The sequence below is a fragment of the Neofelis nebulosa genome, chromosome 13, assembly GCF_028018385.1.
Source record: "Neofelis nebulosa isolate mNeoNeb1 chromosome 13, mNeoNeb1.pri, whole genome shotgun sequence".
NCBI classification, from domain to species: Eukaryota; Metazoa; Chordata; class Mammalia; order Carnivora; family Felidae; genus Neofelis; species Neofelis nebulosa.
In genome coordinates, this window is record NC_080794.1 from 36,520,320 (window position 1) to 36,637,214 (window position 116,895).

Genomic DNA, 116,895 nt, shown 5'->3' on the forward strand with positions numbered 1-116,895 from the left:
GCGTTTTCCTTGCGAAGCCAAGGAACTTAGCTTTCTCCTCATGGCCAGTGGGGAGCCACTGAAGGTCTCTGAGGAGGGGCATGACATGTCAAAGCTGAGTACCAGCTACGGCAGCCTCAGCCTCCTCCCGCCTCTTCTCTCCCTCCTAGATTTTATTGTTTGTATCATGTGATAACAAAGAAGAAGGGCTGGATCTCAAGAGCCCATCCTGTTAGAAGGCGTCGCTTCGGGAGGACAAGAAGATCAGAGGCTGAGAACACTCAGCGCTGACTCGTGCCCCTTCAAAACCATTAAAAATCTCCGGTGTGGCCTTGGGCAAGTGAGTTAGCATCTCTGAGCCCAGTGGTCAAAGATAGCTCCTTGTGCCTGCCCAGGAACACAGTGTGCAGGAGCGTGCCTTGAACAAGCGAAGGCTGGGCCCAGAACAAGACACATTCGGTACCCTCTGCAGGAGGCGCGGAGGGGCCAAGGAAGCGGGTGATTGGGAGAACATCTGAGCAAGATCACCTCCTGTTAAGTCCCAAACCTGGAGAAAAGCGTCAGGGCGGGTGGAGTAAACACATCTATTTTTCATGATCCCGAGCTCAAATGTGAGAAGACGGTAACAGGGTGATGTGGGATAGAAAGCAGATGAAACATTGATAAGCGCCAGATTAATATTGCAGGAGGGGCCAGGCCGCAGGTGTGGAGGCAGGACCCTAGGGTCCCTCTCCCAGACGAGGCTTATCTGGAGTATATGCTTGGCAGCGGACTAAGGGGCTAGGGCTGGACGGGGCATCACGATGAGGCATTTACTCTTCAGAATTCAAGCCTCGATTTTGCTGTGTGACCTGAACACGTGGGGTCGTCTCTCCGGGCTTCATCGGTGTTAATTCACCTGCTCCCCCTCATTAGGCTAGAACTTGAACCCTCACTTGGCTTACCATTCACACATTGCTCTGATCAGGTGGGCATCCGTATAGGACCACATGGTGTAAAGCGGTAAGAAGAGTCTAAAATGAGCCACGAGAAATAAAAAGACCAATTGGAATAACCAGAATCCTTCAAAGTGATTCCCTTGGCTCCCAGCCCCACCTCAGCCTCAGGCCCGGGGAAGACTCAGCCAGCAGGGTGCTCCCCAGGCAGCCAGCCCCAAGGCAGCCCCCCTGTGGTCCTGTCTGATGCATCAGAGTCTAGCTCGTGGCCTGGGATGAGTCCTTTGAGTCCTAGCTCTGGAAAAAGGCTGCCCCCAGTTAAGGTCTCATCCCCAGGATGGGCTCACAGGTTGTACAGCCTGAGGCGAGCCAGCAGTCCCACCAGGAGGCCCCTCCCCTATGAGACCTCAATCTCCTCCAACCCTCCCCACCCCCCACCCCCCACACACACCCAAGACCACCCCTGCTCAGTTCCCTTGCTGAGAGTCCGGGACTCACAGCCCCACCTCGGCTCTCTTGTTCTTTCTGTTTCCTTTTCTAACAGTTTTGGGGTTGTTTTTTTTTTAACCAGTATGTCACATCAAACAGCCTAGCAGGTCACCTTATTTTAACAGCTGCCGTGTTTCTGTCCCCAACCAAGACAGCAGGGAAATGGAGTGGTAATCAAGAAACCCATCTTCTCTTTCTACGTTCTCATTTGCACAAATGTTTACTGAGAACCTAACATGAGCCAGGCACCTCCACGTATGCCGTCAGCCTGAATTGTGGCAACAGCCCTACCAGGAGGAGGAGAGCCTCTGAGGGACGTGATGCCGGCAAAGCCAGGACCCCAATCCAGGCTGACCATCCCCTGAGCTGTGCTCTTCCCGTGGCTCCGCCACTATGGGGTCAAAGCTCCATCGCCTCAATATTCCCCTCTGGACAATGGCTACGGTTTGTTCTGCCCTGCCCCCATCAGGGCGGCCTTGAGGAACTTGGGAGGCAGTGACCTTGAAAGCCCCATCGGACCACCCTGTGGCTTCATCCCAGCCTGGCAGAGGGTGGGCAGGCTTCTCTCCGTGGAAATAACACTGTTCCTTCCTACCCATAGTGGTGAGTCCCGCTCCAGACAGGATCATCAAGACAGCATGGTATGGCACAAAAACAGACACGTAGACCAGTTGAATAGAACAGAGAACCCAGAATAGGACCCACAAATGTGTGGCCAACTAATCTTTGGCAAAGCAGGAAAGGGGATCCAATGGAAAAAAGTCTCGTGAACAAATGGTGCTGGGAGAACTGGACAGCAACATGCGGAAGGTTGAAACTAGACCACTTTCTCATACCATACACAAAAATAAACTCGAAATGGTTGAAGGACCTAAATGTGAGACAGGATAAGAAGCCATAAACCAGAAATCTAAAACCCACTTTGGGTCAGAAGAATGCAGCGAGGGATTGAGATTTGGAACTTGGTACACTTAGGTTTGAATTATGGCTCTCACGTTCACTGTCTCATGGTCTGTGTGACCTGGGGTAAGTGGCTTAATTTCTCTGAGCTTTAGGAGTTTTTGCTTATTATCTTTTCTTAATATTTTTTATGTTTATTTACTTATTTATGAGAGAGAGAGAGAGAGAGAGAGAGAGAGAGAGCGCGCGCCCACAAGGAGGGGAGGGGCAGAGAGAGAGAGACACACAGAATGTGAAGCAGGCTCCAGGCTCCGAGCTGTCAGCGCAGAGCCCTATGTGGGGCGCGAACTCATGAACTGTGCGATCATGACCTAAGTTGAAGTTGGACCCTTAACCGACTGAACCACCCAGGCACGCCAGTTTTTGCTTATTATTATTTTTGCCCTCTTAAGTAGGGATACTTCTCTCACGGGATTGGATACTTCTCTCACGCCTTCATCGTGAAGACGCACGGTTAGTTTAGCAGCATCCGTCTGCCAGGCAGAATCGGGCCGTCGAGGGGTGGACTTATACCCTACCTGCAGGTAATTGCCAAAGACCAAAGAGTCTCCAGGGGGAGGGGCTTCCAAAGAGTGACCCACAGGCTGTGGCCTGCAGACACTGGGGAGACCTGCGTGTGCGCGCGTGTGCGTGTGTGTGTGTGTGTGTGTTTGCGTGCGCGCGTGCACACACGTGAGTGCTTGTCTGTTCCTGTCCCTTCCTCTACTCCTAGGAGGCACGTCTGAGCCCTTTCTTCCCCAACCCCAGACTGTCTGGCTGGACACCTGCTAAAAGCCAAGCGCCTAGACGCGGCCAGCCCGTCTGGAACTTTGGAACGTTTCCACGCTAGCCATAGAGCTGGAGGGAGCCTCCACCAGGCATCAAATCCGGCACCCCTATCGCACAGAGGGGAGATGAGAGTCAGAGAAGAGAAATCGCACAATCCAAAACAACCAGGCGGGGCTGAGACCAGACCAGGGTCCCCAACTCCCATTCCAAAGCTCCTTTACTTGCTCTGTGCTGGCTAGAATGAATTCTTTTCTTGGAAAAACCCAGAAAACGCAACCACGGTGTGGCCCACGCTGGTAGCCGGGGCCGATGTGGCCCACTGACGGATTCACTTTGCCAGCACCCCTCCTTTCAGTGTTTAAAATTTTTAACCCACATTCAAATAAAGATCAGAGATTTTTGTCACAGAAATCCACAGTCCCACTTCTCCCTGCTAGGGAAGGGAATATGGTAACACTGGTAGGCACCTATTTGGGATAGGATGTGCCACTTCTCCACAATCCACAATCCCCACCACTCCCTATAGCCTCACACCCAGCCAGCTTCGTTCACTGTATATGACCTGCCTGTCCCCTACCGGGGGGGTGGGGGCTGGGGTGGGCGTGGAGGGCTTTTGAGGGTAGGGTCTCTGCATTCCTGTGTTCTCTTCCCTTTTTATTTATTTATTTATTTTTTATTTTTTAATGTTTTTTATTTTTGAGAGAGAGAGAGAGAGACAGAGTGCCAGCGGGGGAGGGCCAGAGAAAGGGGGGAGACACAGAATCCGAAGCGGGCTCCAGGCTCTGAGCTGTCAGCACAGACAACGCTCGAACCCACGAACCGTGAGATCATGACCTGAGCCGAAGTCGGACGCTTAACCCACTGAGCCACCCGGGTGCCCCCGCTCTCTCCCCCTTTCTAACCAGCCCCCAAAGCTTCTGGCCCAGATGCCGGCTAAATGGCAATAGTGCCCACCCTCAGGCACGCGTCCTGTCTGCAAAATGCTTGCAACATGCTCTCCCAGCTCCCCAAGGCAGTATCGCCGCTGCCTCCCAAACCACAGCAAAGCATGGCAGGAAGGGGAGCAGTGGGTATCAGCAGCCCCATTCCGCCGATGAGGAAACTGATTGGCGAGCGGGTGCGGGGTTAGAGCTGAATAAACTGGTAGGTGTCCGCTGGGGTGGGCTTTGGGGCCCCTCGCTGCCTGTCTGAATTTTAGAGCTGGGAGGCAGGCCGCGTCTGGAGGGGCCCGACGCGAGGCCTGGTCTGGCCATGGGATCTGGAAGAGGCAGCTCTGTGAGGTGGGCAGAGGGGACCTTCCGGCCTGACATCATCCCTCCCCGCCCTGGCTGGCCCAGCTCTTGTCTTGAGCCACCGGGGGGGGGGGGGGTCCTGCAGGGGGAGGAACCCAGCCCTGCATACATTCGGAGTAACACAATTGTGTGAGAGCTGTAGAACATTATTGCCTGTGCATTATTGATAGTTATCGTACCCTGCAAGCCGTAAATTATTGACGGGATCCAGAGAATGGTGAGGTGGGGGCTGCAGCCTGGGCGGAGGGGAGGCGGCTAGGGCCGGCACATGCATAATGCCTGCCGAGGTGAGGTGTGGTGGGTTAGGGTGGAGGACCCAGGTTGGGGGGGGGGGGGAAGAATGCACGTATGTTCACCCCCAGGCAGAAAAGTAACACGTGTGTGTCTCTCTCTTTCCTTCACGATTCGTCACTCGTTCCCCGATTTCCCCTTCCTACACACCTTTGCTTCTTCCCTCCCGCCCCTTCTTCCTCGTCCTCCTCCGGCTCCTCCTCTCTGACCTCAAAGATGGCCTCTGGTAGACAGTTGGCATCTAAAAGTGGCCTCAAGGACAATGCCAAGTGCTGGCCACCCAAGTGCTGGGGGCACAGTGGCCCAAGATGGGGCAAAGCTGGGGAACAGACGTTGGGCGGGTTGGAACACAGAATCCTGTTTCAGTCAGGTTGGGTCTGAGAAAACTGTCAGTCCTCCGGGTGGAGGCGGAGCGGTGCTTCCTCACCACCACGACGGCCATCACTTAGTTTCCTTCTTCCTCACAGCAGTGACGGGAGGAAACCACAGAGGGGTTAAGGCACTTGTCCAAGGTCACACAGCCAGTTAGTGCAGCCCAGGTAGTTAGACCCCAAGGCTGGCCTCTTAACCATTACCCTGGAAATGTAAGACTGTCCCCGAATGGGGAGATTGAGGGGGGGGGGGCGGGGATTTTTATTTGCTTTTTGCGCTTATCTCTATTTTCCAAATTTTCTACAATGAATATGCATTGGCTTGTAATCAGAAAAAACACACACAACAAATTACTTTTTTAATAGCATCCCCCCTCCTCCTAAGTCCCTTGATGCCTCTAACCTATCCCCTCCCCAACCCGTCGGCAGCCCCAGGGGCATTCCCCAAGCAGGCTGGAAGGAGGGAGGGGAGGAGGAGGAAGAAGGAGGCCAGCCAACCCCAGCATACCCCTTCCTGCAGGCTGGAGGGAGAGGTCAACATAGTGTTGCCACCTCCGTTTACCCCATCCAAGTCCAGGGCCTGGAGCACGGGCACGGGGTGTGGGGCCGCCTCCAGCCTGTCCGCCAGGCCTGGCAGCTTGTCCTGTGGCTTGTCAAGGACCGAGGGTCAGCCCCAACCTCAGCTCTATCTGCCCGCAGCAGCTGGGCCGGCAGCCGGGCCCAGGGCCAGGCCGGTACTGCAGAAAGGACCCCGTAAGCCCTTCCCGGCCCCGACAGTGCCTCCCAGGATGCCATTCTCACCTCTGGGCACCGAGTTCCCTGGATTGATTAGTGTTCCCAGCCTGGGTGTGCAGAGACTTTTCTCGTCCACACAGCTCCAGGAGAGAGACTCTCCTATGCCTCACCGCCCCTGGATCCCCCTGGAAAGACCACAGTCATCCAGGAGGGAGCGGGAGCCTGGGACGGAGCCTGCCGCCCATCTGCACACCCTGCCCGCCCTCCTTCCTAGCGGCGGGCACACAAGTCACGGCACTGTCCTCACTGTCACCCAGGCCTCTAGGTGGGCGTTGCGAGGAGCGATGTAGATCTTTGTGTGGTGACCTCACAACGTCAGCGTGATCACGTTAGGTGGGCACACAGACTGCGTCCCGATCTAAAGCGTGCATACCCATTTTGTGTTTAAAAACACATATTTGAGCCATGTCGATATCAATGACGTGTCCGTGTAATCTGGGGATTTGGTTTGAAAGGGCCCCCTGAAGCTGCTCATGGAGATTAGGAGGCTGGTTGTCGGCTGGGCAAGGACAACACTAAGAGAGAATGAACACATCTTGTTTTACATAATCCAAAAAAAGAAGTGATGACATTATGGGTTATTTTTTCCCCACCCAGAACAAATAAAACTTTAAAAAGAACTAAACATGGCGGGCAAATTTATGCCTCTAGCAAACTACTTGCAATCCCAGTGGCTGGAGAATAAGTGCTCCAGGGCTCCTGCCTGGGAGCAGTGTCTCCCTCCGGGGGGTGTTGGGCACACCGTTGGCAAGGGCTACAGCCAGCGGTCCCTGTGGACAGGTGGCTCCGGGCTCCTTGGCAGGACTGGCCTTGGCTCTGGGAAGATCCAATCACCCACTCAACAGTGATGTCAGAGACACCACCCAGGTTCCGCCTTCCTCCCTGGATCCTTCTGTCACCTTTCCGGTCTATGCCCAAAGGCTCCATGCTGAGGACAGGGACCTCTGAGCTACTCAAAGGAGACCAGGTCTATGCCCTCTTTCCACTTATCAGGCCCCCGATATGTGCCAGACATTATGCTATGTTCCTCCATTTCCCCCTCTTGACATGCTTGTGTCACTATTCTCTGGGAGGAGGGATGGGACAGATAGAAGCCTCAGCCAGGGATGAGGTAGCCCTGTCCAGCTGGGAAATGCCCAGCTAACAAATCTATTGTTATAGATACGTCTGTCTTCCCACAGAAGACAGAGGGAAAGTGACTTTTCTTGAAAGGCTCGGAGACACCGGCCCGTTCACTGTTTGGAGCTGGTGGGACATCATATAAACTTATAGGCCAGAATGGGGGGAAAAGTCCCCCAAGGGGAAGAAACTGAGGGACAGAGAGAGCTGTCCTTTTTGGATGGGGAATGGACAGGGGAGGAGCTGGTGGTGAGGTGGGAGCACAACAAAAGGGCCTCAGCTCCCATCTGGGTTGAATGGGACACCTGGGGCGTGGCTGAGCAGATGCTCCTGGTGTCCATGGAGACAGCTGCAAGCATGTCCTGGATTTGGCAAGCCACCCTGCCGTCCCTCTCGAAGGTCACCTCTTTAAAGAATGAGAAGTTCCGTTGGGCAGATGGAAAGACCGAGGTCCAAAGAGGCTGTCCTGGGGTAACGACCATACCTCCCTGGGTGAGCCTCATGCCTCCTGTGAGCCCCCACGGTACCCTCCATTGTTCTGCTCCTAAGTTCAGCCTTCTGGAGGAGGGGAACAAGCTGTGTGGGCCACCCGCTCTGCGGGCAAGGCTGGAAAGCCCTAGATAAGGGAATCAGGGAGAATGCCCAGCCTTAGGTCTTAGAGCATCGTGGCCATACCTACCTCCTGTTGTCTGGGCAGGCTCCAGGAGGATGCAGGAAAGGGGACGAGGGGGGAGATCTGGGAAAAGGGAAGGGAACTTTTGGTCCCAGCTCTCCTGCCAACTTTCCGGATGATGACAGACAGCCCTCACAGGCTTCGAGACAGGAAATGACAGTGACAGTGACTATCAGGGTGAGGGTCTTGTATCACACTCCCTGCTGGTGGGGGTGACCCCAGTGGGGTCTGGGAAGAGGGCTTATCCATGTGGAAGGGAGGAGAGGGAGCATCTCTATGACAGGACAGGAGGGCGGGTCCCCAGGCACATGCAGGGGAGGTGGAGGGAAGGGGAGATGAGCGTTGGGCGGAGGTGGCACTCTACCTGCGCTGTCCCATGAGGCAGCCACCAGCCAGAAGCAGCCACTGAGCACTTGAAATGCGGCTACAGTGACTAAGGAACTGAAACTTCCGTTTTAATTTTTTAATTTTGATTTTTTTTTAAAAAAACTAATTTTGACGCATTTACATTTAAAATTTACTGTAAATTTAAAAACCAATACTCAATTCACTTATTGGAAAACTTTTGAGTATGTTTAGAACAACATGGATACTTTGCTGCTGTAAATTTTGTGAAATGTAAACACTGATCAAGTATTTCAGTTGGAAACGTAGAATTCAAACTGAGATATACTTTAAGTATAAAATACACACCAGATTCTGAAGAGTGAGCATCTTAAAAAATGTAATAACTGTTAACAGTTTTCATATTGGTTACACGGTGAAATAAAAATATATTGGGCATATTGAGTTAAATAAAATCATCAAATTAATTCCGCTTGTTTCTTTTTACTTTTTAAAATGTAGCTGCTCAAAAATTCTACTTATTTTTTTTAACTTTATTTATTTATTTATTTAATTTTTTTAATGTTTATTTGTTTTTGAGAGAGAGAGACACACACAGAATCCGAAGCAGGCCCCAGGCTCCGAGTTGTCAGCACAGAGCCCGACGTGGGGCTCGAACTCACGAATCGTGAGATCATGACCTGAGCTGAAGTCAGACGCTAAACCGACTGAGCCACCCAGGCGCCCCTTAACTTTTTTTAAATGTTTATTTTTGAGAGAGAGAGAGAGAGGGTGTGAGCGGGAGAGGGGCAGAGAGAGAGAGATGCACACAGAATCTGAAGCAGGCTCCAGGCTCTGAGCTGTCAGCACAGAGCCCGAGGCGGGGCTTGAACCCACGAACTGAGATCATGACCTGAGCCGAAGTCGGACGCTCAACCGACTGAGCCACCCAGGCACCACTGGAAAATTTTACATTACATACGTGACTTGTTTTATATTTTAGCTGTGCAGAGCTCAGAGTCTTGAATGCTGGCCTAAATTTAACATGAGAATACACGTTACCCACTAAATGGCTCCCATGTGACTGGCCCTGGAAGTCGTCCTTGCTCCCCAAGGGTGAGTAGGGCCCCTTCTGTGTGCTTCCAGAGGCCCCTGTGTGCATCTCAACATTGAAACACAAAAAAGCACTCTGACTCTAAGGCTTTATAAGCGTATTTTACTCGAGATGCGCACTCTGTGACTGCAGCATGTGAGTTGGGGTTCTGCTTCTAGGCTCTGGTGTCCCACGCCACCACCCTGAGCTGTCAGCAGGCCCCATGCCCAGACTGTCCTAAATCCAGCCAAGCGTGAAAAGCAGGCGTCATCAGACAGGACCGGGGCAGGCGTCATCAGGCCAGGCTTCCGCAGGCTTCCTGTGGCCGGGTGCTGGCGGCCAGGGGGGGGGGGGGGGGGGGCGGTGGGGGGGAGCGGTGGGGGGGGGGGTCCCAGGGGAGCACATCATGACACACGACAGGCCTGTCAGCGCTGATGCTGTAGAAGGGATATACAGGCCAGTGAAATATGACCCCAGTTCCTCCCTTGTAATATCTGGGCTTGGGTCACCCGTGTGCAGGGCCCCCTCGGGCTCCCAAGCCTGCCAGAAACTCTCTAGCTTATCACGGATCTGCCTGAGGGGAGAGCACCCTGAGGGATGAGGAGTTGGGCCCAGAGAGGAACCAGATGGACTTGCCTGTCCTGTCACATTTCCCTCTGTCCTGAGTTTCTCTGGACCGTTTTCGTGGAGCAGGTTTTCACACAGTCCTTGAAACCACCTCTAACCTGGTCCTGCTCACAGGGAGAGAATGTTAAGGGCCAAAATTCCAGACAAGGTAGTTTCTAGAGGCTGCAGTGCAAGACAGGAATTGCTGTGTGGCCTGGGGAGAGTCGCTCTGCTTCTCTGTGCCTATTTTCCCAAGCAGGAAGATAATGCCGGAATCCCCCCTTATGTCCCACACCTGACGTGGACCAGACCTCTACGGAGTGAAGAGATGCCGGGGAGGAAGGTCTGCCGGTGCAAGCATGTAGGGATTGGAGACCTGAGCCCATGGCCGATGATCCAATCCTAGACCCAATCCCAAAGGAAGCAGATAGCCTGTGGAGAGCTCGGTTTGCAAAGCAAGACGTTAAGTGAAAGCTACAGACATCCTGCTTCCCACTTCTCTTCAAGGATTCCTCTGGCTCTCCCTCCCCCACCCCCCACTCTATCTCCGCTTCTTCTCTGTACAGGAATAGATCCACCTTTTCACTTATTCAGTCAACAAACATCAATTTAATATTTATCATGAAAAGTGGCCAGTACCACGCTGAAAGCACACTAGATTTTATTACGATGATAAGACTGAAAATCACTTGGGTGAACAAAGACTGGGAGTCAGAAAGATAAGGCTACGTAGCATAGGCCGTTTGTCGCGCTGTGCGACTTCGGGCAAGTTCCTACCCTCTCTGGGCTTCAGGTCCATTCTGGTCCAACGAGGGGTGTGGGGTGGGTGAGTCAGAAGAGATGACCACGATCCTACAACGGGGAGAAGGGAGACAGTGACGATTAGCATGGGTGAGACAGCTGCCTCGCCCTTCCTGAAACAGGTGACCAGGGAGCAGCCATATCTCTTTCCCATCTGGAGTGAGTCACTGCACACCAGGAAGGCTTTGAGGTCCTGCTTAGACACTAACGGCCCCAAAATATGTCTCCTCTAGTCTTTCACAATGTCTAAAATTCCATTAGCACCACATCCCTTTGGATCCCCAGCACGTTATGTTCCACTCAGATCTCATGAAAATACAGAGAGCTATAGAGAAGAAACAGAAATAGCTCATCGGTAAGACACTGGTGAAAATAAACTGGCAGGGATGGGCTTGGTTTGGCAGTCAAGAGGGGGCATCCCAAGAACCAAAGGCTAACTTCACCAACTTCATCATGATGATCAGCCGGGCAAACTTGAGGTCCGGACCTACTTCAAGGCCAACCCAGGGCAGCCAAGTTTGCCCTACAGACTCACCTCCCACCCCAGCCCGGTTCCCACCTCTCAACCCGGCCACCATGCTGTGCGAATTGAACAGCCGCAGCCGCCACGGCCCGGGCGCCTGCTGTCACCAGGCACCGTTCTCTGTGCCGGGATTCGACCCTGAGAGGACAGACTGCCCGCTGCCCTCGGGGAAAGACACGCGATAAACGAGTAAGCAAATAAACAAGGTCCCTGCAGATTGTGCAAATACTACGATCAGGTTTATGCTTTAGAGGGTCACTGGTTGCGGGATGAAGAAGGGATTTTTAAGGGGACAAGGGTAGAGGCATGTGTCCAGAAAGCTCGCCACCTGGTCCGATCCCCCATTTCACAGCTGGGGAGACGGGCACCCAGCACGGTGTGGTGAACACAATCGGAGTCGACTGGTCTCATCATAAACCCCGGCCTTGATGTTACTCACTGGGTGGCGTTGCTCGAGTTCTTCAGCCTCCCTGAGCCTCAGCGCCCACGTCTGCTAGTGGGGCTCCCACACCCCTTGTAGCCATTTGTGCACATCCATCCACACCCTGTGAGCACGGGTGAGGTGACCGGTGCAGAGAGCCCAGAGCAGAGTAGTGCCCAGTAGACGGGACCGTCCGCATCAGCGTGACCTGCCCAAGTTCACACAGGGAGTGAGGACACACGCCAGAACTGGACCCCCGACCTCCCAGTGCCCTGTGCACCCCAGTGAGATCCAGTCAGCTATCAGTGAAGTTTCCAGGGCACATGATGGAGGATGGAAAAAAATTAATAGGATGTTATGCAATTGACTAACATCAGTATAAGCGATTTTTAAAAAGAGGGCGGGGAGGAAAGAACCTCGGAGGACGCTCTGTCTTCACAAGCTGCTGCTCTCTGCTTCCCAGCGTGTTTTTCCCTGGGGTAAGTAAGCTCAGTGCGAAACACAGTAAATTAGTGTTCAACAGGAAAAGACCATCCCAGCCCGGGGCGGGGGGCTCCTGCCTGAGCAGAACCACGAGGAAGGGAGCTTGCTTCTCTAGCAAGAATGCCTGAAGACAGCAGGAGAGTCCAGGCCTGCCAGGATGGCCTCAGGGAGGACAGCAGCCCAGGGGAGGGGCCGGCTTGTGGCACTGGAGGAAGGTGATGAGTGACCCCTGAGCCTGGTTCCTGACGCCCCCTTCATGAGCCAGCCGTCTTCGGGCAGGTTACCCAACTGCTGTGAGCCTCGGTGTCTCCATGCGTAAGCACTGGGCCGGCAGCACCCTCCTGTGCAAGGGGGCTGTGGGATCCCACGGGACCACCTACTGCAGAGCCCAGGAGGGCTCCCGGAGGGTCGGGGTCTCCCCCTTTGGAGAGTGAGGAGAGAGGGGGTTCCTCGCAGGTGAGAGCAGGCTGGGACCAGAGAGTGGGGGCGGAAGGAGCCGGATGCAGGGAAACCGGTAGCTGCTTGTCTGGGTGGGGCTGGGCAGAGCCAGCTGCACAGCCACCCCCCCACCCCCCCACTGAGTAGGGTGGGGGGCGGGGTGGGGAAGACACTCAGATACTGAGGGAGCACAGAGCGGGGAGGGTAGGGGACTTGCACTTGGTTGTATGTAGAGGTATTAAAGGAGCACTTTAAGGTGCTTGTGTTAGCTTCCTGGGTGGCTCAGTCGGTTAAGCCTCTGACTTGGGCTCAGGTCGTGATCTCACGGTTTGTGAGTTCGAGCCCCGCGACGGGCTCTGTGCTAACAGTTCGGAGCCTGGAGCCTGTTTCAGATTCTGTCTCCCTCTCTCCCTGCCCCTTCCCCCCTCACAGACACTCTCTCTCTCTCTCTCTCTCTCTCAAAAGTAAATAAACACCAAAAACAAATCTTTTTTTTAAAAAAGGACATTTATTGTCCCCCTGCTCTGAAGGCTGGAAGCCTGAGATCAGCGTGTCCACAAGGGCTCTCGCGGAGACTGGGGACAAACCCTGCTCGGCTCTCCCTGGCTTCTGGAGGTGGCCGGCAGACTCCCCTTGGCCTGTGGCTGCCACCCTCTGTCTTCACGTGGCTCTTCCTGCCTGTTTCACAGCCTCTTCCCTCCGTGTGAGTTGGGATTTCTCCTTGCAGGGCACCCGTCATGCTGGATTAGGGCCCGCCCCAAACACCTCATCTTAACTTGGTTACATCTGCAAAGACCCTATTTCCATTTTTTTTTTTTTTTTAGACCCTATTTCCAAATAGGGCACAGTGTGAGATAATGTGAGTTAGGACTTCAACATACCTGTTTTTGTTTTGTTTTGTTTTGTTTTTGAGGATGAGGGGACACAACACAACCCATAACAGTGCTTTTAGACATACTTACCTATAAGCTGGAGAAAAAAGTGCCAATTTTCCTTACCAAGTTATATTATTTGGGGGACAGCTTGGAAGCAGAGACAGGTAGCAATTATGGGGTGGGGGGTGGGGGGGACTAAAGGTCCTGCAAGGTCCCTTTGCTGTTGCCAGTGCTAAGGGTTGGGACCGAGGCAGCCCCTCAGAGAGAGACAGGTACTCTGACCTCAGGTCTAGAATAATTAAGACAGAAAAGGAGTTAATGTGTGTCAAGCCCCCGACCCCTCATACCACAAAGCCCAACTCATTTCCTTCTTGCCATGACCCCACAAGGCAGGTGTTGCGCCCATTTCCCGGAGAGGGAATTGAGGGTTAGCCAGACTGGGGGGCTTTTTAAGGTCACACAAGCGTCTGTCGTGACGAGTGCTGGGTGACGTTTGGAACTGTCGAATCACTATAATGTACACCTGAAACTGCTGTAACACTACATCGACTGCCCTGGAAGGAAGATTAAGTTAAATTAATTTTTTTTTAAAAATCGCGGGGCGCCTGGGTGGCTCAGTCGGTTAAGCGTCTGACTTCGGCTCAGGTCATGATCTCGCAGTCCGTGGGTTCGAGCCCCGCGTCGGGCTCTGTGCTGACAGCTCAGAGCCTGGAGCCTGTTTCCGATTCTGTGTCTCCCTCTTTCTCTGACCCTCCCCTGTACATGCTCTCTCTCTCTCTCTCTCTCTCTGTCTCAAAAGTAAATAAACGTTAAAAATAAATAAAAATAAATAAATAAAAATTAAAAAATCGCCTGAGTGTCAGGGAGAGGAGCTCAGATCCCAACCCAAGCAGCCCGGCTCCACCCCTCTGGGTTTCACCCCTGAGCCCACCGCCTTCCTGGAGGAGGAGCCAGGGGCCTGGTGCTTCTCCTGACACTTCCGTCTCAAGGCCTTGCCAGAACCTAATCCAAAGACAAACCAGAGACCCTCTGAAACTGCAGCCAAACCCTCTCCCAGCTCAACAGCGAGATCAAAAGGCTGCTCGTTGCACTTTGGGTCGGGGATGGCGCTAATCCTAGGCAAACTCAACCTAATTAACATCAAATGAAACTCCCACCCGTCCACTCAATCTGGGAAGAGTCTGCCGCTCACCCAAGAGAGGGAGGAGAGTATTGACACGCTCTATGAAAGATACAAGCAAAGGAAGTAACATGATATTTCAGTCCTCACATTTTGTCTGGGTAGTATTCATAAAAAATAAAAATATTTCGATACATTGAAGGGGGACCATACGCAGTGGTACAGGGGAGCCAGCTGTGCTCACGAGAGCCATTTGTGCACATCCATCCATAACTCTGTTCCCTGACGTTACTGTGTTACGTTGGTAACTAACTCAGCGGTGGTGGGACTATTGACACAACAGACATGGGCAAATGCTGCCAATCAAGGCTGCTGCTGGGACTGTTTGTTCTTTTTTCTTCTTCTCCTTCTTCAGAGCACTGGCTTTGTGCTATTGTAAATTACATTTGTAAAAATCTCGATTGGCAATTGTTCACTGCCGGTACATAGAAACACACTGATTTCGGGGCGCCTGGGTGGCTCCGGCGGTTAAGCGGCCGACTTCGGCTCAGGTCACGATCTCGCGGTCCGTGAGTTCGAGCCCCGCGTCGGGCTCTGGGCTGACGGCTCGGAGCCTGGAGCCTGCTTCCGATTCTGTGTCTCCCTCTCTCTCTGCCCCTCCCCTGTTCACGCTCTGTCTCTCTCTGTCTCAAAAATAAATAAACGTTAAAAAAAATTTTTTAAAAAAAGAAACACATTGATTTCTAAATATATTGATCTTATATCCTGCAGCCTTGCAAAATTTGCTTCTTAATTCTTGTGGCTGTCTTAGAGATTCCGTCAGATTTTTCACATAGGCCATCATGTTGCAAATAAAGATGGTGGTAGTTATTTCTCACCAATTTCCTTGCCTCTGATTTCTCTTCCTTGCCTAATTGTACCGGCTAGAACCTATATAATGTTTTCGGCTCTACTGAGATATAATTGACATATAACATTGTGAAAGTTTAAGGTGTACAACCTGTTGATTTGATACACTCATTTATTGCAAAAGACGGTATCACCTCCATCACACCACATAATGAACATTCCTTTTTTTTTTTTTTTGTATAGTGAGGACATTTAAGATCTTCGCAACTTTCAAGTCTATAATATACTACTATTAGCTATAATCACCAGGGTGTACATTAGATCCTCAGAACTTACTCAATCTTGTAACTGGAAGTTCGTACCCTTTGACCTGAATCTCCCCATTTCCCCCTCCTGCAGCTCCTGGCCACCACCACTCTACTCTGCTTCTATAAATTTGGCCGTTTAAGATTCTCCATATAAGTGATATCATACAGTATTTGTCTTTCTCCATCTGACTTACTTCACCCAGCATAATGCCCTTAAGTTTCATCCGTGGTGTTGCAAATGGCAGGATTTCCTTTTTTCTGAGCCAGTGTATATATATCTCAAACGTGTATATATATTTCAATTATATAAATATATCTCTCTCAAATCTCAACAGTAAGAAAATAAAGAGCCAATTGAGAGATGAACGAAAGACTGAAACAGGTGTTTCATCGTACCTAGTAGAATGGCTACAATGAAAAAGACTGACCATACCAAACATTGGCAAGAACGTGGAAAGACCGCAACTCTCACGCCCTACTGGTGGGAAGGTGAACTGGTACAACCGCTTTGGAAAAGTTTGTCAGTATCTTAGAAGTTTAAATACACACCTAGTGTACAAACCAGGCATTCCATCCCTAGATAGTTAAGAGAAATGAAAGCACGTATCCATATAAAGGCTTGCACACAGGGGCAGATGCGGCTTCAGTCAGATGAGCATCTGACTCTTGGTCTCGGGGTTTTGAGTTTGAGCCCAACTTTGGGTATAGAGAATGCCTAAAAAAAGACTTGCATGCAAATACTCGGGATAGTTTTATTTGTAATAACTAGAAACAACCCATATGTCGAGAGGCGATTGAATAATCAAATTGCGATATATCCATATAATATGTTACTACTCAGTAATAAAGAATAGACTATGGATATGCTTAACAACATGCATGAGTCTCAAAATAAGTATGCCGAGAGAAAGAAACCAAACAAAAGAAGAGTACATCTTGTGTGATTCCATGTTTAGAAAACGCAAACTAACACCCAGTAAAAGAAAGCAGACTGGTGTTTGCTTGGGAGGGTGGGGAAGATAAAGGGACAGGAGGGTGGGATTACAAAGGAGCATGAGGAAGCTTGCAGGAGCAATAGATAGGGCCACAATCTTGGGGTGGTCATGGTTCCATGGGTGGTGTCTAAACTTACAAGTTATACATGTCAAATATGTGCAGTTTATTATACGTTAACATACATTTAGATTCCAATAAAACTGTCCACATTGTCTAGAGTATATGCTCTGGTCCGTATGTATAACAAATACACAAAGTTTATAGCAATCAATTTGATAGACTTGTTTGCCTTTTCTCTTATTGCTCAAGGCAGCTATATTTTCTATTTAAAATATTGTACTCTAACATATAAAACACGTTTTTCTTATTACGTAGGAAAAGTTTGTTGCTATGGTAATACCGGACAAACCAGTCTTCAAAAGAAAGTGTTACTAGCAATAAAGAGACATTACACCATGATAAATGGTCAATTTATCGAGGAGACTTGACCTTCCTAAATGTCTATGTTCTAAAGTACTTCAAAGTGCTTCAAAGTACATGAAGCGAGATTTCAGACAATTAAAAGCAAAAGAGTATTCTATTCTAAAAGCAACAGAATATTCTAACATTATTCTTTGAGTATTTGAATAAGATTAAAAAGGAAATATGATTTGAACAAACGAAACAGATTTGAAGAAAACTATCAGTTTGTTAGTTGTTTTCAACAAATTACCTGACATTTATAGAATATTACATTTAACAATTATAGGATATACATCATTTATATATGTACACAGAATACTTATTGTGATATTATATAATATATATTATGGTTATAGATATTCATCAAAAAACACATTATAATAAATTTTAAACATTTTTAAAGTTTATTTTATTTATTTTGAGAGATAGAACACAAGCAGGGGAGGGGCAGAGAGAGGGAGGGAGAGGGAGCAAGGGAGAGAGAAAGACTCCCAAGCGGGCTCTGCACTGTCAGTGTGAACCCCAATGTGGAGCTCGAACTCACACACCACGAGATCATGACCTGAGCCAAAACCAAGAGCTGAACACTTAACCGACTGAACCACCCAGGTGCTCCACATTATAATAAATTTTAAAGGACTAAAGTCATGAAAAGTTTGTTCTGTGACCACACTTGGATAAATTAAATATCAATAACAAAAAGGTGTCTAGAAAACATCACATATTTGCCAATTAAATAGCACACTTCTAAATAACTCATTGGTCAAAGAATAATGCTCTGGGAAGTTAGATAATATTTTGAACTAAGGGAAATTATTTTGAGATCTTTTCCTCTTTTCTGACATAAGTATTCAGTGCTATGAATTTCCCTCTCAGCACTGCTTTTGCTGCATCTCACAATTATGCTGTACTATCATTATAATTCAGTTCTAAGTACTTTTTTTTTAAGTGTTAGGAGATTTTCTTGTTATCATTCTATTATTAATTTCCAGTTTGATTCCCCTTGTGGTCAGACTACATGATTTCAATTCTTCTAATTTGTTGGAATCTGCTTTAAAGTCCAGGACATGGTACACTTTTGTGAATTTTGCATGAGCACCTGAAAGACTACGTATTCTACTGTTTGGGGACAGTGTTTTATAAATACCTATTAGATCTGTTGACTGACACTATTGCTCACTTTTTCTATATCTTTATTGATTTTTTTGTCTGGTAGAGAGAAAGGGATGTTAAGGTCTCCAACTGTAACTGCAGATAGATTTATTTCTATTTCTCCTTCCAGTTTTGTCAGTGTTTGCTTCATAGATTTTGAAGCTCTGTTGTCTGGTGCATACACTTTTAGGATTTCTATGTCTTCTTGGTGTGTTTTCCCTTTTATCAATATTTAATGTCCTTCTTTGTCCCTGGTAATTTCCTTTGTTCTGAAGTCCACTTGATCTTATCAATACAGCCACTCTGCTTTTTAAAAATTAGTGTTTGCACAGTATATTTTTTTCTCTCTTTACCTACATTGCTATATGTGAAGTGGGTGTCTTGTAGATACTATATGACTAGGTAATTTTCTATCCACGGTGCCAATCTCCATCTTTTAATTGATGTTTTTAGATGATTTACGTTTAAAGTAATTATTAGATGGGTGCCTGGTTGGCTCAGTCAGTAGAGCATGTGACTCTTGATCTTGGGGTTGTAAGTTTGAGCCCCACGTTGGGTATAGAGATTACTTACAAACAAAATCTTTAAAAAAAAAAATAAAGTAGGGGCACATGGGTGGCTCAGTTGGTTAAGCATCTGACTCTTGATTTCTGTTCAGGTCATGGTTCTGCTCTCATGGTTCATGCGTTCGAGCCCCACATCAGGCTCAGCACTTACAACCTGCAGCCTGCTTGGGATTCTCCCTCTCCCTCTCTCTCTTTCTGCCCCTTCCCCACTCACACTTGCAGCACACTCTAAATAAACAAACAAACAAACAAACTTTTTAAAAAGATAAAGTAATTATTGATATATTATGGCTTACATTGGCCACTTTATTATTTGTTTTGTTTGTTCATTCTGTTCCTTATTCCTTTGTCGCCCCATGCCTTTTCTTCCTCCTTGTAAGTATTTGAAGAAACTAAACGAGATGGACAAGAAAACATATCAAGATGAATGGAATGTGAATAAAGTGCTGCTAAAAAGAAAGCGTAGCTCTAACTCCTTGTATTAGACAGGAATAAAGCAAAAGATCAACGAGCCAAGAGTGCATGTTAAGAAGTAAGAGCAAGTTCCATAGTAAGTAGAAAGAAAGAATTAATAGAGCGGAAAACAGGGGCGCCTGGGTGGCTCAGGCGGTGAAGCATCCAACTCTTGGTTTCAGGTCAGGTCATAATCTCACGGTTTGTGGGTTTGAGCCCCGCATCGGGCTCTGAGCTGACAGTGTGAAGCTTGCTTGGGATCCTATCTCTCTCTCCCTCTCTCTCTGCCTCTCCCAAGCTCCCTCTCCCTCTCCTTCTCCCTCTCCCTCCCTCTCTCTCTCTCCTTCTGAAAATAAATAAATAAACTTAAAAAAAATAGAGCAAAAAACAATAATATAAAAAATAGAGAGATAAAAGAAAAAGTCCTCAAAGACAAATCTGATCATTTGAAAGATCGAAAGAGATCTTATCAAAAGACTGATAACCCCTTAACTGGACCGAAAAAGAAAGAAAGAGAACAAGAAGACACTCAAATTGCCAATACCAAAAACAAAACAGGGGATATAACTAGTTCTGTACTAAAACCATACACAAATAAATATGACAATTTAGATGAACTGGAGAAATTCCATCAACGTAAAGATGACCAAAACTGGCCCAAGAAGAAATAGAAACTATTAACGGGCCTGAATCCATTATAGAATTGGGTTAACAACTAAAACCTTCAACAAAGAAAACACTACTTTCAATGGCTTCACTGAAAATTCTTTCAAATACGTAAGGAAGAAATTATGCCAGGGCGCCTGGGTGGCTCAGTTGGTTGAGCGACCGATTTCATCTCAGGTCATGATCTCGCGGTTTGTGAGTTCGAGCCCCACATGGGCCTCTGTGCTGACAGCTCAGAGCCTGGAACCTGCTTTGGATTCTGTGTCTCCCTCTCTCTCTGCCCCTCCCCCGCTCATGCTCTGTCTCTCTCTGTCTCTTAATAATAAATAAACGTTTAAAAAAACTTTAAAAAAAAAAAGAAATAATACCAATGCCAATCTCATACCAACTTTTTCTAAAACTAGAAAGGAGGAAATGCTCCCCTACTCACTTTATGATACCAGCCTGACTCACCACTGAAACCTCACAACACTATTACAAAAAATAAAAGTATAGACCAACATCCCTCATGAACATCAATGTAAACATGCCTTAACAAGATATGGGCAAGTTGAATTCAGAAAGATACCAAAAGGATAATACAGGATGACAAAATGTGGTTTATCCCAGTAATGAAAGGCTAGCTTCTCACCTGAAAATAAATCACTGTAATTCACCACAGTAACCAAAGAAAGAAGAAAAAAGTTATGATCATCTCAATCAATGCAGAAAAAGCATCGGACAAAATCCAATCCCCATTCATGATCTAAAAAAATAAAAATAAATAAATAAATAAATAAATAAAAACTAAGAAAGTGGGAATAAAATAGAAGGAAAACAGCTGTGGAAAGCTGACAGACGGCTGACGTCATACTTGATGATGAAATATGAACACTTTCCCCCTATGATCCAGAACATGTGTATAATGTCTGCCCTCATCACTTCTGTCCAACACTGTGCTGGAGATTTTAGCCAGTACAATAAGGCATGAGAAATAAATACAATTCATAACACTTAGTATGGAATGAGTAAAATGCTTTTTATTCACAGACGATATGTTTGCGCATGAACAGAACCCAGATAAAACAGCTAGTATTAATTAGTAAATTTAGTAATGCACAATATACAAGGTCATTATACAAAATCAATTGTATGTTTATACAGTCAATTAGAAAATGCCAGAAAAACCATTTTAATAGCATAAACATGTAAGATATATAGGAATACGTTTAATAAAAATATACGAAGTCTCTACATTGAAAATGACAGAATAAGGCCCAGAGAAGTTAAGAAAATGAAGAGATGCCTGTTTGCAGATTGGAAAACTCAATGTTAAGAGGTCAGTTCTCCCCAAATTGATGTATACATTCGATGACATCTTATCAAAATCTTAACTTTTTTAATGAAAATTAACAAGTTGCTTCTAAAGGTAATAAAAATGTATACGATCTAGAATCCAAAATAATATTGAAAAAAAAAAAGAAGAAGGTTAGGGTATTAGAAGAAGGTATTGGGGTAAGGATAGACAAATGGATTAATGAAACAGAACAGAGGATCAAGAAATAGATTTCACACTTTCACAGTTCATTGATTTCTGATAAAGGGGGCCAAAGCAATTCAATGCGGAAAGGAAAGTCTTTTCAAAAAAATGACGCTGGAGCCAGTGAATAAAAATATGGGGGGAAAATGATCCTCGACCTCCATCTCACACTACACATTAAAAATAATTAGCGATGGGTAATAGACTTAAACAAAAATGCTAATTACAATAAACGTTCTGGAAGGCAACAGAAGAATATCTCTATCACACAAAATGCAGTAATCATAAAAGAAGAAATATAAAGCATTTGATCTTTATCAAAATTGAAAACGTCGGCTCTTTAAAACTCACTCGTAACAAAATGCAAAAGCAAACTCTAGGCGGAAGGACTCATCTGACAAGGGATGTGTACTCAGAATGTTCAAAGAACTCCTACAAACCCATAGTAAAAGGAGAAACATCCCAAGAAAGATTGGGCAACAGGTTTGAACAGATCCATCATAAAAGAAGACACTGAGTGGCTAATAAGCATATGAAAAGGTGGCCAGCATCACGGTTAAAACCAGAATGAGATATCACTTCACACCCACTGGTTTCGTCGAAAACACCGACAATGGGGCGCCTGGGTGGCGCAGTCGGTTAAGCGTCCGACTTCAGCCAGGTCACGATCTCGCGGTCCGTGAGTTCGAGCCCCGCGTCAGGCTCTGGGCTGATGGCTCGGAGCCTGGAGCCCGTTTCCGATTCTGTGTCTCCCTCTCTCTCTGCCCCTCCCCCGTTCATGCTCTGTCTCTCTCTGTCCCAAAAATAAATAAAAAACGTTGAAAAAAAAAAATTAAAAAAAAAAAAAAAAAAAAAAAAGAAAACACCGACAATATCAAATGCTGGTGAGGACTGTAAAACTGGAGCTCTCCAGGATTGAAGGTGGGAGCACAAACTGAAACAATCACTTTTGAAAAACTGCTGTGGCCATTTTCTATAAAATTAAATATATTTTTCCCTGAGGAGCCAGCAATTTCACTCTTGCTTACTGTAGAAAAATGGACACCTATGTTTCCAAAAAAAAAAAAGAATTTGTTCCAGAATATTCATAGAGGCTTTACTCATACCAGACTAATCTGATAAACAATCCAAATGTCCATTACAAGAGAGTGAATAAACAAATCGGGATATGTCCAAATAATTAATACTATTTAGTAATAACAAGGAACGAACTTCGTTACCACAGCAAGCTGGAATGGATCTCAGTCATTACGGTAAACAAAAGGAGCCAGTCACAGAAGAGTCCACATGATCTGATTCCATACATGCGGCATTCAGGAATGAGCAAAATTCATCTACGCTGTTAAAAAAACAGAACAGTGGTTGCCTCTGCAGGGTGAGGACTGACTGGGAAGGAGACCAGGGAATTTTCCCAGATGATGGAAATGTTCATATCTTGGTTGGGAGTGTGGTTACTAGGTGTGTTTGCTTGTCAAAGTCATAGAACTTTACACTCAAGATCTGTGCATTTCCTTGTATGTAACTTACACCTCAGCCGAATTTTTTAAAAGACAGAAGAGGAAGCAGTGGGCAGGAACGTGGGTGTATCCGTTCTTGAACTTTCCTTTCCTTGACCTTGACCTCCTCCACCATTTGGGATCTCCTGGTTCCAGTAGGTCACCCCAACCAGAAAGCACCAGTTTAAGTACGGATTTCTGCACAGGTCCTTTTTTTTTTTTTTTTTTTTTTTTTAATTTTGAGAGAGAGAGAGCGCACAGGCAAGAAGGGAAGAGGGGCAGAGGGGGAGAGAGAGATAGAGAGATTAAGAATCCCAAGCAGGCTCCACACTCAGCGCAGAGCCCAACACGGGGCTCGATCCCACAACCCTGGGATCACAAGCAGAGCCAAAATCAAGAGTCAGAAGCTCAACCAACTACGCCATCCAGGCACTCCCCTGCCCTGGTCCTTGAGTGATAGAATTCTGGACAGCAATCATTAGAATTTTTTACAGCTCTCTTAACGTGGAGCAGAAGTTCTCACTGGTTTAGAAATCTCTCACCATACAACTTACCTAACTACTCGAAAGAAAAGGTAAAGCCCTTGAAAAGCTTAGCCATTTTAAGAAAGAATATGCATACCCATGCACACCGGCAGACTCGGCATCTGCTTAAAAGATACCAGCGGTGATAAAGAGTCATCAGCAACCGCAGACTGAGAAGCAACCAATGAAAGGCTTAATAGGTCTAAATTCATAGTTCACAGTGGAATCGATTTTATGGCAAAAGAGTGGAACAAAGAGAAATCTAAATATCCAGAACCAGATGAGCTGACTGCTGATATTACAAGATGGGGCAGAGGAAGTGACAAGGGGTGCTCCCTATATGGCCCTTCGCTGTAGAGTCAGTATGCAACAGAAAGGAAAGGTTTATACTATCCCTCTCCTCAAATACACACACACACACACACACACACACACAGAGTCTATTCCACCACGGGGATTTTTTCCTTTCCCTCTTCTTCCAATTAAGATGTTCCTTGCCCGTGCAGCCAATTCACAACTTGGGAGGCCCCCCTCAAGAATACTCTCCCCAGAATAATTTCTTTGGCATTCATCCTGACAATAGTAGTGAGTTACTTTCAAAAGAACCAGCTACTGAAAATCCAGAGCCCCGCAATCCCAGAAACATGGGAATTTTGTCTCTTACAGATTAATTTTGAATTACCTCTCAGTTTCAGTTCGAGGAACTGAACTGAGCTAGAACTCAGTAATTGTACTTTTGCCCAGATGAAAGTTTTACAGAATTGTAATGATCAAGATAGTGATTTGTAAATAAAGTCAATTTACATATTAATCTCGGCAAGTGAATTATCTTGTACTCTCCGGATAGTATGAATACTGTGTTTAATTTGATTAGCAGCCCATTATTCCATGAACAATACTAGAAGCATCACATGAGCCGTTCTGAAATCAAAGGGCAAAAGGCATTTCTATACATGCCAAGTGCTGTATTATTATAGTTTTCAGACAAACATGAAGTGTCTTGATGTTTTCATTAGACAAACTAACTTGATGTTACCTGGATACATTTAAACCAGAATGTTCAGTCTTTTTTAAAAAAAAATTTAGTGTTTTTATTTATTTTTGAGATGGAGAGAGACAGAGCATGAGCAGGGGAGGGGCAGAGAGAGAGGGAGGCACAGAATCCGAAGCAGGCTCCAGGCTCCGAGCTGTGGGCACAGAGCCCGATGCGGGGCTCGAACTCACAGACTGTGAGATCATGACCTGAGCTGAAGTCAGATGCCCAACCGACTGAGCCACCCAGGCGCCCCAAGTCTTTTTTTTTTTTTTTTTTAGAGAGAGAGAGAAAGCACAGGAGTGGGGGAGGGGGGCAGAGAGAGAGGGGGAGCGAGAATCTTAAGCAGGCTTCACGCTCAGCACAGAGCCTGACACGAGGCTTGATCCCATGACTCTGGGATCACGATCTGAGCTGAATCAACAGTCGGATGCTCAACCGACTGAGCCACCCAGGAACCCCATAAACTACAATGTTTGAAACAGAGAATACCAAAGTTTAAAAGGTCTATCTTGCTATTTTAATAATAGCAAGTCCTTGTTAGACCATACCCTCTCCTCTTCCTCCTCCCTCTACAGAGATAATTCCCCATTCACAACTTCAGACTGCATCAGAAGAGGCCGGTAGTGTGGACCAGTCCTAAGAATGTGAGTTTAAAGTTCAGAGTCAGTACTGACTCTGACTGTCCCTTTCCTTCTCCCAGCCTCAGTTTCCATTTCAATAAGTCCCGGATCAACCCTCACCTCCAAGAACAATGAAGAGGAAGAAAGGGAAATCATGTGGTTACAAGAACACAGGAGGAACTTACACAGGCGGTTCCGTGTGTTAGTTAGATAGTCGTTTCGGCTCTGGAACCAGACTGCTGGGGTTTCAGTCTGGCCTCTGTCTCCCACTAACTGGGGAAAACTGAGTCACGGTTTTCTCATTTAAAATTTCCTTTATTGGGGCGCCTGGGTGGCGCAGTCGGTTAAGCGTCCGACTTCAGCCAGGTCACGATCTCGCGGTCCGTGAGTTCGAGCCCCGCGTCAGGCTCTGGGCTGATGGCTCGGAGCCTGGAGCCTGTTTCCCATTCTGTGTCTCCCTCTCTCTCTGCCCCTCCCCCGTTCATGCTCTGTCTCTCTCTGTCCCAAAAAAAAATAAATAAAAAACATTGAAAAAAAAATTAAAAAAAAAAAAATAATAAAATAAAATAAAATTTCCTTTATTGTTTATTTATTCTTGAGAGAGAGAGAGAGAGAGAGACAGACCACAAGTGGGGAAGGGGCAGAGAGAGGAAGACACAGAATCTGAAGCAGGCTCCAGGCTCTGAGCTGTCAGCACAGAGCCTGACACGGGGCTCGAACTCAAGGACCGCGAGATCATGACCTGAGCCGAAGTCAGACGCTCAACCGACTGAGCCACCGAGGCACCCATCGGTTTTCTCATTTTTTAAATGGGGATAAGCATAGCATCCACTTCGCAGGTCATCATGGAGATCGAAAGAACTAATTCATGTAGAGCTCTTGGCTTGGCATCTGGCTCGCTGTTAAGTGCTTAGTACACGTTAGCTGGCTTTTTTAAGACAGTGGTCACTCCCCTAAGCACTGGTCAGTCCTGCGTTCACACAGGTACGTTGGGGAGTTCACAGGCACCTCGAATTTACCACGTCCAGACCCCAATTCTCCACCTTCTCCCCAACCCACCCCTCCTACACTTTTCACTACTCTTGCCATTGCAATCCTGCCTTCCCCTGCCCGGCTCCCCCGGCCCCTATTCTGTCCCCTAGCCCCAAGTGCCCACGCTCAGTGAGGCCCCAAAGTCCAGAGTCCCCAGGTCCCACCCCCGCTGCCCCAGGCCAGTCACACTGCCTGGGCAACAAACCCCTGGCTTCCCTGTCCTGGGCTGTCCTCCTCAGTCTGCCCCCAACACCCCAGCCTCAAATATGCTCCCACAGCTCAGTTCCCATCAGGCCTTTCTCCAGCTCAGTCAGAACCCATGACTCTCCATTTCCTACAGAATCCATTTCTAGCACAGCAGCCCTTGCCTTTGCTGAGAGCTTTCCCCTCCTGCCTTCTCTGCCCTTTTGTCCCCTGGTGGAGCGACAAGGGCCTCGCCACACCCTGACCACACCATCCACATTCCTGACCCTACAATCTTTCTCACACTGTCCCCTCAGCCTGGAATGCAATCTTCTTCCAGGTTTATGGCTTCCTTCCCACCCTGGGTCTTTCGTCCAGCACTCCCTGTACAGAGCTCAAAAGACCCCTCAGGGCAGGACGGAGACCTGCCAGCCACAGGCTGGGGGCGCATCCCAGGCCCTGCTTTGGGGCCTTTTCTCTGTCCTGTAAGCAGGACCTCAATTTGTAGAACCCAATGCAAAATTATTTTGAAGAGGCCTCTTTGTTCAAAAGTTATTAAGAATTTTAAGATGGACAAATCCCAACTGAGGAACATTCTACAAAATACCTGACCACTAATAATCCTCAAAACTGTCAAGATCACATAAACAAAGAAAAGGCTGAGAAAATTTCAAAGCCAAAAGTAGCCTCTGAGGTCGTGATCACTATGTGTGTAACGTAGCAGGCTGGATGGGATCCCAGAGCAGAAAAAGAATATTAAGTAAAAACTAAGAAAATATGAAGTTTAGTTCATAATATATCAATATCGGTTCATTAATTGTAGCAAAGATACTACGTACTAACGTAAGATATTAAAAGTAGGAGGAACTGGATAAGAACTTTCTATACTATTTTGACAATTTTTCTGTATATCTAAAAGTGTTTTAAAATTCAAAGTTTTTTTTTTTTTAATTAATTAACAGAAGCAAAACAAAGAATTCTGAGAAGGCAACAGCAGAGACAATGAGTAAATTGTCCAAGACAGAGCCAGGATTTAAAGCCGGATCTGCCTGACCCCAAGGCTTTTGTGACTAACTGCTTCTGTTGCTTGAACCCCAGGGAGAAGGCCCTCGCCTGGGGACAAGAGAAAAGATGTGTGTCTGGGTGGGGGTCGGGGGGAGGGGGCTGTCACAGTATTTAGCGGAGGTTAAGAACCCAAGCCTGATGGTCACATAGTGTTATGCATATGTTCATATGAAATTCCCAGAATAGGTAAGTGCACAGAAACAAGAAAGTAGATTCATGGTTGCCAGGGGCTGGGAGAGGAAAGAATGTGAAAGGGACACAGCGGAGGTAACTGCTTAATGGTGTGGGATTTCTTTTTTGGAGGGACAGGATTGCTGTTGAATTAGATAATGATGATGGCCGTACAGCATCATGAATATACTAGGAAACACGGAATCGTATTTATTTATTTATTTATTTATTTATTTATTTATTTACTTATCTATTAAGCTCAATGCCCAACATGGAGCTTGAACTCATGACCCCAAGATCAGCCAGGTGCCCCTGAATTGTACACTCTTAAATGATAAGTTTCATGTGATGCAAAATTGAAAAAGAAGGGTATAAGCTTGAGATCCATTCCGTCTGGATTTGAATCTCCACTGGCCCATTTGCCAGCTGTATGTGACCCTGGGCCAGTTGCCTCTCTGTGCCTCAGTTCCTTTATCTGGCAAATAAATAGGGGTAACAGTACCTGTCTCATAAGGTTGTTGTCAGCATACAGGACTCAGGATAGTACCTGGCACATAGAAAGCAATCAACATTAGCTATAATAATATTACAAAGAGACGGTACAGCTTCAAAGGCCTCAACGTTAGGTGCCTCCCCAGCAGGGTCCAGGTGTTTGGGGTCCATAATGGACTGGATGGGCCAGGGGGGGATTACGAATTCATCCTTAAACCTCCCGCCCCACCCCAAACCCCACTCCCCAACCCCCCTGCCCCCTCCTCCCCCCCTCACGCAACAAGATCCTCGAAACCGAGCAGTCTGAGAGTTCCCTTCCCCAGACCACCCAGGGGCCCAAGAACCACTCCTGGGCGGCTCCCGGGCGGAAGCAAGGCTCTCTTCCTGACCCCTTGGCCTTCTCTCCCTTCTCTCCCTTCCTTACCCGCGGCCTTAGAACGAAGGTTGCAGCGGCAGGCCGCGGAAAATGAGCTGCAGCGCGCCGCCTAGTGGCAGCTGCGAGCACACGGGTCCTGGTCACAGAAGGAGGGGCCAACCCGGAGCCGCCAGCCCCGCCGGCCGAGACAACCCCGACAGCGGCTCTTAAATCAGCATTGTTACTAAATAAATAGCTTGTGTTCAGCCAGATAAGGGGCTTTGTGTGTATTCTTTTTAATTCTAGGAGATAGTGTTTCCATTTTACAATCGAGGAAAACTGATGCTAGGAAAGGCTCAGCAGACAGCCCCCCTTCTCCCAGCAGGTAAGAGCTGTCCCTGGACCATCAAACGTCAATCAGCTCAACTCCAGATGCCACAACTCTGGCTCCCACAGGCTCTTCTGGTTCGGGAGAAATGAGGGTAGCCCGTGGAAGCATCTGCAGCCCCCAATGAGGGTCAGAGCTGGTTCTGGAACTGATTTCAAAGCAGCTGTGTTGCAGAAAGGTGCCCCCTCCCCACCTTCCTCCAGCCCTAGGTCCCAGGCCCCCAGGAAATGGAGGGGGAGGTGCAAGGTTCTTTCTAGGGCCCAATTTGACAAGTCTGGGGACCCTTTGCTCAGTAGCCCCTCTTTTTCCAGCCTCATTGATGTTTCCACTCAACCGATATTGATTGTAGGCCTATCATGTGCAGGATGCTGTCTTACAAGCGAGATACATGATAGTGAACAGGAAAGGAGGGGCCCTGCCTCTAAGCAGCTCCTCCTCCTCCTCCTTAACTCACAGCAGGAACACCTTTACTGCGAGTGTGATGGCTCTGGGTTTGGGAACACCTTGGTAATTCTTAATCCAGTTACACTAATGAGTCATCCCAGGGCCTGGGCCTTGCCCATTCTTCACCCATCCCAGGGAAAGGTGTGGGCTCAGGGCCTCTGAAGGCCTTTCCCTGACCCCAGCTGAGGGCCCGCACTCACACTGTTACGGCATGGCAGGGGGCAGGGAATTACAGAGGGATCCCCAGTGTGGGAAGTTCCCCACCCTGATGCTGGAGTCCTGGAGGGAAAACCGGGCCCAGGACCCCCACCTCCCTCCATGGGCATATTTTAAGAGTTGACAGAGTTTTTAGGCTGGGGGGGAAAGTGGGACAGCCGGGAGGAGAGGGGTAAATAAACGACCACACTTATTTTGCTTGCCCTCCCATCCCCCCCTTCCCTGCCGCCAGGAATTAAACAAAGTCATGAAGCCAGGCTAGAAGGGCCTACCTGGTGCAGCTACTGCCTGAACAGCAAAGTCCAGAGGACTGAAAGTTTTTGGAAAAATCTCCAATTCCCACCGGCTTTCTGATTAAGAAAGAGAGAGAGAGAGAGAGAGAGAGAGAGAGCGTGTGTGTGCACATCAGCCCTGTGCTCCCCGCCTGCCATGTTTCTGCTGTCCTTGACCATGTGTCTGCACCCAGACGATGATGGTCAGTTGTGGGTCCCGGTACCTGTGTTCCTGTATGGGTTTCCTCGTGGTAGTCAGGCATCTAAGTATCTACTGCTTTCGTGTCATCTTAGGAGTATGTTTGTTCTTTTGGGGGTGTAGGTCTGTGTATATGTCTGTGTCTGTGACAAGGGGTGTGCGTGTGCCTTTTTTGGTCCTGTGTCTTAGGTATGTGGTTGTCTCTGCAGCTGGGTGCCCATTTGTAGGTGTTTCTGGGAGGGTCAGTTTGCATTTGCACCTGTGGGTCTTTGCTGTGTGTTTACCTGTGTGTGCTTTTGTAGGTGTGTATCAGTGAGGTATGCCTGTAACTGTGTCCAGAGGTATGTGTACGTCTGTGTGCTTATAGTTATATGGACGGGTGGAGCTGGCTTGGTGTGATCAGCTATTGACTCTCTCATCCACTACCCTTGCCCGGGCTGCCCTGGGCCAAGCTAAAACTAACCCGCCTACCTTTGCCCACAGGGACCTTTCTCAGTTGGCTGAAGTTCTTCCCAGGGAGTCCGGCACTACCCACATCCACCCTCCTGATCCTGAGTACCCAGCCACAGGGGGCGGAAGGGGCAGACTGACCATAGGAACCCTGCCCCAGAGGCTCCGGACCCCAACCTGTGGGGCAGGGTGTGTGGAGGAGGGTATGGGCAATACTTGTTGTTCCTCTGTCCCCACCAGGTCCCCTCTGGTCCCCAAATCCTTTCTTCTTCAGCCTAGAAAGTATCCCTGGGCATACTGGGCTCTATTTCAGCCCATCCCCTACAGGCTCCTCGGCCCAGCTGGACCAATCTCAGGCTTCCTTCACCCCTTCCTGAAGCTGCCCACGGCACCTGTATTTGAGGAGCTATTCTAGATCCCAGCTCCAGAAAAATCCCAAGTAGAGAACAGATCAGAGCTAGGGAGAAGAGGCATTCCTGCTGGCTGGCAATATCCTTCTCTGCCAGGCCAGCCCCTGAGAGGTGGGGTGGGGGGTAGGCGGGTGGAGGCTCCCCAGCTCAGAGTTTCTTTCTAATCCCATCTTTCCTGCCCCCTTCATTCACTCATTCTCTCCAAGCTGTGTGATCTTGAGCAAATGACTTTACATCTCTGTGCCTCTATTCCTTCATCTATAAAATCGGGATAGAGTTGTTGTGAGGACTGAGGTAATGCGTATCAAGTGCTTAACCCCATTCCTGGGGCACAAGTCTTTGCCAGTATTAACTGGTCCACCCCTTCTGACGTCTCCGTGTTTCAATCTTAAAACACCACCATCCCTCAAACGCCACCTAAATGGCCTTTGGCCTACCCTTGGGAGGCCAGGACTCACCCCCCCAGGAATCAGCCCGGCAGGGAGGGGAGATCTTGGAAAGAGAGATTACTGACATTTAATGCAGTTTCCATACATAATTTTTTCCCATTCAATCCTATGCCCCCTTATGAAATAATTATAATTTTTTCTCTATTTTAGATGATGATGAAGGGAGCATCAGAATGGTTAAGTAACTTGCTCAGTTCAAGGTCACACAGAAGGTAAGGAACAGAGCCCAAGTTTCTCTGAGCCAAAAAGGTTTGTACCCGTGCCCTCTACCCCACTGTTCCTTGGAGGACAAGTTTTTAACGCCCTAGTCCCCGAAAGTGCTACGAGAGGTTTAGAGGGGTCTGGTAAACAGTTCTGCCTGAGGTTATTCAGACAAGTAGACCCATCCAGGATGATCTACATCCCAAGTTCATACCCAAGTTCACATGGCTGTAAGCCCCAGCTTGATCACGACTTCGGCGTTCAAGATTTTCTCATTTAGAGAGTCGGTTTTGGAAACATCCCAACATGTAGAAGGCATGGGACGTAATACAGACGAAGGGAGCCAAAAGTGAGACTCCTCAGTTTGATCAGATGAGAAAGCTGACACAGCCAAGCCAAAGGAGAGCTTAGATACACTTCCTTAGTTTTTGGAAAAGAAAACTGGCCAGACTCCACTTCCAGCTGATTTCCAGCGGCCGGGTTTTCCAAGTCGCCAGGCCCACCGGCTCGCGAGGACCCCCCTGAAAGGCCCCCAGCTCAGCAGAGGCCGCGCCCGGGTGGCCCTCGGTTCCCCCCCTCCGGGGCCCCCTGCCGGCCCCGCCCCTGCCCGCCCAGGCCCCGCCCCGGCCGCTCGCCGTCCCCCTCCGCTCGCGGACTCACTAGGGCGAGCGAGCGGCGGCGCTCGGCATTGTGGCAGGCGGCAGAGGCCGGCGAGGGCGCCGGAGCCGCGGGTAGCGGCGGGGCGCAGAGAGGCGCGCGCGGGGGTTCGGACGGCGCGGCGCGGGCTGCTGCGAGTGTCGCTGAGTGCACTCACCTTCTGTCTCGCAACTTCGAAGCCAGGGCGTGGGAGCGCGGGGAGCGCTCGGAGCCCCAGAGCCTGAGGAGCGCAGAGAGGGGCGCGCCGGAGCCTGGCGGGAGAGCGGGCGCCGGGCACCCACTGCGCTCCGAGCGCCCGGCAGCCCTCTGCGCAGCGTGGCTGCCGCTGCCCCCACGGAGGGCACGGGCTGGCGCGGCCGGGCGCCGGGGAGGACGGCGAGGAGGAGGCGGCGGCGGCGGCGACGGCGGCGGCGAGGCTGGGGCCAGGGAGAGAGCCCCGGGGGAGAGGCGCCCGAGCCTGGCCGCGGGAGCATGTGGGCCCGGAGCGGAGCGCGGGGCGCGCTGCTGCTGGCGCTGCTGCTCTGCTGGGACTCGAGGCTGAGCCAAGCAGGTAGGGAGCGATCGGGCGTGGGGGCGGACGTATAGGGGACATTTGCGCCCCAGTCTCCCGAAGTTGAAGTGGTCCATCACCGCGTCGGTGTGCACAGGGAAAGCGCCACGGCACCCAAGTTAGAAGGTAGATTTCTCCGCCCACCAAAGTGGGCGATGGCGCAGCCACCCCTCGGGCGGCGCAGGCCAGGTGGTTCAGAGTAAGCTTCCTGCCCCCGCCTAGAAGGGATCACTTCTTTTCCTTGGAACGGGTGCCCGAGTCGAGGTCTGCTCCTTCCGGAGGACTGGCCTCCAGGGGACCCCAGGTTCCCCGCGCACGGAGACCCGGGCGGTGGGGGGGGGGGGGGGGGAGACTCGCCGCGTCGGTCAGGTGTGCGTTTATGTGCGGTTCGCCGGAAACTTCCTAGTCGGGGTCCGGGCTCGTCCAGGCTCCTACGCGCTGCACCCTGCGGAATCAGCAAACGGGAGGGAGGGATAGAGAGACCTGCGGAGCACTGGAAGTGCGGGTCTGCTCGGCCTTCCGGAGGAGGCAGGCTTGAAAGGCTTTGGCTATCGAAGGGGGAAGGGCCGAATACTGCTCGCACAGCTTTCCCTGCGACCGCAGGATCCGCTGGTCTGGAGGGATATTTTCTGGGGTTTGGTATGTATGTGTGTTGGGGTGGAGGGGAGTACATAGTGATCCTGCCAAGTTTCCGTCTAAATGGGTCACTGACATTCTCCCGGTCCGGGGAGCGGACGAGGTGCGCGTATCTACATTGGGCCTGTAGGATGCCTTAAGGGGGTTGGTGGGCTCCTGAAATAAAGTGCCTACCGCCACCGCCTCCAGCACCTCGCCGTGGTCGTGTACACGTCTCCCTCGTCTGTGGCTGGGCCCCGCGTCGCTGTCTGGGCTGTGTCTTCCCGGCGAGCCGGTGGACGCAGAGGAGCCAACCTTTCTTTGGTGCCGGAACCCAAGTAGGTGAGCTGGCAGCGGCGGCCGGACACCTCCGCTCCCTGGGCGGGGCGGGGCGGGGCGAGGCGAGGCGGGGCGGGGCGAGGCGAGGCGAGGCGAGGCGAGGCGGGGTGGAGTGGGATGGGTAGGGGGCGTCCCGCGCGGAGCCCTCTGAGTTGGGGCTGAGAATGGGGCTGGAAACCTGGCGCAGAAAGTAGAGGAGGTGACGCAGCCCTCCCCCTCCACCTCCGCCGTGCTGTTGGCATCCGCCCCCCACGTACACCCCAATAGCCAAAGATTCCTCACTCTGGAATTAATGATTCCCACGGCCTTGGAGCGAGGGCTTGGTTTTAGCACATCCTCCACTTTTTTTTTTCCCCCCCAGCCCTGTGTTGTAAAGTTACGACACAATCATTTGATCCAGGCTAATTACGATTTGGGCAGACTCTGGTATTTAAAGCAGTGTTTTGAAGTTGGAAGGTACTGGTGGGGGAGGGGGCAGGCTGCTGAATGACCAACCTTGTTTTAAAGAGCGCAGTTTAATGCGGGAGGTGCTGGGCTGGGGTGTTGGTTTCTGGTTTGAGGGTGTTTGAGGGGAGGTGATTGAAGGGTAGGGTGAAGTCTTTGTGAACTTGGGCAGGATTGGCGCTTGGGAAACTGTTTTAGAACCAGCCGGGCAATGGGATGGGGAATAAATACTGAGGTTACTGAGGGTGGGGGGAGGGTCTCCGCTGGGCAGGAAAAAGACAAGACTGGTTGGCCGAGAGTTCTCCGGAGCCAGGTTCCGCTGGGGAGGCTGGGGGTGGCCTGCCTTTCCTGCTTAACAAAGCATCCAGCCCCCACCTTTCCCAGTGGAAACCCCAGGCCCAGGGCTTTGATGGATTTGGGCACAAACGGAGCCCAGCCAGAAATGGCCTCTAATACCAGGCTTTGATTTCTCACTCGTGAGCAGAACGGGTGTTGGAATGGTGCTCATTACTTAGCACGGCAGGGGCTGCCTGCCCACCAGCCTAGAGAGGGGCCAACTGGTGGGGTTGGCCTGCAGCCTTCCCTCGGCCCAGAGTGTAAAGCCCTTAGAAATCTGCCTTCAGGAGGGAGAACCGGCGCCTTCCTCCTACACAGCTCATCTCTCTGATGCCACAGGCACAGAACTTCTTTCAGAATGTTCTTTGGGTCTGCCCATTGGATCCTTCATGAGTCCCATTTCACTGATGGGGAAAACCAAGGCCAGCGTGTTGGCTTTCCTCAAATCTTGCCTTCCCTTGACCACAGATTGCAGACGTGCGCACAGGGCTGCTCCTCTCCAATAGTCAGGCTGGTTCAGGTCACATTGGATTCCTCCTCGGAGCCCTCCTCGGGGCCCCATCCACCTCTGCCTCGAGGTTTATATCAAGCTGAGGGAGATAAGGCTGTCTCCATAGAAGGGGGAGGGTCTTTCTGGGAGATGTGCAAGCTCCCCTCAGGTAGCAGGCGCCGCTCTTTCCTCTCACTGCCCCCCTCCCCAGTAAATATGGAGATGAGCTCCCTTTACAGCACTGAGGATTTTTAAGCCATAAAGTTTGATGGTGGAGAAATCAAACCCAGAACCATAAAACCCCAGGCCCTTAGAAGAGGATGTCAGCAAGTGACTGGCCAGCAGAGGCCACTTCAAAAGCCTGGGTTAGCCCTGAGGATCTCCTGTCACCCCACCCACCTGTTAGCCTTTCCTGGAGCTTTTAATGAGTCTTGCCATGGCCTCTGGCTGGGATGGTTGAGAAGGGACCACGGTGTCATGATAACATTTCCTTTTAAGATGCAGTTAAAAATCTGAGTTTTCCGAGTGTGTCTGCTCTGTGTGCATGTGTGTGTGTGGGGGGGGGGGGGGAGTGGTAGTGTAGTGTGGTGTGGTGGCCCATCCGTGTCTCTCTCTACACGATAGCAAACACCCATCTCAAAAAAATGGAAAATCTAGAGGGTCTTAATGAGATTTCTCATATAGTGAAAGTATCACCGCAGGGGAGGAATTTCGGAGGTAATTTCTCTCCTCCCCCCCCCCCCCCACCCCTCCGGAATTCCGGAGGACAAAACAATTCCTCTCTTTTCCAACCCCCTTATTTATGCTGAAGCTTTGGAACAGGCCCGGACGTGCCCCGGGGTTACTCGGGGACTCAGGGATAGATCTGGAATCTGAACTCAGGCCTCAAACCTCAGGCTAGTTGTGGCTCCTTCATTCCACGAGCCTGCAGACTGGCCAGCATGGATCTGGGACGGAGATGCCAAATTGAGGCCCCACAGAAGGCCAGCGGCTAAAGATAAGGTTTGTTGGGTAGTTAGGTCAGATGGGACTTGTAGCAGGATGGGGGAGTGGGTGAAGAGATAGAGTCAGGAACTCAGACCCCAGACGGGTGGAACAGGGCTGGGCCAGACATCGGAAGTAAGGTCCTGAGACTAGCCAAGTGCCCAAAGGTTGCTCCACTCCTGGTGCCTAATCTGCCCTGGGTGAGACGAATCACAGGCCAAGCCTCCTTGGGCTCTGAGACTACCTGGCTCCACATTTTAAAGCTTTGCCTTCATATAAATGGGGCAGAATATATTTTTACTTTCTATTTTCAAGCTTTGGGGGGCCGCATCTCCTCCCCACCCTGTGGCTGTTGGCTGTCGGGCCTAAGATGAGATCTGCTTCCCATCTCTCCTTCCCTCCTCATCAGTGTCTTCTAAGGAGGGTGTGGGCTGCCTAGGAATTTGGGGATGAGGCTAGAGGAAGACCCCTTCTGTTCCCAAGTGCTTAGAGTAACCTTAGGGATTCTGAATGGCCCGACCTGGAGCGCCCCCCTCCTCCCCTGCCGGCGGCTAATCGCGTTCTTTAGACTCTCAGCTCTGGAGTTGGGCTGGAGACACCCTGTAGGAAAGGGAGAGAGGCAGGGGCCAGGGTTGGGACTGGGGCTGGGGAGCGGAGTCATCTCAACCAGGTGCCTCGGCTGGGGTGGCCTCCGGGGGAGAAAGGAGGAAGCGGGCATCCCAGGCCACAGGCGGTGCCTCTCCCGGCCCCCTCTTCACCAGTTTTCCTAAACAGCTTCCACAAATGGAGTCATTAAAGCTGTGAAGGCAGAATGAAACCAAACAAGTGCCTTCTGTGCTTTTTCTGTTTCGTTTCTTTATTTTTTTTTTTAAAGGGAAATTTAAAATACCGTAATGAAGATAATACGAGGAAGGGCACTTTCGGGCAGGTGGGGGGGGGAATTCATGCACTGCCCCCTTCGATTTGCTTCCGGAATTGCGGCTGGGGCGCCCCCCACCCCCCGTGGGCCTGCGCTCGGCGGGGGAGCCCCGGCCGCCTGGGGAATGCCTCCCGACCCTCACTTTGCCGAGCCACTTTGCGGAGCCGGGCCCCGGGCGGGCGAGTCAGATTCGCACTCGGCCCCGCTCCGTCGCGGCCAATGCGCCCCCACGGGGTGGGCAAACCGCGGGTCCCACGGCACTCCTTTCTCTCCGAGTCTGGGCTTTTCTCTCGCTAATGGCAGCGAAAACACATGCTGAAGTGCAGGCATAAATCAACCACCTCCCTGCTCCCATACCCCTTTTGTTCCCTCTTGCTTCTTTCCGAAAGCGCCGAGGTGCTGGAAGTCCCCGAATCGACCCTTGCGGACAGCACGGCTTGAGCCTGATCCTGACCGTGATTAGCCCTCTCCGCGGGGGTGGACTCCGTGGCGCCCGGCCGGCCTGGCGCTTACCTGGGGGCCCTGCACCTGGGCGTCCCCGCTCCCTCTTCTCTCCCGCACCCCACCGAGCTCCTCCCGCTCCTCGGCAACCCCCCCCCCCCCCCAACCAGCCTTCCCTTCTTCTCTCCCCTCCCCTGAGCTGTATCCGTCTGCACTGCCCCGCCTCTCGACCTCCCAACAGCGCGAGTGCGCGCAGCCACCCTCCTCACCTCCCTGAACGGGCTGCCCCCAGTGCCTCACAACTTTTCCTGAGCCCTGTGGCTCGGTTCTCGGAGCAGGCAAGCTGTGGGTGTGAAAATGTGTATTAGGGACGTGGGCCGAGGTGGGAGTGTGCGGTGGGAGGTGAGGATGGGTGTGGGGTGTTAGGCTGTGGAGGTGAAGGTGCAGGAGGAGGGCATGTGTAGGGGAGAGGTACGCCTTTTGTATATGGGGGTGTGATGTACGTGGCTACGTGTGTTTGGGTGTGTGCAATGTGCATATGGGCACAGCTGTGGTGTGTTTGTGTATAAATAGGTATGTGTAGTGTGGGGACAGTGAGTCACCACCAGGCATGGGAAGCTCCATCCATTGTATGCTGTTGGGGATGTCTCTTCCTGGTGGGACCCAGGCCATTTGCCCTTCAGCACTAAGGAGGCCTGATGTTGCCCTGTGCTGGGGGTTGTGAGCAGGATTTGGTTCAAGTGCCAGGTTCCGGAGTTGGAAGGGCAGAGGCCAGCATCCCCCATTGAGGACAGATAGAACAGGCCTGATTGAGGGTAGGTCCTGCTGCCCCAGAAGGAGGAAGGTCAGCCATAGATAGGTCCTAAAGCCAGTCCAGGAGCTTGACTGAGAGCCCCCAGGACAAGCGTCTGAGTCCTTGGGTCGCCTCCAGTTGACTTCCAGCTTCCCAAGAACAGTGGCGGCACCTAGGGTTTGGAGATCTGCTCTCTGACCTGGGTCAGGCTCATGCTGCAGCCCTCTAGGGGCAGTGGGGTCTCCTCTGGAATTTGCTAGAGAAAGGGCAGACAGAGCTGGAGTGAGTGGCACCCCTGATGGAAAGCAACATAAGCAGGCATGGCTGGGGCCGGGACTCTCAGTGGAGGCGATTGAAGGAGGACACATGTGCACCCAGACACACACAGGAGTCCTACTCCACTGTCTTACCACCTCCTTGGTCACCAAGGGTTCCCCCTGCCTTCGCGCTTTGGCCTATACTGACTGCCACCCTTAGCTCTCGGATAAGAGATGAGCCAATGGGGAGCAGGGAGACCTATAGGAAAGGCACAGCCCCACTGCTGGTGCATATGGCTTTAGTGTTATCAACCCTCTTAGAGGTGACACCTCACTTGGTCCTTGTAAGAACCCCACCGGACAGGAGGACACTCACTAGGAAACTGACCTGGGACCCAGATCAGAGCCAGAGCCGCCCTGGACCCAGCCCTCAAGGTGGTGACTATGCTGGATGCTGATGTCCACTTCAGAACTGTGAAATGCCATTCAGGGAGCCTCAGATGCCAAATGGGGGCAGTGACCGTATAGGTAGGGAGAGCACAGCAAAGTGTCATCTTTGTAAGCCTTGGGGCTTCCTGGAGGAGGTGATGGGAGCCAGACGTTGACTCTCTCTTTTTCAGGTCTTTCTAACAGCATGTCCTGAAAAGATGGGGTGGGGGCTAAGCCAGCTAGCTGGGGCACCTGGGCAGGGGTGGCCGGCCCCAGGCCTCTCCCACTCTCAGAGAATTGGCTGTATCGGCATCTGCTCGGCCACCGTCTTGGGCAAGCCCAGTCCTTGGTGAGGCACCCCCTGGCCGTATTTCCACTCCTGGGCCTCTCAGCCTCATCCGAAGGGGGGTGCACCTTGGGGACCTGACCCTCAGCTACCTCTGACTGCAGGCTGGGACCTGGGGTGGAGGCTTGAGAAGAAAAGATATCTCATTTTTTGATTCGTTCCCTGTGGCTCTTAAAGATGGAGTGAGCTCAGAAAATACTTCTTAAGCACTAGAAGGCATGGTGTCGGGGGTGGGAGCATGGGGTGGTATGCTTCTGTGCCTTCTGCTATGCCCCCAGGGCGGACAAGAAGGGAAGGACAGAACCCTGTGCCCAGGAACTTCTATGAGCCGGCCAGAGGGGAAGGTTCACTTGTCATTACCGCGGGCCTCAGTTTCCTCATCTGTAAAATGGGGCCAATAATACGATCCTCATGGAGCTGTTTCAAGGATCCTGTGCCCTGGTTATGATAAAGTACTTCGCACAGTGCATGGCACACAGTGGTTACTCAGGTGCATCCTCCTCAGGAGACAGCCCTGTGACGCCAGAGACGGCTTCCTCTAGAGGCATGGGGGGAGGAGAAAGGATGGAGGCTTATGGCCTGGAGGCCCAGCAACTCCTGGCCTGGGAATTAGGAGGTTCTGGTGTTTGCTGTTCTGCCACTGTGGGACAAGTGCCTTTTCCTCTCTGGGTCCTGGTTGGTCTCCCCTTCTGTAAGTTTAAGGTTGGGGAAGGTGGAAGGATGACCTTTAAGGGCCTCAGGTTTTGTTTTGTTTTGTTTTGTTTTGTTTTGTTTTGTTTTGTTTTTGTTTTTTTTTGCTTGGTTCCAGCTGAAGAGGCCCCAGCAGCCAGCAAGAGACAGAGGTAGCTGAGGCCCAGAACCACTTGTGTTTACAGAGGCCCCTCTAGAACATCAATATATCGACTGGAATGCCCTTGTGAGCATTATGTGGCCCTGGGTCTCTCTCTGAAGCCATAAATTACCCTTCAGGACCTCAGGCCCTTTTTCCTGTTCCATAAGCATCTCCTGTCTCAGAGGCAGAGAGCCCCAGATGCCAAGCAGGGCCCAGGGGACAGAGAAGGACCCTGTGGCAGACAGCCTGAGCGTTTGAGAGAAGAGGCCCTTGTTCTCCCCGACCCTGCCAGGCTCAGGGGGGCCCCGTGGAGGATGTGGGAGGAACACACTCTCAGACCTAGCCAGACCATTCATTGTTTCATTTCTCAGGGATGGAAGGTGACTGATCTCGGGGTGGGGAACAAGGGATCTGTCTCCACCTCCCCCCTGGAATATTGGCCCAGCCCTAAAACTTGGTGCACCCTCACATTCGTTCAGAGTGAGCGGGTACTGGGCTCTGCAGTGAAAGTTGGGCAAAGCCTGGGCCTGACCCTTGATTTTGGTTTGTGTCCCTTCTTGAGGCACGAGCCGTGCATCAGGTGTGCACTGCCGGGTGCAAGAGTGAGTGAGACGGCGGAGAGGAGCTCACTCAAAGATGAGCCAGGCCACGTGTGGCCTGGGAGGGATCCAGTGCCACACTCAGGGGGCAGGCTGTGCAGTCAGACCGCTTGGGTTCAAATCCTGGCCGGGGCACCCTCCGGCTGTGTGCCCTAGAGCAAGTTGCCCTCCCTTCCTGAGCTTTAGTTTCTTCATTGGTAAAGCGGGACTGCTAACAATGCTAGTCCTCATCAGATTGCTGTGGGGAAGAACGAGGTCACACACACAAGAATTTTGCACGTTCTCAAGTGCTTAGTCGCCTTGCTGTCCTCCTCAGTGTCATTATTACTGATGCCACGTATCGAGTGGTACAACAGGGAGTGTTGCTCCTGTTAAGAGAAGGCTCCTGGGGGCGCCTGGGTGGCTCAGTCGGTTAAGCGGCCGACTTCGGCTCAGGTCATGATCTTGCGGTCTGTGAGTTCGAGCCCCGCGTCGGGCTCTGGGCTGACAGCTCAGAGCCTGGAGCCTGTTTCAGATTCTGTGTCTCCCTCTCTCTGACCCTCCCCCATTCATGCTCTGTCTCTCTCTGTCTCAAAAATAAATAAATGTTAAAAAAAAAAAATTAAAAAAAAAAAAAAAGAGAGAAGGCTCCTGTGCGCCTGCGTGGCTGGTCAGGGAAGGCTTCCTGCAGGAGGAAGGGTGTCATTTGGCCTTTGAAAGATGAGCGGAGTTTGGGTAAGCAGAGAGGGCATTCCTGGGAGGGGGTATATTTGCGACCGGCTGGGGGTGGGGACATCTGGCATGTCCATCCAGGAAACAGATTCCAAATTCAGCCACTGATTAGTATCTGATCATCTGATACAGTAAGAATTCTGGGGCCAGGGGTCCCTTAGTGCTGTGGAAAGAGCCACGGCTTTGGAATTGAAAGCATTCATTCACTGAGTGCCTGGGCCAGGTGGCTCAGTGTCTCTGGACCTGCACATCCCCACCTGTGAGGTGGCCTGCCACCTTCACTGGGCCCTGGTGTGCTGTGAGATGGCATATGCCTCTCCCCTACCCTGATCTGGCTGACCCCTGCTTTTCTCCCTGTACATCTCTGGGCAGAAGAGCAAGCGGGCAGAGAGTGACAGCTTCTGGGTTGACCAGAGAGCATGGGAGAGGTGGCAGGATGAGAGAGGCTGCCTGCCTTTTCTGGTCCCCTAGGCCTGGTGGCATCACCAGGTCTGGGAGGAAGGCATCACCAAGGTCTGGGAGGAACATCTTCTACTGAGATCACCCAGGAGCCAGCAACCCCCTGAGGCCCCGAGTGGCGTCTAGAGGCATTACCGGAGTCAGGAGACAGCCGAAGGAAAGCAGCTCTGTAATGTGATCAGAGGCGCCCGCCTGCCCAGCCTGGGGCCAGAGCACCCATGGAAGATGCAGAACTTACCAGAAATTCAGTCAGAAATTCCAGGAAAGTCGTGCCTGGCTCCTTCCCCCATCCCACCTTGGAGCATTCTGTGACACACAGCGGGGCAGAGCGAGGCTCACAGAGTGGGCAGTGGCCCAGGACCAGGTGGCAAGGGTTCCATGGGACAGCCTGGCACCCTTGCCTTTCCTTGTCACTGAGCCAGGGCCCCGGGGACCTGGGTGGAGGCAGGATGGGGTTGAACAACCAGCTAATGAAAGAACAGCTGTGACACTAGGTGACTAGGAGACTGGGTCTGATTTCACTCCCTTGTGTGTCCCTGGCACCCAGCACAGACCCCAGCACCTAGAAGGTGCTCGATGAACACTCGTAGAACGGATGGAGGCGAACTCGCGGTCAGGCCTTACTCACCCAGGTGCCGCTACGATTCAGTCCCTACCGTGTTTGGACTTGACAGTTGTCGACGTATCCAAAGAGTCAGAAGGTTCTTGCTGCTTTGCCTGCAGCCTCCCCACCCCCGCCTTTGCCTGCCTCTCTCCCTTCATCCTCTTCCGCTTCTGCCTCTGAGCACTTACTACGTACCAGTGACAAAAGTCAGAGCCCCCAGGTGTGAGAGAGTTGACTCACTAAGTCCAGTGGAGCCGCAAGGAATTAACCAAGTAGTGCAGTCAAGTGCCTTTGACCCCTTTGTGTGGAGAGAGGGGACTCTAGCAGGCATTTGCCGGGCTGGTAAACGTTGTACTTCTCTGCAAGGTGGCCTTCACCAGGCGCAGCTGGCCCAGGCCCTCGCGCAATGTTTGCTTCCTGCTTGCATTCCCAGGCCCATCGATCATTCCCCTCCAGCTTGCCTTCTAGGGCTCAAGAGAACGCCTGTCGCATGCACCTGGGCTCTGGGGCCCGGGAGTAGGTGTGGGCCGAGAGGGTGTTTCTAAAGGCCCATGGGTAGGGTCTGACCGCAGCCCTCCGCCTTCCATGGCAGCTACTGCCAGCTCCTTGGCTGGAGCTGGTTTTGGTGCAGGGGAGCAGTTTTGGCTGCTGGGCGTGGCCGAGCCAGGTCGTCCCTGGATCTGTGTTCAGCGCTAACATTCAGGGAGCCTCCCTGGGAGATTAAACACCCTGAGGCCCTTGGCTGAGGCCGAGGTAGCCCTGGCCAGTATCACGCTCCCAGCTGGGCACCCCCTGGTCCTTGCCAGGAGCCCCTGGCCCAGGCTAATCTGGAATTCCTGCCTGGCAGCCGGACAGCCAGGGCTGCTGGGCACAGTGACCCCTGCTGTAAATCTGACCTGGCCCCGTGTTCTCCTGCTGGTGCACAGCAGAAAGAGCCCGGAGCTAAGGGTTGGGAAGCCTGGATTCTAATCCTGTCTACACAGTTAATGTGCTGTGTGGCATTGAAGTGGTCCCTTTCCCGCTCTGGGCCTTCAGTGCCCTCCTCTGTCCAAAGGATCTGCCCTAGAATTAGAAAACGGGATTCAAGTCCTGTCTCCGTCCTTAACTGTAATTTTCTGAGCCTACATCTCCTCGCTATAAAAAAAGAAGCCCTGATTGGTTGTTGGGGAGATCGAATGAGATGGGGCACGGTCAGTACAAGTTGGTTTCCTTTTCTTTCTGCCGAGGAAGAAATCAATCTCAAGTTGCTGGTTACACCCCTTGCTTCTTTCTAATAGTCCCCTCTTGACCTGGGGCACATTAGACATAAGGTACAGGGTGGCCCACAGCACGACTTGGTTGATCCACCTGGGGTTACAGCGAGGGGGAGAAGCCTGCGGGTCATTATGCATTTAGAAGGGCCCTGGACTAGACATCTGCAATCTTCAGCTCCAAGGCCAACTCTGTGTGACAGAGAAGTCACTCACCCTCTTTGAGCCTCAGTTTACCCATCAGCAAAAGGAATAAAAGAAGCTGAATGTCAGATAGGGCCAAAGGAGAACCCCCCCCCCCCCCCCCCCCCCCCCCGGAGTTAGACAAACCGTTCTCCAAACCTCCGGAGCCGATCTGCGATGGAAGGAGGCGGGCAGGGTCTGTTGCCCCAGACACTGTGTAGTTCATCCGAGAGCTGCTTGCTATGGGGCTGGAAGGGCCCACGATTTCACTTCCCTGGCTGGAACCTCCCACTGGTAGGTAGGCCCTGGCCTTTCCCCTAACCCGGCTGGCCATGGCTGTTGAGCTAGATGACAGCGTTTGGGTCACTTCCCATCCTTCTGCGTGCTCCACACCCCAGAGCAGAGGAGGCCGGGGTGCCACGTCAGGGAAGGTTAGCGTCAGGGCTGGCTTTGATGTGTCTGAGCCAGCACACCATCTGCCATGCCCACCAGAACTTACATAATCCCTCGGCCGGCTGCCCGTTCTTAGAAAACGGGGCAGGCAGGACCAGCGGGGAGTAGAGGACTAGGGTTTTCTTCTCTGCACTGTATTCCCTGGCAGCCCTCACCTCTCCAGCCCGGTGTTCATTCTCTGAGTTGCTCCCACACCATCCGGTGCCCGAGACATGAATGCAGGGTCAGAGCAAGACCGAGGTTGGGTGGGGACGTGGCGGGCCTCGAGGGCTGCTTGCCGCCTGGCCTCGCAGACCTCGAGGGCCTCCGGCAGGCTGTTTGCTGACGGCACCTGGCCCGCAGCTCACCAGCCCCTTGCTCGTTCCTCTGCTGAGTTCTGATGGGGTGGGGCCAGGGGGGCAGCTCATGCTTCCGGGAAGCAAGGGCAGACCCTCCTGCAGTTGCTACAGAGATGTTCCCCTTCCCACATTTTGTCGTGTAGTGAGCATTTTTAATATATCTAAGTAACAGCCACATAATGCTATCCACTTATTTCCAAGACCCAAGATCCAGTCCCGTCTTTCTCATTTGCTAGCTGTGTGATATCGGCTAGGTTTCTTCGACATTGTTGGTCTTTGTTTCCTCATCTGTGAAATGAGAATGACAAAGCCTGCTTCACATAGCTCTCTTGAGGACTGAATCAGATAATAAGGCATGCAGAGGACAGAGAAAGCATCCAATAAATGGTAGTCGTCATCCTTGGTTTCCATTTCCATTCTCTCTCTCTCTCTTTTTTTTTTCCTAAGAAAATGATACAGAATGACCAACTCTGGTTCATTCTAGGAATGCCAGGTTGGTTCAAAATCCATTAATATTAATAACATATGCCGAATTAATATCATATGCCATCTTTATGAATCTAAGGAAACAAAATCATATGATTAGCTCTATAAATGCTGAAAAGCGTTGGTCAGAATTCACCACCCATTCATCATATAAACACTCAAGAAACCAGCAACTTAAGGGATTCTTTTTTGCATGATAAAATATATACATACCCTAGTCCTAAAGCCAGTGTCTTCTCTAATGGGAAAACACTAAAGGCATTTCCATTGAGATCACTAATGAAGCGCGGGCACCCATCATCTCTTCTATTCAACACTATGCTAGAAGCATTAGCCAATGTGATTAAATGAGAAATCACCCAGAGGCATAAAAATGGGTAAAGATGAAGTAAAATTATCCCTACCAGATGTTAAAACCATACTGGAGCACCTCCATGATTAAAGCTGTGGCACAAATGTGTGAAGTGTCAGGCCAGTCACACATAATAGAAAAGTCCAGAATGAGACCCAGTGCGTAGAGAAATCCAGCATACGACAAAGATCGTGTGATGGCCTGCTGGGACAAGGCCAGACTTTGAAATAACTAGTGATGGGACAACTGGGTAGTCATTTGGAAAAAGGTAAACTTTGATCCACATTTCGTACCATAGAGAAAAAAACAAAACAAAACAAAACTCCAAATGGAATAGAGATCCACATGTAAAGAGTGACACTATACAAAACAGAGGGTGAATTCCTCTTTAACACTGGGGTAGGAAAGGCATTCTAACTAGGATTCAGGATCTAGAGGCAACAAAATAAAAGAACGATCGCGTTTATCATATAAATATTAAAGAAAAATTTTTGACAATAAAGCACCAAAACTAGTCGAAAGACAAAATATGTGACCAACCAGGAGCAAATGTTTGTAACGTATACCTCAGACAAAAAAAAACTAATATCCCAGTACAGAAAGCACTCTAAAATATTGAGGAACAAAGGCCCAAAAACCTGATAAAAAGATAAAGGCGGGGGGGGGGGGGGGAAGACATGAGTAGATAATTCACAAGATAAGATAATAAAACAATGACCCTTAAACACATGAAAACATTAAAACTCATAGTTAGAAGAACACAGACTAGGGGTGCCTGGGTGGCTCGGTCGGTTAAGCGTCCGACTTCGGCTCAGGTCATGATCTCACAGTCTGTGAGTTCGAGCCCCACGTCGGGCTCTGTGCTGACAGCTCAGAGCCTGGAGCCTGTTTCAGATTCTGTGTCTCCCTCTCTCTCTGCCCCTCCCCTGTTCATGCTCTGTCTCTCTCTGTCTCAAAAATAAATAAACGTTAAAAAAAAAAATTAAAAAAAAAACAAAAACGCAGACTAAAACGCAACCCTGAGATCCCACTTCCCGCTTTGTAAGACTGGAAAACATTAAAAGTTATGACCACACCTTGTGTTGGAATCACATTGGCACATGTTCCTGCCTGGAACTGCTCATTGGTGCAAGCCTTCGGGTACGTAATCTGACGATATTTAACAACCGCACACGCATCCTATATTTTTTGGCCCAACCACCTTCTAGAAATCTTCCCTTCAGGGTACCTGGACGGCTCAGTCGGTTGAGCATCTGACTCTTGATTTCGGCTCAGGTCATGATCTTGCGGTTGTGAGTTCAGACTCCACATCGGGCTCTGCACTGACTGTGGATCCTGCGTGGGATTCTCTTCCCCTCCCTCCCTTCTCTCTCTCCCCCTCTCTGTCTCTCTCAAAATAAATAAACTTAAAAAAAAATAGAAATCTTCCCTTCAGGTACACCTTTATCAATACAAAAATACATACGCACGTTGTTTGTAATTGCAAATTGGAAATCACCGGAGTGCCCTGGTGGAGGCCTTGAGTCAGCTACGGGACAAGCACATGCTGGGCACCGAGGCAGCTATGAAAAATGATAGCATTCTTCGGGGACTGATAGGGTGTGACTTCCCGGATGTATGGAGAAGCGAAGGAAGCTCAAGATAGTATCTATAGGATGCTACCTTTCACGTAAGAAAGAAGTGGGTGCGAGACCAGGCCAGATCCGCACCTGCCTTCTCATTGTGTTTTCATGGCTATTCGAATACTTTCCGCATCCTCATGCGTGCTCGTAGGTCCAAGCAGTGAGCGCCGCGTGGGGGGACAGCTTCCCGTGCTGCTCCCAGGGAAGATGGAGAGGGCAGGACCCACAGGTGCTGTCCCTGCCCTGGCTTCTTGTGGTCCTGAGCGCATCCCGTCGGCCCCCTCCCTCGGACTCGATTTCCCCTTCTGTAAAATGGGGGCTGATGAATCCCACACCGCTTGCCTCGCAGAGAGGAGGTGGGGTTATCACAGTTCATGTGTGTGCAAAGGGTTCTGCACGTTATGTATTATTTACCCCCGGGGTCCGCAGGTTGATCTTTGGGCCTCAGATAAGCCTTGGATCCTCCCTTTCCAGTCCCTTGCCACACACACGCACACACACACACACACACACACACACACACACACACACCCCTCCATTCTATGCAGAGCCGCAGAACATGCTGAGGTGGCTGCTTAGTTGGCTTTCACCTTGATTAGTGAGGGTCCCACCCGCACGCACTCCATCTGTGTGCCAGGTGTGATGTAGGCCCTCTGCGGCCCCGGCCTCCCTCCCGCTCTGGGTCTGTTCTCTTGCCCCCATCAGCCAGTTTGCACATGCTGTCTCATTTCGTCCTTTTAATGACTCTGCGAAGAAGGTCTTAGAGGACCAAACCGGGGCTCAGGGAAGTGACATGACCCACCCCAGTCTTCCAGCAATTATGTCAGAGCCTAGTCTGGGTGTTCCCCTAGTCTGGACTCCACATTCCGTGTTCCTTCTGGGAACCCACTCTGCATCCACTGCCCGGGCTGGGAGCAGGTCTTCCCCCTGTGAACGTCCCTGGATGTCCCCGTGAGAGCTGGCCGCGCAGTGATGATGTCTGAAGTGATTGCGTGGTGACGCTCGGGAGCACTGGAGCTGCTTTGCCAAAGGCAGAAGCCCCACCGGGGTGACAATGGTCTCAGTAAAGAGCTGATGTGCAGAACTGGGCTCTTCCCACCGGCCTGTCCCGGCCAGCACGCCAACCTTGTCTCTCCAGCCTGTGCCATTTTAAGGGTTGGTCCAAGAGGGTGCATGCTCACGTGGGTACATGAGGAGGAACACTGGCAGCCCCAGGGGCACCTTGTCTGCGTGCCTCGGGCCCCTGCAGGTCGGGCATAGTCTGAGGGGAAGGCGCCGAGGCAGGCCTAAGCCTCCACAGAGAGGGAGGGGGCCTCGGGCAGGCAGTGGAGGGCATAATTGCCGGAAGGTCATGCTCCGAGCCCTGAGAACTCTGCTTACCAGTCAATAAGTCGTTTATTACACCCTTGACAGCGTCCTCCTCTGCCTCCGCCCTGAGCCCTGTGCAGTTTGCAGAGGGAAGGGCCTGGCCAGCTCAGGGTCTGGCCTCTCCAGGGAGAGGGGCTGCTGGAAGCCTGAAGTAGCTCCCCCACCTCTCCAGCACGGCCCACTGGACCAGAGTGCTCGCCCAAGCCCCTGGCGGTGGGGGGGGAGGGGGTTGTGGATCTCTGCTGAAAAGAGCTGGCTGAACAAGTTCCCAGGAGCTTGAGCCTGTCCACCTCACTGCCCTGGACTTCATTTCCAAGTCTTCTCTTAGGGAACCCTAGTGCTTGTGGGGGAGGGCCAGCCTTCAGAGCTTCGCAGAAACCACAGCCCGGCAGACCTCGCGAAGGGGCGTGTGGGGCCCGTTTCTGGCTCTCCCGCCCACCACATGCCAAGGTGGTGCCCATTAGTGCTCACAGGCGTGGAGCACTTCGAGCAAAGAGCACCTTCAGTGGAAATCTGAGCTTCTTCACAGCCCAGGAGGTCCTCAGGGTGAGTGTTTTCACTTCCCTCTTACAGGTGGGGGAACTGAGGCAGAGAGAGAGAGAGGGATGGCTTGCCTGAGTTATTGGGTGTTGCTTTGTGGCTGGCTGATTTTTCACCCTTACCAGGCCCTCTCTGCCCTTGCATGGCTGAGAAAGGTTAAGAAAAGAATCTTTTGAGACTATTCTAGATTGCCTTTCCAGGACACCCTGTCGTACCTGCAGGTATTACCTCCAGGAAACTCAGCAGGAGTTGAGAGGGGCTGTTGGGGCTTTAGGTCTGACTGGTCCAAGAGGCTAAGGGTGTTTACCTGTTCAGGGCCTGGGGAAGCTGGTGGTCCCAGAATAGGCAGCGCCCCCCACCTCCACCGGCCTCTAGCCCTCCTGGCTACACCACCTACAAAGAAGGAAATCAAGCTCGAGGAAGATTGAGCCAGTGGCCGCTTTCAGTGGTCTGTGCAGAGTGACCTGGTGAGCTAGCTTGCTTCTGGGAAGAAATGTTGCAGAGACAGCCAGCCGCCTTCTCTCTGCCCATTTTGCCCTCCCTGCCACATCAGGCCTCTGAGTCTGGGTACCTGGGCCACCTGTCCCCTCCCCGGAATATGTCACACCCTTCCCATGGATGCTCACCACGGGTGAACAGCTGGAAACAGCTTGCGAAGGGAAATTCCGGATCCCACTAAACTCCGAATTCCATGGCCTTCTCTGGCACCATTCTGTCTGGCCTTCGATGGGCTTCCTGGTGTGGGAAGAAGCTCCCCGGGTGTGTCACGGGTCTCGGCCATGGCTGGGACACACGGGTTGCTTCTGTGAAGAGCGGCAAACAGCACCTGGGGGGAGGGGAGGACAGTAGGCTTGACCGCAGCAAGCAGGCGCGCCCCACAGTGGAGTCCTTGTCCCACGTCACCCTCTTGGGAGCGGAGATGCCACATTAGAGCATACCACTGCCTCTTGCTAAGCCTCGGTTTCCCCGTTTGTTAAGTGAGGGGTTTGAACCTGTGAACTCTGAGGCCCTTGAAAGCTTTCTAACCATCCCCCCCCCCTTTAGTCCAGCAGCCTGTAGAATTTCCTGAGGTCCCAAGAGGGCAGTTGCGACACTGACTGGCTCTTTCCCAGCACATCCTGTCTAGCCAGGACCCTGTCAACAGAGGGGCTGATGAGAGATTTGGCCCTGTAGCTGCAGGGGTGCATGATCCCCATGTCCGTAGGCATACCTCCACACAGAGTGCCCCCCTCAACCCACTGAACTCGGCACGGCTGGCTCCTCCCTGTCATCCTGGTCTTAGCCCCGCTGTCCCTTCCTCAGAGAGCCCTTCCCTGATCCCCTGCCCCTTTTACTTTTCTTCTAGCACCTACTACCACCTGGGATGATCAAACGAGCACGGACTCCCACGCTAGCTGTTTATTATCTGTACCCTCCAGCATGTAAAGTCCACGCAGGCAGGCCACATATGTCACCCTCACCCGGTAATATACCTGCAGGCCTGGAACAGTGCCTGGCACAGAGTGGGCCCTTGGTGAACAGGGGCTCGGTGAATGAATACGCAGGGTCGTGTGTGTGAATCTCCTAGAGTGTTTTCAAAATTCACATGTCTGGCCTTCACCCCTGGCAGTTCGTACTCAGGGAGTCTGGGCATACGAATTTTGACGTTTCAGACGCACACCCCTCGTTGAGAAGAGACCTGCTCAGTGGTATGATGGGATCACCTCTGCCTGGGTCCCCCCACCCTGAGATTCTGACTTAATTGGTCTTAGGGTCTGCCCTGGGCACTGGGAATCTTAAAAGCACCCCAGGTGATCCTGTTTTGCTGCTAAGGTAGAGGGCCCAGGATCCAATTCTCTCCAAGGCCTTTCTGGTCCAAAGTTCTGTTATTCTTGGAAAGCCCTGCAAGTTTAAACCACTCTGTGTCCCGCATGGCAAACCCAAACCTCCAGTGGGGGGAACCTCCTTGCCCTACCCTCCTGCACAGATAAAGAAAGCGATGCCCTGTTTGACCCTCACAGGCAGGCAGGCAGGGGTGTGCCCAGGGCCCCGTGGCCCTCCTCCTCCAGCGACTCCCCAGGAGCACTGGTGGCTCTGTGCACAGCCCAGCACCTCCTTTTCCTGGCAAGAGGGCTGAGCTGTGTTGGAACCTGTCTCTTCCCCTCCCTTGGTAGCACACAGCTTTAAATAAGATCTTCATTTACCAGAAGTTCACACCACAGCTTATGTGTTATATGAGAAGCAGCAATCTTGTGCTCGTGGGGAAGTGCACTGAGACGTAGTGGGGGGGCGGGGGCGGGGAAGAGGGGGGCGCTGGAGGAGAAGCGGCTGCAGGGGGCGTGCGGGAGGAAGGAGGGACCCGTGGAATCCGAGCTGGCGTCCTGCCCCGGCCCTGGTAGTGCCATGCCCCTCTGGGCTCAGCGCGTGGCGGGTGGGGGAGGTGCCCCTGCTCTGCCGGCTGACCTCATGGCTGCTGGAAGGCTTGGAGCTGGGTGGGAGTGTGAGGTCACCAGCAGCTCTGCCAACGGGGGGGGGGGGGGGGGGGATTTACATGTTGTCAGTTGCTGTTGCTGTTGACCTGTTAGTTGCCCCGCCTTGGAGGCTGTGATAAGGGAGGGATTCGGTGGCCATGGACAGATGCGGCTCCTCCCCCACGGTGTCCTGCCTCTGTTCTTTCTTTTTTGATGGCATCACCATCAATAAACCAGTTCCAGTTGTCGAGGACTCTACATGTTCCAAGGTGTCATCCTGCACTTCCCCCAGCCGCTCTGTGAGGTGGGTGTGATTACGTCGCTTGTGCCGAGGAAGAAACTGAGGCTCGGGAGCTCTGAGTACCTCGTAAAGGCTCCCATGGCCGAGCAGCGACCTTGCACCGAGATTTCTGTTGGCTCCGCCTACACCTGGTGGGGGACTGGAGGGCAGATCACCGTCACATCTCTGTGTGCCCTGCAGTATTTTTACTCCAGCGGTATTTGTGCTGGTGACCTGAAAGCCGAGAGATCAGAGACGGAGTATCCGAGTGCCTGTGATGACCTTGAGCAAGGCTGCTTCCCTCTTGGGGCCTCAGTTTCCCCAAAGATAAACCAAAAGAGTTGGATTAGGTGGTCTTTCGGGAAGGTGCTACCTCTTAGCTGCCCCTTGCAGGTTTCTGAGTGCGCCCTAGCATTGAGAAGCTGGGGAAGAGGGTCTTACAGTGGCCCCCGTCACGGGATCCGTGGTACAAGGCCGAAGTGCATGTAATAAATATTGAGCCGACAAATGCTAAGCCGCATCCCCAGCCTCTGAATAAATAAAAAGTTGCCCAGAATAACAGCCCGGAAAATGCTGGGGCTCCAGCCAGCGCTCACCTTCACCCCTCCCGCTGGCCATGGCTTTGTGCCTCCTCCTCGCACTGTCTCCCCTCCCCCTCCCGTCCACTGTCCATCACTCACTCCAGCCCCAGAGGCAGGCACTGTCCCAGACTGGCCTTAGTTCATGGCTCTGCGGATGACAGCTGGAGCTCACACCAGCCAGACCCTCATGCAGGTAGGGGTGGGGCTGGGGGGTGTGCTTTTAATCCCCAGTGCCAGCCAGAAGTCTTTCCTTCTTTGTGGGATCCTCCCTAGCATTGCCAGCCCCCTCCCTGGGAGATGAACTAGCCAACTCCAGCAAGAAGTCTTCTACTCTGGTTGCTCCTGGCTGAGGCTAGCAGGAAATTAGGGCCCGGGATGCATAGGTGGCCCCAGGATGCTCCGGGATCCATTGGTCACACTTAGTGATAGTGCTTTGATGTGTATATGAGGGTGTATTTCCTGTCTCTTTGCGTTACAGCTCAGCATTTATAGGAGCAGAGACCCAACTGTCAGGTCAAACATAAAATCACAGACTGTCAGAGCTCTCTCTCTTTTCATAGACAAGGAAATTGAGGCCCCAGGTGAGCATGTGGGGGGTGAGGAACACTTTCCCAGGGTCACACAGCTAGAAAGTGGCAGAGCCACTAGATTTGAATGAACATCTAGGGCCTGTGCCCTTGACCCCCACTGACAGTGCTCTCCTCCCAAGGCCTTTGTTGGAGCCCCACAGATGACCCGTCATCCTTGGGATTCAGTCTAGCCCCAGAGGAGAAGTCCAAGCCTGGGAGAACGAGGCTCCTTGGTGCTATTCTTGGTTTATGGACCACGCTGGGAAGACAATGCCCCATCAGAAAACTTTTCCGCTTCGTGAAAGGGACCACTGTCACGTCATGGGGTTTCACTGAGTGTAGGGGCCAGTCCCAAGAAGCAGAGCCCCTCTGTGGCCTTGCAGGCCCCCAAGCTGTGTGAGAGGCGAGCGGCAGCCACCTGGCATAGAAGGCTCTCAGCACCAGGCAGAACACAGCCCCCCTTTCTGTGGCCCTTTTTAGTCTTCACGGACCATGTCTCCATGGAGGGTTCTAGTAGTTCAGTGGTGGTTTTAGCCCCCATCCTACAGGTGAGAGCACCAAAGCACAGCTAGTCAGGGAACTCGGCCCTGGTCTGAGGGCTAAGGCCACGGCCCAGCCAGCTCAGGTCTGGCTGGGAACCTGAGGGGGGAGTTCAGCTTAGCCCTCCTCTCCTGTTGTCTCCTGAAGGTCCCAGGGCCAGCCTGAACTGGCCTGGAGCCTTGGTATCTAGACCCCCTCCGGGGCAGGGCCAGATTCCGTTGGTCCTCAGGCTCTGCAGGCCCAGAACAGACCACCCTATCCCCCCTCCTCCCCAGCACCCAGGGCAGGTCCCCTCCTCCCCTCTGGCTGCCGCAAAGCAAAGCAAATGCCGGGCCTCCTTGCAGGACTCCTGCCCTGTTGCTGCTGCCTCTGACATCCCGCCCCAGAAGATAAGGATCCTGTCTGGCGCCTGAGTGCTTTTTTTCCTCCTTCTTTCCGAATCTGTTCCCTGATTATCTGCAGACAGCCCCTCACTGGGGGGCCACCAGGGAGAGGGCCCAGCTCACAGAGAAAGACAGGAGGGGGTGGTGCCCAGGAGGCCTGTAGCCACCAATAGGCCCTGCTGGCCAGACCCCCCACCCCCACCCCTTGCACGCATCTGGGGGCCTGACGGCCATTTACTAAGCCCTCACTCTAGCCTGAGCCCTCAGCTTAGCAGAGAGCTGAAGGCTAATATCTCTGGGTGGACTGACCCACTTTAGTGGGAAGAGGGGTATGTGGACGGAGTGGGCCAGAGGGTGGGGTCGCTTCCGTGGTCAGCGTTCCTCAGCATTGGGCCTGGATGGTGCCCAGAGGGGATGTGGTAGTGGCTACAGCCAGCCAGACAGCCACATCCTGTGGGAGACGCTGGCCCTTCCCGGGCCAGACAGGGGCTGAGGACACTTAGGGACAGAAGAGGGAGGGTGCTCAAGGGCTCCTAGAGCCTCTCCCCAGCTCTGGGGACTGGTCTCAGAGATGGCCAGGGCTGGCAGGGCCTCCTGGCTTCAACCAGGAAGTGAGGGGTGACTCCCCATCACCTGGGCCTAGGACCTGGCTCCATGGTAGAACCCCGGCCTTAGACTGCCAGGGCCACCCCTAGAGAGCAGCAAGTCACATTCAGGCAATGTACACAGATAGGGAGACATGTTCAGAGCAAGAAGGGATCATGCCCCTGTCGCCCGCTGGCAAGTTGGATGCTCTTCCGTTTCCCAGGGGTCAGGAGTCTGCATCACGGGTCCGCTGCACTGGGAGTTGGGAGCCCTAGATTCAGGTCAGTGTGTTAACGCTAACATGCTGTGTGACCTTGGGCAAGTTCCTTTTCCTCTCTGGCCCTTACACTCTTCAGCTGTAAACTGGGGAGGCAGCCCACGTGGGATGAGGACATACGGCCTCGTGTTGGAGGTAATATTCTGGCTTGGAGTAGGTGCCCCATAAAAACGATCGTGTCCAGCCATGAGCAGGAACCTCAGGACTGGCAAAGCCCGCTGCAGGAGCCTGGGTGGCGGTCTGTCAGGAGGCTGGGGATCAGCCATTTCCCTCCATGAGTCTTTTTGCCCGTGCAGGCTTTGGAAAAGGCCCTACATCTTCCCTGCTCCCAAGCTCCGCTCACCATCCCCTCCCCCAGCCCCCTAAAACCATTTGGGGGAAGGGAAGCCATGCAAGATCATTTTTTATGGCTTCCTGGCCCCGGAGCCAGAGGGCTGAGGATTGGGTGGTGTGGGCTGAATTCCTGAGCCTCCCCGTCCGGAGCCTTCAGCTCGTAAATATGAAGCCCGGGGCTGAGAGGATCTGGCCGTTAAGCTGTCAGCAGAGCGCCCACTTAGAAAGTCATAATGTGGTTCTCGGAGCTCCTCGGAGCTGGGCCCAGGGCTCTCCCACCCCACCCTGACGGCTGTGGGGCTCCCTCTGCCTGGGCCCCCCGCTTGAGCCACCAGTCACCCCTGCTTCCTCCTGCTGCCACCCTTAGCTGTGCCTTGGTTTCTTCTATGTGCAAGGACCCTTCTCTCTTGGTCACCAAGACTGGCGCTTAGGTGGACAAGCTCTGGCAGCAGAAGGGGTCAGTTGTCACCTTTCCCACTCCTTAGCCGTGTGTCCTTAGGCACGTCAGCCCATCTGACACCCCCCTTCAACCTCAGAATGGAATTAGTAGCAATCTACTCCCATAGCACCTGTTGCCGTGAAGTTGAAATGACGTTATGTTGAGAGGGGAGGTATCACTCGGTGGTTAGGGGGCTCTGGAGTTTGGGAGCCTGGATTCAAAACTCAGTTGCACCCCTCTCTGACCATAGGGCCTTGGGTGATCATTTTACCCCTGGTGGCCCCCGTTCTCCCGTCTGTAAAGCGGCACACATACAGCATCTGTCTCGGGGTCGGTGTCTCCGTCCTCAGCTTGTGGCCTCTATGGAGTCGGGAAGGGACGGCTTTATTGGGAGCAGGAATGGTCTTTATTAGGGCTCCTCCTTAAGTTCTTTCCCCCCCACCCCCGTCTTGAGAAATGTTTAATGCTTACCTTAAGGCAAGTAAAAACAAATGCCTGTCCATTTCCCTCATTTGTGGTGAGCTGGGTGGGTTGGGGGAGGAGGGGGGGAGAGGAGGGACGGTCACCTGAGCTGGGGGAGAGGGAGTGAGGTGGGAGCAGCCCCACTGGGCAGGTAATTGGGGACGGAGGGGCCTCCTCTGTCTTCCCACAGTGGGTGGGAGAGAAGGCGGCTTCTGTGTCACTTCATTAAACTCCACCACAAATAGCCCGACTGCCTAAAACTCCCTGAGGCAGAAATCGGGGGGCCATTCAGCAATGAAAGAAATAAATAGGAGTGTGATCATTAAAAATAAGACAGACCCGGTAGCCCTGCTCCAGGTGGAAACACCGGTCTCCCAGCGATCTGGAGCCCCAGGAAGGCATTGCTGACTGCACACAGGGGTCGACCATTCTGGAAAGTGCCTGCTGCTCCCGTAGGGGACGTGATAGCCAGGACACTGGCACACAGGCTTGGTTATGGCCCGGGGGGGGGGGGGGGGGCTCTGTTCCTGGGCGGCTTCCCAGAGATGTTCTTGTCTTCCCGAAGCTTCCACCGACTGCAGGCTTTTCCGCTCACACTCACTCTTGTCCTCTCTCCTCCGCACTTGCCTTGACCTTGCTCCACAAGTTCTGTCCCCCTCCCATTCCATCTACAGTCTCCTGCGGGGCCTACTGGGCCCAGACTTAGAAACTGAGGCCCGATATCTCCTGGCTAACTTCCCCGCCGCTGAGCCGCCCTGGATGGTGGATGGTGGGTGGTAGGGGAGAGGGTGTGTTCCGGTTTGAAACCTGCCCTCTGTCCCCCGGGGCGGGGAGGGGCCTCTGACCCAGGAGAAGCTGGCTTCTCACCGTCTCTCACCTCACAGGCACCTCATAGTCTGGGGTTTATAAGGCAGCAGATAACTTTGCCGGGAGCAGGGTGAGTTTTGACAGCGGCCCTGGGAAGAGGCAACCTCTTCCGAACCTGAGGTCAACAGAGACCTCTCCCCATGGGGAAAGGGCTCCTGAAGCCGCAGGACGGCTCAGGCCCAAGGGGTGAGTGAGGCTGACAGTAGCCATCTCATTTGCGGGGGGGTGGGGGGGGTGGGAAAAGGGACGGCTGGGGAGCGGGCTGTGGTTCCTCGTCGTGCTGAGCAGTCAGGAGCTCCCCACGTGTGTCACTGGGCAAATCGCTTCACCTTGTGCCCCGTTTCCCCCTTCCCAGCAGCACCTACCTCAAAGGAGGTTGGAGGAGCCCTGAGAAGTTCAGCCCAGGCCCGGGAGGCTGGAAGTGCTCAGAAGTGCACGAGCCAGCCTCCCCTCCTCTCCCCACCCCTGTGCTGTGGTTTCTCCCCTCCGCCAAAAAGCTCTGCCTCCGAAACAGCCCCAGAGATCATAAGCCATGCTTCTTACCTCACGTGCCAACCTGCTCCACACCCCCGAGTGGCACTATTGCTCTCCTGCCATGTGGCCTGCTCCGTTTTGGGACAACTTGGGCAGCTGTCGGTCAAGCCTAAATCTGCCTCCTCTGGCTTCCACCCGCTGGCCCTGGGCCAGCCACTTGCCGCTATGGTTTCTCTGCTAACATAACCTGCTGAGCCTTAAATTCCCCTTTCCCTGGGACCCAAATAGCCCCAGTGAGGAAGGAAGCTCCCAGGGCATGGCCAGTGGTCCCAGACATTGAGGCACTGCGTGTGGCCTGCCTCTGGTAGGCTCCAGTGTGGGCACAGGGCCAGCATGGAGGGTGTGGGTGGTGAGGCTTGGAAGGGCCAGCTTTATCCCTCGCCCTGCTTTCTGCTCCCTCTGACTCCAGCCTCCCAAGGGGCCCATGCATTGCTTCCCGTTAGGCTCACGGCAAGCAGAGGCCAGCAGCAATGATTTCCTCCCTGCCCAGCAGATGCCTGCCTTCTCTCTGACCCAAGCAGATAGATACCCACCCCATTCCTGCCCTCCCATCTGCCCCCCATTCCTCCTCCTACTACGTGGTCTCATTTCTAGGAGATCAGGGCGGAGGGGGGGGGGTGATGGGGGCAAAGGCAAGCGGAAGGCATATTTGATATTTCTGGCCATCCTTGTCTAGCCTGAGAATGCTTGTGACTGAGAAATCAGAAGAAAGTTCCTTTGATGGCCCTTAGAAGTAAGAGGAGGCAGGTTCTTTGGTACCAGTCCCCAAGAGCCAAAGACAACTTTGGTAGGGATTCCTGCCTGGAGGGGGATTCAGGCAGGCCTGCTAAGCTTCTTTTCATTTAACAGCCTGGGAGTTCACGATTCCCTGATTTTCTTGCTTTGGGGCTTGATATTTCTAAGTTGTTGTTTTTTTTTGTTTTGTTTTTTTTTTAACGTGTATTTATTCTTTGAGAGAGAGAGAGAGAGAGAGAGAGAGAGAGCACAAGCAGGGGAGGGGCAGAGAGAGGGAGACACAGAATCGGAAGTAGGTCCCAGGCTCCGAGCTGTCATCACAGAGCCCGACACGGAGCTCAAACTGATGAACCGCGAGATTGTGACCTGAGCCAAAGTCAGACACTTAACTGACTGAGCCACCCGGGCGCCGGGGGGGTTGATATTTCTGAGTTAGTCGTCACAGGAGCGAGCCTCCATGTCTGCGAGTTCCATGCGCTCTGCGTGTATCGACCCCATTCATCCTGAAAGCCTCCTTAGGCAGGAATTCTGTCCCCATCTTCCAGAGAAGCCGGGTGCCCAGCTGGGGTTTCACACTCTGCCAGCACACCTCCAGACCCCACACCATAATCCCTGCATTGCTGCTGTGCTTCCATTATGCCTGGCTGCCTTCTGTGGTGCCCAGAGCCTGTTTCTTGAGATTCGGTTACCCGCCACGGGCTTCAGCCAGAGGAGAGGTTGCCCAAGCATCCTTGAGAAGCCTGGTGGGCCACACGTGCCCAAAGGACCCCCTAGAGAGACCACAACTGCAGCGGGAGCCCCCTGCAGACATCCTAGACATTGCCTCGGCTTGTTGCAAAGGCCCCCTCCACGATCCCAGGTTGGTACTGCAGCTCAGCCTTCTGGAATCAGAGGCTCGCATCAGGGAGCCTGGTGGCTGACCGTGTCCCAAGGTCAGTGCTGGCTCCAGTGGCCCTCGGTCTGTTCGAGGAATGGGCCAGAGGCCACAGCAAGCACGCGAGCCCGAGGGCCGAGGGCCGCCCTTGGGAATGACCTTGCTGTCCTCCCCCACGCTGAGCGCTGCCCAGGTAGCCCTGGATTAGCTGAGTAGGGGGAAGGCGCACAGGGGAAGGTGTTATCAGGCATACTAGCTTTTTGTCCCTGGGAGCGTGGCCTGGACTTGAACAGCAACAGTAGTAACGGGCACCAAGACACGAGGCTCGCCTTCTTCTCGGCCTGGCGGTGCACCAGGGGATCCGTGTCTTTAAATCACAGGCTGTCAGAGCCGGAAGGAGCCTTCTATCCCCGTGGCCCAAGTCGAGGCCCCAAGCCTGTAAGTGCCGCCCAAGGACACGGGATCATAATGGTGCTCCTGGGCCATTCGAGTGGGTTAAGGCCAGGTTCACCTTAATAATAAACCGCCAACAATGGGGATAATAACAGCCCAGGCCCCTGCCCTGTTACCTCGCACACCACCGCAGATGAGATTACAGCCCAGAGAGGATGCGGGGCTGGCCCGGAGCCACGAAACGAGGAGATGAGACTTCCCCGGGAGTCCCCAGCTCCTAGTGAAACGCTCACCCGTGGCCTGGTGCTCCAGGAGGCCACCCCGAGGAGCTCCCTGAAGTGACAGGCGTGTTCCCTACCCGCACTGTTCAGCCCTGGCAGCATTGGCTGCATGTGGCTGTTGAGCACTGGAAAGATGGCTATGCAACTAAGGACCTGAATTTTTCATTCTAATTAATTAAAGATTAAACAGCTAGTGGCGGCCATGTCGGATGGCGCAGCTCTGGAGGTTCTGGGAAGGTGCCACCCGTTGTGTGTCTAGTACAGCATCAGCATCCGCTGGGGAGTTAGTCCCCTCTCTCCTCCCCACAGGGGCTCCTCAGACACCACTCCCCACCCCACCCGACCTGGATGGCCAGGGCAGGGGGACCAGAGAGGCCAGGGCAGGCCAGAAGTCTGTCTGCTTGACTCAGGAAGGCCCTCTACAACACAGAGGAAAACCGCAGCTGCGGCACTGGGGGTCGGGGACGGTGGCGGCCGCTCGCCCTTAAAATCTTAAAATCTCCCCCCTGCCTCGTCATAGTGGCAACGTATCGAGTGCTAACTGAGCAGCAGACGCCGTGCGAAGGGCCTGACGTTTCACGCCACTTCAGCTGAGCCTGGTTCTCTCCGTTTTTTAGTGGAGGGTGCCGGGGCCCAGAGAGGTGAAGCAACCAGCCAGAGGTCACACAGCTAGCGTGCAACAGCACCAGCATCCATACCCAGGTTTGTCTGTCTCCAGAGTCCATGCCTGTGGCCCCATTTTTTTTTTTTTTTTTTTTTTACCCTCCACTATTCTGTGGCCAGCCCTGGGCCGGGCAGCTCTGGGGACACGGACTTGTATGGCGCCGGGTCCCTGCCCTTCAAGTCTCCTTCACGCATCACTCCCTGTACAGAAGTGGTAAGGGATGCCCCGAGCTGTGTGAGCTCCAGCCTCCACAGGGTGTGCAGAGGCTGTTGCCAGCCCGGGCGGCCAAAGCCCCCAGGGAGACGGTGGCTTCCCACCCTGGGGCCACTCAGCCATTATGACTGCGCCCTAAACCTGGATGCCGAGGTTTGTATCGTAGTCTCTTAACAGGACACCCAGCACCCAGCAGTTTTCTGGCATTGCAGAAGGCTTGCAGCAAATATCTGCTGGATGAACATTCTCTAGCGTTCTGTCTTCGGTGAGCCAGGCCGCAGGATCACGTCTCATTTTTCAGGGGAGTGGACGGAGACTTAGAGGAGCCTCAAGACTCGGCCTCGGTCATGCCCTTGCTCAGGGCAAAGCAGGAGGGCTCCCCGGCTCTCCCGACGCCTCCTCCAGGTCTCTCGCGTGCGCTCCCGCGGCTGCTTTTCTAGGATAACCGGGGAGCAGGTGGAAGGAAAGCTCTCTCAGCTTGCGTAGAGAGGCGAGTCATAAATATAATAACATCCAGGAGGGGGAGACGAGGGAGGAGGGGAGGCGGATGCTGAGAGCAAGGATGTCCGCTTCCGAGAACCCATGTTCTCCGGACCCACTGTGAGCAAGGATCCTGCAGGTCACTGAAACTGCTCCGAGAGGGAGAGAGGGAGAGAGAGGGAGAGAGCATATGCATGTGTGTGCACGCATGCCCCACGTCCCTCTGGTGTGGCAGTGCGCATCTGTGGGTGATCACAGCACATAGACCGTCTCCAGCTCTCTCTGCGCCCCCCCCAACCCGCTTCCCAGTTCTCCGGCAGCCAGATGTCTCCCAGATGTTTCTCACTTCCTGCCTGGCTCCGTGCAGTGCGTGTGTGTGTTTATTTTGGACAGCCCACTAAATAATAACCATTTTAAGAAAAGCTTTTCATAACCCCGTTCCCACGGCGAGTCAGAGTTCAGGAAATAATCCCAACTCTATTCACTATTGTCCCCAGGCTCTCTTCTGTCTGACCTCTGCTCCCCCCACCCTCGGGGACCACTTTTGAAAAGATTTCTTTTTATTCTACATGACGTGTCCTCTCTTTGTGACGCTGGCTCTCTGGGAAGCTGGGGCTCAGAGCACGGAGCCCCTTAGAGCTCTGCTACTCAAAGTGTGGTCCCCAGACCAGCATCACCTGAGAGCTTGTTAAGCATGTGAAGTCTCAGCCCTGCCCCAGACCTCCTGAATCACAGTCTACATTGCAACAAGCTCCAAGGTGATTCATACCAACTTCAAGTTTGAGAAGTGCTAGTCTGGGCTCAGCTCTGTCTTGTTGGTGGGCAATAGGAGGTGACTCGGGTAGGATGGGGGCCCTGCCATCAGGAGAACCCAGGTAGGGCCTAGTGGTATAGACTAGGAAACCCTGAGCCCCCCACGCCTAGAGCCTAGACTTCCCGTCTGGGTGGGCTGGGGGAAGAGACAGCCGAAGTAAAGCTGGCCCCTGGGAGGGGAGCTGAGGGGACAAATTGGTCTTGAGGCTGTCATCCCACCCCCGGCAGCCAGTAGCATGACCACTGCCTGGTAAAGAGGGCTAGGCCAGCCCTACTGTCTGCTTCTTGGGTTCCTGTTCATCCCTGCTCACCCCCGTGGCCTCTGGAGCTTGGCCTGGCTCCCTCCATCCCCAGCTGATCTGGGCTCTTTAACTGGGTACCCAGAGTTTGTGTTCTCTTGTCTCTACGTTGACCCAGCTTGCAGTCCTGCCTCCTATGATTGTAGATCCCGGCTGGCTTCACGGGAGACCCGTGATTGCTCCATAAACTGTCCAGTCCTCTCTGTGTGCCCGGTGTTTCTGTCTCCCCTTCACTCCATCTCTCAGCGACAGTCTGTGGAAGGCATGGCCTGCCTGGCTCGGGGTGGAAGAGGCGGACACCCTGAGAGGTTGGGACCCAGGCTTGGGCTCACCTTCAGGTTAACTGGTGGCTTAAGTGGGGGCAACAAGATTCCCGCCATCGGAAGGTTGAGGAAAAATTCAGCCCAGGCCAGGAGACCACCAGCTGTCAAAGGCTGCCCGTCGAGCAAGGACATGAATGCCTTCCTGGCCAAGATGGGGTTGCAGGGAGGGGGGCTACAGGCTTCGAGAGGTGAGATTCTGAGGGAGTGAGGATGAGGAGAGGTCCAAGCAAGGGGGAGACCCCAGGGCGAGAGGCCCCCAGAGGTTCCTTGTAGAGGGATGGGTCCGAGGGCACGAGGTGAGTCCCTCATGGGATGGGGCTCAGGATGATATTGGGGTCCTCCCTGAGGAGGCGGGACCCGGGTGAGGACCGCCCTTGCGGGCACTCTGGCTCCTTCGCCGTGGAAGGTGACCAAATCGTGTGTCAGAGTAGGTGCACATTATACATCGGCCGTCAGTGGATGAGTGTCCAGGTGAGTGAGTGGATGGAGAGGAGAGAGGGAGGGGGAGGACGAGTGCATGGGTGGATGGATGGATGGATGGATGGATGGATGGATGGACAGATGGAGGGACGGACGGATGGATGGGTGGAAGGATCGTCCTAACATTCTATACTGGTCGAAACCTCTCACACCCACCATGCCTTTGCTCCCACGCTTGCCGTCTGCGGGAGAAAAGCCATGAGTATTTCTCCATGAGACTAAGACCCAGACCCAGAGAGTTGCAGCCGACCTGCCAGCGGTCTCCCACGAAGAGCGCTTCTTTAGCACCCCTGCCTCCTAGTGCCCCGCTGCGGAGGGGGGCTGGGCACCAAGTCATCCACCCTCCCCGGCCCATTCCCCGGCCCTGCAGGCAGTCCACAGCCCGCCTCATCGTGCCCCTGCGGCTCACAGGACGCGGGCGCCAGCACGGCCAGCCCCTTCCGTCCCCAGACTCCAGCACGAATCAAATGAGAAAGTCAGTGGCCCTGATTGTCCACCAGAGGCATGTCTGGGCCCAGCAGCGCTGTCCAGGAAGCTCGTCACTGAGCATGTATTGAGCACCAGCTGTTTGTCAGTGGCTCCTCAAGACGATAAAGGATAGTGAACAGTTTCTGCTGCAAAGGTGCCCACGGTGTCTGAGAACAAAGCAGTCGCACAGAGGTAGCAAGCAGCGGCTCGGGCTGTGGTGCAGACGTCCCCAGAACATCAGGGTAGGCTTCTTGGAGCAGGTGCCGCTGGTGGAGAAGGCACCGTTCCATCCGGCCAGCCGCTCGAGCAGGCCCCCACCACCCCGGCCCGGTAACATGCTGGAGAGAGAGGTGAATGGGCAGGCCTGGCTTGTTTCTTTTCTCTGCCACCGAGGGCTCTACTCTTGGATGAGCTCCCAGACGGGGCACTGTCAGCCGGGGGGGCCTCCCCCTCTGAGCTCCCCAGACCTGTCCCTGTGCACTGTTGATCTGAGACCGGGTCTTCCTCGCCTCTGCGCCCCCAGCCCCCCCGGGCCCTGGCGAGGATATAAGCAATGACCATACTCCTCACACTGGAACCTGCGTGTGGTTGGGAATTCTGTGCCGTATGGGTCTATGAGAAACCGGCAGCAAGTTCCAGACATCAGACAGAGTGCCTTAGGAAACACGTGCTTTCTTCGCTTTGCCCTGGTGTCTGTTGCCAGGGGGGTAAAGCTCCCCAGTGATTTGGGGTGTTACTTGTGTTCCAGGAGACCCTCTCAAGGCCTCGGAATAGGAGAGAGGACAGGGAATGTCACATCTGCCTTTGGCGAGCTGCTGAGTCCCTCCTCCTGTGTGCTTTTATCTTTCTCCTCTGTGTAACAAAGGGGGGGGGGGACTTGTGACCCCCGCCCAGAGTCCCTCTTTTAGTGCTGCCCTGCCAGGTGTGTGATACCTCGGGGAAGGAGATGCTGGCTTCACCCTGGGGACCTGTCCGAGGGCCCCAGCCCCTGGACCAGCTCTCATCTCCTGGTGGCACAGCCTCTGAGCAGGGGACAGTCAGCACCCCCCCCCCACCCTCCCGGGCAGGCAGCCTTACCTCTGGCCTCAGCAGCGCTTACCCAAGCAGGAATGCCCTGGGAGGCTGCAGCCGTAGAGGAAGGAGGAAGACAAGGAGGGAGGCAGTACAGACAGTGTGGAGAGAACAGTCCCGGAGCAGGAGAAGGCCCTCCACTGCCCAGGTTCCTCTTGGGACCTGCACATCCTCACTCTCATCCAGGAGGGATGGGCCGCTGGGAGGCCCGCCCTCCGCTTCTTCCCCTGAGTTGGCACTTTTTTTTTTTCTCTGGGTGTTAAACTCAGCTCTTCCTTTTTCTCCCATTCCCTACTGCCTGTTAAATAATTTAAATATTTGGGCCTAAAGGGCTTCAATTATCCTTTAATTTACATTAGTAATTTATGTATTAGGCAGAATGGACACGCGGTTAGTGTAACAGCCCCCAGAAGACCAGCTAGTATCTGCTGCACTTGATGTTCTTAAGAATCTCATCATTTTCCTTTGCAGCCCAAGGTCTTTGTTTTAAAAGTGGCTCCTGTGCAGGTACATTTACACAGCCCCATGCACGGGTTCATGTGTGCCCAGGGGAGGATGCCTGAACTCACGGTGAACACTGACGTGCACCCACTTACATGCACGTACACCGAGGCAGAGGACACTGGCGACACACACACACACACACACACACACACACACACACTCACACAGCAAGATGTAAAGCCCACACCTCATTGGCCTACAATCTCCAACCCCACTGTCCACCCTTCCTTATTCCTACTGGCAATGGTTTGTATTTGCATATGTTTGTATTTGCATCGGCTGGCCAGGTGGTCCCAAATATAGCTCCTTCTGGCAAAGAGGTGGGTGGGCTCCAGCTGGCGTTCAGGTGGACCGTTCTGTGCCCTAGTTTTCCATCCCTCATGCGCAGCCCCACGTGGGTGCCTGACCGAGCCCGGGGTTGAACACACACATGAGAGCAAGATCGTGGCCACGTCTCCACCCCACTCACACACCATGGGCTGGCACCAGCACCAGACTCCTACGATTCTCTGGTAGAGACTGGGCTGCCCACCCAGTCTTGGCAACAGAGCCTTACAGCCTGGGCACGACAGACTGAAGCTAGGCTGCCCCAAAGCTAGGCTGCCAAGGGGAACCCATTAGGGATTGCCAGCTCCCTGCTGCCCCTCCAATCCTGGCCCAGCTGCCCCAATGCCAGCTTGTAAGGGCGGGGGCTTTCCGGGGGCGGGGGTGGGGGACAGTAATGACCGAAAACAGTGTTCCTTCGGGTGAGTGTTGTATTTCCGAGCTCGTCAGCTGAGATGGGGCCCTAGCCCTGTGGGAACGTACCTTGCGGCTCTGTGCTGAGACCGTGCTTTCCAGGCAAGCTGCTTTGGATCCAGAACTGTCCTGGAGGTTGTGGCTTCCAAGCTGTCGTCCCTAGCTCTAGGAGAGCCCCCAGCATGGCCCCTCCCTCCCATCACTTCCCACTTGTCCCCTACAGCCCCCAAAGCACAAGTTGGCTAGGGGACACGTGGCCCTCTGTGCAGTGCAGCCTCCAGTTTGTGGGAGCAAGCCCATTATACAGAGGGAAAACCAAGACTGCCTCTTAGGTCACGGGATAGCACTTAGAGAACCCCCCCGAAAAGTCCCTCATAGGGTCCTGGCCATGCATCCCAGTGCCCGTGGGGCCTTTTGGAGCCCCGATTTCTCTCTTCCTGCCCTGGTGCTCAGACTGGTGCCCTGCTACCTGGGCTGGGGTGGGGATATGGTTCTCTTCCTTGAGCACATGTCCGGGCTCAGGAGAACAGCCCATGGGAGCCAGGTGGAAAACGTGTGGGCCACAGGTGCCCATCTCCTGTCCCCTCAGGAGGCTCCCGTAGCACAAGCACTGCCCACTTCTGAGCAGGGCAGGGGCACTGGGAGCCCGGGGTACACTGGGCCTGGGTCCCCCAGCCACTGAAGTCCTCCTACTTGTGGGGGCCCCGGCTCCCAGCTCCTGTTCCCAGAATGCCTTTAATGTGGGGGCAGTGCCAGTGGGTCAGACGCCAGAGCCCCTTCGACTTGGCCCTCAGGACAATCCTGACCTTCCAGCTGCTCTATCCAAACAGGATGCTCCCCGCCTTAGGTGGTATGTTTCCCGGTCCTCCTGGGGATTCCCACCATTGCCTTTCTCCCGGCCTTGGCCTCTCTCTCCCTCATCTGTCTGGTCTGGCTTGGGGGCTTGGGTGCTTCCCAAGCCCCAGCTTAATTCCTGCCTCTCTGGGAAGCCTTCCCTGATAACCCCGGCCTCCCTAGTCCTGTAGCCTGTAGCTCAAAATGCAGGGCAGCAGTGGCAAAAACGATTCATCTCCAGTGGCTGTTTTGAAAGCCGGAGGGTGACCGCCTGATATGTGGCATTCAGAAGAATTCTAGGGCCGCAGCTGGCCTCGTCTGTAAAGGTGGCCTCAGTTAGGAATGTCTGCTCTGGGCACGAGTTTGGAGTTGGTGGCGCTGAGGCCAGGAATTTGCCATCCGTTCTAGGCCTCCATCATGGTCTTGTTAACCACTGTCTCGTGGTTTCACGAAGGCTTATCCCCCTCCTGACCCCCAGCACAACAACATAGGGCGGAACTTACTTCTGCCCCTCACAGATTCTAACATAGGCCTAGATGTAGCAGAAACTGAGGAGGGGAATACTTAAGAGTATGCTAGGGGTGGAAGAAACCCCAGACACCATCAAGTTCAAGGATGACAGATAGGCTACCTCTTGCCAGCCAACCCTGACCAAGCAGTAGTGACTTCCAAGAGTTGTGCTGATTCTGAGGCCAAGATCAGGCTCAGCTGGAAAGTGGAGAGTGTGCCGTAAGCAGCTAGTGATGTCTGTTACTGGCTCCGCCGTGGCAACGATACCAGGGTATTGCTGTCTGGGCTCGATTTCAGTCTTCTAAATATACTGATCGGAGCTAGGACCCCGAGAGGGGTACTCCGTCAGAGCCCGCTGCATCACTTGGTTGAATGATTCTAGAATCCTAGCTCCTGCTAAGATAGTCAAAGTAAAGAAGGCAGATTTCCCAGTCCATTCAGTTTTCACTTGTGCTTAACGGTATTCACGGTCCCACACATACGTGCTCCCAAATGCATACAAACGCAAACGCACACACACTCTGCCTTCTCCCCTGGTAAACCTCGTCCTTGCTCAGCTGGTCAGTGGGACATGGGCAGACACCCTGGCGATATATTTGTCTGAGTCTGCTCCCCGTAGCTGCGGTCTTCATTAGTCTCCGTGCAGCTTTTAAACTTTTACCTCTCACCCTTTTATACCGTAGGTGGTCGGTGTGACAGAAACACTCTGTAAATGGCATTTAAAGGCAAATTGGGGGCGCCTGGGTGGCTCAGTCAGTTAAGCGTCCGACTACAGCTCAGGTCACGATCTCATGGTCCATGAGTTCGAGCCCCGCGTCGGGCTCTGGGCTGACGGCTCAGAGCCTGGAGCCTGCTTCCGATTCTGTGTCTCCCTCTCTCTCTGCCCCTCCCCCGTTCATGCTCTGTCTCTCTCTGTCTCAAAAATAAATAAACGTTAAAAAAAAAAAATAAATAAAGGCAAATTGGATTTTCTTCCGGCAGCTGCCCTGGACTTGGGACTCGCGGGCCACAGAACACAGCCCCCCATCTGCCAGAGCAATTTTCCATTTGCCCAACGATGGGAGATGAGACTGACTTGGGCCAATGTGTCACGAAAGTGGCCGGCACTTTAATAAGTTTGCTTTGACATGCCGTCTCTCAAATGCTTCGCGCGTGCCTGCGGACAAGGTGATTTAAGTTGCAGTGTATACGGCCCCTAAGGAGACCTTAAGCTCTGTCTCCATCGGAACCCTCTGCCACCCAGTCCTGAGCGGACGGAGGGATGAATGAACGAAGCAGGAACTCCTGTGCTGGGGGGGTCTTCTGTCTGCACACCCTGGGGCTCAGGCGGGGAAGAAGTGAAAATGATCTTTGTTTTCCTGTAAGCGTTGTGGTTTTTTTTTTTTTTTCCTCTGAAAAAAAATCCACAGGCTGGGGATGTATATTTCAAGCCTGTCATTTCATTTGCTGTCAGATTGACTGTACTTTTCTGGGACTCTGAAAGCAACAGAGTGCCGTTTTTGTAAGTAAATGAAGGGAGATGTAGTGAGTTTCGTAAGCACATGAAGTGAGCGCTTTCTTTCCCTCCTCGACAAAAAAAAGTGACTTGCGATCTGGGTTAAAATAAGTATCGTGTGTATTACAATATTCTGCCCCATGTCTGCCCTTTAAAAACGGGAAAAGGGGAAGCAGTGCTCTCCTCAGTGGGACCTGAATCTTGAGTTTTATCTTTCCGGGTCTGGTTCCTTCACAGGTGCTCACTCGCTGTGTGCCGTGACTGTGGGCTGGTCTGTTGCCCTCTCTGGGCCTCTGTTTTTCCACCCATCAAACGGGATGACTTTGGGCTTGGGGCAGCAGAAATCGTGACAGAGCACCTGGCCACAGTATGCGGCTCCCTTTTGTGGCTCTGTGCTAGGGTGGGGCAGGCTTGACCTGTGCCTCCCAGGGGCCGGGCATCAGTCCCAGAGCACACGGCCTCATGCCCTCTGCACGTTCACAGCATGCATTCACAGCATGCATTCGTATCGTATCTCCCATCTGTTTTGTTTGTTTGTTTGTTTGTTTGTTTAGAGCATGCAAGTGGGGAAGGGACAGAGAGAGAGGGAGAATCTCAAGCAGAAACCAGTGCAGAGCCCGACGCGGGGCTCGAACTCACGAACCACGAGATCATGACCTGAACCGAAGTCAGACACTTCACCGACTGAGCCACCCGGCCTCCGATTCCAACCCCCCCCCCAACCCCGCCCCAATCTCTTTCTACTCTCAGCCGCCCTGTGAAGGCAGGACTTGTATTGCATTGTACAAAAGAGGAAACCGAGGCTCTAAGAGGTTGCTAATAATAACAGCCACTGGCTGCTACTATTTTATCGTGTGCCAGGCTCTGTGCTGAGCTTAAATCACAACCCCCCCGCCATTTCGCTTGTTTAAATCACGCAAGCGGTTGACATCCTCTCTCCTATTTGGAGTGGAGGAAACAGGCTCAGAGAGGTGAAGTGACCTGTCTCAGTCCAGAGTCTTTCATGGGGACTTGCCTCACTAGACAGCACTTGTGAACTCTGGGGGAGAGTGAAGGCAGTGGAGGCATTAAAGTACATTCCAGAGACAACCAGAACCTAAGTCAGACCTTGGCAGTCTGTTCTCCCCAGAGGAGTAGAGGGCAAGCAGGGAAGAAGGGTACGGGTTGGGGAGAAGAGGGGCTTTTCCTGGAGGACTTCGGGGGCGAGGAGAGATAGGGCAGAACACGGGCTCCAGGGTGCTGAGGTCTAAGGGCTTTTCTACCCTCTCCCTCTTAGCTCTTTGCCTCTGCAGCTCAGACCCCGACTCCTCCCCTACACCCTACCCCGCATTGGCTGTGGGCTCAGGGGATCCCCAGAGGCCCAGCCCTTCCCAGCACTGAGGATCAGAGGTGCTCCACCCCCCAGCAAGGCCATACTCACCACCCCACTCGCAAGGCCAAGGCCCAGGTGCCGGAGTAGACCGTTCCCTGAGCTTTGGCCCTTCCCCTGGCACCATGCCCCAGAGATCCTGATGCAAGGAGCAGCAATGGCACTTTCTAGAGATGAGGCTTGCTTTCCAGCAGCCCCTTTTCCATTGCCCAGGCGATACCTCGCAGGCAAGGCTTTGGGTGCTACACGTCAGGAGTGGCGCTGGTTTGGTCCAGGCTAGAGTGTGTGTTGGGGGGAGTGGTACCTGTGTCTGTGAGTGTGTGTACGTACGTGTGCTGAGTCCACTCACTCCCTGGACAGCCTGGGCTTTGCGTCCCTTTCCCTCAGGCCCTGCCAGGCTCCCTGGCACCTGGTTCACAACATTTCCAGGGTGTCAGGAGCTGGGCTTCCCCAAGGGCTGCCGAGGGGAGCAGGAGCAGGAGAGCTGGATGGGGCTGTGAGCCCTCACCCGTCCGCCCTCCCTCCCAAGGGATCCCCACAGCCTGGGGGTGGGAGGGCGCCCAGAGGTTGGAGCAGCTGTCTCAGGAATGTCTCCCGAGAGGTGTTCAGGGAGCACCTGTCACAGGTGGGGTCACAGCTTGGGAGGGGCGTCCAGGGCCCCCCCCTCCCTGCTCCACGTGTGTCCTCAGCTCACAGACCAGCAGCGCAGTCCCCGGAAATCTGTTCAAGGTCACATCGAGTTGGTGGTATTGTTAGGAGTGGACTCCAAGGTTTCTGACTTTTGGTTCAGTGCTCTTTCCACTATAGCGGGTGGTTATCAAATTAATGTAAATTGTATGCAAATGTCCATGGCTCTCTACACCTAGCATGGTGGGGGAGGGGGGGTGTCGCAGGGGAGCTGATGGCGATCTCTTCCCTTCACAGACGATCAGATCCAATAAGGCCCATGGAGATCATCCTGCCCACCCCAAGGCTCGAGTCCCAGCGGGCTGTGGTGAAAGAGGAGGGGTGTGTGTTGACTCTGGGACTGTGGGCGCCTGGCGTCCTGCTGCGGGGATGACAACGCCAGGAAGTAGCCAGAGGAAGCCTCCAGGATGGGCCCCCAGAGTCTATAAGACGCCATGGGCCCAGCACAGGGAGGTTTTCTCACGCATCCTGGGAAGGTGACTAGCTCTCCCCAGGCCCCCTGGGTCCCCATCAATAAGCCGGCCTGAATGGAGAGGCTGGGCTGTGGAGATTTATTTCCTGGCTTTGGAATAAGCCATTCTCCCTGCCCCCCCCCCCCACCACCTTCCTTCTGGCCAGAGAACAATGGGACATCCCCAGAGAGGCCTTCCTGGGGCAACAGGTGCACAGAGCAGGGGGGATGGCCTCTGGCCCCCACAAGCTCCAGCCCCAAGTCTGTTATACACTCCATGAGCCTAGACTGTTTGCTAGGCTTTCAGAACAGCAGCCTGAGGGTTACTTGTTACAATCTGTAAGGCTCTTTGAAAGACCAGGCTCCAGCCCTCTCCCCACTGGGTCCAAGATGTATTTGTTTGTTTGCTTGTTTGCTTGCTTATACAGTCCAGATAATGTTGCCATCTTGCCCCAGATAATGGGGAACAAGGGTCTGAAAAAGAAGCATTCCTAATCCACCCCACTCCACCCCGCCCCCGCCGCCCCCCAGACCTAGCCACTGATTGCATATCCGTGTATAAATTTCCAGGCTCAGGCCTCGGTTTGTTTTATGGTGAAATCAAAGCGAGCACTTCATCTCACCCCCCCGCCTCCTCACTTAACCCGATCGCACCAGCCTTTCCCATGTGGTTGCATAGACTTCGTACTTAGCGCTCTCCCTACTTCAGCATCCTCCACGCTGGGGGTATATACTTTCATTTACTCAACCATTTCCCCCATCGTTGGGTATTTTGCCCTGGTAAATAGCACCGCAGTGCTCTTCGGGAGAGCTTCCCAGAAGTGGAATTCTGAGGACGTGCCGTCCGTGACACATGTGGCCACAGAGTTTTGTGGATTTGTAGCAAGAGTTTATCCGCAGGTTGTCCTTCTTCGATGAATGCAAAACAGTATTTTGCAGACTTCACACGCTGCCGGACCCCACCAGGTGCCCCTCGTTATGGGGCAGGGGGATGTGAATCGTCAGGGCCCTGCCCCGGAAACACTGGGGGGCCCCTAGGGACCTGCTTTACCGAGCGGGTCCCTCCTCGTTGGTAATTAGCGCCATCCGTCTGCAGTGAGATCTGGAATGAGCGGAAGCCCTTTAAAGCAATTTGCTCTTTTAATCTCACCCCTGTGATCTCATTTAATTTTCGCAGCCAAACTTGGTTCGCTGAGGGTGCCAGAGGCTTCCGTGCTCCACCAGCCGGGCTGAGTCCTCACCCTTTCCAGGCAGGGTCTGACTCCCAAAACACTGCTGGCATTTGTTTCACCCCAAGCAGAAGACCTATCCCTGTGCAGCTACAAGAGGGAAGGGTATAGCGTAAGAGACGTGGCTTCACGCGTAGGCACACAGGCCACCCTCCCCTGCTACAGGGAAGGCGGGACTGTCTACTGAGGTCTACTCTTTGGCGTTCTGTGTGTGTGTGCGGGCCGCCGTGGGCCGGGGGGGACCTCAGGCGCCCTCCCATGCAGTTGGTGTCTGATCACCCCATTTTAAAGACCAGGAAACTGAGGCTTTGAGTCCCAATGACTTGCCAAGGTCCCTACCACGTCCCCTTCCCTGAATGATTACCGGGTGGCACCCCACAGGGAGCTGAGGTGCTGCCACAATGTCTTACCCCAAGGTGACGGGGTAAGTGGCCGTGAGCCCACCACACCCTGCACCAGTGCCCCTCACACAGCCACTCCATCCCTGGCCCCGGCTCCTCCGGGACAGGAGACTCAGCTGAGCCAGCAGAGCTCCTAGGCGGTCAGCAGCCGGGCTAGGAGAGGGAGCCATGGTGATTTACGGCCGCCTTGTCCCCTAGCGCCCTGCCCGGGCCCGGTGTACTTACTGACTAATGGAAGGCCCAGCGCAGAGGGAAATAATTCTGCCATGAGTTGGCTCCGGTGACAGGGGCAACCACCCTTGCCTGGGGGTGAGGACAGGATAGGGAACAGAGGGAAGCAGAGCAGAGGCCAGAGACAGAGGCACACGGAAGGCTCTGAGAAAACAGATGGAGCCCAGGCAGGGACTAAGAGGTGCAGAGGATAGCCCCGCCCGGCAGTCCCGTCCCTGGACCAGCTTCTTCAGGGCCCCGGTGGGGAGCCAAGAGGTGAGCCAGGAGCCCAAGGTCCCAGATGTCCACCGGCGCACCAGCTTGAACATTTGGTGGGGATTTTGATATCCACAGAACATCGGAACTTCTCACCGAACCCCTCGATGACAGACGAGCAAGCAGAGGCCCAGAGAGGGTCAGGGACTTGTTCAAGGTCACACAGCAGTCGACTACCGAACTGAGACAAGAGCCCAGGTCCCCTGCCTCCCTGGGCTGTCACAAGAACACACGAGCTAGTGTGGAGCCCAGGGGGATGGCAAGGAAGGCTGTAAAAAAGGCACAGAGTATGAGACAAAGCAGAGAGTGTGGAATGTGGGGGTGGGCCGTCCTGTCCAGGGAGAGGGAGGGGCGCAGGATGAAGGAAGTATACTAAGGAGGAGAATTGGGACAGCCCCAGTAGCAGGAGGGGAAGGGGTCCAGCAGCCAGTATAGACCATCCTGGCAAGGACAGGTTAAGGGGGAGACCCTGGAAAGCTACACCTCGATGGATCCCTTCTGTTAGTTAGCAGGTGCTCCCTGAGGTCCTTGGCCAAGCACTAAGGGACAAGCCGAGCACCCCTGGATCCCGCCTTGCTCCTCTCCACTAGCAACCCCCACCCCCACCCCCCGCCAGCGTGTCTGGCCTTGTGGTGGGACAAGGAGAGCCCGGGGTCAAATCTCAGCTTTGCCACCAGCCCAGCTTCTGAGCCAGGCATGCCAATCAACCTCTGTGAGCCTCTGTTTCCTTATCTGTTAAGTGGGACCATTCTGCCCACCCTACCAAACAGATGGTGAACTAGGAAGTTTGAGTTGAGAGGAAGCCTGAGTGAGGAGTTGCCGCCGGCCTCAAATCAGGTGTCTAAGGACCCCCGTGTCTCTCTGGGACCCCTTTCCCCTTCAGGTCACCCAGACCAGTCACATAGGTGGCTAGCCACCTCGGTGATGCGTCCCGTCTGTGGAATGGGCAGAATCGAGGCCGCCGCGCCGGGCTCCCGGGCTGGAAGGCATCCCGGACCGGGCAGTGAGCTCCCGCCTCTGCACGCCAGGTGCCGTGCGGAGGTGCTGTGTGGGTGTGGAAGGTGTTGCCCCTGGCTGGGGACCCAGCAGCCATCTGGGCCTGACAGCCAGAAGGAGGGAGCCAACCCGTGCCTGTTGCAGGGCAGAGGCGAGGCTCTGTTCCCTCCCTGGAGCTGGGGCAGGCTGCGGCCAGGTGTGTGGGGAGCTCTGCCAGGCCACCCAGCCTCAGCGGCTCCCGCAGACGCCCAGTGTGCCTGCCACGCACCAGACCGGTGCCTGCCGTACGTGTGGTCTGTTCGAGGAGGGCGACGCCCTGATGCCCACTTCACAGATGCAGCACAGGGGCCCAGAGTCTTGGAGCGACGTGTCCCAGGATGGCACTGCGGTGACCGGGCATGGTTGGTGAATGTCTCAGTCCAGGCACTGGACTAAAGCGTTCCACATGCGGTCACGCTCATTCCTCCCAGCTATCTTCCAGGCCGGGGCTCCTCACAGCTCCGTTTTCCAGGTCTGGAAATCGAGGCCCGAAGAGGGAAAATCAGTTGCCTAAAATCCCACAACTGTAGCTGCCAAGGTTCTCCCCCGGGGTGCTGGGGCTCTTTCCGCTGAGAGCAAGGGCCCCCACCCTCCTGGCGAGACGTGGGTGCCCTCAGCTCCAAGTGGAGCTCCCACCTCCTGGTCCGGGCTGGAGGAATCCGTGCATTGCCTCGTGCTTGTCTCTGGCCGCCTGCTGGCCAAGTACAGGATGGGAGGCGAGGGCTTGCAGATCAGGGGGTCCCGGAGTGATGCCCTGGTGCTTCAACCACTCTTGCTTCTTGAGTGTCCAGAGGCCGCCCTACGTCCCTTCAGACCCAGCCCTGGGGCCCCCAGGACACCTGGCTTGTCACTGAGCTGTGTGGAGGGGATAGCTTCCTTTGTCTTTCCCAGAGCCCTGTACTCCGAGCATCCGAGAGCAGCAGGACAAACCATGTCCTTGGAGAGTGTCCTTATAGAAGAAGAAGGTCCAGAGAGAGGAGGGGACTTGACCCAAGGTCACACTGCTTGAGGCCTCCCAAGGAACCTCTAGAGTTCCCTCAGAGAAAGGGCAGGAAGAACCAAGGATGGGCTTTGCCCATCTGGCTCCCACCCACCCACCTGCTCCCATGGTCACTCAGGTCACCACCCTTGTCCCCACCCTACCCCAACATTGTCTTTTCTCTTGGGGTTGATGCCCAGATGAGCAGAGGATTCACCAGTGGGCATAGACTTCTTCCCCAGAGAACTAAACATCCTGAGCCCCTCTTCCCCCTCGCTGTCCAGGGACCCGCAGTCACCAACCTGTCCGAGAGCCAGCTGGAAAATGACAAGAGATTGGCTGAGCCTGAGAGTGGGAAGCTGGGAAATGTCCCAGCCTCCCCTTGTGGGCAGGGTGAAGGGAGGGCAGGTGTAGCTGTTCATTAGAAAAAGAATCATGGCTAATCTCAGCCGTGGACAGCCCTTTACTGGTTATAAAGCACTTTCACAGGTCTAAGGAGAACCTACCGTTCACCCCATCTGAAGATTAAGAAACTCGGGCTCAGAGAGGTGAGGTGGTTTGCCCAGGGCCACACAGCCTGTTCATGTATGAGCAGGACTGAGTTTCCTAAGCTCTCCAGCCAGACTCCGTTGTGATTACTTTTACATACGTGACTGTTTAGCTGAACAACAGGCCTGGGAGATTCACGTACGCCTCCCCATTTTATAGGAAGGAACTTAGCGCACAGAGAAGACCTGTGGGCACAGTGCCTCTCAGCCAGAGCCAAGCGCACCAGGTCGGTGGGCCTACGCCCCCCCCGCCCCCACTCCTGCATTTAGAGGCAGACAACCCTAAGCAGCTCCAAATCTGCCGTCGTGGACATGGGACCACTGCTGATGCCTGGAACAGCATGGTCTGGGTCTGAGCCAGAGCCTCTAGGAGACAAACCTTCGTCGTTGGCCCTTGAGATGGAGAGAGGTGGGGGGCACACAGGGCCAGGGGTGGGAGCTCTAGGGCCCACTCCGTTTCATGGCCCAGCACAGGGGTGGCCCAGAACTGCTCCCGCCTCCTGCCCAGAGGGTGGCTTCTCTGCTTTTGCCAACTGTCTCCAGCCCTTGTGTTTCCACACCTGAGATCTAAAACTTCAGCTCCAGAAAGCATACCTGAGACATCCAGTCTTTCTTTCCGTGGGCCCCACCCTGGGGGCAGCAAGCAGGGGTGCTCAGGGCCCCCACCTCCCTTCCTCACAATCCCAGGGAGGAGATGGCAGTAGGTGGAGGCAAAAAGAGGCAGGCTGGGCCTGGGAGTTTAGAGGCCTCTGATGGCACCGGGTGTGGCCTGTAATCCCGCTGGCTGGCCGCCCTGTTCCCTAATTAAAGTGTCCTTTTGAAAATGCCCTCCGGTCCAGGCCTGGCAGGGCTGGGAGAGGCAGGCCCCTCCCAGAAACCTCAGCAGCGTTCTCACCTCCTCTGGAGGGCCTCTAGGCTCAGGGCCTTTGGTCATCCTGGTGAGGCTGGGGGAGTCCTGTGAAAGTGAGGACCTCAGGGTCATGCCCGGCTTTTCAGGGTACTGGCGCCCCAGACCCACCTCTCCCACACCCCTTGCTGAAGGCACCAGGCTGTCCTTGTCCAGAGAGCCTGGATCAAAGGCACTATTGAAGAGGCTTGTTAGAGCGGGGGATGCCAGGGGCAGAACGGCGCTCGGGTGGGGAGGGGGGGGAGTTGGTAACCAGAAGACTGAGTCACCACGGGCCAATTGTGGTGAGTGGGCAGCGGGTGGCTGGAGCCAGCTTTTCGGGCTGGGAGGAGAGCCCAGCCAAGAGGCCCAGGAAAGGGGTGTGCTGGCAGCCCTGTGGAGAGGTTGCCACTGGCTCACCGGGACACCTCCACGGGTGAGCAAGCCTGTTCCTCTGCAGTCCCTTACGCAAGCCGCCTTAGGTCAGGGCAGCAGACCAGACGGCCAGGTCAGTACTGTGGGGGCGGGGGCGGGGGCGGGGGTGGGCTTGAGTCTCTTGAGTCTCTCCCACACTGGAAGCCCAGAGTTGGGACTGGGCTGAGGGTGCAGTGAGAGTGGCCAGTGTGCACCCATGGAGGCTGGTCACTGAGTAAGAGCCACTCCATTACTGGGACGAGTCACCCCCAACTCTCTGGGCCCTGTTTCCCCCTTGGGTTAAGTTGGGGTGAGTGGGGACAGTTCAAGCCAGAGATAGTGGAATCTGTTTTTCATCACTTGATTGGTGTGACTGGGTGTAGCCCTGTGTTGAGAAGGAGTCTGAGGCCCTGTCCAGGCAGGTGGAGATTGATGATTGATTAGTAATGTCTGCCACAGCCTCTGGATGGGCCCTGCTGCTGTGTATTTGCACATGAACTAGGTTTTCTCTACAACCCTCATATTCTCTACCATCCTGAGATTCCGAGGCTTGTCTGGCAAGGCCTCCCACATCCTGGTGCTGCCTCTGGATCCTGAGATGCCAGTGGAAATTGGTCTCGAGTTTTCTATCTCCAAAAGGGGGAGAAGGCCTTCACTGAGCCGTTCAGGCCTTGACTCTAAAACTCATCGTTCTCAGGGTCACCGAGCCCTTTCTTGTGCCCCACTGTGTGCAAGATGGAGCGTGCCCGTGTTCCACAACCTTCTCCCTGTGTGAACCTGGCTGAGCCCTGGGAGTTTCCCTTTTACTGGCTGTGTGATTCGGGACAAGTCAGCTAAGCACTGACCCGTGGTTGGTAAAGTGGGGGTGATGGTGTCCGTGCCCGTGGAACACAGCTGCATGTGTAGCGTGCTCAGCCCCAAGATGGGGGTGCTCGTGAAAGGCTCAGAAGAGCCAGTTTCTTCGCCCATTCTTGACCTGGGCTTTGGATGGGAATTTTGATGAGGGTGGGCGGGGGAAGTTCAAGGGCAGTTTCAAAGCATCACAGGCCCAGACTTTCGGCTCTCCGCCGCGTTCTGCGGTGCTGAAACCATAGCCCCAGCCTGAGCTGGCTTCTCCGTAAACTCCCCGGTCCCTCCCTCTAACCAGCCCCATAAAAAGGGAGCAGGACAGGAGGGAGTCCGGCTGCAGACTTTGTAATTTGGCTTGGAGGCGGCTCCTGTTCGTTTTAACCAGGCTGTAATTAGGGCTGGCACCCGACACCCCTCATTACCGGAGCCTGGAAGGAGGACTCTAATTATAGCATGCTGGGTCCCGGCTGGAGTGGTGGGGGGCCAAGCAGAGCAGGGCGGGGGGAGCTGCAAGGCCAGCAAACGGCTCTCCGGGGTGGGGCCGCAGTGCGTTCCCCAAGGCTCCTCATTTCTCTAGCTTCCAGAGCCATTCATGGGCAGGGTGGGGCATAGGTTGAATGGAGGCCTCTTCCCCAGGGAGAAGAGGACCCAGAGGAGCCCAGGAGGCTCATCCATTCACGCAAAAAGCATTTATTAAGCATCTACTGTGTGCCATGCTGGCGCTGGGAGTCAGCAGGAGGCCCACGTGTCCCACCCAGCCAGGGATGGTGTTCAGGCAGAAAGTGCCACTAAGGACATCTTGCTGCTGAAAACATCTGAGTGTGTCCACACGGGGTGGCAAACAGCCCCTGTCTCGAGGCTTGAGGGTCCCCAGTTGCCCCATTCACTCTCCGGGGACCCTTCCCCAGCCTCACTTGGCACAGCAGGACCTCGAGGACCCTGGCCCAGAGCCCACACAGGTGGTTAAATGCTGCGACTGCCACCGTGCATCTGCCCCCTGGGACGAGGATTGGTGGAGACCCGGGCATTGAACAAGGAAATGCACGGATAAGTATGTCACTCGAAAAGGCGATGAGGGCAATAAGGAAAAGAAATGCTAGAGGAAGAGCCAGGGCCCCGGTGTAGCTGGGAAGGGCAGGCAGGGCCGGGCTCTCTGGAGAAGTGACCTTCCAGGCGAGACCTGAAGGCAGAAGGACTCAGCCGGGCGAAGACGGTGGGGTGATGACGCAGCATTCCAGGTGTCTCCACCGGAGGCCAAAAGAATGGAGGCCTGCAGGCTGGGAGCTTCTGCTCTGAGGTGTCCCCACGCCAGGTGGAAGCAGATGCGGTGGGATTTCTCCTGCACGTGGTGCAAAGAGGGCTCGACCGTGATTGTGGATGTACAGTCCCGGGCCAGCTCTGCCAGAGTGCTGTGTGACCTGAGGCCAGTCACACCCTCTCTGGGCCTTGGCATCCTCATCTGTCCCCTGGGAGGCCCCTGCAGACTGCAGGCCCTCCTTCCCTGCCACCACCCCTGGCTATTTGAGGAGGCTGTGAGTAGCAAATCCCATTGAAATACCACATTTTGGGACGCCCTGACTGAAGCGAGGGCCCTGCAGCCGGGGTGGGGGTAGGGAGGCCCGGGAGCTCTGGCTGAGAGGCTGAGAGCTTGGGGCTGAGAACTCCAGGCTGTCCCATTCTCTTTGCTGAGTTAAGAGCCACCCGGAAGCAGACACAAAGGCAATTGTCCTGAGCTGGAGGCTGCCTCTAGCCCCCCAGCTGAGAACAATCGGGGAGGAAAAGCAAGGCCATTTGTCCAGCACGGAGTGCGGCAGTGACGGCGGCTGGGAAAATGCCGAGTATTTCTCAGCTAAAATTAGACACCTACTAAACATTTACATCAAGGGCAACCTGAAGCCTCTATTGTTTTGAACTTGAGATCCCAGAGGACATGGGAACAAGAGGGTCTCAGGACAAGCACGTGACCTCCTCTCTCCCAGGGCTGGACCAGCCAATGCCAAGCCATCCCTCACACCTCGAGGGTGCCCAGTAAGGAGGAGCAGGCTAGGGGACAGAGGGACAGACAGGGAGGGAAGGGGTCTGGCTGGCCAAGGGCACCAAGTGTGGTGGCTGCCACAGCTCTGGTTCCCTACTGGCGACCTTCTCCCTTCAGCAGTGACACCGTTGTGCCCTGGGCCGAGTGGCTGGAGCTGGAGGGTTGGGGGGGGGGGGGGGCGGTGTTGAAGGAAGTGCAAGAAACATAAATAAGAAAACAACTCTCCATCCTTTGTGGAGGAAGTGGCCAGAGTAGGCATCTCTCTGCCTGTCGGGGACAGGTCCTACCACTGGGCTCCCAAACCTGGCTTAGAATCTTTCCTCTGCTGCTTGGGGACTCGGGCAAGTTCCTTACCCTCCCGAGTGGCTTCGGGTAAATGGTGGAGGCGGATAGGTGAAGAGTCACAGGGTTGGAAAGATGGTGACAATGGTGACAGTAAAAACAACAACGCAGCTTATACTCAATACGTCTTTGTGCTGCGTGCCAGGCGCTGCTCTGAGCGGTGTCATCACTCCCGTTTTGCCGATAACGACACTGAGGTCCGGAGGGCTAAGTGGTAAGGTCCAAGGACGCAAGTGCAGGTGACGGCTGTCATTATCCTTACTGCCACTCGCCGGAACCCGAGTCAAAGCTGAAGTAGCCAGCACCATGCTGCCATGCGATTCCTTCGGTTCCTTTTGAAAAGCGTCCAGCGGACTCGTAGAAGCTCAGGGAAAGGGAGCTGACTCCATCAAGCACTGTTAGGTGGGCTAAGCGTTTGATACTTCTGTTGGGAGACACGAGAGCATAGAGGACCGGCAGCAGCCCCTGGGAACCTGTTAGAAATACACGTTTCACTTGTTAGAAATGCCCCGCCGCTGACCTGCTGAGGGGGGGACCTGGTGGGAGAGGAGGAGGAAGGCCACGGTGCGCTGGGATTTACAAGCCTCCAGGTGACCCTGGGGCATGCGGCGGTTTGAGAACGCCTGGCATAGAGGTTAACGAGCAGGGGCTTAGAGTCGGCGAGATCCAGATTTAAGTGCCGACGACCCTGCTCTGTGACCTTGGGCAAGTTACGTAGCCTCTCTGTGCCTCAGTTTCCTGGGTACCGGGGATCGTGCTGCCTCAAAGGTTGTTGGGAGTATTCAGTTGGATGATGTATGCCAAGCGCCCTGGGCAGTGTCTGGGAACGGGCTGGCCTGTACACAGCAGGGGACCCGCTATGACTCAAGGCCATTGTAAAGGGAAAGGTGGACCTGTGTGGCCAGGGAAGCCCCCGAGTCCCAGCTGGAGTGCAGCTCTCCCTCCGAAGCAGCCTAGCAGAGCTGAAGGTAACCCCGCTGGCCGGGGGCTGAGGGGTCGAGGGTGGCTGACCTCCTCCCCACCGGGCTGGCTCCCCGGCTTTCAGGAGCCCTCAGTGTTCATCAAAGAGACACATGAACCGCATGAGGCCCTTTTCTCCTCCCCTTTCTCAGGGAAAGAGCAGAGGCGTCTCCAGGGAAACCAGGTTTGAGAATTAGTCTGGAGTCGGGGAGATCTCCAGACCTTGGGCTCGTGGGGTCAGGGCCCTTGGCTGCACGCGGGTGGCCTTGCGGTTTCCAGGAGAGCGTCCTGGCTCTTGTCCTCACCACCTGCGTGTTTTTGACAGCTCCTTGGAGGTCTCTGGGGAGCCCTGTTCCCTTTCATGCCCTTCCTCCCTAAGAGGAGGCTCCTGGGGCCGGGCCCGGCAGGGAGCACAGCCCTACCTCCAGGATCCTGGTGGGAACCCTCCCACAACTGTCCCCAGGTCCCCCGAGCCACCTACACACTTTAGTGGCCGCAGCTCACGCTGCGAAGTGAGCACACGTGTTCATGAGATTGTGTCCATTTTCCAGATAAGCCAAGGCCCCAGAGGGTGAGACAGCCGGCCTAGCCGCACGGTGAGCGGGAGGCCAGCCCGGGACTATTCTGGTTTTTCCTTCCACGGAGCCACACTTCTCCCATTTCTCCTTTCCCCTCTCAGACTCCCTTACCCCCTGGGAGAAATCCACCAAAGAGTGGCACATTGAGGGCTGTGGTGGAACAGGCTCAGAGCCATGGGACATCTGCCCTGAAGTGACACGGTGGCAAAGCTGGGGTTGACTGGGTCCTACTCTTCTTCATACTGTGTTTCAGGCCCTTTCCTCCCCTCTGCCCTCACTGGGGCCCAGCTGCCCTTCTCTGGAGAAGAGCTCCGTCACTCAGTGCACCGGCCAGACACCTGCCCTCTCACCCTTCCTCTGGCTCTGGCTCAGAGGTCAAGGTGAGCAGGCCGAGCCCTGAGCCAAGGAGGCCCAGGGATTACATCAGCAGGTACAAACAAGCAGCCAGGAGCAGGGCTGGGAGTCCCGCGGGGCCGGGGGTGGAGCTCCACCCGCCCCACGCGAGTCTGTTTCATTCCCTTCTTCCAGCTTGCATCAGCCTTTTGCAGCTCCTGTCATCACCGCGTGGGCCGGGGCAGCGGCCGGGAGGCTGGGGCAGGGTGGGCAGCGAGTGGGGCGGCTGGCGGGCACCTCGAGCCCAGAGGAACAACCTAGATCTACTGGTCAAGATGTCAGCCAGTGATCCCGGCAGGCCCCGGCAAGGCACGCCCACCATTTCTTACTGCAAAACTCAACGATAAAGAATTAGCCGGAGCACTGGGCCGCCCACCTGGCAAAATAGTTTCACACTTGGGACCTTGATAGTGCCAACAACCCTGGGCGGGGGGGGGGGGGGGGGGTGTGAAGCAAGTAAAATGGCCCATTTCCCAGAAGGCAAGATTGAGGCCCAGAGGGAAGCGGCTTACCCAGGGTTGCTTCAGAAGCCAATGACAGCGCCATGTGTTTCGGCTTGAGAAAAATGTGAGGGATTATGGGGGCCTGGAGAATGAGAAATCCCTATGGCAGTCGAGGTGGGAGTAGTCAAAGCATGCTTCCTGGAGGAGGTGGGCTGGCTCCCTGACTGAGAAGGAGGGAGCTTCAGACACAGCTATAGCTCTGTTTCTGCACTGATGGTGGGTCAGCAGGCAGAAGGGCTGTCACAGGACTGTGAGGCTAGGCTAGAGGCGGACGGAGTGGGAGCCTGAGTCAAGATTTGGGATCCTTAACCTTGAACTTTTGCTGTGAGCTTCTCCTGGGTGGGACTGAAGCTTGGCCATTGCTCTCCAAGGCCCTCCCATAGGCGTGATCAAGGGGAGGCGAGGATGTTTGATGAATGAATGAAAGAGTAGGGGTGAGTCCCTGCCCACCACCCTGTCCCCCTCGAGGTATACCCGAGCGGCCATCTGGGTCTTCCCCTTGGCTTGAGACACCTGTCTCCCCGCGTCTTAACTGCTGACAACTCAGCTGTTCACCGGGCCCGGGGCCAGGGTCTTCTCCACCAGTGGAACCAGAGGGAGGCAAGGGCAAGAGCACTGGGCCGAGTGCCAGGATGCCCACGTTCCTGTCCAGCTTTGCTTCCAACCTGCTGTGTGACCTGAACCCAGTTGCTCCCACCTCTGGGAGGCTGAGTCCGCAAGGTCCGCCTTCCTTGGGGTCACGGAACCTCAGCCCAGTCCCGGCCGCGTGGAAGAGGCAGAGCAGGAGCGTAGGAGTGTGGACGAAGGCCCGTGATGGATGGCCACCTTCTTCCCCTGCTCTCAGGGCCCGAGTGCAAACCCAGGTGGATTCCAGGCTTGGAAACGTACGAGGAGAAGCCCCCGCACTGCTCCGCTCACCCTCGGCCGCGGGTGCCGTCAGGTTTCTCTTCCTCTGTTCCTCTCCCCGTGACTCAGCCTCCACCTCTATTCATCTCTCCTCCTTCGTCCCATGCCCCATTTCACAGATGGGCAAAGGCCAGAGTCTCTCTGTCCCTGCCGTGGTTCTCTTTGTGCGAACGTGATGCCAAGATACCAGGGTCGCTGTAGCCACTGACTGGCTGTTTGCCCTTGGACAAGTCACTGCTCCTCTCTGGACGTGAAGGCCTTAGACTCAGATCTAAGGGCCCGCAGCCCAGGGTCTGAGCTGCCTCCCCGGTGCCTGCCAAGTGGCCCACAGCCAGCACCGGGGCAGGGTCTGGCCGGGCGTGGTGGCCGACGGCAGCCGGCAAGGATCGTAGCAGATTTTCCACTTTGCAAAGTGTTGGCAGTTGTCTCCCTCCTGCGAGGAGGGCTTGTGCAGCCCTAGAGCATGATGTGATGCCGAGAAGGCAGGGGAAATTTGTGCCTCGGAGCGCCCTAAGAACAGGCCTGACTCCAGACTTCCCGAGAGGACATGCAGGCACCTTGCCTGCAAGGGGAGTCTGTCAGGCAGCCCCCGAGCCAGAGGCTGTACGCACGGGCTTTTTGACTTTTCCAGAACACAGGGACAGGATGCTGGCATCCTTCTGCCCAGCGCCCAAACGTGCAAAGCCAACCTCGTGTCACCGCCCAGTGGCTCCCACACCAGCTCTGCGTCTGCATCCTGCGGCTTCTCCGGCGGCCCGGAAGGCTGTGCCAGGGGCAGCCGGGCCAGCTGGCCTGCGCCCGTGACGTGATGTGTGGGACTGTGCCGAGCGCCAGAGAGATGCCTTGTGCATTTCGCTGTAGGTTCAAAGCGGCTTAAAAGTCTTCGGTTAACAGCCTTGCAAGGGAAACAGAATATGCCGCTGTATATGGTGACACCTCATTAAGTAACAAAATATGTGTTGTGTCTAGAAAAGTCCAAGAGGACCGATGTCCCGTGTTCATTCTGGGACACGGGGGGTGGGAATGGGTTGGTTTTATTTTCATTCTTGTTTCTTCCCAAATTGTAATCAGAAAAGGCCAAGGGAAAAAAAGCATTTTCATTAGAAGGACAAGGCAGATTTTTTTTTTTTTTTTTTTTTTTTTTAAATTTTTTTTTTTCCAACGTTTTTTATTTTATTTTTGGGACAGAGAGAGACAGAGCATGAACGGGGGAGGGGCAGAGAGAGAGGGAGACACAGAATCGGAAACAGGCTCCAGGCTCCGAGCCATCGGCCCAGAGCCCGACGCGGGGCTCGAACTCACGGACCGCGAGATCGTGACCTGGCTGAAGTCGGACGCTTAACCGACTGCGCCACCCAGGCGCCCCAAGGCAGATTTTTTTTTAATGTTAATTTATTTATTTTGAGAGAGAGAGAGTGCACAAGAGCGGGGGGAGGGGTGGGGGGGCAGAGAGAGAGAGAGAGAGAGAGAGAGCGAGAATCCCAGGCTGACAACCTGGAGTCAGATGAGGGGGCTCAGCCTCACCAACCGTAAGATCATGACCTGAGCTGAAATCAAGAGTTGGACGCTTAGCCGACTGAGCCACCCAGGCGCCCCTAAGGAGGTTTTTAAAAATACAGTCCCAGGGGCGCCTGGGTGGCGCAGTCGGTTAAGCGTCCGACTTCAGCCAGGTCACGATCTCGCGGTCCGTGAGTTCGAGCCCCGCGTCGGGCTCTGTGCTGACAGCTCAGAGCCTGGAGCCTGTTTCCGATTCTGTGTCTCCCTCTCTCTCTGCCCCTCCCCCGTTCATGCTCTGTCTCTCTCTGTCCCAAAAATAAATAAAAAACGTTGAAAAAAAAAATTAAAAAAAAAAAAATACAGTCCCTCCTCCTCCCCTAGGAGTCTAGAGTCCAGTTTTTCTACTGGCTCTGCTGCTCAGGTGCTGTGTGATTTTCAGGCCAGGCCACACCCTCTCTGATCTCCATTCTAGAGGACAGGAATTAGATGGTACCTGAGGTTAGTGGCATCCTTCAGCATAGGGTTTCCAAAGGGGCTGCCCCCCCCCCCAGGGCTCAGGTCAGCCCAACCAGTGGGCATCCCCTCTGGCCACTCCCTCCCACCTCCACCTGCCACCCCAGGTGTTAGAGAAAGTCCTGCGTCCCCAGGAGGCCCAGCTAAACAAGCAAACAGGATTTCCAGGTTCTCCAGGAGCTTGCCTTCCAGAGAGCAGACCTGTCCAGACACAGACAGCAAACAATCAAATACAGAAAGAAGGTATTTCAGAGAGAGATGAACTCTGTCCAGAAAAACAGACAAACAAACAAAACAACCGTAAACCCCAGGACAGTGCAGACCTAACACCGGGGAGAGCAGAGGATGACCAGAGTACATTGGCCGGTCAGGGAAGGCCTCACCTGGGAAGGAGCAGGTGGCACTGAGGTCTCCGTGACAAAGAGTCACCACAGGAGCACAGGGAGATTGGCCGGCGGGGCGCGTGCATTCCAGAAGGAGACAACTGCAAAGGCCCTGCGGTGGGAATAAAGGAGGCACGTTCAAGGGGCAGGAAACACGCATGGGTGGCTTAGAGCACAGCGGTGACGGGTGAGCATCTGAAGTCAGATTGTTCAGTGAGGGGTAGGACTTCATTCCAGGTGCAAATGGAAGCCATGGGAGGGGAGGGGGTAGGCAGGGGAGGAATTTATTTCTGTCTCATAAGATGGTACCAGCTGCTGTGAGGGGAGTGGAGGGAAGAAGGGAGCACAGTGAGGAGGTCTGAGCGGGAGCACATGGGCTTGGAGGCTGAAGGGGGTGGTGGGGGCAGCCATGTGGTTGAGGCACATCTAGAAGGTTTATCTAGCAGCCTCCAGGTCCATCAGCAATGTGGGCGGGATGCCAGGGAGAGAAAGGGAGGCCTCCCGAAATAGGACTCCAGCAGCTGGGTGTTTGGTAGAGGCTGAATTGCAGCTCAGACCCCCCGCCCCATCCTAACTCTGAACGGAGGAGAAATGACCAAACACAGGGGTCCCCACAGGCCTGAGCCACTGCTGTTGTCTTAGAGCATGGACGTAAACGGCCCAGAGAAAGGAGTCACTGTCCCAGCCCAGTTGGGGCTCCCTGGGCATCCAGGGGAGAGAGGTTGTGGACTGGGACCGTGCATGGGGTCTGCGTGTGTCTGTTGGTATGAATATGCATGTCTGACTGTGATGTCTTGGGGGCTGCACCAGGCGAGAATGGATCCCTGTTTGGCCCGGGCACCCAGAACAAGTCTAGGACTTGTCAGGCCCATGGAGGTAGGGAGGCCAGGTGCTGGGGTCAGGAAGCCAAGACCCTGTTCCCTTCCAGCCAAGCTAGTAAACTCTGGAGAGACTCCGTTTGCTCATCTGCAAAATGGGCAGGAAAATAGCTGCCCCCCTGCTAATCCCTCGGGGGCATGGTGGGCCAAAGGAGGCCTGTGGTTTAACAAGAAGAGCTTTGGGTTTCTTGGCAGCTATGAGTCTGAGCATGTCTTTTTTATTCATTTCCTTGAGCTTCAGGGTCCTCACCTGTGAAATGGACCGCCTACGTCCCAGGATTGTCGTGCTGCTCATGTGTGTTATCCCATCGTGTGCTGGCAACTGGTCATTATCTGGAATGTGATGGATGAGAGGGCTTTGAGCCCATTGTCAGAGAGAAGAGGGGGAAGCAGAATGCCCCCTCCTGAGGGCCCAAGCCTCCAGGTGTAGTGACACGCTGGGACCTGGGGCTTGGAAGGGGAGCCTAAAATTAGCCCTAGAGACGCCCAGGCCCAGGGAGTCCAGTGACCGATGGAAAGGTGGGGAGGGAGGGCCTGGACCCTTGAGTGTGGAATACAGCCTCCCCAGGTACCCCTGGGAGCCTGAGCCCAGTAACTGTAGTGTCCCTCCCAACTTTGTAAGCAGTGGACCCCCAATAAAATGGGCCTGGGCTCCATTCCAGGATTCTGAGCCCACCCTGGGGCCTCGTCTCCAGCCTCCCGTCAGTTCCTTCACTTGCCCCTGAGCCCTTCCAGGGGAGACATTGAGGATCAGCCAGACACCCCCCTTCAGGATGCAGGCTCCTGCCACAGCTGGCCGTCTCCGTGAGGCCGCTTCCTGTGGCCAGCACAGGAAGTGATGTCATGGGCACGGGCAGGTCTACAGAGGGTATGGGAAAAGGGCTGCGCAAGGGGCCTCCTTTGTTAGAAGTAGCTCCGCGTCCCCCAAGCCCGCCAGCCCCCATTTGTCATCAGTAACGGCCATTGTAACCACCTCTGAGGGGGGCCCCAGCCTGAACCCCACAGCCGCCAGAAGCCAGGGCCAGATGGAAGAAGGGCTTTGTGTCCAGGGAGGGGTCCTTCCATGGGGGGTTTATGTGTTTTTAAAACATAATAATAAGTGGCCTCCGTCCCCCCCACCCTCCCCACTCCCCACTGAGCACATCAGCCTCGCGGTGAATGGAAGAGATTTTCCATGCAGTGGGAGGTCAAGTCTGGCGGGAATTAGCCCGTGTCCAGGGGCTAGAAAAAGACTGATTGCTGATGATAAATGTGCCCAGCGTGGGGTGTTTCTCGCTCCCTCACCTCCCGCCTGCTCCCCTTCTCTCCTCCCAGTCCTGCCCCACCGGTGTGGGCACCGCCTCCCGCCAGCCAGCCCTGGAGACACAGCCCTGGAGATGCCCGCCTCTTGGTGCTGAGCCTAGGGGGCTCAGGGCTGGCCTTGTCACCCACCTGGGGACAAAAAGAGTGGGCGGGGATGTCAAGGCCCCGCATACCACCTCAGCCTCATGCTGAGGTCTCTGCCCTGGGCCAGACCAGAGCGGACCTGGCTGAGATGGATGGTAGTGAGTTTCCATCCCAGGCAGGGGGCATACGGAGACCGCGCGTCTCCCCACAGCCCTGCGCTGGCTGTGCTGTCTGCCCTCCTCAGTCCCGAATCAGAAGCCGCGCTCTGGCCCGGCTTGGCTACTGATTTGCTGTGTGATGTTGATCAGTCGCTTTCCTTCTCTGAGCTGATAGAATGCGAGACTCCAGGCCCCTCTGATTGTGACTTCCTGTGCTTCTGCCTGTTCTCCCCTTTCTTACAGGTGGGGAAACTGAGGCCCCAAGGGGTGAAACAACCTCCCCAAGGTCTCAGTGGCAGAGTGGGGGTCTGAACCCATTCCTCTTGGGGTCCCCGGAAGGGAAGCAGAAGCCCTCTGTGAGGGTCTCTCATTCAGGAATATCTGAGCACACAGTTCTAGCCTCTCGCTCCTCTCAGCGGCAGCTCTGGAAGATACGGTTTCTTCCCTTTTGTCCTGAAGCCACGTCCTTGGCCTCCAAGGCCCTGGCTCCTGCTTATTCCAGTGGCTTAGGTGCTGGTACCTCTTAAACAAGCCTGTGGCCTTAACTTCTTCCCTGTCAGGTGGGAGCCTATGTCTCCACACTGAGTCCTGCCTGGGTCCAGCACCTGGCTGGGTCCTCCTGTCAGGCTCACAGCTCTGTTCGGCCAGCTCCACTCCCCTCCTCCTAGGGCCTGGTTACCCCGTCCTGAACATTTCGGGGGCGGGGGGGGGGTGACACCGACGCTGCCAGACCCCACCCTGGTTACCTCTCCTCCCGCATTTTAAGTGGGTTGTGAGCAAAACAGAACTCGCCCGTGAGGAAGCCAGCTTGGTGGTGAGGGGGTGTCAAGCCGTGTCTCATGAATATTTGAAAGCAAGGCGACAAGGCCAGGGCAGGCAGCTGCACGTCCCAGAGGCTGGAAGCTGTCATGCGGGAGAGGAAGCACGCTGTTTTGCGTGACCTCAGAGGTTAAACTTGTAGCAATGGTTGGAACCTCAGACAGCAGATTTCAGCCGAAAGTAAGGAGGACTTTTCCGTTAGGTCTGTTCAAAGGAGAACCTGGCTGAGAAAAGCAGTGGTGAGTTCCCCGTCCCTGGAGGTATGTGAGTCAAGGTTGGATAGAGTGGATGGGGGATGTTGTTCAAGATGGCCCTTGAAGTAACCTCTATTCCTGTGAGGCTGCATCCAAGTGAGACAGGCTGACAGGAGCCCTCATGCAGGCAGCTATGGGGAAATTGGAAGTGAGGGTTTGAATGGCACCCACAAGAGATCCCTCCCCCCTGGAGGTGTGGCGGTCCTGGATCTGAGACCTGGGGCGGGAGAACCTGGGCACGGCCGGGAGAGTCCAGCAGCAAATAGTTCCTCCTCCTCCCTCCCTCCTGCCCCCAGGCTCCCCTCACCTTATGCTTTAGGACCACAGTCTGTGCCGGGCCTTTGAGCTAGGAATAACAGTGGCCAAAAAGGTGACCCCGCTTCAGGGAAATTGGCTTCATGAAGAAAAAATCTACCCAGTAGGACACCATCACGTGCTGACAGATTCCATCTCAAAGTGATCGAACCAGAGTAGGCCTTGAGGGGTTGGCTTGACCAGCTTCCTGGCCAAATGGGGGCCAAGAGCAATGCCAGTCCCCAGCTGGGGTGCAAGCCCAGAGCCCCTGGCCCCAGGGGTTGCTCTTCTCCAGCATGTGTGGTTACATCTATGCGTCTTCCATACCTTCATCTTGGGACGGCTGGGCCACTCGCGTATGTGGCTGTGAAGGCAGGTTGCATTTTAAATGAGTTCTATTAGAAAAACGCACTTCACGTGGGACATCTTCCCGCCAGCAGGAAATCCAGATCCAGATCCGGATCTGGCCTGGCAGGTGCAAGCTGTCTTCCGCGGGGGACTCTCCTGAGGTGTCTGTCTCTTCTGTAAAGACAGAGCTGAGGGGAGGACCGTAGTGGAAACCAGGGAGGCAGGTGACGGAGAGACCTGGTGCTTCCTCCCACTGACGAGGCGACCTCGGGCAAGTCCCGTGATGCCCTGTGGCTTCGTCTGGAAAATGGGAAGATAATCCTCACCTTGGGGTTTGTGGGGAGTAAATGGGGTGAAGGGTGGCACGTACCTGGCACGTAGTTCCACACTTTCGTCGTAGAAATAAATGCCAGTTACGGTTCAGAAGTCGGATTCCGGTATCCGGCTGCCCGGATTTGCCCCCTAGCTCTCTGCCACTGACTAGCTGTGTCGCTCTGTGCCATTTACTTCACCTCGCTTGGTCTCCGTTTCTCATCTGTAGCGTGGGCATAATGATCGTGCCTAATAGGGCATAGGGGCTGTGGTTCCCAAACTGTGCGCCGAAGCACCCCAGGGTGCCGCGACACATTCCCGGGGGGCGCAGTGGGGTATTATTAACCTTCGAGGAGACACAGACCCACTAAACAGCTGCAAGACAGAGCAGCAACTGTTGATTCGAGGTAGCTTATGATTTCGACATTGCATCACGCTTTTTCCCTTTACGTGGCCTCACGTCTTTGCAAAGGTGGGATTTGGGCGTTTGGAAGTACTCTGAGACAGACCAGGAGGGTGGAGGCTCCAGTCTGATTCCAAGAGTTGAGAACTTGTGCAGCGCCCGAGTGGTGCACACACGCCCGTTGGTAAGTCATTGGGGCGGTTTAGGAATGGAGTACAAATGTTATTTGTTTCTTTCGGTTTAGGTGTATAATTTTTTCAAACGGCTACCAACTTGTTAGGACACACACACACACACACACACACACTCGCAAGTTGTTCAGAGCTAACTGCTTAATAAACCATTAGGAATTCCTTTTGAATCTTGGGGTAAAAATTACCAAGACGCTAAAAACCAAAGAAGTTGAGGGGCCTCTGTCAGCCTTGTTGCAGGGACTCCGTGAGTTCGTATGAAGTGCCCGTGACAGCATCGGTCAGGGTAAGCATCCGGGAACCCTGAGACGCCATTACTCTTCTCCCTCCAGGCTGGCCCCCACATGGCAGGCTAAGGTGGCCCTCAGCCGCGAGGACCCAAGCCAGGGCCAAGGTGGAGGAAAAGTGTCCACTGATGAGGGCGGGGGCCCAGCTCAGCTGTTCCCCAGGCTCTGGCAGCACTCCCCCACCCCCACTTTTATTTAATCTGCTTTCACTGAGCACCTACTACGTGCCTGGCAAGCATGTAGGCTGCCGGTGGTCCACCTGGGGAGGAACTCTCAGGTCAGACCTGGTTCTTGTCTCCTGGCGGCATCTGAATCCAGGATGCCTGGGGGGCGGGGGCATCGCAAAGGGGAAGCAGCTACATCTAGAGCCACCCTGCACTGCCATGCCAGAGACGCATCGATGAGGATGCCCTGCCAAGGCCAGAGATGAAGCTTCGCGCAGGGGTGGAGAAGAGGGCTGGGGCAGGAGGGCGGGGCCGGGGGCCGCCAGACTCGGGGCCTGCTGCACTAATGGATGTCTAATGTTTACTTTGCTCAGCCGCGTCTGCGCCTGCTTTATAAATGAGCCGCATTAGGGTGATAAAACAAAGTCGTAAATACAGCCCGCAGTGCCGCAGAGAGCCACGGCAGCCGTCACCTGGGGGCTGGGGGCCGCGTGGCTGGAAGGCAGAGCTGGCATGCACCTGCACCACGGGCTCCCACGCACCTTCTGATGGCCGCCACCCCCCAGAGGGAGGCCCGGTACCCCATGTCACGGATGGGGTGCCTGAGGTCAGTAAGGGCGACTTCAGACCCAGGGGTGTCTCAGTCTCAAGCCTGCACCTGCCTCTCACCCCTCGGGCCTGAGACAGAAGTAGGGTGCCGGCAGTGGGAGGTGGGCATGGGGCTCTGCCGCCCACACAACCTCTTGGCTGCACCCTGCGCTCTGGCCACTGGGAGGCCAGTGTCCAGCTCCCTGGGCATTGTTTCATCTTGCCATCAACCACTCAAGCTCCCAGAACCTAGGGGCTGCCTGTTTACCTACCAAGAAGGTGCCTCCCTGCCTGGCAGAGGGAAGTTTGTTTTATGACCTGGAATGCTTCGGTGCTCTTCCCGGGGCAGCTGCTCACTAAGCGGGGGCCTCGCGTCCGTCATCACCCCGTTTGGATGGTCTTCAGTTTCTTCAGCTTTGAAACAAGGGCAGTTCCGGCCTTGCTGACCCTTTAATGAGAGAGCTCTTGGAATTGTAGGGTCTTGGCCTGTGTCAGGATCTGTTAAGATCCTCAGATGTGGGGACACCCGCCATGTCCCAGAGCTACTCCAGTGAAGGCGGTGTGGAGCCCTGGGCGGCTCCCCAAACGCCAGGGTCTGTTTATTGGGTCTGCTTCTTGCTGGCTCTGTGCCCTCGAGCAAGTTGCTTAACTTCTCTGAGCCTCAGCTTCCCCATCTACAAACTGAAGACTAATATTAAATACCTTACAGAATTGTTAACTAAAAATACAGCACCTAGTGGGAGGTGAGCATTCGTTGCCATTTTCACGCTGCGACTTGTACCTACTGTGCGCCAGGCCGCTCCTGGGCACTCATGCTTGTCGTGTGGCCCCCAAAACAGTCCAGAGGAGGGTGTTTACCTCCTGCCATCTTCAGAGATGAGGTAATGACGTCGGAGTTCTATCCTAGGGGCACGCAGAACATGCTGGATGGAGCTGGATTCACACCTTCTTGCCAGCTTCGCCTTTGTTCCCATAGATCACACACACACACACACACACCCACCCACACACACACACACACACACACACACACACACACACAGCTGCCCCACTCCCTGAGACCCAGAGCCAGCAGCCAGTGACAACCTGGTCCACTGAGGGATGGCCTAGCTTGGGCATTTTAGCCCCCTTGCCCCCTTGGCCCATTGGGGGTTGCCTTGGCACTGAGCATGTCCCATCGTGGCCTCCTGGGTTGAAAGACAAGTGCCTGATCCCAGGGACCACTTGTGCCTCTTGGGAACACCCCCCCCAAATCAAGCTAGGACAGTGACAGGGCCACTGTTGGCTCTAAGGGGCTGGGCAGATGCACACCCCTGCAGCTTAATTCATGGTTTCCTCTGGAGCTTAGCAGAGGAGGACAGCCCCCCACCGCTTGTCCCAGCCACCTGATTATTTGGCACTTGGGTGTTGGAAAGTCATTTTTCCTAAGTGGATTGCAAACCAATAGCCTGGCCTGGCCTGGTTTCCCTCCCTCCCACTACTGGTGGTGGCCAGCCCCTCTCCCTTCCTGTTTGTCTCACCTCCTGAGGCGCTGTTCTTTCCAGGGATGCAGGCGGGCCAGGGTTTCCATCTGGCCCCTTTTGGGGGAGGACATTGCTGCGGGCACAGCCTATCTGCATTCCCAGGCTCTGAAGTTTCCTTGTCTGTTGTTAGGGTGGAGGGTGTGGATTTTGCTGTGGCAGAGACAACAGTCCAGAGGAGGGGAGGCTCTGGGTAAAGGCTGCTGGGAAGAGGGGCTCCATTTCTATGCGGCTGTCTGCCTTGGGCTTCCTGGAGGAGGGGGCGGGCCAAGCACCAAGGAGCCCAGGCCCGGCGCGACTGCCCCACGTCACCCCTCGTCACGCCTCTGTGGACCCCGGCTTGTCTCCCCACTTCCATCAGCCTGGCTGGCTGCAAAGGGCAGCTGTGCCTTCAGGGCAGAGCTGGCCTGGTTTGTGCTCCAGGCACAGTCACCCACTCCCACCCTTCACCTGCTGCGACGTCGCCGCGGGACACTGGAGGGAGGCTCCGGAGGTCCAGTGCAGGGGACGTTGGAGAGGGCTAGGGGGGTGGTATCCTCGCCCGGACGGATCGCTTCAGCATCCCGGGCCACCCTGACTGCTCCTCCTGGAAATGAGTCAAATCACACAGTATCATACAGCTAGGACTGGTGTGTCCAAAGCACAGGCTCTTAAAAGCTGGGTGGGATGGGGAAACCGAGGCCCCCCGGGAGGTCACGGAGGGCATCCCAGCTGGTCTCCAGCTGCCCACCCCTCCTCCGAGCCTGCAGCCTCACGAAGCCCGCCTTCCCTCCACAGGCACTGATTCCGGCAGCGAGGTGCTCCCCGACTCCTTCCCCTCGGCGCCGGCTGAGCCCCTGCCCCACTTCCTGCAGGAGCCACAGGATGCCTACATCGTGAAGAACAAGCCCGTGGAGCTGCGCTGCCGCGCCTTCCCCGCCACGCAGATCTACTTCAAGTGTAACGGCGAGTGGGTCAGCCAGAATGACCATGTCACGCAGGAGGGCCTGGATGAGGCCACGGGTGAGCCTGCCCCCCCTCATCCGGTCACCCCCAGCACGCCTGGGCCCAGGGGTTCCACCCTGGGCTCCCTGTGAGACTTCACATGGCCGTGGCTTCCCCCCCCCCCGCCCCCATCCGCCGCCTCAGTTTCCCCTCTGGGATTCACCCTTGATCAGTATTTCCCCAAGGGTTGTCCCAATCTTTTTCTGGTTTCTCTCTGTCTCTGGCTTACATCACGGAGCAGTCTGGGGGCGGGGGTGGGGGTGGGGGGCTAGAGCTCTTACACACACGCACGCACACCCCAGCACCTGCTGTGCTCCCCGTTTAACAAAGAGCTCCCCCCCAGCCCCCCACCGGCACGCAGCTAGAATCCTAGACCATCGTGGGTGCGGGAGGGCCTCAGTGTCTGTGGGAAGTGATTCTGTTTCTTTTCATAAGAATGCTGCGTTTCCTTCACAGACATCAGTTGTTTTCAGTTTAAACAAGAGGTTGGTGATGTCACGTAAATAACCACGGAGGGTGCGCTATAGGATGTAGCCCAGATCCCGAGGGTGAGGTGAACTTGGGGTCTCCGGGGCACCCCCGGTGGGGCCCCCGAGGCCAGGTGGTTGCTTATCCGTCCCCAGGCCCCCGTTTACAGTACAGGACCCTCTGGGGTGGAGAGCCTATCCGGGGTTCGGGCCAGGGAGGGGGCCATCCGCTGCTGGTTACCTGCAGGTGGCCGGTGTCGGGCAGGCCCAGCCAAGCCCGGGCTCTGGGGGTCCTTCGCCCCACAGCCTGCCTCAGCTTTGGTTTTGAGGCTTTCACCCCTTCCCTCGTCCTTCTCCTTTCTTAGCCGTCTCTCCTCTCCTTCTGTCTCTCCTGCCTCTCCCCCTTCTCACCCCTGTCTCTCTGTGTCCATCTTTTTTCCCTTATGTCTGTCTGTCTGCCACCACCACCCCCCCCCCTCCGCCACCACATACTCTCTCTCCTTTCTGCCTCCTTCCAACTTCTTTTTTCCTGGAACAAGCTCGCAAATTTCAGAACCACCCAGGCTTAAAACCATACCCCAGAATGTACTTAATGCCACCCCAAACCGTATATGTTAAAACGGTTAAGTTTTGGGTTATGTATATTTTACCAAAATTCTGAAAGCATTTTAAAAAATAGATTCAGAGTGTCAGGCTCACCCAAAATCTAAAAATAAAAAAAAGGAATGTTGAAAAGAGGAAAAAAAAGGAACATACCCCAGCTGCCCCTGTTCCCTGTTCTGTGTGGCTCTGGGAAAGTCACCCACCCTCTCTGAGCCCCAGGTCCTCTCGTTGTAAACTGGGATGTTAACGGAAGGTCCCGGTGGGTGTGGAACAAGGTGGCGTAAAGTGCCAGGCGCTCAGTAAACCCCCATTTCCTCCGTCCTCTTTCTGGCTTTTTCTTGGCCTCTTTCCTCTTGAAGCCTGTCCTTCTTTCTCTGTCCCCCTGAGCCCCTCCGGCCTGTATCAGAGGTCACTTGTGGGGGTCCAGGCAGAGCAGAGGGATGGTGTACCCCCCTGGGGCCTCTCAAAAACCTTGCAATTAGTAGTAATAGTAACAGGATGGCATCTACTCCCCTGGTACTGGGCTCACGAGCCATGCCAGCCCGAGAAATTGGGGCACTCTTGTCCCCATTAGCTGCAAAGAATAGACTGTGGTCCTGTGGGCACTCCCTTGGCAGCAGTATGGCTGGTTTCATCCTCCTGCTCCCCACCCTGGCCCTCTCTGTGGCTCTGGAAAGACAGGGGATGATAGCCGTGGGCCAGAAGAGGCAGGACGAGCCCACCCTACCAGCTCGTGCCAGGTCGGGACAAGAACCCAGTCCTGGGTGTCCTGGCCCAGGTCCCACCTGCCCCTTAACCACCATGCTGGAGGAGGTGGGCATGGGGGCGGGGGCACCTGGTGCTGGGCACCAAGTCAGAGAGACTGCAGGTCCCTGTCCTCCTTCTGGGTGATGATTTCTCTGTCCAGCGGTTGGGTGCTTCTGGATGGATGACCCCCTTGAGAGGGACCCCCCTGTCAGTTTCACAGCCTAGTGAATAAGGGGCGGGGGCCCCCTCTGTGCCGCCCTGGGCTGTGCAGCATTGGTCAAAGGCCAGGACTCCAGGCAGCCCCTGTGAGCAGCCAGTTATCCCTCTGAAGCAGCCTCTGCCCTCCTGGTGCTCCCGAGGGGCAGAACCCCAGCCCCCTCGCATTTAGATCCCTGGCTGTCAGGAGGGGGTTTCCCTCACTGTCTGGGCTCCTCGGGCAAAGGCCATCCTAACCCATGGTGCGGGAGAGTTAAGGCAATGAGTTCACTGGAAAGGTCCAAAGAGGTCATGCATCTGGAGACAGAGCTTTAACCAGGGCAAGATACCAGATAGCTGGTCTCAGCTCTGCCGGTACCTCGAGGTGGGACTTTGGGCCTGCCACTGACCCTCTCTGAGCCTCAGTTTCTTCATATGTGAAAGGAAGGGGCTGGATGAGACCCAAATGACCTTCCAGAGTAGATTTGTGTTCGGCCTTGGCTGGGTGCTATGGCAGAGTGATTGCCATGATCGCTCTAGAGTTTACCCCGAGTGTTTTACTATGATGAGGGAACAGAAGCTCAGAGAGGCTGAGTAACTTAGTGAAGGTCACACAGCTGGGGAGTGAGGGTGGGGCCAGGACTCAAACCTGCCCAGCCACCCAACCCTACACTTGACCATCATGCCACAGTACCACAGAGTGGACAGCTGACAATCCTGCCTTCGAGAGGCTCATCAGAGCCCATGTGCGGGCATGAGAGGGTGAGCTGGGACACATGGCAGGGAGGAACAGCTTTAGGAATTCTGAGACGGGGACAGTCAGGAAGGGCTTCCTGGAGGAGGGGGCCTCACAGTCCTCCCACAAGCTTTGGGGAAGAGCTTTGGGTGGGCATCGTCATCCAGAGGGTTCACTCGTTCCCTGAGCACAAGGGGCTTTTATTAAGGGTTGGCAGGAGAGTGTGTGACCCCTCTCTGGGTAGGCTGGTGGATGCTGTTATGCAGGGAAGCCCCCAGGCCCTGGTTGGGAGCTGTTGAGAGGTCCTAGGAAGAGGGGCCACCCCCCAGCTCCAGCTCCTAACCAGAGACAGTCCACCTGCTTTCTTCACGTATTTCTGGAGCACCTTTCCTGGGCCAGGTCCTGGGCCACAGCAGTGAGCAGGGCAAAGCCCTGCTTTATTCTCCCGTGCGGGAAATATTTAACAAACAAAGTATCAGTAGATAATACAGTTCCGGATAGTGGTCAGGGCCGTGGGGAAGTCAGGCTGGGCGGGGGGTTGATAACTACACAGCCCAGTGTTCAGTATGGTGCTTTGAGAGTGGGTGGAGATGGGCCAGGGTCAGAGAGGCGTTCCCTCAGGAAGTGAGGCCCAGCCCAGAACTGATGACGACCGGGAGTCCACTGGGCACAGAGGCGACGGAAGAGGGTTCCAGGCAGGAGACTGGGTGTGCAAAGGCCCTGTGGCAGGGGAGACCATGAAGAACTGGAAGATGCCCAGTGAGGCTGTAGTGGATAGACTGTGCAGGGCCAGAAGGCCACGTGGGGGATCTGGGTCTTCACGTCGTGAGGACTGGAGGCACAGCCAGGGGACGCGTGGCATTGTGCGCTGTGAGGAGCGCACGCCAGCTGCGGGGCAGGAAGCGGACTGGACGGGGCAGAGGGCTCGTGTTAGCCCTTGCAGTCTCCAGGGGAGTGGCAGTGGTGGCTGGGGCCAGGGTGGAGTCGGAAGAGACGAGAAAATAGATGGAAATGGAAGCGCTTGGCAGAGACAGAGGTCCTGGTGCCACGTCCCGTGCTTCCTGTCCTCAGACCCGCCCCCTGATGCCATCTGTCTCCTCCTCTCAGGCCTGCGGGTACGAGAGGTACAGATCGAGGTGTCGCGGCAGCAGGTGGAGGAGCTGTTCGGGCTGGAGGATTACTGGTGCCAGTGCGTGGCCTGGAGCTCCGCGGGCACCACCAAGAGTCGCCGGGCCTACGTCCGCATCGCATGTAGGCCGTCCTGACACCCCCACCCCGCTCCCCTGGGCCCCTTCCCCCTCCCCACGCCCCCTGGAGAGGAAACTCCACAGCTGTGGGGGCATCCCTTGCCCACTGCAGAGACATGAGGGCACACGGATGCCAGCTCAGAAGAGGCCTCCTGGACCCAGAACTTAAGCCACCTCTGGCCTCAGGATTTCTAACAGCCTTTTGTAGCTACGTCTGTATAAGGGAGCTGCCAGCTTCCTCACCAGCCTGGGTTGTTATGTGCTTAGGATCCCAGCGTCAGGGAGGGAGACCTGTTCCCCCAACCCCACCTGGTGAGGCCCCCACTTTGGAGGAGATGGGCAGGCAGAGCCCAGTTTCCTTGGCGTGCACTGCCCCCTAGTGGCTAGAGTGGGACACGTGAGGCTTCTGTTCTGCCCAATTGTGCCTGGTGACCCCACTTCCTTCTTCCACTCCTTCTTCCAGACCTGCGCAAGAACTTCGATCAGGAGCCTCTGGGCAAGGAGGTGCCCCTGGACCAGGAGGTTCTCCTACAGTGCCGCCCACCAGAGGGCGTGCCTGTGGCTGAGGTGAGTGGGGACTAGGAGAATACTCGGCATGGCAGAGACCGTGATGCCTCAGCCTCCCAGAGCTCTCCCCATTTCATAGATGGGAATATCGAGGCTTGAGACAGAGAAGAGAACTACGGCCTCTGCAGAACTCGGCGTGTGCTAGACCCCAGCTCGGCCCTCCACAGGCAAAACCCCTCGGGATGGGGCAGAGCTGGGGCCAGATCCCCACGGGCTACTTGAGCAGGCCCCAGGCTGAGTCTCTTGCAACGGAGGTGCCTGTGGCTGTATCTTCCTCCCCCGCCCAGAAGCCGAAGCCCCAGCTTTGTGGATGCCAAAGGGCCTCACCGTGCATGTGTCCGAGCACGTGGCCTTTGCCCTAACGGCGAACGGCTAACACTTGTGTTGCACGTCCAGGGAGTCAAGTACCGTCCTCCACACTTTGCACACTAACTTGTTTAATCCTTGCATCAGCCCTATGCGGTGGGTGCTAATAAATTCTGCCTTACGAATGATGAAATCGAGGCTGGCGTTAAGCCCCTCCCCAGGACCATCTAGCTGGTGGGGTGCTCGTCACAACCACCGTGTTCTGCAGTGTTCGCCACGGGGCCCGGCCCGTGGAGGTCTAGCCTCACTCTGTCACCACCGCGGGTAGACACGGATAGAACTGCGGTCCTGTTTATGGCCGGGCCTCCCTTCCCCTCCAGAGAGGGCCCACTCCCCGCGATGCAGGTAAGCAGGTAGCGGGCCCTCATGCCCCCCACCCCCATCCCTGTAGGTAGAATGGCTCAAGAATGAGGACATCATCGACCCCACCCAGGACACCAACTTCCTGCTCACCATCGACCACAACCTCATCATCCGCCAGGCCCGCCTGGCAGATACGGCCAACTACACCTGTGTGGCCAAGAACATCGTGGCCAAGCGTCGCAGCACCACTGCCACGGTCATTGTCTTCGGTACGGGTCCTGGGGGGGGGGGGGGGGCGCAGCTTGGGCCATATGCCCACCTCACCCCACCCTACACTGGAGGTCAGCAGGACCCTGGTGGACACGTGGGAGGATGCGGCCCGGAGAGGGGAGATGCCTTCCCCAAGATCACACAGCAGCTAGTGGTCGAGTCAGGCACTCGTGGGCGTGGGGCTAGAACAGGGCCCCGTCAGCATCCTCATTCCCAAGCCTGGTGACCCAGCAGAGTGCAGAACTGCTGCGCAGGCCTGTAGGATGTTCCTTGCTGTTCCCTCCGGGGCAGAGCTATAGCTGAGATGCCCCGAGTATGGTAGAAAGAACCCTGTGTCGGGTTTCAGGCACAGGTCCCCTGTTACCAGGTGACCCTGGGTAAGCGTCAGCCCTCCCTGGACCTTTGCTTGCCATTGCACAATGGGGCTGGGAACAGACAGTGACCCACCACCCCCCCCCCCCCCGGTCCCCTCCAGTGTTGACCGTCGCAGCCAGATTTGTCTGCTGGAAACTGAGCCCCCAGTGCCGCAGCAGGTGGGGTCCAGTTAGGAAAGGCCTCAGCAGAAGGGCCTTGTCAGGACTGGAGATGGGGTCTAGGGGGCCCACGGGCCACAGAGTCAGGCTGACCAGCTGACACGTGCTGCCCTTGCAGTGAACGGTGGCTGGTCCAGCTGGGCGGAGTGGTCGCCCTGCTCCAACCGCTGCGGCCGTGGCTGGCAGAAACGTACACGGACCTGCACCAACCCAGCCCCGCTCAACGGAGGTGCCTTCTGCGAGGGCCAGGCCTTCCAAAAGACCGCCTGCACCACTGTGTGCCCAGGTGAGGCCCCGGGCGGTGGGCGTCCTGCCCATGCCCAGCCCGCCCCAGTCCCCAGCCCTGCCTTCTGTGCCCTGGTGTCTGCTGCGGTCAGGACAGCCACTCTCTCCCCATGGTGGTGCTTGTTCTGGGGCCCACAGCTGGCCGAGCAGGCTGGACACGATGCTGTGGCCTGTGCCCTCTCGTTCCGCGCCCGGCTGCTAGAGGGACGGAGAGAGAGGCTCTGAGCTGCAGTCTGCCGGTGGGGGGCGGGGGGGGGGGGGGAGGGAGGGGAGCTCTTCCACCCTCCGGGCCGTGGGCCAGGGTCCCAGCGCTGCCCGGGGTCAGAGAGCCTGTCCTCCTGCCCGAGACTTTGGCTGCCGCCCCTAATCCTGCAAAGGTCCTCTCTCCCCTCACCTTTGTCTCAGTCTGCGCGTCCCCATCTGTGCGTCTGTGCGCGCCTGGTTTTGTCCCGCCCCTTCCACGTTTGCGTGAACCATGTGGTATATTTCCCTTGGGTTTGTGTCTTCGCGGGTGCACCGGGCTGTGTCTGTGTGAGTGGCCTCCTGTGTCTGTGTCCTCTCTGCCCGCACGGTGCCCCCGACTGCGCTGGCAAGGGGCCATGTGGCTATGGGTGGATAGATCTCTTCGTGTGGCTTCTGTGTCCTGGGCTCCCGTCCTGCTGGAGTGTGTGTGTGTGTGTGTGTGTGTGTGTGTGTGTGCGCGCGCGCGCGCGCGTGTGTGTGTGTGTGTGCGCGCGCGCGCGCGCACCGCTGTGTGCCCTGGGCTCCCCTCCTGCCGTAGTGTGTGTGTGCACGCGCGCGTGCGCGTGCACCGCTGTGCTCTGTACACATACCTGAGCGCGCATGTGCCCCACGTGCCGTGTGCTGTGCTCCTGCAGTGGACGGAGCGTGGACGGAGTGGAGCAAGTGGTCAGCCTGCAGCACTGAGTGTGCCCACTGGCGCAGCCGCGAGTGCATGGCGCCCCCGCCCCAGAACGGAGGCCGAGACTGCAGCGGGACCCTGCTCGACTCCAAGAACTGCACCGACGGGCTGTGCATACAGAGTGAGTCCTTGCGAAGGCGGGGCCCGGGGGCGGGAGCTCTAGCCGGATGAGGCCCCTCCCACCCCGCCCCGCCCCGCTCCGCCCTGCCCCGCCGCCGGCCCCAGGCCTCCAGCGCTGGCCTCGGTGGAGCAGCCCCTGGGGCCTCTGCCCACTCGCCACGTGCATCACCTCATCTGCGCGTTTCCTGTCACATTCACCATCCTTTCTTTGCCACCTATGTCATTGTCTTTCCCTTTATTTCCCTTGACAGATAAGAAAACTCTAAGTGACCCCAAAAGCCACCGTAAGTCCCATTTCATGGCTGTCCTTTTTTCTCTGGGGGACCCTTGCTCTCCTTGGCTGGCTTTTCCAGGGTGTGGGGTGCAGGGCAGGGCACAGGGAGACTTGAAGGTGCCCCCCCCACCAACCGTCCATGGGCCCCCCCTTGGCCCCCAATGCTGCACGTGTCACAGCCTCCATCATGTGCAGACAGGCAGACTCTCAGCCCACAGAAAGGACACCATCCCGACCCTCCCATTACGGGAGAAGATGAGCCTCAGAGGGAAGGGACTTATCCAAGGACTCAGCCAGGATTTGAACATCAGTACTTACGTGACCCATGCCGGTGCTCATAGCCTTGTCCCCTCAGCCTTCCTCTCCGCAACAGAGCCGGTGCACAGGCCCACACCGTCCCTTCCGGTGCCCCTACTGTATCCCCCAGCGAGGTTCTCCTAGCGTCAGCCCCGAGGGGGTCTGGTCCACTTACCCCCCAGGCCATCCTGCGGCCACACCAGAGCAGTAAAGCTGCTCAGGCAGATCGGCCTGTGGTAATTAAACCATAATTTCCAAATAATTCCGGGTTCATAAAATCAGCAGTGGGCCCCTGGGCCCAGCTCACAGGGGGACCAGGCTCGTGACTGGTGAGCGATTATCAGGTGACCCTAGATGGTTAGGGAGAGCATCAGGAGGCAGACCCGAGCCCCGAGGGCCTCCTGGCAGCTCTACTGGGCGCCAGGGCCCTCCGGGGAGCCCAAGAGTGAGGGCCACCGAGTAGAGATGGGGCCAGAAGGTGGCAGAAGTGGGCGGACACCAGGACTGAGCCGTGCCCTGCCTCCCAAAGGCTCAGTCGGCACCAGGAAAGTGGGGCTTGGAAGGGTCCAGGCAGGGAAAGCAGGCCTCCCTGTCTGCGGGCCCTCCCAGGAGGGGAGACCGGACATTGGCTTCCTGGAGGTCCCCAAACAAAAAAGAGGAAAGAGCAGGCATCTTGGCTCGGCCTGTGGGCTGTCCAGTGTCCTAGCCACTCACCACGCGTGGCTCTTCCCACTTCCATTTAACTTAGTTAAAACTAAATACATTTTTCAACACTGAGTGCCTCAGTCAGAGCGGCCACGTTTTAGTTGTTCGTTAGCCACACGTGGCTAGTGGCTGTACGTGGGACAACGCAGACACAGAATGCCTGTCATCGTGTCAATGCCACCTCCCTGCCTGGGCCGTGTGGGGTTACTTGCAGCTGTGTGGCAGCCTGCCTGGGGGAGGAAAGTGTAGCCGGTGGGTGGCCCCCCCTGAGCCCCTTCCTTCCCCTCCACCTGCTCACCTCCTCTCCACCCCATCGCCTTGCATCTCATTCCCTCCTCCTGCTCCCCCTCTGCCGCCATCCCCTCCCCTCAGCCCAGGATGCAAGTTGAGCTCAGGGTGGCTGCTTACAGAGATTACCGGGAGCCGGGACCTCCGGCCCTGGGATGTGCTGCAGGCCGCAGCGAGGGCCTCCGTTTGCATCCTGGCTGGGACAGGACACTGTCTCTTTCTCAGCAGTGAGCAAGGAGTTACCTGTTGGGACTGCCCATGAGTCCTCTTGCGTTTTTCTGCACGGGGGGGGGGGGGGGGGGGGGTGGGAAGCAAGACAGGGGATCTGAGGCCGTTTTACTCGTCGAGACTGATGCGCAGAGAGGTTGAGGCTTGCCTGCGGTCCCGGCCAGTCACGAGGGCTCAGACTAGGACCTAGCATGGCGCCGGTCTGTCCCAGGACCTGGGTCTCTGCCCCTGCCCCTCACCCAGCCCTCCTGTCCCCGCAGTGCTGGAGACCTCGGGGGACGTGGCGCTGTACGCGGGCCTCGTGGTGTCCATCTTCGTCGTCGTGGGCGTCGTCATGGTGGTGGGGGTGGTGGTTTACCGCCGCAACTGCCGGGACTTTGACACGGACATCACCGACTCGTCGGCCGCCCTCACTGGCGGCTTCCACCCCGTCAACTTCAAGACTGCGAGGCCCAGTAAGGACCTGGGAGTACCCGGGGTGGCAGATGCAGGCAGGGTACCCAGAGGGGCACGGCAGCCAGCCACACCGGCCAGACTGGAGTGGGGCCTCCCCCTGCCTGAGGTCTTTCTAGACTTCGCTCGAAAGATGAGTGTAGATCCTTTAAAAAAAAAATTTAAAAAAAAAATGGGGCGCCTGAGTGGCTCAGTCGGTTAAGCGACCGACTTGGCTCAGGTCATGATCTCACAGTTCGTGGGTTCAAGCCCCGCGTCGGGCTCTGTGCTGACAGCTCAGAGCCTGGAACCTGCTTGGGATTCTGTGTCTCCCTCTCTCTCTGCCCCTCCTCTGCTCACACTCTGTCTCTCTCTCTCTCAGAAATCAACAAACATTAAAAAAAAAAAAATGTAAAGGTGAGTGTAGATCGGAGAGGCACAGAGAAGGAAGGGAGGAGCCCACGTGCTGAGTCCCCAAAGCTTCCTGCAACGATGGCGGTTGAATCTTTGGCAGCTGGACTTTTGGGTGGGATTTTGCAACAGAAGGGCCCCCGGCGGGAGCAGAGGATGGGACCGGGCCAGCGAGGCACAGCTGGGTCTGACTGTAGCCCCGACCCCTGCAGACAATCCACAGCTCCTGCACCCATCCGTGCCTCCGGACCTCACGGCCAGTGCCGGCATCTACCGCGGGCCCGTGTATGCCCTGCAGGACTCCGCCGACAAGATCCCCATGACCAACTCGCCCCTGCTGGACCCCCTGCCCAGTCTCAAGATCAAGGTCTACAACTCCAGCACCACCGGCTCGGGGCCAGGCCTGCCAGATGGGGCTGACCTGCTGGGGGTCCTGCCGCCCGGCACGTATTCCAGCGACTACACCCGGGATGCCCACTTACTGCACCTGCGCAGTGCCAGCCTCGGCTCCCAGCAGCTCCTGGGCCTGCCCCGCGACCCGGGGAGCAGCGTCAGCGGCACTTTTGGCTGCCTGGGTGGGAGGCTCAGCATCCCGGGCACAGGTGGGCTCCTCCTGCCCCGCTCGCCTGTCAGCCTGGCCTCCGCATGTCCCCTCTGGGCATCCCCAGCCCCTCCCCCCTCTCCCCCCAGCAGAAGATAGGGCTTCCCTGATCCCATTTCACAGATGGGGAACATGCGGTCCAGGGGAAAGAAGGGACTATAACATAGAAGACTTGGGGTCCAGGCGTTTGAACTTTGGCACTTCGCCCCATCTCTATACCCCACCGCAGTGCTAGAGGCCCCTGTGTTAGCAGATGTACCCACAACTGTCAGTGGCCTGGGCTCCCCCTTGTACCTAGTCGCCGAGCTTCTGTCCCCCCCACCTTGCTGGTGACCACCTGGAGTTCAGGAGATGCCTTTCTCCCCCTGCCCCAAGCTAGGAGCCAACCAACCCCCTCCCCCACCCCCCCATCCCCCATTCTAGGCTCTTAGATTCCCTCCAGCCCCTCCCTGCTGACCTCCTTCTGCCCCTAGGGGTCAGCCTGCTGGTACCCAATGGAGCCATCCCCCAGGGCAAGTTCTACGAGATGTACCTCCTTATCAACAAGGCAGAAAACACCCTGTGAGTGGACAGACCTCAGTCTGGCATGGGCTGCCCCCCTTCTCTTCCTCTCCCTGCTGCCTGGCCACCTTGGGTTCAAATATCACCATCTGAGCCAGATCCTAAAGTAGCCCTCCAAGCAAAACCTTGACAGATCTTACTATGTCCACATTTAAAATGTGCAGCACCGGCACAGCGAATCATAAAACTGAAAGGCGATTGACCAAGTAGCTACAATACGACAAGAGGCTTATCCTTACTATGTAAAGAGGCTTTAGAGACCAATAAAAAAAGTAAACATTTCACTACAAGAATGGGCAAAGGATACGAACAAGTGATTCACACATACTCTCTGATGCAAGCACATACACACACACACACACACACACACACACACAGTGGCCAGTAGATTATGAAAAAATGGCCAGCCTACTTTGTAGTCAGAGAGTAGAAATTCAAACAGCCATGAGACTGGAGTTTTTTGTTTCTCGAATTTGCAAAGATTTTTTTCAAACGGCCTGACCTCCATATTGACAAGAGTGTGGGACCTCGGCCCTCCCATGACACACAGGAGGGGAGCACGGGCTGGTACCAGCTTCCCAGAGGGCAGTTTAGCAACGCTTAACCAAAAGCATTCCAAACGTGCAGAACCTTTGAAAATACGAGCAAAGACATAGCTGAGAACGCTGCAGCGGAAGAGCAGAAATCTGAACACACTCTCAAGGCCTAGGCCGTCTTTCTGCCTCTCCTTAACCCCTGACCTCCGGGGGCCCAGGGGTGGAGACCTGCCTCTGTCACCCAAGAGCCGGGGTAGAGGTGGCAGGCCCACACCGGGCCCTTGCTGAGCTTCAGGCCTGCCCTCACTGCCTCCCTCCTGCCCTCTACCCTGTCCCCAGCCCGCTTTCAGAAGGGACCCAGACGGTATTGAGCCCCTCAGTGACCTGTGGGCCCACGGGCCTCCTGCTGTGCCGCCCCGTCATCCTCACGGTACCCCACTGTGCTGAAGTCCGTGCCGGCGACTGGATCTTCCAGCTCAAGACCCAGGCCCACCAGGGCCACTGGGAGGTGAGGAGCCAAGGCTCGGGGTGGGGGGTGGTGGGGGGGCGGGGAAAGCGGGGCAGATCTATCTGAACCTGCCCTGGGAGGCCTCAGAAGCTGAAAGAAAGCCCCTTTTCTCCCGGCCCAACCCGGGTGGATCTCTCCATGGCCTTGACTGTGACCTCTTTGCCTCCCCGTGTAGGAGGTGGTGACCCTGGACGAGGAAACCCTGAACACGCCCTGCTACTGCCAGCTGGAGGCCAGGTCCTGCCACATCCTGTTGGACCAGCTGGGCACCTACGTGTTCACGGGTGAGTCCTACTCCCGCTCGGCAGTCAAGCGTCTCCAGCTGGCCATCTTCGCCCCTGCCCTCTGCACCTCCCTGGAGTACAGCCTCAGGGTCTACTGCCTAGAGGACACGCCCGTAGCGCTGAAGGTAAGGCCAGGCCGTCGGTAGCACACAGCCCTGGCACACGGTGGCTGTATCACCCCCCCGCCCCAGCTGACCGGCTGTGCGGTACCTTCCAGTGCCCCTGCTCCCCAGAATCGTGGTACTTTCCAGGCACCCCTCTACCGCCATCAACCTCATTAATCACTCATTGCTCAAACATTGAAACGGCATCAGACCCGCGAGATACAGTTTTGCCCTCACCAAACTGCAGGCTAGAGGCGGGGGAAAGGACAGGGGGCCTCGCTGAGGGAGGGCTAGGCGAGCACCAGCCTGAGAGGGAGAGGACCTGAGAAGGCTTCACGGCACATTAACCTTAGACCTGTGCTCCAAAAGCCAAGGAAGGGTGCCCGGAAGAGAAGGGTGAAGGCCATCCCAGTGGACGCGGCCGCTGACGCAAAGGCAGGTGTGTTGTCCCATGTGGCCGAAGCACGCAGGGGCTGTTTCTAGGACCTCGAGCTCATCCTGACACTGGAAGAGCATAGCCCCTTGGCCTTGTGTTGACCTTCTCCTGCCGCCCACCTCTCTGCGAAGCCTCCAGGGCCTTTCCTGTAGCTCCAGACCTCCCTTGACCCAGGTCTAGGGTCCCCTCTAGCTCCTGTCTCCCAGTCTCGCGTGACTTGTCCCCAGCTCCAAGTCGAGGACTGATGCAACATGGGTGAAAAGGCCTCATGGGAGAGTGAGTGTCTTCTGCCGGGCCAGGCTGGCCTGAAACTGCAGAAGGCCCACAAGGGATCGGGGGTTGCGAGGAGAGGCTCTCGCGGCCTGGATCTCTGAGTACTGGGGCGCTGGCCAGTGTCCAGCTTTGATCAGAGAATGGGGGGGACGGCAGGAGGAAAGCCACCACATTTGAGCTTGATGGCATCACTTATTTATTCAGTCCCCGTCTGTCCGTCCGTCCGTCCGTCCGTCCATCCATCCATCCGTCCAGCTTGCTGCCCATCTATCTGTATACTCACTCACTCAGCAGTCCATCTGTCTGTGCAGCCATCGCCAACCATCCGTTCGTCTTTCCTTCCGTCTGTCCTTCTGTTTGTATATCCGTGTGTTTGCATATCCATCTACACATCCACCGTCTGTCTGTATCTATCTACGCAACTATTTATCCATCCATTCATCCATCCACCTGTCCAGTCATCTATTAATCCACTTATCTATCCACCTGTCCCATTATCTGTCCATTCACCTGTCTATTCACACAGTGTGTCTTCGCTGAGCACTTACCACACTGGCCAAGTATGACAGGCTCCCCCTTCCCGTTGCCTCCTGCCCACAGGAGGTGCTGGAACTGGAGCGGACCCTGGGTGGCTACCTGGTGGAAGAGCCAAAACCCCTACTGTTTAAAGACAGTTACCACAATCTGCGCCTGTCTCTGCACGACATCCCCCATGCCCACTGGAGAAGCAAGCTGCTGGCCAAGTACCAGGTGAGGGCTGGGCCACAGGAGGTGGCGAATGACGCCGGGGCAAGGGGAACATTCGGTCTGCCCGCGGAAGATCGGTTCCCCCTCCCGGGCCTTGGCCTTCCTGTCTCCTTCCTCTAGCCTTGCCCTCGCCTCCCCGAGTCTCTGTCTCCCTCCCACCCCACTCTCCATGCCCCTAGTCGTCCCTAGGCACGTCGTCACGTTCGGTGCCACTGACAGCCACGTTCCCCCCCCCCCCCCCCGTCACACTCCCACACACAGATGTCTACAGACGTCATCTTCAAAGAGGCCTTGCCATCTCTAAGAGTGCTCATGCCTGGCCAACCATCCAGAGTCGTCTCGGATGGTCACTCCCCTGTGCCTACACCTACCTGAGCAACCCCATGGACTCTGCAGGGCCTCCAGCCCCAGACGTACACGCGCATGTGTGCATACACATACACACATGCGCACACGCATCCAGGCTTGTGCCGCCTTCCCCAGACGCTCCCTTTCTCGGCTGAAGGGCCCCTGACCAGCTCTTCTTCCTCTTCCCCTCTGGACGGAGAGGAAGGCCCTGCCCCCTGGGGGGGGGGGGGGGGGTCCCATCGCTCCCTGAGGTTGGCCCCCTGACCGGCCTCTGCCTCCATTCCCTGAGGGTAGCGCAGGGCAGGGCAGGCTGGCCTCACCTTGACCCTGACGCCCCTCCCTCAGGAGATCCCCTTCTATCACATTTGGAGTGGCAACCAGAAGGCCCTGCACTGCACCTTCACCCTGGAGAGGCACAGCCTGGCCTCCACAGAGCTCTCCTGCAAGATCTGTGTGCGGCAGGTGGAAGGAGAGGGCCAGATCTGCCAGCTGCACACCACGCTGGCAGAGGTGAGGCGGGAGGGACGGACACTCCGTGGGGCCGGGGGAGGCAGCGTTCAGACCCGCGTGCATGGGGCTGCTGCCTTCCGTAGATAGGTCCCCATCAGCTCCCACGTCTGAGCTGGGACTCCGTCACTTTCTGCACACTTATTGAGTGGCTGGTCCTGTGCTTGGCCGGGACCAGGCAACAGATGAAATCACCAAGTCAGAAGGTAGGTCTTAGGGAGGAAGAGACCATCGACCTTGTGTCAGGTCAGTGCTTAGCCCAAGCCTATGGCTCTCCTCCACTATACATCCACATTGAGGTTTACAAAACCCAGGCCACCCAGGAGAGCAGCGCGAGAAGTTCCTTGGGCAATGTAAAAAGCGCCCATCAGAGGCCTAGACCCAGCTCTCTACCGAACTTGGCACGTGACCATGGGCAAGTCACTTCCCCGTTCTGGACTTCATTCCCACGTGTGTAAACGTGCGTCTGTGTGGAGTAGACTGTGGCTGAGGCTCCTTATGGCTTTGGAATCACGAGCCTGCACCCGCATCAGCCTGGGACAGTGCATCCGCCTGGTCCACCGCAAGGACCGTTGGGCACGCAGCCCTGGCCCTTGGAAGCCGACCTTCTGGGGGAGGAGGTTTTTGAGCAGCTGACCTGCCCAGAGCGTGGGGAGGAACCTCCATGAGCTCACAGTCCCAGTGCAGGAAGGTCGGAGGGGCGGATGCTAGTGCTGTGCATGGGGGAGCCCCCTGCCCCTCTCACCTTGCCCCCTGCCCTTCTAGACACCTGCTGGCTCCCTGGACGCCTTCTGCTCTGCCCCTGGCAGCACGGTCACCACCCAGCTGGGACCCTACGCCTTCAAGATTCCACTGTCCATCCGCCAGAAGATATGCAACAGCCTGGATGCCCCCAACTCGCGGGGCAATGACTGGCGGCTATTGGCGCAGAAGCTCTCCATGGACCGGTGGGTGTTGGGCCAGGCCAGCCCCACCCCAACCTCCCTTTGTCCCCCAAGGGGCAGGTGGGGCAGGCAGCCCGACAGTCCAGGATCAGATCCTTCCATTTGCGGTAGATCAGGAGCTGAGGCTTGGGTGTGCTCAGTCTGAGAAGCCCATTTTTGGGGAGTGCCATACTCGGCGTGCTGGCCCGTGAGGATCAGGTGAGGCCAGGACACCAGGGGTCATCACCATCTGCACCCCCGGGCCCAGGACGGAACAGGTGTTCTGGAAATGTTTGCTGAGTGACGGTGTATTTTGGTGTCGAAGCCCTTCTGGAGAATCTAAAATGCTGCATAAATATAACGGCAATAGTAATTATTAGAATTACATTATACTTACTGAGAAACCATTTAATAAACCTGCATTGAGCAGATGCCACGTAGAAGACACCTGACTAGAAATGGATGGGCTTTACAAAGAGTCTAAGGCTCTGTTCCTGCTCTCGGGGTAGTGCGTGGGGCAAAACCAAGCAGGGAACAGATGCGGGAGGAGGAAAGATTGGAATGCTAGGTTTGGACAGTCTCTCCTGAGGCCAGTGTCTTTCAACGGGTAATAATAACAATGATGATGGATGATGACGAGCAAGACAGTTTCCATCTTAGGGATGGGGAAACCGAGGCTCAGAAAGGAGCAGTGGCTTTCCCAGGGCCACACAGCCCCCAAGCAGAGGGGCTAGGGTTCCGACCCAGGGTCGGGGGACCTCAGAGCCTTCCCACTTCCTGGTGCTCTGTCCACTTCCAAGCTCCTGGGAGGTGCTGAGTGTTGGGGGAGCCCAGTGACCCTCTCCTTCCCTCCGCCAGGTACCTGAACTACTTTGCCACCAAAGCGAGCCCCACGGGTGTAATCCTGGACCTCTGGGAAGCTCTGCAGCAGGATGACGGGGACCTCAACAGCCTGGCGAGTGCCTTGGAGGAGATGGGCAAGAGTGAGATGCTGGTGGCCATGGCCACTGACGGGGACTGCTGAGCCGCCCCGGACCGTGGACTGGGAGGGCTGGCAGGAGGCGGGCACAGAGGAGGCAGCCTCGTGTGAGGCAGTGCGGCCCATGCTGCCCCCCAGCTCACAGCCAGAGGCGCCCCCTCCTCCTCCTCCCCTTGCCCCATTCCCAGACCACAACCAGCCTTAGCAAATCCATGTACTCTGTTGTCAGGAAGACCCAGTGTTCCTTCTCCACCCCTTGCTGTCCCCCCTGCCCTTGGATCTCCGTGGAGGAACTGAGACGAGGCCTCTGGAGGCAGCGAGGGGAGCCAGGAGGTGGCCCTCCCTCCCTCCTCCCACCCCCACCAGCCACCTCCGCCCCAGGAGCTCTGGGTGACATTTGTCTTAGATGCGTTCTTCGGTTTCTTCCTCAGTTACTGGTTTCTCCCTCCCACCTAAGTCCTCTTCTCCTTTCACACCGTTTTCCTCTTTGAAGAGTCAAGTACAATTCAGATGAACTGCTTTCTGTCGTCCAAAGCAAAAAGGAAAAGGAAAGGAAGAAAGAAAGCTTCAGACCCCTAGTCAGGCTCAAAGAAGAAAAAAGAGAAACACCAAAACCACAAGGGAAAAGAAAAACCCAGTTTCTTAGGAAACGCAAATGATTTATTATCCAGATATTTGGATAAGTCCTTTTTAAGAAAAAAAAAAAAAAAGAAAATGAAAAACAACACAAAAAAATAGAAAACTCTTTTCTTGAGTGTGGATGAGTGTGGGCTTGCTCATGGTTCTGGCCAGGAGTGAGCATGTGTGGGGTGTGTGTGTGTGTGAGAGAGAGAGAGAGAGAGAGAGAGAGATTGTCAGGGAGAGAGAGACAGAACAGGGAACATCTTGCTGCTAATGATTCTGTCTTAGGCTAAATTCCTACAAGGCCTCAGTTTCCCCAGGTGTACAGGGTCGAACGGGGTTTTAGCCACGGTACCATGTTTCCCTCTAAAATTCTGAGCAGATGCTGAATCTTTAAAGGCAAGGAGCCCTGAGATCTGGAGTGGGCTGGGGTCCTCCCTCCCACATCCCCAGGCAGATGCCCCACAGGCTCCCTGGGCTGGCTCCTGGAGAATCCAGATTAAGAGGCCCAGGGATGGAAACTGGGCAGACCAGGCCAGCTGTGAGCCAGAGACAATGTTTCCAGTGCCCCGGTCTGGTGGCTCCTGGAAAAGGGGGTGGGGCCCAGAAGTGGGGCTCTAGCAGATAAAGAAGTGGGCGGGGAGAGTCTCCCATGGGCACTTCTCTCCTTCACCCCAGGGTGGGAGCAGCCAGGTCACCCCTCTACCTAGCAGCCCCCAGACCAGGTGGGCTGGCGCAAATTGACATTCCACTAATGCCCAGGAATCCGGGAACTGGTCTCCCCCAGCCTCAGTTTCTCCATCTATAAAGCAGGAGGGCTGGATAAGCGGGCCTCTGACTGCAGAAGCCTGAGCTTCTGGGCCTCAGCGTGGCTTTACGGAATGTGTGAGCAGTCAGCCCTGCGGGCCGGGAGGCTGGGAGGTGGGCGGGCTGGCTGTGCTCTACGTGCACGCCCCAGTGAAGGAGGACCTGGGGAGGGCTGTTTTCCCAACTCTGACCTCTACCGGCAGCTCCCTTAGCCCTGTTCTCACCCTCCCACTGCAGTCTGGGAGGTCTGAACAGGCGGGGCTGCCAGAGTGGAGGGGGCTGGTACCTCCTCACCAGCCTGCTCCGGGATGCTCCAAGGGCCCAACAGGATCCCTTGTTGGCTGGCTGATCATGGCCGGGACCAGGCTCTTACGGCTGGCACAGAGGCCTCCTCGCAGGCCTCTCCCTGGCACCCCGGGCAAAGCAAGAAGTTCTGGGCACTGACCCCAGGGCTTGCCCCAGCTGGTCCATAACCAGCCTGGGCACATCCTGGCCCTTGAAAGTCTGGGAGGAGGGAGGAGAGGAGAACAGGTTTGGGGGCTTCAGTCCTAGCCGGCAACCTCAGCCTACCCTTCCCGCCATGGACTCGGGCTCATGGGGGTTCTCGCCCCCTGCCGGCGACCCTGGGTGGGGGGGGGGGGTAGGTTGGCCACGGACAGACAGAGGCCTGCTGGGTTTGAGAGAGGATCTCTCCTATCAGCGCTGCTGAAGGAGCCGGGCCTGCACTCAGAGCTTGGCAACAACGGCTCTCTGCCCCAGGGCCTGTGTGGTGTTGCCTCGCAGGCCGCGAGGCTTCCCTGCCAAAGGTGCCTATCCGCTGTGGGCTCAGCATCCCTGATGAGTCCTGGCCTGAGCTGTGCAGGCAGGGGTGACAACATGGCCCGGAGAGAGCAGCCTGACCAGTGCCATGAGAGGCTTTACCCGGACCCCTCCCATCAGGCTCTGCTCACAGGCAGCCTGGAGTCCAAAGACCAGCACCCCAGCTCCAGCTGTGCCAGTAAACTGCTGTGTGACCCTGGGCATAGGACTGCCTTCTCTGGGCCTCACTTCCTTTTTACACCTGCAGCTGCTGTCTGACCGCCCTTGGGTTCTGACACACACGGTCATTCTGGGTTTCTCGTGGGAGGGAACCCTGCCGTGTTCTGCCGGGCCCCTCCTCCCTGCCCCGCTCGCTCAGCAGCCACGATGGGAGCTCTTGGTGGATGAGGCCAAGCCAGCTGCACACGTGCCATTTCTCATCTGATTTCCAGAAATTGTGCACCAGGGCCTGGAGCACAGAACCAATTGGCTGGGGCCTCCTGGGAGGGTTCAAATTGTCCAGCTTTAGAAGAAACGCCGAGAAAGGGTTTGCTGCCTCCATCAATCAAACCTCTGCTGAGGCTGCTGTGGCTGCGTCCCTACGCTGCCCGCCTTAGGGTAGGATCAAGATTTCTCCTCTGATTCAGGCCTGAGAGGCAGCCCCACGTGGCCTGTGTACCCCCAAGAGTGGCAGATCAGGGGCCACCGCAGGCTTGCAGCGCCCTCCCGCGGGCGTTTACGTCTCTCATCTCCGGGGTGTGTGCTTGTGTGTGTGCGTGCCCCGCGCGCGTGTGCTTTTATCTGCAGGCACATCAGGGTACCCCTCCGGGAACGTGTCCCCACCCGGGTGTGAGCGTGTGCCCTCTCCGAGTCCACAGGGTCAGTTGGTGTATCTTCTACGTGCCTCTCCCTCTGCTTTCTCTCGCAGTGACCCGGGCTCCAGAGCTCCAGGCCAGGGGTCCTCCTGAGGGTGTGGGGGACCCCATCTCCTGGACGATCCAGGACCCTCTGGTCCTTTCCCCAGGAACCAGGCAGCTGAGCTAGGTCCCTTAGTAGGCCCTCTGAGGGAAGGTGACCAGGAGTTCTGCTGCAGGGAGATCTCCTGGGGGCAAAGGGCTGGACCCCCTGCCTGGGCCGTGGACATGCGTTATGTGTCCCAGGGATGTAGGGCTGCAGGGATGGCCCAATCCCACCACTGTTGAGTCTGTAAACTTCAATCTGTAAATAACGTTTAGCATTCCTATTGTAACAAAATTAATTTTTACAAAATAAATTATATTTCCTAGTCTAATTAAAAAAAAAAAAACAAAAAACCCTGGTTGTCTTCTGTTGTCTTCCTGACTGTCTTTCTATCAGCAGTTGGAACGACTTTCCTGCTTTCCTCACAATTCCACGGGTTTGGGATCGGGCGGTCGCTGTCAGAGCTCTCTGAGCTCCTGGAAACGATCAACGTCAACTGCTTCATTTGGCAGAAGGGAAAACTGGCCCAGAGAGAGGTTAAGGATTTCTCCAGGGTCGCGCAGCAAGTTAGAGCCCGTGCTGGATGCCAATCCCTGCTCCCCAGTCAGCACTCTCCATGCATAAGCATCCAAGGAGTGTGTTGGGGGGGGGGGAGGGGGGGGAGGGGGGGTCAGTCCGTTGAGCCTGCTGTGGGCTAGGTGATCGGTGGAGACACCTGTAAGAAATTCAAAAGGGCTGAGGCAGAGGTCAGTTTAGAGTACTCACCTGGAACATAATCATGCACGTAGAAAGGGATTGATGGGTGGGCTGCGATCGCGTGACTTTGGACCCAGGGCTGCTATGCGTGGCTGGGCAGGTTACACACTGAACAAGAGTACCATGCCTAAAGGGGAGGATGGGGCCATTCCCACAGAGGGTAGATTTGCGTGTTTATTGCGGGATGTTTCCAGCAGGTGGCAGTAGAGGGTCTTGTTCTCAGAAAATCAACGTCCTGGTGGTGTTAATTTTCCCATAGGTGGAAGTATTTCGAAGGGGCGTTTTTTTCCCCCTACTTTGCAAGAAGGTGCCGAATGACCAGCAGGGGCCCTGTGAGTTGGTCCTCAGGCCTCCCTGTGTGCGTTGAGTCTAGTCCCAGCATTTTCCAGCTTGCAGTGCCTGCTTCGTGGGGGATTCTGTGATCTCTGAAGTGTGGGGGTGAGAGTACCCTCTGGTTTCAGAGTAGAGACATAGTGTTCATCAGCGCAAGAGGGACTCTGAGAAGTCCTATGAGAACAAGCCGGTCTCTTCATGTTCATGTAGTGTGTCCCCGGTGTATCTGGCCTTTTTAACCTTTCCACGCCCTGAAGTATATGTATATGGTACATACAGGCCCTGCCAGCTCTGACTCTCAGGAACCTGTGGCAGGTGTCATTTTGTCGTCCCCCCCGGGGGTAGGGAGCACCTGTGGGCAAGTCCCCTCGGAGCTCATGGCCTAGTGGGGCCGGCAGGACAGTCAAGGCACACACCCCCGCCACTCAGATCGTCGTCATTCCCTGGGGACGCAGGAACATCCGCATCGTCTGGGGCGGGTGTGTAGGAAGGGGGGTATCGCCTGAGGTGAGGCAGCGGCGCAGGGAGGAGGTGGGCAGAGTCAGGTGGGACAGTTATTTCATGCAAGTAGCCCCCACCAGCAGGCAGATTGTCTAGGGTCCCCTAGGAGTCAGGGGTACCCATTTAAACCACTCCCCCTCTGCCCACTACCTAAGCGGGAGGGCCTCTCCTTGCCACCTGCCTCTTGTCGGGTGACAAGAGTTCTGGCCTGGGGAGCAGGGACCTGGGTTCTAGTTCTGATGCTGTGTGGGTCCCCGTCCCTCCCGAGGCCTCAGTTTCCTTACCCATGAAATGTGGGCCTTAGACCCGCTGGTCTGTGAGTTCCTTCTGGCCGGTATAGTTCCGTAATTTGGGTGTCCTGGTTCCAGGCGGGTTGTGACAACCCCACCCGGTGGTCCCTCCTCTGTCACAGTCCCGGGGGTGCACGAGGAAAAACCAGAAGCCGGCAGAAGATGGGCTGGTTCTGACCCTGTAACCGACTGGCTGCCCCATGAGGTGTCCTAGAGCAGGGCTGTGAGGTGACGAAGCTGGCCACCAGCTGCCCCCTTCCTCCACGAGGGGCCATGAGAAAACAAGTCCAACCCCAGCCTAGGGCTTGAGATCGTGCATAGGGAGACCTCAACCAGTTCCATTTAGCAAACTGGCCAAGACTCCTGCCCGTTTCAAGATGTGATACATGTTTATGGCTAAAAACATTTTTTAAGGAACAAAAGAATAGGTAAGAAGTAGATGCCTCTCACTCAGGTATCACCCCCTCCCCCCGCTCCCTCCCTGTCCCCAGTACCCCCCCCCCCCAACGCCAACCGCGAGAGATAATTGGTTCATTTTTTATATATCCTCTCAGGAAGATCTATGCAAATACAAACACACGTCTACACGTAAATATTTAAATATAATGGATCTGATCCAAGAGTCTCAACCCCTTGAGATATAAACATGAAATAGTTTTATTTGTCCAATAACTGCTCGGAAATTCGTTTTGCCGACACTGTGTTTCCCACAGGATAACAGGCCCCCTTAATGACGTCCCCATGGAGGTCCCTAACTTTTCCCTCCCTGGCTGTCATCAAGACGGTCTCAGTCT

At 55.1% G+C, this 116,895-nt stretch overlaps 1 protein-coding gene and 1 long non-coding RNA gene across 3 annotated transcripts; one reads left to right on the forward strand and one right to left on the reverse strand.

Annotated features, from left to right (window-relative positions):
* Window positions 1-10,335: 10,335 nt before the first annotated feature.
* On the reverse strand, window positions 10,336-32,259 carry LOC131492808 (uncharacterized). Its single transcript, XR_009252302.1, has 2 exons — window positions 32,145-32,259; window positions 10,336-10,547 (listed from the first exon to the last, which is right to left on the reverse strand). It is a non-coding gene; the product is annotated as an uncharacterized LOC131492808 (long non-coding RNA).
* On the forward strand, window positions 32,009-111,750 carry UNC5B (unc-5 netrin receptor B). Of its 2 annotated transcripts, XM_058696607.1 has the most exons (17): window positions 32,009-32,537; window positions 94,026-94,250; window positions 98,088-98,231; window positions 98,691-98,794; window positions 99,552-99,732; window positions 100,385-100,552; window positions 101,430-101,594; window positions 101,845-101,877; window positions 103,646-103,840; window positions 104,441-104,830; window positions 105,303-105,390; window positions 106,266-106,434; window positions 106,610-106,843; window positions 108,132-108,281; window positions 108,972-109,136; window positions 109,899-110,080; window positions 110,915-111,750. In XM_058696607.1, the coding sequence occupies exons 1-17, from the start codon at window positions 32,459-32,461 to the stop codon at window positions 111,078-111,080; spliced, it is 2,838 nt and encodes a 945-aa protein (XP_058552590.1). In that variant the 5' UTR covers window positions 32,009-32,458; the 3' UTR covers window positions 111,081-111,750. The 2 variants fall into 2 exon arrangements, with proteins under 2 accessions (XP_058552590.1, XP_058552591.1); XM_058696608.1 differs by lacking the exon at window positions 101,845-101,877.
* Window positions 111,751-116,895: the final 5,145 nt, after the last annotated feature.

What these genes read in the sequence shown, in the direction of transcription:
- UNC5B (XM_058696607.1), top strand. Translation starts at nt 32,459, where the DNA reads ATGTGGGCCCGGAGCGGAGCGCGGGGCGCGCTGCTGCTGGCGCTGCTG. An exon ending in CTGCACCACTGTGTGCCCAG is followed by an intron (nt 100,553 to 101,429) that starts GTGAGGCCCCGG and finishes GTGCTCCTGCAG; the next exon opens with TGGACGGAGCGTGGACGGAG. An exon ending in CGACGGGCTGTGCATACAGA is followed by an intron (nt 101,595 to 101,844) that starts GTGAGTCCTTGC and finishes TTCCCTTGACAG; the next exon opens with ATAAGAAAACTCTAAGTGAC.